General features: G+C 47.4%; 3 protein-coding genes across 4 annotated transcripts; all 3 read right to left on the bottom strand.

The window, feature by feature from the left end:
- Window positions 1-14,598: 14,598 nt before the first annotated feature.
- On the bottom strand, window positions 14,599-48,024 carry LOC144163350 (adenosine deaminase-like). The gene is made up of 9 exons (XM_077694300.1): window positions 47,640-48,024; window positions 44,048-44,226; window positions 39,506-39,567; window positions 37,862-37,984; window positions 32,640-32,905; window positions 25,387-25,553; window positions 19,882-20,126; window positions 17,588-17,714; window positions 14,599-15,370 (listed from the first exon to the last, which is right to left on the bottom strand). Exons 2-9 carry the CDS (start codon window positions 44,066-44,068, stop codon window positions 15,269-15,271), a joined length of 1,113 nt encoding a protein of 370 aa, XP_077550426.1. The 5' UTR covers window positions 44,069-44,226; window positions 47,640-48,024; the 3' UTR covers window positions 14,599-15,268.
- Window positions 48,025-54,191: 6,167 nt separating this feature from the next.
- Window positions 54,192-73,302, bottom strand: LOC144163349 (solute carrier family 35 member E1 homolog). The gene is made up of 6 exons (XM_077694299.1): window positions 72,656-73,302; window positions 72,143-72,213; window positions 69,996-70,133; window positions 65,550-65,675; window positions 61,125-61,370; window positions 54,192-55,571 (listed from the first exon to the last, which is right to left on the bottom strand). The coding sequence occupies exons 1-6, from the start codon at window positions 72,978-72,980 to the stop codon at window positions 55,401-55,403; spliced, it is 1,077 nt and encodes a 358-aa protein (XP_077550425.1). The 5' UTR covers window positions 72,981-73,302; the 3' UTR covers window positions 54,192-55,400.
- A 5,827-nt stretch (window positions 73,303-79,129) lies between these two features.
- Window positions 79,130-109,246, bottom strand: LOC144162138 (E3 SUMO-protein ligase PIAS4-like). Of its 2 annotated transcripts, none has more exons than XM_077692627.1 (2): window positions 108,979-109,246; window positions 79,130-79,782 (listed from the first exon to the last, which is right to left on the bottom strand). In XM_077692627.1, the coding sequence occupies exons 1-2, from the start codon at window positions 109,123-109,125 to the stop codon at window positions 79,426-79,428; spliced, it is 504 nt and encodes a 167-aa protein (XP_077548753.1). In that variant the 5' UTR covers window positions 109,126-109,246; the 3' UTR covers window positions 79,130-79,425. The 2 variants fall into 2 exon arrangements, with proteins under 2 accessions (XP_077548753.1, XP_077548754.1); XM_077692628.1 differs by having other exon boundaries at window positions 109,033-109,246.
- Between the last annotated feature and the right edge of the window lie 3,332 nt (window positions 109,247-112,578).

Here is a 112,578-nt window from a genome sequence, read left to right as displayed (position 1 = left end):
TCGATCAAGGCATACTCGTATAGGTTGGGATTCACGAACAAATTTCTCGTTTCCACAAGGCCCTCGTTCTTCTCACAATGTGCTGCTTTAGACAAGTACGGCATCAAAAGAGTTAGTTCATTATCTGGACGACTGCGCCATAACTGAGTTGACGGTTTACTACAGCGATGGGTGGCGCAAGGGCACTCTACCACAAGAATGGAAGCACACGAATATCGTCCTGATACCCAAGCCGGGCATACCGCTTTCATTTATCAACCTCTGCCCCATCTCACTTACTTCGTGTCTGGGCAAGCTTCTGGAACATCTAATTCTTGCTAGGCTACAACTACATCTTGAAGCCACCCACTTTTTCCTTGAAACAATGATCGGTTTTCGTTTCCACCTGGCCACACAGGATGGGCTCCTCCAACTCAAGTACGACATCCTGGATAATCCCAACAGAGATCAAACAACCGCCGTCCTGTCACTCAACCTAAAAGGTGCGTTTGATAACGTCGTTCAGGACCTCATTCTTGACAATCTGCCATCGTAAAATTGTGGAGAACGCACATCCAATTACATCAGATCCTTTCTGGCTGATAGGACAGCTACCATAGGGTTAGGTGAGCCCCGCTCACCATTCTTTCAATTGACTGGAAGAGGAATGCCGCAGGGCTCAGTTCTATCCGCGATGCTCTTCAGTGTGGCCATGGCAAAGCTGCGTCCTCTACTCGCCGCAATTCCGGAGCTTTGCCCCGCGCTGTACGCGGACGATGTAACCATGCGGGTAACACGCGGATCAGACGGTCAAATACAGGACGCCCTGCAAGAGGCAGCCAAAATGTAGTTCTGAACAATGCCTTTCTGGGAGGCCTGTCTTGCGCAGAGAAGTCCGGGCTTCTTGGATTACCTCCCCGCATGCGACCAGTAACCAAGCCAGAAATCTTCGTTTACCTTGCCAGTAATTTGATTTCCTGCGTCACCGGAGACAGAGTGCTAGGCCTCCATCTAATGGCCGCGCTACGCCCACAGCTCAACTGAATGAATGAATGAATTTATTGTCAAGAAAAAGGAAAGGAAAGACCACCAGCAGGCGTAAATTGTCACACCAAGGGCTGGACACCGGAACGCCTGCTGGTGTGGGAGTTGGGGCAGAGGATGACAGATTCAGAGAGAGGAGAGACAGACGATAGAGGTGACATATTTACAGAACACAGGGGATAGAGGGGCATATTTACAAGTTAACACCCACTCACACACCCACACAAAGTCTGGTCCAGAAAAAAAAAAAAGAACACGGAAAAGTCCACACAGTCACTGGGCCAGGGAATCAAGTGCCAGGCGGAGCCCTGAGGCATCCAGGTAACCGCACAGCGCCTCGTGGACGCTGTCCCTCTCCCTGGTGTTGCCCGGCGGCCATAGTAGCCCGTCTAGCGGCCGAGCCATTCCCCCCAGGGCGGCCAGCAGTTCCGGCCTCCCTGCCGCATACTCGGGGCACTCAAAGAGCAGGTGCGGCAGGGACTGGACAGGTGCGCGGCAGTGCCGGCAGGCAGGGCTATCGACCAGCCCCAGGCGGTGCTTTCATTCCGCCATCCTCACAGCACCCACGCGGAGGCGCAGGATTGCCGAACGCTGCTGTCGGGGCAGCCGTGCGGCCCGCACAGGTGGTGGGGCCTCTCCAGCAGCCAGCCGTGGGTCCGGGTGCTGTGCCCGCACGTGCCGCTGTATAAGCAGGCGGGAGTCGTCCGCCGCTGCCTGGGCATCCGTGGCCGAGGGCGTCAGCTCGTGGGCCTCGGCGGCCAGCTCGTCCGCCCGCTCGTTGCCCTCGAGCCCGATGTGGCCGGGCACCCACTGCAGCCGCAGCCGGGCACCCCTGTCTGCCAGCCGCTCCGCCTTCTCGCGCACGCACCGAACCAGAGGGGAGTGCGGGTCGCCCTCCCGGATGCGCAGCAGAGCCACCCGGGAGTCGCACAGCAGGGCGCAGCGCTCGGGTGCGGGCTCCAGCTCCAGCAGCAGGTGCAGGCCCAGCTGGACCCCCACAAGCTCTGCCGTGGCCGAGGATGCGGCGTAGTGCAGCCGGGCCTGCCGGGTGACCTCCCCCAGCATGGCTGCCGCACAGAGCCATCCGAGTAGGCCAGGGTGTGGCCCTCCAGGTCTTTTCCAGACGACGGCCCGGGCCAGCTGCAGCAACCCGCAGTGGGGCGTTCGCCGCTTGCTGCGCAAGCCCGGAATCTCCAGGTGCAGCTCGGCCGCCAGGTCTGGAAGGCGGCTGGAGGGTCCCAAGTCTGTGGTGCCCACCACCTGCTCGTACCGGGCCAGCATGCGCCCCATGCGCGAGTGCCGGTGGGCGCGCAGCCGCTGCAGCAGGGGGCCGCCCCCCTCGGCTTGGCGCAGCCGGTCAATGTGGCCCAGGGCCCCCTGCTGGGCCGTCATCTCCAGCGTCCACACCCCTGCCTCAGCCAGCGTCCTGTCGCACTGCGAGTTTCGGGGCAGGCCCGGGCAGGCGCGGACGCCCTTTCGATGGTCGCCCTCCAGCAGCCGCCAGTTGGGTCTCCGCAGGGTGACCAGCGGCAGTACATCAGTAGCCCCATGCCTGAGGCGCTGTACAAGCGCAGGGCTGTCTACTGGGAGCAGCCTTTGTCTCGGGCGACCATCTTCTGCACAGCCGAGGTGGCCAGCTGTGCCCTGGCACGTAGCTCCTTGGCGGCCTGGCGGAAGTCCACCCTGTGGTCCAGGGTGAGCCCCAGGTAGCGCACCCTGGCCTTCCACTCGAGCTCCTCGCCGTCTATGTGGAGTTTCCTCGTCCGTCCGCGGGCGGCTGCGTTCGGGTGCACAAGCATGGCCTCTGTCTTTGCAGCCGACAGCTGCAGGCCGACACCTTCGAGCTTGTACCGCACCGCATCCATGGCTGCCTGCAGCTGCTGCACGACCGCCCTGCCGTCTCCTTTTGGTCCCAGCACCCACAGGGCAATGTCGTCGGCGTACACCTACATGTGTACCCTGTGCCCTGTGCCAGACACACACGCTCCCAAACTTACACCACAAACACCTCTTCTATCCCACCCAACACCCCAACTGCCACGCTTGCAACAGCCCCACTCTTACTCTCTACCGTTCTGTAAGGGAGTGTTCGCCTCCACCAGACGGGCTCACCCTATACGCATCCCCACCCTCTCTTGAGAGGCTGCTTTGTCCAGCACTGCCCCGCAATACCAGCCACGGCTGATCGAGCGGGCCCACCTGATAGCGTCTGCAATTGGAGTCCTGGACTGAGGACCCCACTCATCGAGGCTGCTCTTCGACCAACAAACTAGTTCAATAAATGTTCTCATCACCACCACAGTAGCCATCTTTCTCACATCCGGCAAAAAGCTCCCTTTCGTTGTTTTTTTATGTCTAGTCGGCGCACGCGCAGTCGGCCTCGTCTCCATTACTGAACGTAAGGCGAGTTTTTATCAACCCAGCGCCATCTTGCGACAGTGACACCGGATTTTCGGTGACAGGGGTTCCTTAAAGCTGCGCGTTAAATCGACCGCCCGAATCACCGTGGGAACAGTTCTGAGGGCTTCTCGTAGGAGGTACACTGCCGAGGAACTACTTAAGCGCTGGTAAATACGCACCCTAAAGCACAACTTTTCACAGCCATTGTAAACACAAATGAAATCATTGGAATATCGTGGAAATGTTGCAGTAATGTTGTAGAATGCTAAATAAACAGTCGCATAATCTGATCAGCTGACGCTGTCTCCAGCGTTATCGGTATATGCTCTCGTCTGCAATTTTTTTACCGTTTACACAAATACAACGCGCACATGCATGCATGACCACACTGACATATTTTATGTGCACGTTCTCCTTCGGACCCTCGACGGTATAAACCACGTTATTCACATTACAGCTCCGAAAAGACACGCTTCTCAAACAAGTGCTCGTGAAACCAGAACATTTTTTTTTAATTTTTTCCCTCCTAAAGCATTCTTGGCAAAATTACTTTTTGCCTAATAAAGTTGACAACAGGATGGGATGTCCGAAAAATCAAGTGGGAGCAAAATGAAAAAAAAAGCAAGGTAGCGCAGAAAGAAAACGCCCGAAAAAGGGTGAGGCATAACAGTAGACGAGCAGCGGGGATTTTACACGAGTAGGGAACGCAAAAGTCCTATGTGAGAACACAAGGAGCAGCACTGATCTGTTCACCATGGTCAGAACGCCGGTAGCGAGCGCGGTGGCGCAGATGAGACGAGAAGGCGGTCTAAAGAGTTGCTACCCAGACGCAGGCTGAGGTGTTGACATGAAATGCAACGATGAAGAGCAATTGGGATGTAGAAAGGCGTCGACAGCTCCTGACGGGCTTGGCTTATCTTGTGGTTCACGCCATCGATTACGGTTTTTATGGAGTACCCAGACCAACCAGACGACCGCAGAGCTTGGCGTTGGTGATCGCACCTACGAAAAAGATTTCGCGTATCTTGAAAAAAACTTCCCCCGTCAGCAAGCTGTCGCTTCCTGCCTGCTGTCGCCGCCCTATCTGTTCCAGCTTGTCAGCCAGTGCTTTGAGGCCTCCAGTGAGGCTCGTGCAAGTCTGCGCCAGGTACTTGACATCGTATAGACCACAGGGAAGTAGTCTCATGAACTCGGACATGTCTTGCGGCCCGTTCGTCAGCAGCATCAGTAGAGGCCACGACGTAGGCACCATGATAGCAGATCAGCTTCACCTCAGGCGAAAGGACCACACCGGACACCGTCAACAGCTCGGCAAACTCGTACGGGTCGATTCCCTGTCTTTCGTGCCTCTCGAAGTCGATGCCGGAGTTGACGAGCAGGCCGACTGAATCACCAGCGTACATGTCCTCCGTGAGGTCAAACTTGAATTTGAATTTCCAGGTCCAGTATTGTGGCGGCTCGTTGCCGGCCTCGTCCATGAAGGTGAAGCCTATCTGCATGAACTTCATCATGTTCACACTGGAGCAGAGGCTTTGGTAGTCATTCTGCTCGGCTAGGGCTGTCGGTTAAGCCGTCGAACGTCACACCGGGAAACTCCGTGTCCATTGCGACATATTTGTACCGCTTGACGATACGGCCAATGTTCTCGAGTTCGTCGTCAAGGTTAAAGGCCCAGACATTGCGTATACTGGGCATCTCATTTGGAGCTTTGAGGACACTGGTGCCCCCATCGATGGAGCTAGCAGCGTTCGTGCCTTAGCCATTCGAACTAGCCATGAGTCAGAGTCCCGACTTGGCAGTCTATCGCGCAACAAGAACCGTAGAAAGCGGCCCACAAGTCACCTGAACTTCTCCAAGTGAGTCCAAACCTTGCGGCTTTGTGGGTTCGTGATCGGACCTGACTCTTCGAAGTTGAATTCCCTAGGAGAACTCTAGGGACTTTTGCTTGAACAAAAATGCGGTGTTGCGAGCCGCCGAATGTTGCTGGCTGTGCGATTCCTTGGAGGCACAGCATCCAAACTTGTACTCATCATGTAAATACTTGTATGACGTTTTACTTCTTCATCAGCACCCTTTGTTCTCCTGATCAACGACTCCGGACACCAGCCACGCTACCAAGCTGGATACCCGAACCCGGATGCCACAACAGTACCTAACTGGCTGCAGTGTTCCATATGTTGATCCGCGTTGAACATTGTCGTTTCGTTTTCCATGGCGTGGAGTCACTGCCCGGTGATGGGGGGAGTAATGCCGCATCTGCAGCGAGTGAGGGAAGACGACGCCGGAGAAAGCGTCACTGACTCTGGGCTGCAGCTTGGAGTTTAGAGCGATTAAACCTTCTTGATTTACTTCATCGTTCGAAGTGTCATTCATGACAATATTAGCCTCCTTGAATCCCTAGGTTCTAGACGTAAAACAGAGAAAGTAAACTATCCGCGGCAGTATAATGGCGACTAAATGAAGACGGGAATACTTGGGGAAGAAAAGCATCCCTATATACCCTTGGACCACCTGTTAAGGCACAAATTTAATTTTATTATTCCGCTAATTGCGGCGCTAGAACTAGAAATGGGATGCCGTAACGATAATTGAAGGCTGCGCCTATTTCGCCGGCAGATTAGCCCGGGGGAAAATTCGCCGGCAGTTTCTTCCTATATCAGGCGACTGCAGCCAGCCAGCCAATGGAACTGCCGGCAACTTTTCCCCCGGGCTTATCTGCGGGCTGCTAGTGACCGGCAAAGTGAGCTCCGCGAAATGTTGCCGGCGCTGCGCCACCATTAGTCGGTCGCGACCATGTGACCATCCTGGCGGCACTTTTTTCCCGGTAGTCGGTATTTTACTATCTCGCGCGCAGCTGAATATACTTTATTCGTATGTATTTTAAGCCAGCATGTAATCTAATCTAACCTACACTAACCCAACCCTTAAAGGCAGGTCTCGAAACCAAAAAAAAAATTTATGCCGTGAGAAAACCAAGCGGATCTGTATTACCCAGTGTCGAGGTTCTGAATAAACAAATACCATGAATAAGGCGACGAAAATCGCAAAGAACAAAGCTCACAAAAATCAGAAAAATTAGGGTTGCAGCAGATGGGATTGAACAAGGGACTTCGCTATCAGGAATCAGAGGCGCAAGCGCTCCGCCACGCTAGCCATGGCAGACAGTGCTACGTGCACAGGTGGACATGCCATTCGCAATGAAGTAAGCCTGAACAACCAATCAGAAGAGAGTGCCGGCAAACATGATGATGATTGATGATTGCTATTGGTTTCCCTTTGTAGCGGGGTGATAACATGTCATCTTACCAAAAAGGACTAATATACCTAGGTATTATACTCTTTGTTTAATACTAGCGCTGCTTTGGGCAGGCACAAAAAGCTTATTAGGCACAAAATACTTTTTTTTTTCCCTGTTACAGGTGGTAACTGTCCTAGGCAATATTCCCCTCTCTGCTTTTCGTCCACCAGGATTCTAATCTCCTTTTCGTCGCCTCGACAGCCTTGAAGTTAACTTTCTCTGTGCTACCCTTAAATCCTAAGGCTTCTGGAAGCCGAATATCTCCCTCATGTAGATTTGGATGGACATCCTCGCATTTAACACTATGTGCCGCATAGTTTCTGTTTCTTATCCACAGACCACGCATACCCCATCATTTTGTGAATACTTCCCCACAAAGCTCTTAGTTCGCAAGCAAACTGCTCTAACCTCAAAAGCAAGGCACTGCCCTGGGAATTATTGTAGAATTTTTCCTTTCTGATGTTCAATTTCTCGGCCCTGTACATCTCTAACGACGTTTTGGCTTCCATTTTTTCTCTCCATTTAGTCGTTTCAATCTGCCTTGCCTCTTTTTTGGTTACCTTGGCTGTTTTGGATTCTCCACTGTTCTTTCCGTATTTCATCGTTAGCCTTCTAGTCTTCCTTAACCACTGCGTGTCCACGCTTTTCAAGTATACAGTAAAGCCCGCTTATATCGAACACGGATACATCGAATTATTGCTTATGTCGAATCCCTGTGAAATTCCGATAAAAATTGCATGCATTTTAAACTTTTCTTACCGAACGTGATTTTGCTCACAATGGATATATCGAACTCTCCCGCGCCGGATTTTTCGTTTTCCTTAGGCATGAGGCAGGCTTTACCGCAATACATCGGCGCGCAGCGGTTGCGCGGGTGTCGCTTGCGACTCCCGCGCGAGCTCGGGCGCGTCCAAACCAGCCGTAGAAGAGTGGACCAGCTTATAGTCGGTAAAATAGGAGGCTATGACCAGCTCCACGCATGCATGCCGTTGGCGCCGAAAGCGCCACATTGGGCGCTGCGGACTGAGGTGTCACCAATCTTCAAGTCCGCAACTCGCTGCCCGCACTTGCTCGGTTCGCCGGGTTCGCCGTTATTCGCTTGTATCCATGCTTGTCTCTGCTCTGTCGAAGACGCCGAGGACTCCTTACCGCTTCCGAGCACGAGCGAAGCCGTCGCTGCCGTTGACCTGCTACGGCGATACTGCAGTGCCATTGAGGGTAGCGGTCTTGTGCTTGGCGACTGTTTAGATACCGTGGAGCAACCAGCCACCAGAAACACGTTGCGCTCCAAGAAGCAGGCTTCACTCACGCATTTCTTCCGCCCCAATAAATGATTGTTTTTTTTTTTTTCGTGCCGTATCAATAGTGAACTGCAGGCTTGTAAGAACTGGTAAGGGGGGGGGGGGGGGGGGGTATCCGATGGGTGTTGACCTGTTGGCCGCATTCCTGTCCTTCCCATGTAAGGTGCACTCTATTGTATTTATAGATTGCTATAAGGAACTGTATTAACTCGTCATCTAATCCCTGGAGTTTCAGCATTCTCCACAGCAGTTCTCTGTTTACGTTGTGATATGCCCTTTTAATATCCAAGCACGTAATCCATAATGGTCTATTCTCCGCTTTCGCAATTTCAATGCATTGCGTTATCACGAACAAATTGTCATCCAATCGCCTGGCTTGTCTAAATTCATTCTGCAGTTCGCCAAGTATTTCATTTCCTTCCATCCATGCTTGAATTTCTGATTTTATCGCCTGCATTACGAATCTATACACCATTGGTGTTACTGTGAGTTGTCCGTATGAATCAATACTGGCTTTGTTGCCTCTGCCTTTATATAATAAATTCATCCTACTTTCTAGCCTACTTTCTAACATTTCTGCCAGCTAAAGCGCCGTCTGCCGGCAATATATCCACTTCCATATTTCAACCACCGCCTGCAATGTAGAAGTAATGCAAAAAAATCATGCGCCAATCGAACACTAAGACGACTCTTTCATTAGGCAGAGTCTTATTTATGTGTAGCGATTAGTTGGCCGTGGAGTTGTAAATTGGGAATTCATGTCTTCTGTTAAAGCATAGGCTGCAAAGGAAATTTATGGCTACAAAAAAAACCGCTCTAACTCGTGTTTTATCTGAACTATCCCGAAACAAAGCCGACATTGCACTGCTCAAACGTCGACATGAGCTGGAAGAAGATTTTTCCCATCAGATATCATGAGAAACTACAAGTCACTGTTATAATACTAATAACGTAAGATCGGCGCTCCTACGCCATTCCAGCACCATCGAAAAACTAACGGACTGCCGCATGTTCGTCTGCTAAGATGCAACCGTAGTCCTTGCAAGTGTAATTGAGCTTATTTACTCAGAAGCACGCTAAAGCAAATTTCATATCATAATCGTAGGTTTATTACGCTTAAGAAGCGCGTCTCAGGTGCTCACAGTAATCTATTCTTGGTTGCACGGCCTCCCAGCCACTTTTCGCGCTCTCTTTGTTAATTTTTTCAGACGAAGAAGACCGCAAAAGAAAACAAGAATGCGAGACCCGTCTAGTCGCAGGGAGCTTTGGGCGACAGTGCCTAGTCAATCCCTTTATCTGACGTCACCTCCGGTTGCCGTTATGACCGCCTTTGCTTCAGTTGAGGCTTCGAAAAGAGCAAACTTCGATCCTGGTTTGCACTGCATTCACGCATATCTGCGCTTCCATAGTTTGCACTTACACTCATTTTAAAGTAACACTGCCAGTAAACAATATACAGCCTTCCAAATTTTTAATAATATCACGGGGGCGACGTCCGATCGGCATGATGGCGCCTTATCTTTGGGTCTGCCGGCGAAATAGGCGAGAGTACGCGCACGCGCAAAAGCCCCCTCTTTCGAGAGCGTCGTGTTCTACGCTGTTTTCTCGACAGCGATACACCCCTACCACTGCATTGGCATGACGTTCGTTGTTTACGAGAAATCGAAGTTATTCCAAGCACATGCGTATCTCCAATGCGCGTTCGATTTTTCTTTTGTCTCGCTTGCTCAGCACGTGCATCAGGAATGTTTACGCTACCTTGCTACCTTTGGCGGCTGGCGGAACGGCCCCCGCTCATAAGAACAACACGAGTGTGTTGCTCCATGAAGAACAGCGTAGCAGACGACGCTCCCAGAGCAGATAGTTTTATGCGCGTGCGCGTACTCTCGCCCACTGCACCGGTGGACACCGTGACAAGGCGCTGACATGCCGATCGGTCGTCTCTTCAACGATTCAATACAACTTTGGAAGGCTGTACATGAAGGTCCAAAAATTTTGTGGCCGTTTGCCTTTGCACAAAGAAAGCAGGAAGCCCTGACGAGAAAATTTGCTTGTTTTAGAAAGACACTCAACGCGCGGGCACATTCGTGCAAAGCATTCCGCGAGCGTCGGTCATGAATTCAACAGTGAAACTCTCCTCTCTTTCCGCACACGGCGAAAAACTAACTCGAGAGCGACACAGCTCCAGTTTGCCGTGAGCCCACTTCATCATTTTCGGGCATAATACACGCAAGGCAAACACGCACTCTTACCGAGCAGCCAGCAGGTGCACGCTGCAATTCGCCGGGTGTGTCGGTCTCTTTGAAGACGAGTGCGGCGAAGTTGCCCGAGTCCCAGCACGGGCGAAAGCACGCGCCCACTCACTCTCCACAGTTCAGCACACACAGGCACGGCGTCGCGCACTTCCCAGTCTGGTAGGCGCTGAGTCTGACGTCGTCCGGGTTCTCGAGGTTGCGCGAGGTCAAAATGCAGGCGCCAGGAAAGTTTACGGAGCGCGCGACAGCGTGCCATTCCTGCACAGTGAAGCGATGACTACTGGGGCGTAATTGGGGTCTGCGCATGCGCGCTTCTTCTCTCTCGCCTGCAAGTTACTCCGGCCGCTGTCTTATCGCCAGCTGGTTTTCGAAGTGCCTAGTCGACATCGCCTCCTGTATTGCCTCGACCAATAAACCGAATGCGCCTTTCAGACGAGAAAACTGTAGCAGCAGGTCAACAGTTTCGCTGCCCTGTGATGCGAACACAGCAAAAATTAACAGAAGTGTATCTCCGCATCCAGCCGCACGCATTGCATGTCGATTCATGCATAGCTAAGTAATACGTGTTGTTGGGCGAGTTGGTTCATATTACAGAAATAAGATTTAGCGCAGCGAAAGACACGGACGGTGAAAAGACGGGACGGACGGCAGTTCTGTCTTTTCAACGTCCGTGTCTTTCGCTGCGATAAATCTTATTTCTGTAACATGCATTGTTAAACCTGCTGCCCACAGAACGTTTGAGTTCACACGAAAGCTCCCCAGAAAAAACACCGTAGAAAGAAAATTGAATCAACAGGAATACCACCCTATTACGTGCAGCTCCCATTTCTCATGAAGAGTAGGAAGTACACCTGTATTTTAAACGTTTCCCAGTCAAATAATGGACATCTTGACAGAGCGAATTGGAGTCACAAAATCGAACAGCGGACTCGGTTTTTCTTTCTCGAGGTCTTCGTGCTGCCGCCTTACACTGCGTGGGACGAAAGGCCAGGTGTTCGTAAGCTGTGCATTTCCCGAATACAATGTGCACAAATATGCACTTTCTCTGCGTCATTTTTACCACTAGCTGGAGACATGGTTATTAGCGAGAAATTATCGCAGCGGTGTCCTTTAAGGGGGGTTGGCTACTTTCCGCAATGCCAAAGCTGTACAAAATATCCTTGCGCGAAACAAGAAGACTAACCCATGACTGGCTATGTAGATATCCCCTTACCCATAGCAGCCGGCGAAAATGGGAGCCAGCGTGCCGCAAAATTGCTGATTAGGGGCGGCACGCTCCACAAGGGGCTGCTAAATTTATTCCCCATCCTCGGCAGCTTGAATTCGTTTCCAGTGCGACCTACGACTGCTCACGTAAAATGCAGCGGTCGTACCAATTAGAGTACCGATCAATTCAATTTGAATTTTATTGGCGCAGCAGCCAAATTTGGCTATAATTCACCTGTACCGATCAATACGTGTACCAATCAGTACCAATGACTGTCGTGCTGTCCCACCACCATCCAGCACCTAGAATTTGAGGTTACATCTTGGGTGGATAGTCCACTGCGAAAAGCAATCATACAGTCTGGAAACATGTTGTTTTCCTCCAAGTAGGCTTCAAGGGCACTTGGAGGAAAACATTTTTTCAGACTGTATGATTGGTTTTCGCAGTGGACTATCCACCCAAGATGCCTTTCTGCAGCTGAGACAGGACATCCTCAATCACAATAACGACTAGAATGAAATCGTATTAGCCATTTAAAACACCAGAACTAACCTAAGGCATAAAAATTACACTTCAATTGAAAAATTAAAAAAAAAAACAAAGAAAAACAAGTAAGAACCGGTCGCGAACCACCGTCTTTGAGAACAAGAACCTAAGGCGGATCCTCTACACTATAACGACAGACGCTTTGGACCGGTGCTAGCCAAGTCTTAAATATTCGAATATCGTCGGACGGCACTCTAGCCATGCCTGCAGCGGCCAGCTAGAGTGCCGTTGGACGGCACTCTAGACACTGCGATCTAAAAAGGGCATTTGACTACGTATCGCTTGAGGCAATATTGGAAGCAGCTGAAAAGGCAGGCTGCTGCAAGAAAGTTTATAATTACATCAGAAACTTCCGGTCAAATAGAACAGCCACGACTGGCATTGGCAACATTAGATCCGAACCTTTTTAAATGCCCAATAGGGGAACTCCACAAGGGGCAATCATCTCCCCATTGCTGTTCAACCAACCTGACAATGATTGAAATAGCCAAGAAATTGGAAGAGAAAGAACACATCGGCTAATCAATCTATGCAGATGATATCACCATCAGGACGAAAAGTGGAACCCTCTCTGAAAAACTTCTGATCATTCAAGAAGCAATCAACGAGCTACAAGAGCCGATACGAAGAAATGGCCCAAATGTGCCCCGGGAAAAACGGAACTCATTAGAATAAGGACCTCCACAGAAGAAATTCTTCCTGGAAGCATAGTAACTGACAACCAAAACATTCTTTATAAAGCCCACAATAAGAATATTAGGCAAGCACATGCATAATGACAAGGCCACCACCACCTTGGACAAGCTAAAGAAAACAACACAGCAATTGGCTAGAGTCATCCGAAGAACCACAAGAACAAGAAAGTGGACGACCGAAGAAGACACTCTCAAGCTGGTACAAGCATTAATCAGGAGTAGAATTACCTACAGCTTACCGTACCACGACCTCGATGCAAATCTACATGAAAGAGTCGACGTACTTATCAGAACTGCCTACAAGACAGCCCTCGGCGTTCCCATCTACATTTCCAATGAAACATTCTACAAGTTAGAAGTGTGCAACACCTTTTGGGAAATCATAGAGACCCTCCTGGAAGCCCAGAAAGAACGGCTACTGAAAACCAAGACTGGAAGAGAAATGCTGAAAAAAGCCCGGTTACTCAGTCCACTCACAGTACACACAAAGGATGATAGAACCTTATCCTCAACAAAGAGCGAGCCTCAAAATTCCGCCTATTCCCCAAAAAATTAATCCTGAAATACAAAAAAGGAAGAAGACTAGGAAGAACGAGATACATTGGGAAGACCTACGGCGAAGACCCGGACGGAGTCTACACCGACGCGGCAGCTAACAGCCGTGGCAACGCCTCAGCGGTGTTAGTCAAGTGCGACAGGAAAACCCTAGACTTCCTCATGAGCAACAAACAGAACAACACGAATACAAAATCGCGAGAACGGACCAACTATACGCTTTGTAACTGCGGAAGGAATACATAATTAACAAGCTTAAGGCACTTAATCGCTATAATGGTGTAAATGACAGCGCGGGCGAAAAGAAACAAAAGATAACTTTAAAACAAAGCAATAACCAAACGTATTTGGCTATACTGATAGCCAAATCTAGCTGCAAAGAGCCCACAATATAGACAAGCAGCGGAAAAATGTTACGCCTTAGTGGATAATTCACTGAATGGCTGCAGATTTTACGAGAGATGTTGGAAGTATCGCGTTTATACTTTCATATAACACCACCTGTAGTGCCACTAAACAGACGTCTTCCCAGAAATGTAGTTGTGCGTAGCAAAGCAGAGGCCTTTACCCTGCAGTGGACATAGATAGGCTGATGATGGTGACTTGTTTGTTTGTTTTTCTCATTATTATTCGTTCTCCCTGACTTTTACATGGCCCGCTAGCCTGTGATGCCCATGGGATGAATTTGATGAGCACGTAGAGAGAAAACATGCTTAGAATTTCGAGTCACTTTGATCATTGAAGTACCTTCTACAGCCACGTGCTGCTTCCGTAGTTGATTGATTTGATTGTGGGGTTTTAACGCGCCGACGCAACGCAGGCGATGAGGCGCGCCGCAGTGGAGGGCTCCGGATTAATTTTGACCACCTGGGGATATTTTACGTGCGCCGAAATCTCGTACACACGGGCGTTTTTGCTTTTCGCCTCCATCAGAAAAGCGGCCGCCGCAGCCGGGAATCGAACCCGCGACCTCGTGCTCAGCAGCGTAACGCCTTAGCCACTGAGCCACCACGGTGGGTTGCTTCCGTAGTGCCGACTTTGTGCACGTGCGTTTGCCTTTCTTGAAGTTCGAGTGCAGCGTTCGCTCTATTTCGCGCACCCTATGTATGTTTCCGCTGGCTCATCATTTTTAGCCGTCTTTTTGTGTGCGTGTTGGTGCTTGAGAAACTAATTACCGTAAGAGTATGGGTGAGTTGGTACTCCATTGAATTAACGATTACAGCGCGAACAATTGGACGAAGGTCGAAAAAGAGTGGCGACACGGACAGGCGCTGAATTTTAACTGATGATTTATTTCGGAAAACACAGATATATAAATATTCACTCATTATCCGGTTTGCGCGAGATAAATGGGAACTAGACGGGCACTGCCCATAACACACCGTATCTATACAGAACTTGCAAACAAACAGGCGCGATTTAGCGCGTGGGGAGCACCGCCGTGCAGAACAGATAACCCAGTTCTTTCTCTGAAGGACTGAGGGACGGCATACTGACGCATGCGTCGCCAAGACGTGCCGTTTCGGTGGCGTCTACTATCTCTCTTGTTAATGGATTGTTGCTCCTAAAAATGAGCCGACACTCATAGTACAGACGGGCACAGTCCTTACGAAGGCCGCAATCCTTGCAATGGGCGCTCAGGTGTCCGGTGTGCGCACTCTGAACACTCCTAAGGTGTTCACGAAGGCGGACGTTAAAGTACGTCGTCCAGACCTCAAGGTGCCTTAACGTCCGCGTTAACGTGAACGGATAACGGCGGTACAGCCCATTATGGCGAATCACTGCTCTGCACTTCCGACAGCTTTCACATTGAGTGGAACGGCTTTAATTTCTTTGGACTGTTGGATCGCCAGACAATAATTATATATTACTGCTACGCCACTTTGAAGCGCTTTTTAGTTGAAAACAGATTTCGGTATATTTAGTTACACAATGTCGTTTTTATTAGCAGTCAAGGAAGGAAAACGCCTTTTTATTTTGCTTTTTTTTTAAGTAGAGGTTGTCTCGGCGCTGATAAGTCGGTCGAACTTCTGCTGAAGTTCCCATTTCTCGTCGTCCGGGAGAAAGCACGCAGAAATTGCCGACCGGTTCTGTGCGGAGGACGAAAAATAATAAGACTTCAGCGCCACAGATCAAGGACAGCTGCAGAGGATGAAATCTGTGGATTACAAATGTATGAAAATTAATGCGTACACACAAGGAGTAATTGTTTTTACGTGAGCAGATCCAAAATTACGCCACAAAAAGGCCGAGATTTATAGGGCTGGACCGGCGACAGTGGTATCGAGCGGCGAATAGCATCAAATGAGTCGGCCATTCAGCAACGCTAATTCAGCAAAGCAACCACCGGACGTCCGTCGGTTGTCCACCGTACGTCCATTCCGGCTCTAGCGGACGTCCGTAGCACGTCCGTTTCGAGACCAATGGACAGACCATGTTTGTCCGTAGGACGTCCAGATTTAACACTTCCGTACGTCCAGTCGGACGTCCGAAATTGGATTTATTTTGGATTTTCAGTAAAAATTTTCAGAATAACATAACAAGCTTATGTTCCTACAATGAATACTACACCACACAAGACCAACGCACTACAGGGTAGGGGGGGGGGGGGATTATAAAGAGAAATATAATCTACATATCAGGGCTCAGCGAATAGTGGGTAGACAGGCATACATGAACGTAGTGAACTTCACATATTTCGTTACACCAATTCTTATATATCCTTCCACAAAGTGACCATCGTTGGAGTTTGTGAGATGCTTCAAAAAAGTAAAAAAATTAGGCTTAATTTGAGAAATATGCAGATGAAACTTTCAATATACAAGTCAGGCTGTTGACGTACGACATCGTTTTAATTGAAAACAAAGTAGCGTTTTTCGATTTTGCTTTTTATTCAATTTAAGCCATTATTTGATGCTTTCTAGTAACTTTGCACGTCCACTGGCTTGGACTTGTACATCCGTTTCTGGATGTCCACTGTACGTCCAAAAATGTACATCCATACATGGGAGTACATTGGACGTACAGTGGCCGTCCAAACTGGGCATTGGATGTTCGGCTGTATTTAGGACGTCCCAAGGACATCCGTGGTTGCTTGGGAAGGGCAGGACCGGCGACAGTGGTATCGAGTGGCGAATAGTATCAATTGAGCCGGCCATCCAGCAAAGCTAATACTTATTTTTGCGTTCGCGTTAATGATGCGCCCGTGCGGCTTAGCTAGTTGGGTATTTGCTGCCGGTGGAGACTCAGTGCGTAAGCGCTTAACGAACGGTCGACTAGCGTAAATTTTCCGCTAGTCGCAAAACTGCACTGGAAAGTTCAATTTTATGTTTTTCGTTCGTGCGTTATTCCCCGTGACGGCCCGACATGTTCTCAGGGGCGATTTCAAAACAGAGCAATCAGACCAGTCTGCTTTCTGTCCTTCAATAATAACTTTTTTGAGCCAAGAGGAGGCAATGGGGTCTGCTTTTCAAAAAACAGAGATAGGAGAAGCTCATGAAAGCGTTTACGTGACCCATTTTAAAGCGAAGCTTTAGAGATCTCACTGATGGCGTATATGTAGCGCGAAAACGCCGAAGTGAAGGGGTAAAATGCGTCCCGTGGGCGAAATCGCACCTGGGCCCCTCGCGTTATGAAGCTTAGACGACAACCAAAGAATCTGTCACGAGGAATGCTCGCGTTCAAGCATCGCCGTCGTTTAATAGCGGGGTGCACGATTTCTTTAAGTACTCCTTATCTAGAGGAACTGTTCTCGATCGAGGCGTACTCCGGTATACTATATAGACATTAAGCGAGTCCCATCTATATCCAGGCAACCAGGTTAGCCTCCCGGGTAAAGTCCGGCAAAGAACGGAAGGCAGGGCCACGGAGCGACTGATGGTAATGCGTGTCTTGCCGCAAATTTAGGCCTGCTACCATCAGACATTTTCTTCGAATGTCGTAATTCCAGGGCATGTCCATATTAGGTGGCGAAGGTCTGCCGGAACCGTTTCACCAGAGCAAGTTGGACATTTTACGTGTCCTCGGTAGTCCCCTTTCCATTCCACTAGGGCGGGAAGGAGCCACCCCAGACGGACCCTTCGTAGTACCACCTCATTCGCAATTGTACCATTGAATTCGGGAGCGCGAAAAAGCAGTAAGACAAGTCTGACACGTAGAAAATTCTACTTCATTCATTAAAGCACACTCTTCATTTGCCTCGTTATTCCCCAACATTTTCTCCAGCGTGCAAAGGTTCCCGATTCATCCATTCTTGACAAAAACCTGCAGCAAGTCCAAGAAGCGAAAGCACGGAATTGCGCACTTACGCATTCAAGGATGTCGTCGTGCGTGAGGCCAAGCTTGAGCGCCAGGCGGTACTCGTCCTCCAGCGTCGTGTGCGTCACGGCGGGGTCGTCCGTGCTCAGCGAGAAGCTGGCCCCGGCGCGGCGCAACCTGAAAAGAGGTTCGAGAGCAGTGGGCGCCCATTACCACCGGATTTAATACATATGTTTAAGACGATGAAGCAGATTGATCGGGTGGTTCGAAATTTCACCCAACTGTATGCGCCTCAATGGTGTACAGGGTACGGAAGCTCTAAGTTCAAGCTGAGGCGTATTTCACCGAAGCAACACCTCGGTTATGAGGCACGCCATAGTGGAGTGCCGGAGATAAAGAGAATGCCAAACGAAAAATTAGCAGTGGCTTAGCTCGGCTATGCCAGGCTATACGTAGCAGAGTTACTCAATATAGACAGTTGCGAAACTCTGCTTCAGAATCCGGGCGGCGCTAGCCCCCCCACTCCGTGGAAGCTGAGGGGCAAGTCGACGCGCGCGCCACCTAGGAGATGAAAACGGAACTTCGCTAAACTATTATTATTCAAAATTCTTCTGTAAAATAAAGATTGCTTTTTAAATTAAAACACAATAATTACGTAAAATTTACTTGTGTTTTTGCGGCTTTTCTTTTTATGACTTACGGCAGCAACCGCAAGCACTTGAGTACTGCTTCAACGTCCTGCCGACAGACGACAGGCTAGTCAACTTGCCCCGTGCTTGCCCCGGCGCAGGGGGGCAACCGAAGACCGGCTTTTGATACATGGGGCCTATGGGGAGTTCCGCAACTGTCTATATCCAGTAGCTCTGATACGTAGCGTGAGCTAAGGTTCATCTCGTTATTCTTTGCTTTCCTGGTTGTCTAGGGTTAGTCGATTATCATGCTTACGGCTGCTAAAACGATTTGCAATCAATCCAATCCAATCTAATCCAGTCCAGTCCAGTCCAGTCCAGTCACTGCTCCTCGCGCATGCACAGCACGGCCCTTCAAGGTCCACGCGAAACCACTCAACCTCGGCCAGTGTAGCTTACGCCACAAAACGCTGCCAGGGTAGTTAACGGCGTGAAAAATTTTCAGCCCAAGCGATGTTTACGCTTCTACTCGTTTATGAGGAAAAGCATAAAGGACTCTTGAGGGATTCGTATATCTGCAAGCGCTGCCTGTTCGTCCTCTTATTCGTGAGTTTTCCTTGTGTTTCGTCGTTACCACGCTGCTTATTTTTTTAAGATGTACCAACTCGCCGAATCTTCTGTTTTAGCTAATCATTTTATGCAGAACATCCTGAACGCTCCCTAAAACATTTGTTGTATGGTTGTGGAGTAAGTTTCACTTTATCGATCAAACTATTTTTCTACCTCTTCCGAATCCAATACATACCGGTTTGACCGCACAAGCGCTCGCGTAAAAACTGCAAAACCGTTGCCAAGAGGTCAGTAGTCTGTATGGCAGTGCACATTAAAAGTCTTGCAACATTTCAGAGGGCGGCAGAACACTTATTCCGAGCATAAGTGCTGCACTTTGCAAGCACCGCGTGCAAATGGCCGTAAATATGGTGGACTCCCTAACTGATCCGGGCCACCACCCGCTCCGAAAACTGCATTCTGCAAATAAAGTTTATTCGTCCTCCTACTCCATACCTGATGAAGGAATGAGATATGAGAATTCTGTGGCGAGGAGTGGATTCGGACAGCGCAGAATTATAGGAATTGGAAGTCCACGGGATTAATAAACGGATTCTAATGGTGGCGGTTGTGATGACGATGACAGCGCAGAATTACATACTAATATATATTGGAGCGAAATCTCTCGCTGCAATCACGTGCCGTCGTGGGCGTCGTCCTCTCCTCATACTTGGCTTGGCTTGCCACATGACTTCTTTTCGCGATTGAATCCAAACTCACAAAAAAGGTAAGGTTTTTTGCTTGTTCGTACTGCATGAAGCTTCGAAAAATTTCCTGACAAATAAATCTTTTTCAGCTCTACTATTCTATCGATAAAAAACTTCAATTGATATTTTATAAAAAAACATTTGTAAGTGTGTGTGCGTGTTTGTGCGCGTGCGCCTGTGCGTGTGTGTGTAGCCACGGGGAACGTTTCAGCCTGTTCATGAGCCAGGCGAAGGAAAAGTGGCGGCAAGCTCGCTGAAGCGCGGCTTGCCTAGACATTGGCACCAGATTTACCTCTACTATATGTCAGTATGAAACTCTACGGATGGGGGAGGTGGTTATGATTACGGAGGTGACGAAAAATGTGACGACGATGACGACAACGATGATTACACGATCACCTGAGAACGGGGTGTTCCTCGACGGTCGGCGAGACGGCTCCCGTGAGGAAGCTGCTGGTGGGGCAGCACTCGAAGTGGACGCCCGCGCACAGCGCCTGCTCGTAGGCGGCGCCGCCCTCGATCACGGCCCGGTATCCGTGTCCGATCCGCTCGGCCCGCAGGTCCCGCACAGCGCGCGCCACGGTAGACGGGGGGCCGGCCTCAGCCGCGTGGACCGTCCGGTGCACACCGCAGGACGCCGCACGCTGAGTCGGGAGAGACGGAAACTGAACGGCACGTCACTTCCTGCGTCTTGTCAACCCCCCTCCTTGCCTTCTGTGCGTGTGCGCCGACATTCATGCCCTGACTTGAGCCGCAAAAACAAATACATAAATAAATAAATAAATAAATAAATAAATAAATAAATAAATAAATAAATAAATAAATAAATAGCGTTGATTATAGACGCCACTGCTGTAATTGGGACAGTCGTCCGTGTGAGGACAATTCCCCTATTGGGGAATTGGGGCTACTCGGCATGTACACGCCCGACGACGACAAGAGAGAAGCAGCGCTTGGCGCGCGCGTCTATCGAGTGCTGCGCTTGTCGGAGCTTTCTTGGCGCGACGTACACCTCAGATTATTCGCAGCTCTAACTGTTCGCTAGCGGTCCAATGAGCCACTCTTCAAAATATATAACTAAAATAGTGGCATCTCATCGTACGTGTTAATAACTTCGTATCTTGTGTACGTCTCCACTTCCGAGAATGCAAAACGCGTGTACAAAAGCGTTAAAGAGGCCCTGACAGGCGTTTTGAGCACACTGTATCAACTAGCGCAATCGTTAGGTTGGGTGGTCAACGTCATCTGTGCCAAGTATAATTGTTTTACGGGCAGCGGAAAGCTCACAATTTCGGTGCAAAGTTCGTTGCCGCGTTCCCACCCTTTCCTGCGCGTTTTTGGGCTCCGCAATCTTCCCCCGTGTACGTCATCTATTCCCCCATGCACGTCACGCAGTAGAAATCTTGCAATGGACCTCTCCCGGGGTACGTCACAAGGCGGCTATGACGTCAAGGCCAGCGCACTTGCTCGGTGCGGCCGGCCGGGTTGTTCGCAAGAGATTCGGACAGGCGCGCGGTGCGCACGCGGTGAGGCCGTGAGGCTGCTTCGGACGCCCGCAACAGCAAGGCTGTCTATGGCTAGGATCCAGCAGATCACCTCCGGTAACAGAGCGATGTAGACAAGAATCGCTAGCGAGCGTAGCGCCCCGTTGCGGAGCCCACTCAAATTCCCGGGATCGTAAAACTGCGCGCCACATCACCGGCGCATGAGAAAAATCATAAAATTAAAAAATTTAATGCCCTTCCACTCTGTGAAGAAGGAGGACCAGCAAAGCTGCGGTGCCGAGCCTTAACGTGAGCTTTAACTGGGTTGTAGCCCAGAGGTGCATGAAGCAAAGCACGTTTCTTTTTTTTGTAAATTGCGATTTTCGTAATGGGGTTGTCCGTTTCCCTCCCGTAGAATCCCATACGTATTGACAGCGGACGAGAATTCCACAATATCTACAATTTCACTGTGAACCAGGTAATTTTGAAAACTATATAAAACCCGGCGTTGTGTTAGAGTCGTCTTAGCAGCTAATTGTCATGTAATTTGTTTCGGTATGGCTTCAATACAACAAGCGTTAGAGCCACTTTCTGTAATGGTATTCCCTCCGAAGATTGACGTGATTCACTGTGCAATACTCGATGTGGGAGGGCCATCTCCAAAGATCAAGCTTACAACGATCCCCTCAAAGTCTGCTTCACCTCCTAACACAAATGAACTGCTCGGAAGACATTTTGGGGCGCAGCCCTTTGGCACCCGTCTCTGGGCTCAGCCGCGTCTGCGTCGTCGCGACCGAGCGAACGATGGGAAGACCGACGAGTGAAAGAAAGCAAAGGAGGAGAATGTCGCGAAATTTGGAAGGGAGGGCGGTTCGCCGTGGCAGCGCGAGCCAGCGCTCTCCGAAAGTGTGGGGTTGGGGAAGGGAAGGGGCAGTATGCTGTGCCCGCACGAGGCGCTCGACGCTTGGAGAAAACGTGAAGGGGGCGTTCGCGTGACAATGATGTGCGTTCGCTTTATGCTGTGTTCAGACTACCGACGTAACAGCCGTATCGTGCGCTATGGACACAAAAAAACGGCGTTTCACGCAGTTCGGTTGGCTGAGACGTCAAATTAAGTCATTATTTACAGATATTACGACAGTTACGACAACACTCTGAACCCGGGCTAAGACGCAGTTCGCGGTCCCTTCCTGAGACGCACTCCGCGCCGCCGCCGGAGAGGCACACCGTCGAGAGAACCCACGAGTGAGTGCTGCCCCAGCGCACTGCAGCCACCAGGAGTGAGTGCTGAACTGCGAGTGACGCAAGCGGTCGTGCGCATCTGCAGCGGCTGTTGTGGAACACGCACATGCGCTCTCAGCCAGTTCTTACAGAGCAATGAGCGACGCAACTGGTGGAACTGCGTCGTCTGCCGCTGCTGCTAAGCGAGCTGTCCGAACAGCTGCGCCCAAATATAGCATTAGGGAGTATCGCAATCACCAGCAAAATTTTCAAAGGAAATACAAGCCGTCTTCTATTAAAATATGAAGGCCCTAGGACCTCTTTAATTTTAGATGATTTTTTCCATGCACCGGGTGTGTGGCGCGCAGTTTTACGAGCTCAGGGATTTGAGTGGGCTCCGCAACGTGGCGCTACGCTCTCTAGCGATTCTTGTCTACAGCGCTCTGTTACCGGAGACGATCTGCTGGATACTAGCCATAGACAGCTCTGCTGTAAAAGGTGGTCTGATTAATCCAGGTGGTCCCCTGGTGGTCGGATTAATCCAGAGCCCTCCACTACCGCCCGCCTTGTCACCTGTCATTCAATCAAACAGTACAAATCCAAGCAAAGATTTTCCGTGCACTAAGTAAGCGCATCTGATTGATTGATCGATTGTGTGGTTTAACGCGCCGACGCAACGCAGGCGATGAGGCGCGCCGTAGTGGAGGGCTCCGGATTAATTTTGGCCACCTGGGGATCAAGTAAGCGCATATACAAACGATCTAAATGTGTACCAATGAGTGCTTTATGCGATAACGGTATGCTATTGTACATCTTCTTATGGTCTTATTTAAAACCATTCATTTTTCGCTATTCTCAAGTAACCGTCTCGACACAACGGCAGCCAGGTTTCACGCACGCGTAACGTGCCCAGAGATCTTACCAGCGCTTTTTGGTCGACCAAACGGTCTATTGGGAAATGCATTAGTTTTTCGACTGGACGCCTTCGGTCCCACTACGAAAGTTTTCGCTTCAAAATTTTTCACCTCAATAATCAGTGAAGCTCCCCTGCCTCTTAGGGGACGCCGCATTCCCCTCCCACTTACCGGGCTAGCCTTTGACCTTCATTACCCCAAAAACTCGGGGACTTAAGTCTGCTTACGTGCCTTGAAAGCGAAAGGCTAGCGACTATCAAAGACTTCTTCACTGCCGCATCGCATTTGCGTCTCCTTCACTTTCGCTTCGTCCTCTTTTGACGCGAAGTACCGCGACATGGCGACGCTTCGCGCGGCAGCTTCAGCGCAGCTGTCTCCTCCACCTGTTCTACTCACGGGCCGTCACGTTCAGCAGTCACGTGGAACGCATCAGGATAGTTCTTGTTCCATGCAGGCAGGGTGCCAGGTTAGCGTTGTGCTTAGCGAACCTGCCTCCTGCTATTATGACCCTGGTTCAAATACCACACGAACACACACGTACGTGTTATTAAAGCGAAAGCTCTCTTAGTAAGACCCATGGCATTCTCTCAAATAGCTAATTCATTTCCCCATAGACCGGTTGGTCGACCGAAAAGCCCCGATACGATCTCTCGACAGACGGTGCGTGAGCGAAACCGGGCTGCCCATGTGTCAAAACGGTTACCTGAAAATCGCGAAAAAGGAGCGGTTCTAGGTAAGCCAATGAAGAAGGAGTTCAATAGTACGCCTTTACCTCATCAACCACGTGCCCGCATGCATTTAGATTGTTCGTAGATAAGTTTACTTAGTGCGCGAAAAATCGTCGCACGGGTTCGTTCTTCGTTCGCGGTTTGCGTCGTTGAAGGTTCGACGATTGATTGGACGCGCTTTCAGCGAAGGTTTTGACGCCATCCTGACACAGTTCTGGTGCGAGACAGCTTTCGCGCTTCTCTGAACATCCTTTTGGGGAGGGATGATAGATTATTTTCTCTTTGCAGGGCCAGCCATTTTGGTACCACTCATGTTGAAGAACGACGACGGCGGCGGCGACGACGACGACGACTATGGCGGCCACTTTTCACGGTGGCCACTTTTATTAAAGGGACCCTGCAACACTTTCTTTAACTTTTTTTTGAAACCTTAAATGCTTGCAGAACGTAGTCACCCAACACACCGAGTACTTTGATTAGGGGGCCGCAAAGTACCTCAGTCACAATTACTGCTCTATTCCCATCAAATAACTTAAAAACTCGCTCAGAAGATTTTTCTCTCTTTCCCTGCCTTGACGTTTTTAGATGGTTCGAATTACGTCACTAAGGCCATGTAGCGGCTGTTCGATGGTTTTCCTCCAGTTGCAGCGAGAGCGAGAGAGGGGGGGGGGGGATACTTTATTTAGTGGCCCGATAATTTCTCAGACGGTCGGAAGCCGAGTCCAGCTTGGACCCGACGGCGGTGTCTATGGCCGGGCCGTTCATGAATGAGGTGAATGCAGTGGCGTGCCTCGCCGAAGCCCCGGAGGACCCGCACGGGTCGCCAGAGCCACGAGAGCCGTCTGGATATCCTTGTTGGGGCTGAGCAGCGCGGCCTCCCAGCCTGATTCACCGCGAATAAAATTGTTGGCCTGCATGGTGGATTACTGCCATAGTATGTGTTGAATGTTGGCCCAGTATCCGCAGGAAGGACATAGCGGGCTGTATAAGGTAGGATATATTCTGCTGTACAGTGCGAGCGAAGGGAGGGTGTTCGTCAGTATTTGCCGCAATATGGTCGCTTGAGTGAGTGACGAGTACGGGTGCGCATAATGCGTCTAGCGTCCTTGTAGTGAGTCAGGATATCTTGAAAACTGAGAAGGGGTGGAGGAGTGGCAGGATGATCCGACTCCCGGCTGGTGAGCTCGCAGGTCAGCTCATGAGCCACCTCGTTCCCCTCCAGGCCCGAGTGGGCGGGGGTCCAAAGAAGACGTATGGGAGGTAAATGCGGAGTCTCGGGGATGGTGCCTAGAATGCGAGCAGCTTTGAACGCTTTTTGATAGCAACTTTTAAAAAAAGCCACAAAAACAAAGCCGAAATGGAAGGCCTATCTGGTGCGACGAGAAAATCACGCAGTGCCGCTCCGTACTGGCGATAATAGCTTTAGCAGTGGTTCCAGACAAGGAAAGAGTAAAAGCGCTTATCGAAAGTGTTGCAGGGTCCCTTTAAGGCTTTCGCATTACTAAAGGTGTTGCTGGTACTACCTCAGTATAAGCCTATCACATTAGGCTAACCTGCCTGGAATGTCTCGATGATGAGTGGGTCGGTGATCTCTTCGCCGTACTCGGCGCGCTGGGAAGCGGACGCTCCTCCTGCACCGGCTGGCACCACGCCGCACACGTCCATTCCCACCACACCACGGCCGCTGTATTCCCGACACAGCTCCAACACCTCCGGAGCCCATTCTGCGTCGCAAAGAAGACGCAAGTCCACACTTGGCAGAATTTATACGTGGGTTATTTCAGGACATATTGGCAAGCAATACGTTTCAAACCATTGACCATACAATAAGGCGGTCACTGACCAGGTAAAAAAAAATGTCGAAGACGTTTAATAACCCGTACGGGTTCCTTGATCGTGAACAAGGAACTCATGCAGGTTCCGCAACATCTCTTACCTTGTTTGGCTTGGTCAGTGACTACTACACTGTTTGTTCAAATAATGCCTGACCAGAGGAACTTTCGCCGAGCACTTGGTTACGTTTCAAATCATTTTCAACGTCCTTAACGTATCACTTGCCGCTTTTTTGCGAGCTGTGCCTAATGCGAGCTAATGTGAGCTGTGCTCGTGGTTTCCTCCCGTTTCTAACAGCCCACTTCGTGACACAACTCCAGTGAACTTGCCCCCTTTAAAACAGTGAAGCTGTTTATCAAATCGTAATTTTTCGTCTCCGCGGTTAAAAATTCCAAGAAATCGCCGAGCGCACGCACGTGAGCGCGGGCCTCGCGGCGACCGCCCAGCTTCTCCGGCACATGTTTGTCAAGCCAAGGGAGATTAGCACTTAGGAAGATTGGCCAAGATTGGCCCAAAAACAAAACTTGAGCGTTCTCCGTAATCGTGGCAACCCTTGCTCGGAACGAGAAAGACTTCAGAGTTCGCCGTAACCGTGGCAACGCATGCTCGGAACGAGAAAGACACGTCCTAGAGTACACCTTTTTTAAAGTGATGTCCGATGATTATCACTCCCAAAAAATGAAGGAAGTTGTACAACGATGATAGAGTAAAGGTCGTTTTGGCAGCGAAGATAGATATATTGTAGGGTTTAACGCGCCGACGCAACGCAGGCGATGAGGCGCGCCGTAGTGGAGGGCTCCAGAATAATCTTGACCACCTGGGGATCTTTATCCTGCGCCGAAATCTCGTGCACACGGACGTTTTTGCTTTTCGCCTCCATCAGAAAAGCGGCCGCCGCGGCCGGGAATCAAACCCGCGTCCTCGTGCGCAGCAGCACAACGTCTTAGCCACTGAGCCACCGCGGCGGGTTGGCAGCGAAGAAGCAAATGGGCTGCAATGGTGGACTTAAACCGTAGTGATGGTGGGGAAGGTTGCGTACAGCTTCGCTACCTTCAAGTCTTACGCGTTAGTCTGCGTTTCCTTTATTTTTTTTTTGTCCCGCCGTCACACCCCGGTTACCCCAACACGAAGCGACTGAATTCATCTTTCTATAAAGCATTGAGGGAGGCCAAAAAAAGGTTCGGCCTATACCCCGCCTGACCTAGGCTCGCCCTCCAACAGTTGCTTCACTGCAAGCTCGGTAGGAACGCAAAAAAGCCAACTTCACGAAGGACACGTAAGGCAGAATGGAAGTCATGGAAAATTAAAATATGTCAATTCCAAAGTCATGGAAAATTAAAATATGTCAATTCCACAGTGCAAATTTAAAGCGCAACAAATTTAGACGAAAGACGAATGACACAAGGACAAGCGCTATCCTTGCACTATGGAGTACCAACTAGCTCGAACCCTCAAGTTGTTAAGTTAATTCAATTCCACGTTGCATAATTGGTATACCTGTCATAGTGTGGTCCCTAGAACCGTAGGCTGCTTTCGCTTGACGACCGTGAACCCTAACGAGTCGTGAAATTCTTGCAGGTATAATCAAAACTGCACTTTTGACTGATAATATTTTACCAAGAAGCCCGAGAAACGCAGCAACAGGCGCGCATGCTTTAGACCTTGGAGGTCTATGCTTTCGGCAGTTTCGTTTCGTAATTTCGTTTCGCTTTGAACGCTGGCGCAACAGTGAGCCTGGCGTCTCTGTTTTAAAATGTAACACGGCGCTGTAACGATGTTTTGTAACCGTACGTGGACAAATCAAATGCGAACAGCGGAACGCACGGCCGAAGATATCGGTGCCGTCACGGCCGTGGAAAAGACACGGAGATGCGCAGTTGAGATGTCGGGAGCGAGGGTGCGTGTCCCACTGCGATATGTCTCCCTCAGTAGCTTCGTGAGCGATGTGTCGCCCTCAGTGGCTTTGTGAGCGTCAGATTTCTCCTCATATGAACTTCATCTGTGACCCGAGAACACCTATGGCAAGTTCACCAACCACTGCTTATTTTAGGGGCGAAGCCCCTTCGTGACTCGGGCTGTCGGCGTCTCCTGTCGTCGTTGTCGTCTCATGTAGTCACGGTACAGAAACACCGGGAAACTCGTTTTTTAACGCCTCGCGCTAGAACATAACGCCTACAAAAGAAAAGTGTACAATAAAAAAAACGGTTTCAAAATAAACGAACAATATTTTAAGATTTATGGAACGCTCCCTGTCCGCTTCAGTGATCGTCAAACACAAGAAGCAGCTATTTGCGCATGGGTTACAATTTCAGTTACAATCAAATACCCACCCAGCGGCGGATTATTCATGGTTCAAAAGGCTCAAATGAACCGAGCCCATGGGCTTAGCTTTGCCACCCCCCCCCCCCCCCTCTTTCCAAGGGCTGAAAAAAAATGGCAGACTTCGTGGTTCGAAAAAGTTTAAGCTTCTTGCTGATATCCCCTGATTAAAACAGAGATTATCTATTTCAATAACGAATGTTTCGAAACGACGTTGTTTGCATAATGTGCATAATCCTGAAGACCGGAGTTTTTCAGACTGAGGTAAAAGCGTTGCACTCGCCCAAAACCATGCATCGCGTAAGCGAAAGAGCTGATCCAGCTTATGGACACAGAGAGCAGCCGGACTAAGATTTTTTGAATGGTCAATGTTTAAGATCCCATTAACAAACTGTGCCAGCAAAAAGCAGGAAAACGCTAGTAGAAACGCACATACCTTTCTTTTCTTAAATGATGAATAAAAAGAGAAAATGTGGTGGTACTCATAGACGACTTATTTCAAAGTTGAATTACTGTGAAACGTATAACCCATTTTCTACACTGCATTAAAGTCGAAAATCTTTGTAAAAATGTAAATTCATTCTGAAATTTATTAGCAGAAAAGGCGTGTTCAATATAATTCTGTTTCCTGCCCTTATAAAAGTGGATATTGCCTGCAAAAATGTAAATGTATCACCTGTTCAAAAGGGAACGATCTGTGAATAAATGAAGAAGTATGTATGATAATTTATTCAGGGGTGTTATTAAAACATTTTTTTCGAATGTTTGGTATCGATCTCTTTTTCTAAAGGCGCCACCTTTTCTAAAAGATTAAAGCTCCCTGCATAATGAAAACATTTTAATATTAAACCATTGAATTATTAAAGTTAGAGCTCACATCAAAATTTCTGTTGATGATGAAATCACAAAATAGCCACACGACTGTTACCGTAATTACTGCAGGGATGTGTGAACAGTTTCTGGGAAAAATCCACCCGTCTACTTCGGCAGGGCTCACACGCAAGAGGTCGCCATTTTTCACAAATGCGCTTCCTGATTTTTGGGCGAGATGTTCTCTATTGAAACAAGGGTAAACTGCGCTAAAGGTTAAGACGAGTGGGAGAAACACATACGACACGACACACTGCACTTCTAGCTGTCGTATGTAACTCTTTCTTTGTCTTAACCTCTGGCGCAATTTACTCTTCTTTTGAAGTATGAACCAACTAGCCGGAGAAATCTTAATGCTGCTCCCTCTTCATCTCCTGGCATACTTCAATTCTGACGACAATCTCTCCACGTACTCTGCAGGAAAGTAGACGCCCAGGCGATGTTCATAAAGGCTCCGGATATTACTTGAGTGAATAAGGCATGTGTTCTTCGTAACGAATTCCAAATGACGAGAGGGTAAGGAGGGAGGAGGGGTGAGGGGCCGCCTTATTCTTTTTTTTAACCGGGCCCTCAGCACTGTTAATCCGGCCCTGTACCCACCGGCTCTCGACGTTAGGCCTGATCGGGTCGGGTGGTCGGTCGAAGACCTGGTTCCGGGACCTCGTGGCCTCGTTGATCACCGAGAAAGAGCCCCCAGGACGAAGCGCGAGCATTGCACTGCGCGCGCGTTGACCATTGCAACTACTGCGAACTGGGGCAGACGTAGCATGCAAATTGCTTAAATCCGGTTCAACGCAAGAGAGGGCGCCACCGCCTCAGCAAGCGCACGATTGCTCTTCCCACCGGCGCTTCCCCGGCGCCCAATCAGCGCGCGCCGTGTGGCAAGAGAGACTTACGATCTTTGAATACACTTATACACTACATCAAGAAGTTTGCGGGGATAAATTGGCCACAGTTGGCACAGGACCGAGGTAATTGGAGAATAATGGGAGAGGCCTTTGCCCTGCAGTGGGCGTAGACAGGCTGGTGATGATGATGATGATGATGATACACTACATGCTTCGACCCTCCCCAGGTTGCACGCTAGTGGAGATGGCCCAGGATTTTTTCTTATTAACGAATATCCATTCCTTCATTCGTTCATTACGTTGGCTCTGCCCGATTGTAAATGTGAAAGCACAACATCCACTTGAACGCCGCAGGGCGTTCTGCGCCTGACTCGCAGGGGACTGCTGTGCCGCTGGGTTAGAGGAGCTGCAGTGGCAGAAGAGCGATGCTCAGAGCGAGGAGGGCGGCAGCGGAACGGCTGCCGATGCTGCCGCCGCCGCCGCACTCTCCGCTTCTGTACGACGTCCGTGCGTTAGTTAGCAGGGCGCGATGATTTCCTTTGTGTTTTAAATGCATAGCATTTTAGTAACTCACAATGTCACGCGGCGTTGGCGTGCGCTGTCGTAGTCCGCACGCGCCTTGTCGTAGTCCGCATGCGCGCCCTGTCGTAGTCCGCAGGCGCGCCTTGTCGTAGTCCGCAGCCAGGAAGAAATAACAGTTTCCGGCGCCCGGTTTCGAACCCATGACGCCGCGGGCGGAACGCAAGGTGCCCGGCGCACAACCGACCGAGCCACGAAACCGACACAGATTTCGTTGCACCGAACGCGCCTTATATCCTTCACTCATTTCTCGTTTGTTTCGAAAGCGCCACAAGTTGTCCCGCGCTTCCAAAAGATGGCGACACGGGTCCCGCGATCAAGAGATACGACTTGCCGGCGCACCCCCTCGGAAATGCTGTGCATTTGATCGTGCCCCTCGCGAGGGGGATGTCTTTTTTGTGATAGGTCCTTCTGGACGGAGTTATAAAGCGCGTTTCTCTTGGCGTAAATCGTTCGGTGATCATGTGTTTTCAGAGCTTCCGCCCACCTGACAGGGTAAGGTGTAATACATATAGCGCTACTTGGTATAACAGTTTTTTATTTTTAACGCACAGGCGTTGTAGGCAACGGAAATTCTTGTGCTGCGAATTTCCGCGCAGCGCTTCCCGGATGGGGAATTTTTCGCACAGTTAGCCCTGCTTGCGCATAAGACAACGCGCCTGCGTGACAAACACGACAAACGTCAAGTTATAGTGGGCAGATTCTGTAACTCGTTTTGGCAGAAGAGGAGGATTCAGAAGAGTATTCAGGGGAGACTTAGTGCGCTGAGTAATACCGCGCTCAATTTGACTCGCAACATGGGAGCGGATGTGGGAGCTCCTCCTCGGGCGGCCGTGGCCTCGCGCAGCGGGGCATTCAAGAACTGACGAGAGAAGGGGTTCAGCTCTTCTGATAATCATCAGAATCCCCCAAAGGTAAACACTGTCTTTGACCTGGCGAAGGCGGAACGCTTGGATGCGGCCGATGCAGTGCAGTTACGCCGCGCTTTGCGCAGCCGCTCAAGAAGTGTGACGCATGGCGATTTCGTTGCTATTATCATCGAAGAACTGCATCTTATACATTTTCATTGCTTAAAACTGCTTCTTGTGGCTGCTTGAAATTTTTTCGATGCTTCCAGCAGTCAAAGGCGTCATTTCGCGCTCTACCGCAGCACTGATGGCCCGCTGTTCCGTTTAGGTGGTTTAGGTTCGCTTCAAGTAATGAAAGCGCATGATAGCCGAGCTACAGCTCTTTATGCGATAATAGCACTGAAACCCCCATGCGTCACAACTTTTCAGCCACTGCCCAAAGCTCGGATGAACTACATCGGGCGCATTCACGCGTTGCGCATCCGCTAGGTGAAAGGCAGTAGTTACCCGCGGAGGGTGCTGATTATTATAAGAGCTGAACCCCCCTGTGTCGTTAGTGGTCGAGGCCTCGCTGCGCGGTGCCGCCGCTGTCAGAGGAGCAGCTCCTGCCTCCACTCGCGTGTTGCGAGTCAAATTGAGCGCGGTAGTACATCGTGAACGCATCCTTGGACTCTTATTACAGTGCTGGTTCCCTAGACAGAGGTAGTAAGGGTATGAATGAGGCGGTGAAATACGGTTGAACCTGCATATTTAGAACACGAACGCCATGATAAAATATTTCGCTATAGTTAATTATTCACTATAGACACGTTGCGCTGATGCTTGCCTCGCAAGCAGCAGCGCCGTTTTCTATATCCTGGTGGTTCGGGGGATCATTTCTTGTAGGAAAAATAAAATACCACGCATATCCCGGCCTCGGTTCGTAGCATACACATTACGTAAGTGTCGGCGCACTGTCCTAGACAGCAACAGCCGAGATTATCACGAGTCACGCACGGGCGCCCACACAAAGAAGGCATATAAGGTAACGCCATCATAACAAGGCCGAGAAGAACGAACAGTTTAGGTGCCGCAGACGAAAATACGTTTGTTGTTGATATTGTAGCGACCAGTCAGATTGCAGATAATACAAATGGCAGGAAGGAACCGACACATTGATCACGGCCGTCTTTACCGCGTTTCTCAGTGTCAACCCCGTAGACCGTTGGCACGGCATGCTGCAGGCAGGGGATGATAACTGCTAGAGCAATCGCCACTCCTTTACCGATGCCCTAGTGTGCGCTACACACAACTTTAGTAGGAAAGGTGCTGCGCTCACAGCCGCCTCTGTACGGTGCAACGTGCCTATACAAAATACACAGGATATGCAAACGATTTTCAAGGGAGATTTCGCGTTATTGGACATAGTTCGAAATATATGAATTTAAATTAAACAGGTTCGGTTGTGCATGGTACGAGTGTTGAGCTATGCCCGTTTAGTAAGTGGTCGAACAGCCAGCGGTCGTCGACTAACCCGGCATTCCTCGCAGGCACGTCAGGATGAGCCTTAGCTTGGCGCCGGTCTCGCGCTCGGCCCGGCGGAGTCCCTCCAGCGCCGCGTCCACCACGTCCCTGGCACGGGCCATTGTTCCGGGCGTCGTCTGCGAGGGCGGCAGCAGCACCGTGGTAGAGGCGGCCAGCAGCTGCGGTGGCAGCCGCATCTCGCTGTAGATAACGCCTTCGGACGCCTGGTCCACGCCCGCCTCGTAGGCCACGCGCTCCATGGCGGCCCGGTCACCGCTACGGACGCGCACAAAGAAACGACCGCACTGTCAGAGCATGTATGAGAAGAACAAGGTCCATGAAATATTTTGCGACACGTTCTTTAACATTAACAGAAATCTGGACTAACAAGCATCTTCTCTTTAAAGACGCGGTAGCCGCTGTCGGAAATCACACCCGCGATCTTGTGCTCAGTATAGGCCGACGCTTTAGCCACTGAGCCACCGCGGCTCTACATCACCATTAGCAATGAGTTGGAGGCTAAAAGAAAACACACTTTTCTTGGGTTATTTCGCAATGTATAATTGGGATATTTTCAGGCAAAAGACAGATCTGGCAGATGCATATGGTTTTTAGAGTGAGAAGGTCGAGATAAGCAGGAAGCTACTTTTGAGTACCCGCCGAATCGGCCCTGTTAACGCTTGGGGGCACTCACAGCAGTACGTCCATTTGATTTGGCTGCACTGGCTGCACTGGTGCAGCCACTAATCTCCTCGGTTTGCAACTACACGACTTTGTCTGGATTGCGCTCTTGGATTTACCGTTGGCGCAACCGAGCGCGGACAGAGTTCACGGCTTTTTCTGAGGCTCACAGGTGGAGACAGAATATGAATGCCTACAATATCCGGCGAGGCAACTTACGACTACATCGTCGACTTTTTATCTGGTCGCAAAGCCATAATCACATTCGGTGATGCTTACGCTGACCCTAGCGTACTAGAATATCGAGGTATTCCCCAAGACTCGGTCCTCTTACCCCTCCTGTTCAACATCTCGCTCCTGGGTCTCGAGAGACGGCTGAAGAGTGTATACTACATAAGTAATGCACTCTATGCAGGTAGGGTGACCTTCTGGGAGTCAACGCACTGTGTCCCGACCACTGGCTGCGGGTAAAGTTAATCAGTAAGCAAGGAGTGCGGGTTTCTTGTAGCTCAAAGAAGCCGCACCGACAATGAAGAAGACTATACAAGCCACCCTAGGAGAACCCATCAAACAATGTAAATTTCTACACATTTTGGGCCCCCTGGTCTATTAAGACCCCACAAATTACTAGATTATGCAGCACTGTACAAAGATATCAGACCTGATGGTAGATACGATTAGATACGGCATGATGGATAGCGACACTATCCACTTCGTTCAAGCATTTGTCCTCTCGAGGATGACGTATGCAGCTGCATACACTGTACTGAGCAAAAGAGATGCGGCCAAGCTAAAAGTATAAATTTCTAATGCCACGAATTAAGCCCTCAGCTTCCAGGTGAGCCCGTCTACGGACAGACTCCCCCGCATAGTGCTCCGTAATACGGTCGGCGAGCTTACAGTGGACCATCTGTCCAACCAGAAAGTACTCCTCACACAACCCTCAACAGGTCAAACAGACCTCAAATAAATCACGTGGAACTCTCTAGACGCTATCCTGTCCAAGGAAATGCCGCAATTTAGCGACGCCACATCACAATCCACCTTATTACCAGAAACATGCATGCCTTCCCACTATCATAAAGGGAGACGCGAGGTAAAAGCCACAGCCCCGAGCAAGAGGTGTGGATTCCTCCTCGTGATCGCCTACACAAACGTAGCCTCCTACCACTGAAGGCGAGCCATGGCTACGGTCCTTAGTAAAACGTTCCGTATATACGGAATTATGGGAATAAGGAATTAGTACGGCGTATTAAGCACCCCGGCGTAACCAGTGCAGAAAAGCTTTCCAAAACAAAAGGGTCGACTTATCTGTCAGAATAGAAACTTTTGACACAGTTTCCGTCTTTATTCCTTGGTGAAAGTACGAAATACAGCACCCTATGTTTTCCGTATGTTTTCTGTACACTCCGTATATACGTAATTCATACGGACCATGATTTAAGGCTTCTGGCGCTCCTAGCGAGATAAAACTGGTACAACCACGCACAACCACGCGCAATTGCACACAACCACGAACACTCGGACACATCGTCCTAGAGTGCGGGCAAAATCAAAACCTACCACTCCTAAACCTCGACCCCATACCGCCAGAGCAGTAGGAGACGCTGTTGCCCAGCTTCCGTCCCCACTACGAGCTGCTGCTGGTTGAGAGAGCGGTTGTAGCCAAGAAGCCGCGTGGATGCCCATGAGGAGGGCACCAGCATCGTTGTTCAAAGTGCGTTTTTAAAGACAAAACTGCGTCTCTTGGTCTACCTAAACGCGAAAACGTCCGGTTGTCCGTCCAACGGAGATGGACGAGACACGGGCCGACGTCTGAAATGCAGCCACCGCGAGCGGGATTGAACCCGCGTCCTCGAGTTCAGCGGCACAATGCCTTAGCCGCTGCGCCACCCCACAGGTTCTAGGCAAGACGTTTCCAAAAAAAAAAAAAAATCCCAGGCCATCTCCACTAACGTGAAACCTGGGGAGGGGCAGTGCATGTAGTGTGTAAGTGTATTCTTGGGGGCTTGGCCTTTTTGTCCATGGAGATTAAACTGTTGGGGGGGGGGAGGGGGGGGGGAGGTGAGGGGTAGAGGTATACAGCTCTGCTTCAACCACGAATTGTTCTAGCGCGAGGCGTTGGAAAACGAGTGTCCCGGCGTGTTCTTTTAGTACGCCTTACGTCCTAGCGCGAGGCGTCGGAAAACGAGTGTCGTGGTGTTTTAGTACCGTGACTACATGATACTACGACGACATGAGACGCCGACTGCCCCAGCCGCTAACAATTAAAGCTGCTGCCATGGCTCATACATGTCCCCATTATCAGCGCGAAGGAAACACCGGGAATAAAATGTAAGTGCATACCCGAGAGTACGCGTTCTTTTAACTAAGACTACAGGTTGGGTTTTAACGATAGCACACGCACAAAGAAACAAAAACAACGCGGCGTTAAAAACGGGGTCGTAGAGAGGCGAGATAGGTGAAAATGCTAAAACAAAATGTGTCACCTCGATATGTTCCAAGCATAACAAAAACAAAGAAGTCCAACGCATAGCGCAAGAGCAATGCGACCGTGGGAAAATCGAATTGAGCAAACTTCCAGTGCCCTAAACATGGCAGGAGGGATAGGGTATGGGGGGAGAGCAGACGTTGTTACGTGCCGGGGGCGGCAGAAAAATACAGTCTTTCGTCGACGTTTGCAGAGTCCAATTCGAATACGCGACCACCTTTTGCAGTGACGTTTGCACTCAGTGGGTTTCGCGGCTGCGTGCAATTTTCCCCGGTTGTAAAAAAATTTACCAAGACAATTTCAGCAATGCTTCCACCATGTCCTAGTCGTATTTTTAGATGCGACGCATCTCTTACTCGGGGGTATGTCCCTCCGGCGTCGGCGTCCGCATACCACCTGTTTTTTAATGGCGGGAAATAATGCAGAGCTCTTTAAACGAGTAATCTTATGAGCTGGCTGGTACGTCGTGTTTCCAGTTCCCCTCTGTCTTCCGCCCTACTGATTATTATTGCGTAGCATTGTTTTCAGATCAGAGTACCCGACCCCCCCCCCCCCCCCCGCACACACCATTCAGGACCGTGTAGCGGCCTCCATTTTGAAAATTGAAGGCAGAAACACTAAATGGTGGTAATTGGTCGAACAGAAGTTTCAAAAAACAAAAACTAAAAATAGAAAAAAAAATTACAAGAATGATCTTACGAGCTCAAAAATATACTACGCATGATACATCTCCAAAAACCAGACTTAACTTTAAAAAAGCGCCGAAAAGAACGTTAGAAATGCGAATTAAAAATAAATGAGCCAACCGTGCAACGCTTTGCACTGCATTTCCACAAACATGAGTAATTGGCGGGAGTAGCATATTTATTCGTTATAATAGCGTAGACAAAGTTGCTACAACACACTTTTGATAAATAAAAAATACAAAAAAACACACAAAAAATTAAATTTTTTCAAAATTTAACTGGCGAAGTGCAAAGTGTGCATCTTGTACATCTCCCCCCAAAACAAAGACAACTAAAAAAGCCCGGGAAAGAACCACAACAACACGAATACAAAATCGCGGCAACGGACCAACCCTGCACTACGCTTTGAATCTGCGGAAAGAATTCGTAATAAACGAACTAAAGGTACTTAATCGCTATATTGGTGCAAATGACAGCATGGGCTAAAAGAAACAAAAGAAAGCATAAGTACAATGCAATAACCGAACGTATTTGGCTACTGATAGCCAAATCTAGCTGCAAAGAGCACACAATGTAAACAAGCGGCGGAACAATGTTACGCATTAGTAGATAATTAGTTTAATGGCTGCAGATTTTCGAAATCTGTTGGAAGTAGCGTGTTTATAGTTTCATAGAATACCACCTATAGTGTCACTAGACAGACGCCCCCCGAGCAATGCAGTTGTGCAAAGTGGCGGAGCCGACTTTAAGAAACTCGGTCTACAGCTTTTTCTAGGGATACTAGAGGCCTTTGGAGATATTTGATATAAGGCGCTATAGCCTGCATACTTTGACATCAGACTGCTTATATTGTTCCTGGAAAAGTCTTCCAGCAATACAACGGTGTAATATACTGAAGCCTTTCTTAAAACGGCTCCGCGTGAAATCTTTCACAAGGATATTGCGGTTACATGGAGGTATACTTTTTAATGTCTTAGGGCCTTCATAATTTCACACAATACCTCTTACTGTGCCTCTAAAGAAGTCTTCCCAGCAAGTGTGTTGTGTATAGCAGTGGAGCCGGATTTAAAGGGGTTTGGTGCACAGCACGTTGTAGGGGTACGCCTCGTCTTTGGAGATATTTAATATAAGGTGCTAGAGCCTTCACATTTTGATGCCAGACGGCTTGAATCGCACTGTAAAATTTACTCCCAGCAATGCATTTGTGTATACTGGTGAAGCTGACTTTAAAGGAGACATGATGTATAGCGAAGCGGCTTACGAATTTATGCCGCAATCTGTGAGGTTTTGTTCGGGCAGCCGAAATTTCCAGAAATGTTGCTCCTACGTCCCGCACTCAGTCCTGCAAGCAGTAGACGCCGGTACAACACTCACACGATGGTCCTGAGGAAGATGAAGACTTCTTTAAGGTAGTTATCCAATGTGGTGCCCTCCTTGGGTTTCGTCTTCGCTTTAACGTCCTCCACACTCGAGTAGCCCAGGTCCAGTCCTTTTTGTCTGCGCGGAAAATTTCCATCAATGTCTGGTACAACAGGCTGACCTTCCTAAAGTGAGTGAACTTCAATTAATGGCTGCCTCCAAAGTGAGCTTGTGGATTACAGCGCACGATTTAAAAAAAAAACTAAACTGTTTCGATTGAGTTATTTGTTGTTTGCTTAGCGTATTGCGTACAATGTCCGCCTGGACGCACAGTTAATAGTTCTGCGCGTAAAAACAGCACCCATGTTGTTCCGACAATTTCGCTGAAGTCAGCCCGTATCAACTAATAAAAAAATGGACGCCATACCGGCCTGCCAAAGTGGATGTCCAGCGCAGCTGCTGTAAGCCACTACGCATGCTGATGGGGGAGGATACAAATGCTCATCGTTGTCTCGGCGGTCTTATCGCTTGCACTCGGTTTCTCTTAGGCCCGAACTGCTGCGTCCTGCCTAGTTTTAAGGCCCAACCACATGCAGCGTATTTTCGGCGTCGCGCGACCGTCAGCGTCGTTCGGCGTCAACGCGCGGGCCCGCAGGAGAGGGCGAGTAACCGCGTGGGACCGGCGAAATCACGCGCCGGCGTGCGCGCTCGACGCTTCTTTCGGCGTCCAGCACGAGATTGAACAGTCGCCGGTATTTTTCGCGCAGGGACTTCCATTTTTTCTACACGGTTTCTGCGGCACAAACACACGAAAACAATGACGACTTGTTACAATAACTATGCGCACAGGCTGCAGCGCAGGTGACAAGTGCCTTACCTCCGTCCGCAACGCCAGGCGCCACAGCTGCTGCCACTTCATCCCACAACGTCTGTTTGCGGGGTTTGTTCTTGTTATCTTTGTGTTTAGCCCGCCATAGAGCGGGGCGGGCTGCGACTGCAGTTATTAAGGCCCCAGCGTCGATGTTCGGCATGCCGGCCACCATTAAAACAGCGAGTCGGACTGGCACAACCGGAAAATGGCACCAGCGCCGCCGCTCGCGCCGATATCTGGCGAGCGTAGATATCCATAGAGTTTCATACCCGAGCGTCAGCCCGCGTCGCCATGCATTTTGGCGAGCGCGCTGACGTTCGTCGACGCCGAACAACGCTGACGCTCGCGCGACGCCGAAAATACGCTGCATGTGGTTGGGCCTTAAAACGCATGCGCTAGCCCTCGAATGACGTCAACCTCCCTCCTCTTTCGAGAGCAGCTGAAAACCTAATCTCTACCAGAACACATACGGGTCCCATTGTTCACCGGTGCCTTATCATTCATCATGCGGTTTCGATGCTTGTTTTGTGGTTTTTTTCTTTACCCGAATACTGAGCGCTGCGGTGCACCCCTGATAAGCCTGAAGCATGTGCTCGGCGTCTTGGGCGAGAACTCCTGGGTACTGCCTGGGTTTTTTGTTTACGACACGAAATTTTCCTACCAACGACAGGCTAACAGCTTCGCCGTAAAAAAGTGCCATTTTAACTTCAAGGGGACACTTGCACCATATACGACCCTTTAACTGGGATTTTGGACCCGCACCCGTCGTTGTTGGTTCCGAACTTAACTGTGCCAGATCCGCGATCGTTTCGTGACGCATGTGGGTGTCCAGATGGCTGTGGAGTTGGATCTGCAAGTGGAAACGAGCAAAAGTAGCAACTGTTACATCAAAAACGAGTCGCAGCCAGGGCAAGAATCGCATAAGGGTAGGTCACTTGAAAGTTGGTCACCGCTGTCCGCTCTCCGTACCGGCTGGGAGCCAGAGGTGTTACGTCACGTGGCCTTGAGTGCTCGCTGACCCAACCGACGCAGCGTGGTTATAAAAAAATGTGGGAACTCCAGAGTTGGAATTGTCAGATACTGCGAAAGCATTCTTTTTAGAGGTTCGTCGTTCGTCTCTGCGGATACACCTCTACGTATGTTGGCCGTACCCTAGGACGTGGGCCTTTCATTTCGGGACTTTTTAATTAAAAGGGTGTCCAGGACCTTTTATCAGAAGAACCCTCGCCCCCGTTCCCTTATGGTCCATGTGCATCTCTAGAATTCACTGTGTCCCCATTATGGACGTACGGGTGGATAGATTGCTGGAGGGAGTCTCCTAAGAGCCTAGAAATGTTTGCATTTGAAGCCAAAACAAAACAGCGCTAAGGACGGGACGAAGGCGCTTTGTGTATACGTTTCCTTTCTTTGTCCTGTCCTGAGCACCGTTTTTTTTTTTTGTAACATATATGTCTTTCATTGTATTCGAAGGACCGTGGGGTGGAATGTATTTAAGTGAAACGGGATGGCCTAAAAACATGGCTGAACTGCTTTGCCACGTATACCGTATCACGTATAGCAAGCAGCCGCTTTATCACGCATCGTCCAATTAGCACCACAGCTACGCTGTCATTTCTCATGACGTCGCTGGAAAGTCACGTAATTTTAGTTTTTTTTAACGCAAAGAATTTATACGACACCCGACCAATTTTGGCTATGTTTTTGTCTGAAGCCGATTCGACCTTTAAGCACTCATTTTCCGCCTGGCCCACAACATTGCAGCTGCTCTGGTGACATCGCAGGTGAAGAGAGGTGATAGAGGATGAGGAGGAGGGGGTAGCACATCGCTAACCTAAAGCAATGTTTAAATATTTGTCGTTAAGAATTTTAATTTTTCTAGCAATCCAAAAGAAAAATTTTAATGCGTAAGCATTCTTAGGTGACACCCCGGAAATCTGTTCGCCCGTCCGCCTGTTCTTAACGAGTGACACAACCCTCCCTGTAGGCGTGAATGGACCGTATGCGATATTGAATAAAAGGTCCTAAGCCGTATAATTAAAAATATCCCCGTATTTCATAAAAGCTCTTCAACAAAAGCTCCTAGGCCTTCAGGGCTAGGTTTTTAAAGCGAACATACAAACAGGTGTATTTTCGGACCCGAGCCCCAGGCACTGTTTTACCAATTCCACTCGGCAATTTACACATTTTTTTTAACTATAACGTTTGGTGCATGTCAAAAAAACCTCCGGAATCGACATTTGTAGAGGCAGCTATTATAATTTCTGCTTTTTTTAACTGGTACTTATTGGCGCTCTACAAATAGTGGCTCTCCTGGCACTGACCGGTGCAAAATGAACTGTTCTTCTTCGTAGCGATAAATTTCATAGAACGCTTCCATGAAAAGACCGGCGGAAACTTAATTGTTCACAACGCTGACTCGACCGCAGTTCAACGACCAGCTTCAAACGAATACCTTTTTTCCTCTATTGCACGCAGCATTTACACTGTTCCGGTCGCAATGCAGGTACAGCACAACGCCGTCATAAAAAAAAAAAAAAAACTGCAACATGCCGAACAGGGAACCGCGTAGCTGAGGCGTCTACATGAGAAACCAGGTGCAGCGATGTTGAAATTGACGGTGACACACGTTCTCTGTAGGCCTACTGGCTGGCTTCGGACACTCTTGTTTTGAAGCGTGAAAAATTGGACGAGCCTGTTTTCGCCGTAAAAATTTGGAGTCGTTCCACTCTAAAAAGGTGGATGACCAAGACGAGGCTGTACAAAATACACGTTACACACGGGTGGCTAGAGAATCTACACATGTTTATTTTTTTTTTCATCGCGTAGTAATGATAGAGACTATGGATTTGTGATTACTGAATAAAACTTGGGAGGACTAAAGTATTATCCTAGCGGACAAGTATATGCCCATCTGTTTACCTCCCGTACTTCACTTTGAACTTCACTGTGAGCAACCAAATCATGAAAGGTAAATGGAACTCAGAGCAATGGTAGAGTGGCCTTAACGACCAATTGTAATATATTGTTAACGTACTGTTATTAGACGAGTTACAGCCGTTTTCTGCTGAACATTCGCGATAAAGTTGGCTTTGCCAGAAGGCGTTTTTGCTCGCGGAGCAGAGAAATACACGCAGACCTAGCCATGAATATAAAGCTCCGTTGTAAAAAAAATATCTCTTTACAAAACACCAGCGACTCGTCTCTCGTGCCTATGAACACGGCGCTATGAGCGCTGCGTTTTAGTGCGAAAAAATTGAACGGCCCATTGAGCGAAAAAGACGGCGTTGTCAGGCATCTGCCGCGGGCTCATAAATTCCCATTGGTAGCGTCACGTTCCACAGCGTGTGCCTCAGACGTAAAACACAAAAAAAGGGTGCACTTCCCGTGCCTCACGGCGCCGCAGTCACCGGAAAGCCATGGCACTTTGTTTAGCGCAGAACGCTCTGCGGCGTTCCGATGGACATAAAAGCTTTCGCATTAACAGTTCGTGAGAATTGCCGAGGCGTCTTCGGAGTTTTTTTAATACAGAAGCCGTTCTTGGTCGAGGCTGTCATGGGACAAAATGTCGTAATGCGGTCGCAACGATGTGGAGAGGGCATAGCCCACGCAAGAGGAATGCAAGCGCCACGAACACATGCAGCAAGTTAAAAGAATGCTTGAACGGGACGCTTATATCTGGTCACATTATTATTCTGCAAAAGGTCAGATGCAATAAATGGGAATGCAAGGTGATTACGAAGCAATTTGTGAAATAAGGTGACGAGATTCAACTGGAACAAAACATTTACGGGCAGGATATTGTAAGAACGGAGTACCTATACGCGTTCGACTGCGAAGAACTAGAAGTGACAGTGCGTATTGACTTATTTTAATGTGCTTTATTGATAAGTGACAAGCATATGTATTGCCCCATGACACTATATCGTAAGTAATATGACTATGAATGAAAGCAAAAAGAAAGGGCGAGCTTTGACCAATGTCCGGATACCAAACGCAGTATTCTGCTTGAGATGGTTAAAGTGGCAGCGAAACGTACGTAAGGCTCGGGTCCAGATGTATGCCGAGAAAGACGACATCAGTACATGCAGAATTAGAATCAATTCCAAGTTGTATTACGGAAATACTAGATAATGACCTCTGAGCGCATTTAAAGACGATGAATGTAGTTTTTGTGGGATTAATAACTAAGTGATTACTGCAGCCTTAATATATGATGACACTTAAAGCCAGGTTAAACTTTGAGATAAGAGCACCAATGGTTTTATCAGATGAAGATATGGTTGTGTCATCCGAGTCTAAAACACAGTGACCTGACCACAGTTATAAGAGCCAAGAGCATCCGGAAGATCATTGATATATAAAATAGGACCTAAAACTGAGCCCTGCGGTACTCCCTGGTTAACATATTTTATTGCAGAGATGGTACTTTGCCGCTTGTACTGTGTATTGTCGGTCAAGTAGGTAATTTTTTAATGTCAGCGCAGGTCCAGTTATACAATAGGACTGAAGTTTATGAAACAAGACTTGGTGATTTACTTCGTCAAAGGCTTTAGTGAGATCTAAAAAAACAGATCCCAATAAATTTTCCGAATTGATACATTTTTGTAGTCAGAGACGGCACAGCTAGATCAGCAAAAAACCTGGGCGGAAACAAAATTCGCTTTTTTTAATCAACTTAAATTTGGATAAATAGCCGATGAGACGTTTAACAAACAATTTTTCGACTAGTTTGCTAAGGTACGAAAGAAGTGAAATTGGCCGGTAGTTGGTAACTGTTTGTTATGGCCTTTTTAAAAGAAAAACTGGAATTACTTTTGCTTTTTTTTAAGAATGAAGGAAATAAACCGTGTTTAAACATATGGTTGATAAAACAAAGTTGATAATATAACCTTGATAATGCACACTACTAGCAAGCTTCCCGTGGTCGTTCGATTGATCACCCACAGGACAAACAAGACCGGACAAGGGATCACCGGTAAAGCGAATAACTGCAACCACAAAAACAAAGCGAATTATATGGCGCAGTTGTGAGTGAAATACGGTAAACCACAGTTATAGCAAAAATCGCGCTTTATTCGAACTGGTTCATCGTCCCCACTAAACTACATAAAAAAACAATATTCTGCACTTTTAAAGAAATATCGCTTACAACGAAGCCAGTTTCCTGCCCTGATAACTTCGTTATAACGAAAGTTTACTGTACAGCTTTTTTTTTGCCCCGCCACTTAATGCGTACATTGCATGTATATAAATGGAAATAAAAATATTCATTCATTCATTCATTCATTCATTCATTCACATATCAGTACGTGGTCAGACAGAGTAAATACCTTGTACTTCGTAAGGGCCATGGTTTTGCAGCGAACGACTGTTTACGACCACTCAGAGCTCGTGAGCATGTGTGTGAGCTGCGCAGCAAATCCAGCGCCTCTTCTTCGCTCTTGTTTTAATTCTGCCGCCGATGGCAATACTCTCCAGGTGGTTTCACGTGCGGCTCGGTCATCAGCAGCTGTAAATTTGGGGTAAAAACGTCGGGGGGGGGGGGGGGGGGGAGTGTTCCGTTTGCTGTTCGGCCTGAACAGAGGCGAATTGACTACGATGGTGACCCTCTCGATGGCGACGCGCTGCTGCTGCCACCTATTCGCCGCGAGCTCGACATGTAGGTGGCGACAGCGTCGCGCTGCTAGTGTGGATGCTCCGCTGAGCGGCCCGTAAGAATGCCCACTGTGGGCGCGCTTCGTGCCTTTTTCCCGCCGTATGTGCGCACGAAAGGTGCAAACAAGAGTGGTATGCTGTAGTTCGGTTCCTCAACGTTGAATGGATAGCATGGAAGCGGCAGTCAGTTTTCATTACTACGCCAAAAAAAGCGACGACTCATCGGGAATCTCAGAATGGCCGTAATTGTGACAATGCACTTGTACGCTGTGGCTCGTAGCAAGCTCGATCTGTCCAGACTATGGCTTTGAGCCTTCAATAAAAGCATAAATAGAAACAAATCATAAAGCCTCGATCTCTGAAATTCAGTTTACAACGGCAATATCAATCGCTTTCACTGGTAGCATGACGCATTCTTGCATTTGTTGTATGCCCTGAAAAGGTAACACTACTCAACTGCCCCGAAATTCTTTCTAAGAGCTTACGATATTTTTTGTGTGTTCAAAAGGCAACATAAAATTACTGAATTTTGATCAGCGCAGAAATATAAATGTAACCGCTCTAACGGTTCTTTTAAATGATATTTTAACGACTCTGAAGGAAGGTTTGATGAATAACGGTTTCGGATCAATTATTTACGGCTTTCGTAGCAAGTGAACTTGCGAATTGAATTGTCAACGCACGCAGTACAATCAACATCTCATGTTTAGCTAGGTTTTCGCAAAGTGACAAGCAGGTTTACAGTGTGCAAACCAAGCTTCTGGGACCTCACAGTGAGCACAAAGTTTCTGTTACGGCGGCTCTGTTGACCATTTGCGTTCCTTTTAAAATCTAACAGGTGCCTGCAACAGCGAGATGTGTTTGCATTCTTGCGTATAAGGTCGCTTACGAACCCTAAAGATGGCAATAAATGAAGTTGTGCTGTTGCAGATGTAGTAAAACATTTCCTTTTTATTTCTCGTTGCGGATCAGCGCAACGGGTTCCCGGTAACTACTTTGTTTTGTAAACTGAATATCGCCTTTGTCTTGGCATTATAATTCTTGAGGATTGGTTAAAAAATGAAATTCTGTGCATTTAGTTTTTCTTCGGGAAGAGGGGGGGGGGGGGGGGTTCCTGCTAACGTTCCAAGAGCAGCGAGAAGAGAACGCATGTAACGCGAAAAGCCAAACTATGGTTATCAGTATTACTTACAATCGAAACTACACTGTCGTGTTCTGTAGCGGTGAAAAAGCAGTACGTATTTTTAAAACTGATTAACCCCCCTTTGGTCCGGCATTGTCCAAGAATTGTGGCTCGCCTTTTTCAAAATTGTATTGAAAGCAAGCATTGTGGGAAAAATTAAAATAAAAAAAACAGGGAGTCATGGCACACACCCCTCCCACATGTGGGCAACAACTGCAATATATTACGCATTTTCTCCTCTTTCTTTAAACTTAGGTCCACCTTAATGACCATATTAGGCATTTGGTTATGCTGAGTGAGACACGTGTTTGGAAAAGGTGATTCATGTCGGATTTGAAAATGATATCTGTGAACATGACACACGAAATGCCACATGACAGACGCGAACTCACAACTGCCTAATTTTACCGAAGAATCCCCCTAAATACTCTTGCGCATCGATAGAAACGTGTTTTAAATAATGCTTGAAATTAGCAACTCGATACAGTTGAATAAATGTTTGTTCCTCCTCCTCAGTATAAACAACGACTGTCCAAAAATGGTATTTATTTTAGAAAAGGTACGGGAAGGACACGATCACAGAGGCGCTTGTGGGTCTAAATTACGTGTCCGGTAATGTATGGCCGATAGCGCACGGGTCGTGTGCAGTGTAAATGTTTTGGTTTGTTTCTTCTTTCTATAAGGACACAGCGCAATTTTACAAGGGTGTGGAATTTGCACGCGTATGCACAGGACTTGTCGCTTCTTACCCGTTTCGCGTACTAAACTTTTATCCTTTAAATAATCTCCACGCCACCTTCAAAAAGCACCCTTCGACGTTCCCGAAACGGCAGACGACTGCACTCAACAATAAGAAAAGTGCAATGTGTGGAAGCAATGTTTATAACACGTTTCACACTCAAGCGGTGACCAGGGCGAAGATGTTTCGTGGAATTAAACCAGCGCATTAACCCGCAACGGCCGCTGATTATTGCGTTTCTAGAGGAAATGCGCAAGCAGAGGTAACTATGTCATTGCTTACTGCCAAACGAGCACACATATTGGTTGTTTTGTCGGGTGCAGCGCGCGTCTTGCGCCACACGCAACGTGAAAAAGCAGACGACGCGAGAGCGCCATCCACACTAGGAGCGGTTCGTCCCGCGGCCGCCAGGGGCCGACTGTGTTCGCGCTCGGGGCGAATAGCTGCCTGTCTAATTGTTGCTGTCGTACGCCACTGTCGTTGCGCCTCCACTTGGTGTATTTTATTCGAGCGCCGTTAATTCTTTCCCGTTCAACGAACCCTCGCAAAACTTCGACGTTCGATGCTCGACAACACTGCGACTGAGAATGTTTGGTTAGATTATCGCACTAAAGAGTTACTTGATATGGTTTAGTAATAGTGTAAAATAAAATTAAGGCAATGGGCACGTGTGTGAATGATTGCGAATTATTTTATTTGCTAAAAATTCAATCTTTGTAATTGTTACTTTGTAATTGCTACTGATGGTTAACAAGTAAATGGGCGCAATAAAAAGAACTACTTGAATTCGACGTTTCGGACGGGGACCATCCTTCTTCAAGAATGAATAATATATTTTACAGTACAGCATGTTTATCATTCTGGGAGAAGGACGGTCCCCATCCTAAACGTCGAATTAAAGTTATGTTTTAGATTTAGAACATTTTAATTATATATATATATATATATATATATATATATATATATATATATATATATATATATATATATATATATATATATATATATATACACGCGAGCGTTCGCAGAGCATCCGCCCCCTTCCTCCTTCCCCAGCCATGCACAAAGCTGCAAAAGCCACGTGGATTACAGCTTCGCCATTACCCAATACCCGATTACCCGTTGTTGACTACTGTTGTGCAGTTCGTTCGTGCAAACACGTGTGCCCACGTCGAGAACTGATCACAAAGTAGAGCGCCCTTAAACGCAAGCTGCTGCACCGAGCATACACATGCTCGCAGTTCAACAAAGCGGGACAACCATGTCGCGACGTGCGACTCTCCGTACTTCCAGGCAGTCATCAAAAAGCGTCTAACGACCGAAAAACGCACATGCACGTACTCACTCGTATGCCGCAGAAGAAGCCGGGCGTTGACTTTAGCCAGCCAAGTGCCCAGTTTAGCCGCCGTGGCTTCGTCGGCCCCTTGGCGGCTCCGCGCTCGTCCGCGAATATAGCACCACTCCGGCAGTGAAACGGAACAAGGGAAGCGTCGCTGCTGTTCAGCACGAAAGCGCGGTGTTGTTTTTTCCTTGTTTCAAAGCGAAGCTTTATGTGGCTAGGCGGAAAGAAAACGCGGTGGTCCTGTGTACGCAGAAAAATCATCCCGCGGAACCCCATGCGCATGCGCGCGAAAAAAATCAGGTTGGAGAGAGAAAAAAATGAAGGAAGCTCACACTAACGCGTACAACTTGAAGGTAGCGAAGCTGGACGCAACGGTAGCGTGTTTTCTCTTTTTCGCCTCACAGCGTCGCCGCTGAACGAGCGACCACAGCTGGATATTCGTCCTACTACCACTACTACATCGCGCACGGCTCCACAGCTCTGCGCGCACGTTGCCTTTCTTCGTCGCGCGCACTTGTCGCTGCGGCGGCAGCGTCCTCCCCTTCCTCCGCCAGGTGGCGGCACGGGTGCCGCGCGCTTTTCCGTTCCCTTCACGCCTCGCGCTGCTCCAATCCGGGCGCTTGCGGATGGGTTTGTGGTTTGTCCTCTAGCTCTCAAGGTCAAAACTGGTCACCCCGCGAAGGCTGCCCGAGGTAGCGTACTGCAGCTTCCGCTACAATAAGAAGTTAGTGCACGCGCGGCGTGCCACTTTGTGAAGCAGAGACTTGGTGAACGGCGGGCAGGGGGTTGGGGTGCGGGCGGAGCAGCGTCAATGTAGCAGCGGCAAACACCGGCCGCACGTTACTTCGAAACGGGTAGGCCACGTGTCATACGTACTCCCGAGGAGCTGGTAGCTTACGAGTAGGAACGAGAACGAGATAATCTATGCCGTGCCGATGCTGCATCCCGGGCACAACAACAGGCCTTAAAGGAGAACTGACACGAAAATTTCATGTTCCACTTTTATTGCTTTTATCGATGCTTAATGGTCTGGCGAACCCGAAACAGCACTTTAAATACTTCAGCGCGCGATAATTAATTACATCGAACGGCCTGAAAATCGTTTGTTTCAAATTACCGCGTTTTCATCCCAAACGGTGCATATGACAGACTCCCTGCCTGACCTCACCGCTTTGTGCGGACGTCAAAACACTGGGGAGGCCTTTCGACCGCGCCGCCGCCGGAGCTGAACGGCTGAGCTGCCTGAAGGTGCTAGGCCACCATTGCAGCGGAAATTCGATGGCCACTTTCAATAAAAGTCCTGATGGCGACTTCTATTGCGATTCCGGGCTATATTATCGCTTCCTTTCCCGTGTGTGTAACTTCATTTTTGCCAACAGTGCCTTTCTGGGCAGCGGTTATGTCTCTAGCTCTGGCTACGTGCACCCGTTCGTGAATGCGCCGGCGCCCGCTCGTGGGGCCGCGAGCATGAAGTGACGTCACGAGTTTTTGACGAGCGCTGTCGCGTCACTTCTTTTGGCTTTCACGGGGTGATGTCACGCTGGTGTTCATTTGCTGAATGACGCTCCGCGCGCGTCTCCATCGGCGCGATAAATGAGATCCAATTAAAGTGTGTTCTTCGCGTCGCAGGCCGCTCACATTCCAGCCAGGGTATTCTGTTGAGTAAAGGAAGCGAACTGTGCAATAATATTAACGCCGAAAATTGGTGTCAGTGCTCCTTTAATGAACCATAAAGAGTAACACTCGGGTAAACACCGACCGAACGGTAGAGGTTGGCTTATTAAACACCTATCTGTGCGGACTGCCTGCACGAATTTCCGTGTTGTTTGCCCTTTTCCCACCGGCATGCGTTAAGATTACTTTGAACCTGCATGATTCGATAATTTTACAAACAGGAAAATCATCGCAAGGGCCTCTGGTGACGTGATAATTTTGCATTTTGCGGGTTGTTTGGACGGCTGACATGCAAATTAAAGCTATAATACAAGTTTTTCTGCTAAAAAATGGGTCGCGTAACTGATTGCTTCACTGCAAGTGTTGTAAGAAAACAATAAAGCCAACTTTCGCTTCTGCCACGTAGCACCCACTCCTCCATCACGCCCCTCCCATGACGATCACAATGCGAGTTTTCTCAATTTACACTGCTGGGACGCCGTGTGCTGGGACCTTTTGTGTCTGCTGGGCCTCCTGGAAATGCTCGACGACAACTTTTCTTTCTGAGTTTGTTCCTATCGCTTATTTCGTCGACATTTTTAACGTCCTGGTTGTTTATTGCTCGAAAACCAACCCAACGTGTACTCTCAATTACAGGTGTCTTCGGTTGCGCATTTGCCTCTTGCCTTATGCATGATTTAGGTTTCCTTTGGGCTGCATAATGTGCAGAAGTATGAGCCGCGGCGGCAGTTTTTAGTAGTTGGGAATAGTCTCGCGTACATGCACTTTGGGTTCAAGCATTATTTGATTTGCTAGTTATTTGTTTATTTATTATTGATCGTTTTATTAAAGACGCTACTTAAACGCACAAATTTCGGTGTGTGTGTAGGTTTGTGTGTCTGCCTGTCTGTGACTCGATTCAGCCACCCGGTCAAAGTGAAACAGAAGCTGCGCAACAGTCGTATATACCCACAGCGAAATCTAAATGCTTAAGTCCGGTGTCAATGTTCATACTTGTCAACATTGTTGAATAAGAACAAGACATTACGCAAATGTGAGGGGCAGAAAATTAGTGCAAAGTATGTGCAGTGTTCCTTTAAAACAAATTTATGTATGCTGATGCTTGATTACGCTTCATGCCGACAGTCCTGTGGGTGGCAAATTGCACAAGCTGATGGGTGGAGTAGGAAAAAAAAAGGCTGACTAGTAAACAGGAATAATGTAGATGTATACAATGCAGCTGACATGGCTTGGAAAGCTTTAAAAAAATTTGCTTCACAGGCAACTTTCGATGCATTTATCTCAGTTCCGCCTACACACGCACACGCATGACGAAGAGAAAATATAATAAATCAGCAGCAAACTCATATTGCTTTCCAGTTTACAAAAAAAAAAGCAACAACCAATTTGTTGCCAAGCAACAACCGATTGCCTCGCATAGCACCACCCTAGAAGCGCCGCGAAGCAGAATCGGAGAACGCCCGAGGAATGCGGCCGAGCAGCTTGGAGGCCATCGTGTTCAGTCATGCGTCATCATCTGAAGAATTCATGATGATGGGGCGCTGGCATTGATGACGATGATGCCGCTACAACGGTTTCCAGTCGTTCACCTGACGCATGATTCGGCCGAGCCGCCGCGACACAGAAGGATGAGGCGACTCTGGCGGTGCCTGTTTGAGCCTGTCGGCTGCGGGCAGTTTGGTCTGGTTTGGACGAGGCGTGAATCGGCCCCGCTGTCGGCGCGTCGCCCCGTGCAACGAATTTGGGCCGGGCGCTCTGGCACATCATTAGTGATGAACACAAAGACTTAGACCATTACATATGCAAATTTAAGCGATTTTCTGCATCCGAAATGTCCCTCATAGTGTACATTGTGGCACCAATGCTGATATTCCTGAAAAGCACAGTACTGGATAAGTGTCTGTAAATGCCTCTACAAAAGCATGCACATCATCACCATTAAATTATTCATTATTATTTTTTTAAGTATCTGACAGCAAGTCAGGTGTCTTTGCCAGGCGTCTTTGCAAGTTTAATTAAGGGCCATCCACCAACTTTCTCGTAATTTTTTGTTGCGTTACCCCACTTCATCATTGCTATCCTATGAGCTAATAGTGTAAATAGTGCGTGCTCTCAAAATATTGACACACAGGCGTTTTCCTGTTCAAAAATTGGGACAAAACTCTGTGACACGTTTAATCTCATCAAAAAATACCCTGTTGGGGTCTGCAAAATTTGTATAATTTATCAGGACTCACACTAGCTCTTTAGACGAAGCTTCTTTTTTTTATGAAATGCTCTTAAGCCACCGACCTGATCCTGCAGCCATATAATTCCTGTTTAACAAGATTCTACAGCATACATCTGTGTATCTCTGCATGTGTCTGTGTCTGCCCAACATTAGCGCTCGCACGGTGTTCTCACCACTTCTTTCAGAAAAAGGAAGGCACCAAGCAGTTCTACAATATGGCTTGCTTGAAACTCGATTACAAGTGGGACTGAGTACTAATTATAACAACCCTTAGAAGCCGGACAACAGAAAAACACATCCACGACCCCACTCCACTGCATACAGTCTGCATACAGAAGCTGTATTCAACGTGTGCACTTTGCACGGAATGCATCGTGACCTTTTGAATGGCTTGGGTGAGCATTGGTATGCTGCCCATGACTGGGTATTTCACGACCATACTCGACTGCACACAGTTTGCACTGTATTACAGAAGTTGCACTTAATCTGCGAACTTTCCCAAATGTGTCTTGAGGTTTTGAACAAGTGGACAAAAATTACCTCCAAATGAATACGCACTGACCGCACTTGGCTCATCAAACTGTTAAAGCTTTGAGTTTAACAGTCGAGGAAACTTATCGCACTCATTAGTGAATGGCCGTGGATTAACTGAGTGAGTTGTGATTCTTTAGAGTGCCCTGTAAGCCCTACACACAAAATGGCTTTGTATTTTATTACCAGCAAGATTTAATGCTGAGTGTGTGACATCAACTGGAGAAAAAACTTGCGTTGGCAATTTGTTCAGCCTGCTGAATTTATTTGACCAGCTTTCGAGATGCTCTCTTACATGTAACACGAGCAACTTCAGAAGCAAAAGCAACAGAAACTACCAGCTGGTAACAGCACAACTACCCATGCTGACAGCAGCGATCAAGACATTTAGTGCAACTTATTTTTACATGCCTTACCACCTGTCCTCTCCACAACTAAAACTACTACACGATTATTGTGCTCAATTCTATTCGGCCCGAACAGAACTTGGTTTTTTTACTCCATAGAGTGTGAGAAGGCATTGGGCCGTGAATTACACCAAAGTAACCTTCAAGAATAGGTTGATTCATCCAGATTTATTGGTCTATGAAGAACTCACGAAGGGGTGGTACCATACTGGCTACAGAAAGCCTTCATTTCATTTAGTAGCTGCTGGTTTCATCCCAGGAAGTTTGTGCGGACATAGCCATTTTGTCACAAGTTCAGAAGCATTAAATTTAAACTTGTAGTTGCAAGGTATGAAAAGTTATGTTCACAACATCTCACTTACACACACAGACAACATACAGGGCTCTTATCTTCCTCTGTCACACTTAATACTTGAACAGAAAGAGTACACACTAGATGCATCCTTGCAAACGCTTACATGCCATTACGGCCACTAAAAAACTCAATGATCATGACAATAGTCTTATGGCTTAAGAAAGCCCGATAAATGTCTTTCTAATTACTGTTTTTGGGGCACATGTTTGTATCAGGAAAGTGGCGCCAGCTAGTAAATAAACCTTCTTCACATTACAAAACCCTAAAATCTGTGAAGTGGCTTAGAGTCCAAGATCTACGTCCCCAAAATTGGCTTTAAATACATTGCCATTTTAGTTCACTTTTAGGACTAAATGCATAACATGATCTAGAATGCTACTGTACCTGCGGCCTCACTTAAGGAACGCATGACTCCGGCCCCAAATCTGGACCCAAAATCCAGATCCAGAATTTTCGGGAGGCAGGCTAACTTTACTTATTACCTGGCTCCACTTTTCTAAAATGGGCATGTGCCTTAAAACCTGTAAATAAGAAGTTCAGAAATTTTTGTTAACTAAAGACTAATCACTGAGTCATCTATAGGCTGCCAAGACACATAAGCACTCACAAAAAGTGTAATGTGTCGAGCTCTCCCCTTTCTTTTGCATGAACTTGGCGCAACTAAACAAAAACACCCTGCATATTCTTTTTATATCCGCATGGAATAAAAAAGCCACAAATAAATACAAAAGAGCTTGCACCTCCACAATTTCAGCCATCCCTACATGTGTCGGCATTGTCTACTGAGCGAGACACCTGGTCAAAAAATTAAACTCTACAAGTAAGATAGGAATGTGCAGTACTCATGAAGTGGCAAGACTTTCCGATTCAAGCAGCCAACTGTTTGCAGAATAAGGGTAGAAGATTGTGCAGTCCAATATATACGCTGCAGGCAGGAGAGCTAGAAGGAATGTTGTGCGTTGACAACAAATCGGCTAAGCGATGAAATGCAAGGTGTGATAAACTTTACCGCAGTGAAGCATAAATATTGCAGCTGCACAAATGTAAAAGTGGTAAAAAAGGGGAATACACACACAAAAACAACACCAGCGTATTTTGACACTATTCGCCAAAACAACGAGTTGCATTAGATTGAACAGATGACTAGCCGTGCTTTACGGATACGTTCCATCACATCCACTGTCACCGGTCATTTGCACACTGCATCAAGAAACCTAACGCAGACAACAGAAACAAACTCGAGGTTTTCAATTGCGGTGTTCATTAAACTGAGCATGCAGATGTGGTCATATATTAACCAGTGAAGCGCTAATAATTTATCATAATCGAAAGGTGTTATATTTAAAAGTCTTTTAGAGAGAACTTTTACTTCATTTGCACACTACATAGAATGTAGAGCTTTTTGCTTCATATAAGCACACTAGTCACTATACGTGTTCACAACCGCAGAAGGGTATCTGCCACACCTCAAACTAGAATGTCAAAGAAGCGCAAAAGCTTGGCAATCCATGTCAACTTCCTAGTTACTGCCAACTGGTGCAAGAATTAAGGCCGTGTAGAAAGTTAGCCATTATGTTATAATTTAATTGCAATAAATATGCATATCGCAACACCTTTACCAAGTGTTTCTGATTAACACTCAAGACAATCACTACAAGTCTGCAAGCACATCAACGATATCGCGTGTGCTGCATTTTGTGGTGCACGCATTACTTATAAATAATAATACGGAATTACAAAACAAACACTCGGCTACTTCAGAAAAAAAAAATTCATTCTCCGAAGACAATAACCATATAAATTCAGCTCCCTATACTGCCTGGGCTGACATTCTGCCTCGTTATGTTGAGAGACAACGTTGCTCAACAAAAAATAGTTTCGGTGCCGTTAGTGACAACAGGGTGTAACAAGTGCTGGAAAGATGGCGTAGATCTTAAATCGTGCCTTAAGTATCCCATACTAGTGCATTTGTGCAATACAAAAAGCGTAACGCTAACGAATAGAAGCAAGGGCCCCACAACCAGTTATGCAATGGCGGCAACAAGTGATAAATTCGCACATACTGAAAAACTAAAAAAAAAAGGCAACACCAGCCTTCTCTCACTGTCATTATACGAAATAAGAGATTTAACTAACAAGCATCTAGAGATTCATAAATGAAAGCCATCGTTCCTACCTATAATATACCGCTACAAATATGCACAATTAAAACAGCAATTGAAAAAAAAACCACATCCCATTAGCAGTTCTCGTCGGCGCACGATTTGAAGACAGCGGTGAAAAATTGAGTCTTGCAGAGAAGTGGGCTTGTAAACGTACCTAAAGGCCTCAACCCTCACTCCACAAAATGGCAGAGCAGTCAGCCCGATGCACACACGCAAGTACTTCTGTTGCTGTAGGCACCGCGGTCACGTTGACGTCACCGCAGTCGATTCCATCCGACACAATTGGGTAATGAAGTTCCTTCTTGTAAAACAAGTCCCATGGGAAACAAGTTTCACAGCAGTCACACCGGTAAGTATAACCTATTCCACGCACGGTTCACTGGCACTAGTGGCTTTCTCCTGTCAAAGTCCCATTAGCTTCTCGTTGTAGGGGCTGAGAAGGTGTAGGGTCCCATTGACACCGTTCGGGGCGCCGACCAGCTTGTGCTGATCGGCTGTCCTGATCAACGGATTGATGTCGTGAGACGACAGCGGCAGGGCTTTCCGGGCTGCCTTGTTGGCATCGTACTTCGCCTGTTGGTTGCAAGGAAGAACGTCAGCGTCGACATTTAGTACGAAATCGAAAACACTTTTCTGTTATCTGAGCCTCAACATAGAGTTTCATAGTAATATACACTAGAGGGAAATCTGGCGCCACTGTCTAGGGGAGCTGCGCTTCAGCGAGCGTTCCGTCATGTACCGGGCAGGTACGTTCCACTTGTCCTTGGCATGGCTCATGAAAAGGCTGAAAAGTTGGCTCTGGCTGCAAAAAAGCAACAATATCACTGTAGAAGGTTCATCAAATTTGTTTTGTTTTAATAAAATTGAACCTCCAAAAAGATTAATTTGTCAGTAAAGATTTAGAAGCTTCATGTACGATGAATAAGAAAAAAAATGTTACTCTCTTTTGTTGATTTTGGCTTCGAGACAAAAAAGAAGCCGTATGGCTAGCTAAGCCAAGTAGGCGAGGAACGTCGCTAGCGGCAATGGCGCCACCCACGCCGGCCCACGACTGCAGCGACAGATTTCCCTCTAGTATATATTAGTATGAAACTCTATGGCCTCAACGACACTTCTTCTCCCCTAGTTCTCCCCTTTTCCCCTAGCTATACGAGAATGGAATAGTTTAGACCCCTCCGTTGCTAACACAAATTTGCTAAAGGACTTTGCCTCAAAAATAGAAAATGCAACATCTGAGCCCACCGTGCCTTCATTGGTAGATGCATTACAGCCTCCAATTGAACTGTTTGAGTGGCCGAGGACTCTACATGTGTGCAATTATTTCTAGTGTTTTATCCCTTTTCATATAACATTCCTTTTCTGCTAGCGTTACTGAGGTTTGAAATGTGTTTTTATGTATTTCCCGCTACAAATGTGTGTTTTGAAATAATTTGTTTTTTTTGTGTTTATCGTTTGTTCTGTAAATATTTTTATGTATAACTGAAACATATTTCGTATTCTGCTGTGTATACTTTAACGACCATCCGCGTTTCAGATTGCAGTTCTTCTTTCTTTTTGTTACCGCATGTTTCTGCTGTTTGTGTAGACTACGTGTATGTAAAATCTGCAAGCCCAGCTGCTATGGTCTCGGGAAGAGACTGGCAGTATTGTAAATAAATAAATAAATAAATAAATAAATAAATAAATAAATAAATAAATAACACACTTTCCTGTCAAAAGTTTTCCATTTCAAGCTTAGTTTTCGCACAAATTGAGTATTAGCCTGAAATGATGCTACAATCTATTTAAGAGTTCAAATGCAATACAAAACCAATTGCGTTTTAGCCTGAAATGATGCTACGATTTCTTTATAAGTTACAGTGTGATAAAACAGGTCCTGTTTGTTCCCTTCTCATTACTCATCATTGGCAGGCCCGTGCAGTCTGGAATTTACCTAGTTTAGTCAAACCAACCTGACTGTTGTCTCTAGGGCTGCACCCTTTGCAGTCAGGACATTTTTCCCAGTTTCCGGCCAGTCTGGTCCGCAGCTATTTTGCCAGTTTCTGGCACCGCAAAGAAAACCCCGAACCATGCAAGAAAAACTCGGAGGATATTTATTTTTTCTTTCGCATCCTGCTTGCAACTCCTTTACCAATATTTTAACAGCGTGTGAAACCACTCGAAGCATTATCCTATGTGCATGTCATGGTTTTTACGACAGGTTTTGCCAAACTACATATTTTTCCTACTGCCCGCTTTTGTTTTTCTGTTGCTACAAACAGCACAGCCCTCGCTGCTTCGGCCTGACAGCTTGTAGATAAAATGGCTCGTCCCATCTAGCCTTTCTTTGCTCTCCATACGTGCAGACAGGACTCGACTTTTGGCTCGAGCCCTCAGATTGGATGAGGTTGCAGCGGTGCCGCCGATTTCCCTGCTCTTTTTAGCCATGATTCTGTAGCTGCGTGTGCCTCTAAATAAAACTACGGACACTGAAAACCTCTAGATGCCAGAAAAAAAAAAGCTTCCTTTCATTGCAGCAAGGCAGTGAATATAGGTGCATCTTGAACACTACTTCTTGCTTAGAAGTTTGCAAAAAGTTGGGAATGCATCTTACAGAACAGTGATTATAGATTGCAAAATATGGCACATTGGTTTGAAATTCGGTACCGTGAATGCTCTCTGATGAAAGGCAAAATAGAAAAGGAGAACGTAGTAAAGTGGATGAGATAGCGTTAACCGACCAGACAGCCAAGGAAGACCATACACCTGGCGAGGAGAGTGTTTCAACCTCAAGGCATCACCAAAGTATTGCAAGGAGTGCCATCCCACGAGAAGCAAGCGTGGCACGGAAAACAGCACATCGCCAGAAGTGCCCTTGTCTTCAGGGAGGCACTATACAGAGGAAGAGCAAAGCTGAGCCCCAAGAAAGGTCAACCGATGCCTCTACCCCAAGTACAGAATAAACAGCAGCAGAGCTTTTCGACCGCACAGACATTGCAACAAAAAGAGACGATGACCGGTGCCCCTGGGGACAGGGGGGTCCCAACATGACATTTTCTGGAGATGAGACCTGCATCTTCCAAGGGGGGAAGGTGCAGAACAAGAGGCAGAAGTAACAAAGAAAGAAGAAGTTGACGCCTTTCGAGACAATCGGCAGCCTCCCATCTCCCTCTCCTCCTTACCTGATCTTTCTACACCCAGCACACTAAGTGCTTTGATAAAAAGAGAAACTGTCTTTGCACCTAATGCACAAGAAAAGTTTGAAAAATGCCAAAAGTAAAATACTGGCACATCGTGGATTGAGCATATCGCACTTGGCAAAGCGCTCCTAGCAGACTGCACAAGCAAATCATCACAGCAGCAACTGTGGCACAAGACAGGTAGGTGCTTTACCAACTTGCCAAATGGCAAACAAGAACCCAAATTTCGTTTTTTTATTTGTATATGAAACACAAGAAAAGCCTGAACAAAAAAAGCGTACCTTAATTCCTTCAGACAACATTTTAAAGGGAGAGATGAGGCACAAGGCTCGAAATACAAAAATGACTGCCTACGTTTTTAGGCTCCTCTGGGCCACTATCCATAACAGTGCCATCACATTGGGGAAAATAGGAAGGGGGTGCATCGGTCATGTTCCTGGAGAGAAACAACGCTTCTGGTCCCAATTCATAGCCACCCGGTGAATATCTAAAATTTGACACCCCTCAAGAAGAGAATGCAAATGGTGCAGACACCACATCCATTCTTCCAGCTATGAAAATAACATGCACCCTAATCAGACTGGGCAAAAATACAGGGTGTTGCAATGTTAAAGACATTAAAAATATATATTTTTTAAGAACAGGCCGCTTCTGTGCACTTAAAATTTGACTGAATGTCTCACTTTATGGTATATTTCGTTTAGTATTTAACTTGTGACTGCACTAATCTGGCTATTTAGAAATCAAACACAATTTTCATCAGTGGGGTCCGTCTCTGCAGAGCTTTTTCATGCCATGAACAATGCCACCCATCCACACCAAAAGCGAACACTGGACCTTTTGCAAACAAGTTTCAAGCATTTCGTTTCGGTGCCAATGGATGCCACCACCATTCATAATGTGCAGAAAATAGTAACCATGGATATGAACCCTGTAGGCAGAAAGTGTGTACGTTAAACACAAGGAGTGTTTGTTTAGAAAGGGGTCTAGCCAAGGACTTTCAGCAGGCAAGACAAATGGTACGGACTAAAAACCTGACTAGGTGGCACCACTTGTTAGCCGACTCCCCAGGGAAATATATTGTGTAGGGAATTTGCATTTCGTCGGACAAAAAATCACGCACCCCTCCGTGTAACGATGACAATGGTTAAAAGCAAAGCTTTCTCCCGCTGGATTCCTTGGTTGGCCAATCCCAAACTGCGAGTATGCCCTACTCTGGAGGTATGAAGCCCTTTTCTGGAATACCCATAGCAACTCTCGGACGTGCACTCCGTGGGCCTAACGTTTTGGTTTAGGGTGTATGGTGTGAATCAGTACATGCCGCTTGGCGTTCGCTTTGACCACGTCGAAATGGAGCAATCAGATATACACCGACTTCATAACGCGAGGGACCGAGGGTCGATTCCGGCCGCGGGAACCAGTTGTTTGTTTTTTGTTTGTTTGTTTGTTTTTCACCACTTCACCCAGGATCATTCATCATCGTCGTCAGAGAAAGTTGGCTTTTCTGCTGGGAGTATTGGCGTACAACTGCATCAATGAGGGCACTAAAGCTTCGCTTTAATCATTTTAGTTATGACCGTGGGCAGTGTTAGCAAGCTATGTTAAGCATCCTGTCAACAGCCATTGATCAATTCGGTGGGGCCCTCTGCTGTTTCTTTCCCACTATGTCACCCACAATTTGGTGTGCTTTGTAAAACCTCTGCTGCAACAAAATGCAATGCCTTTGTGTTTTCACCGATAAATTACGGAGCAATCATAGCAACTTTTTTTTTTAAAATAAACTAGGTAGGTATGCAGTAGTAGTATGCGTGTTTTATGGATGCAAGAGCATCTAAGGCCAAAGAGTGCCAAGTCTATGCTGCATGGTCTTTCAATGTCAGTGTGCCTATAATAGTGATGTGATGAGTGAGGTACATTAAGAACAGCTAACAAATCTGCGTAAAGGGCCCCTAATTTAAACCTTGAAGACGCTCAGAACGAGAAGTGCAAATGACGATGTTTAAGGGCCCCAGGAGCCTCCGAGCAACGGCCTTGGTCCAGTAAGAGCAGTGAGAGTCCCCGCACATCCCACAAAACCCAAAATCACCCTCATGGTCATCCCTTCATGTTGAACAAAATATAGCCCAAAATCTGACCTTCCTGCGAAACTTGTACACAAATCAGCGAGCGATTTGCTGAAAAGAAACATTTTAAGGCGCCTACAATACGTTGTGGCAACAACCCGTACCGTATTTACTCGCATAATGATCGCACTCGCGTAGTGATTGCACCCCTGAAGTTCGTTGTCAAAATACGATTTTTTTAATTTCCCACACAATGATCACACCCCAAACTTGCTGCAGCCATATGCCGTATGTGTGCCAACTCCAGCTGACGGTGATCATGCTTAAATATGTTTTCTCCCCTTTCAAAGCGGACATGGCTGCGGACATTGCCGCAGACTTGCCGATATTAGCGATATCGGCAAGCATGAGTTCATTATTGGTGCGGAAGAAACTAAATGCACATAATGTACTCACAAGACAAAGAAAAAAACTCTCAGCTTGCTACGTCGGCAGCCGTGTCCCGCATTGGGACAGCAGCAGCCACTTATTGGTCGACATGTTCTCACCTCGCACCAAACTCATTCCAGCGTGTTCCGTAATTCATGAAAACACTACATTTTGAGTCACTTTGCAATGCGGCTGACGGTGGTCCGTGGAGTTATTATGTTCATGAGACCTATCATCAAAATTCTGACCTCCAACTTGCTTGCGTTTTCTGCGCTGAAACTTTTTTTCGCGAAAAATTTACCTCGCGTAATGAACGCAGCCCTAAATTTGCACCATATTTTTGGAAAAACAAGTGTGGTCATTACGCGAGTAAGTACGGTACATGCCTGCCTCCTGCCTCAGCCCTCGAAACGAGCATGCCCCCTAGCCACGAATGCCTGCAGCAGCGTGCTCACCTTGTTGTAGCAGAGGACGCCCAGCACGGCGGTGAGCATGCCCAGGACGTTGAGTGGGGTCACGGGGTTGTGCAGGAGCAGGAGGGAGACGGTGATGACCGAGATGCGCTTGGTGGCGTTGCACACCGAGTAGGTCAGCGGCGACACCATGTTCAGCACCGTGAAGGCCACCAGGTTCTGGGCAAAGTTGAGCGCCCCGTCCACAAACAGCAGCAGCAGGATGGTGAACCCGTCCGACTGCTTGAACTGCGCCACCGGGAGGAAGGGGGGGGGGGGGGGGGGGGGGGGGGGGGAGAAGCGGCAACGGCTCAGGTTTCGCACTTTCAAAGCTACTTGTCACGAGAAAAAGCAAAGACTGCGCGCAGTGTTTCATAAAAGTTTGCCTTTGCTTCAGACATCGCAGCCTGTTGTCTAGCTACCAAATCTTTGTGCGTAAAACCTGCCCCTGCATATAATCCGCACCCCCACTTTCACCCCACAGGAAAAGAAAAAAAGAAATCCTCGCGTATTGCCCGCACATTTCATACAGGAAAGGCTGCACCAAAGCTACTGCTCAAGCAACACATCACATACTATGTAGACAGAAAAAACGTATACTTAGCAAGTAGAATACACTGACTGCCAGGCGAAAGTCACAATTCCCTGATAAAATTCAGTTGTTAGAGTGCGCTCGTCCTTGTTTTTTCTTCCTTGTCCTTGTATGTTTTGTACAATCGCTGCCATGGAAGGCTTAGTCAGTGTTAATGCATATGGCAGAACACGCATTGCAGTGAAGCTGTACTAAAGGAAAAAACCCGCGTATTATCCACAGCCCTACTTTGCTGCCGAAAGTTTCGCATTTTTTGGTGCGGGTTATACGCATGAAAATACGTTATATCTACTGGACAATTGGATTCATCCTCTCGCTTGCACTGAAGGGCCCACACAGAGACCTCAGCCTATGCGTGGTCGATGGCGAGACTGAAGAACCAAGCACTGCAAACTTTCGTGCGGGTGGATCATGCGTTTCTCTACTCCTTTCTCCTGTAGGGTCAGTCAGCACAATGCTTGCACAATCAACGCCTAGTCACGTGGTTCACTTGCGCTGAAAGACGGCCAGGCCGTTGCTGAGCGATCAATCGGAGGCAAAGCAGCTGTTTCGCCCTGGCATTGTCACATGGTACAACAGTGCAGCCTGCATGCTGCAGCTTGCATGATGGTGGCTGAAGGTCATTGCCGCCTGATGAATGACCTTGAAAGATGTAGCGTAGTAGAGCTTCCGCTCTAACACAATGGCAATCAATTTTTCATCTGAGAAAGTTGTCAAGTGCCCGAAATGTGGAAGCAAACTTTCTTTCTGAGAAAACCAGTAAGCAAGATAGCGAACTAGCAAGCCAGCAAGTCTGCATCCCTAGCCTTGCAGAAACAGCTTTAAAATTTATTCTCATCACATTCCTTGCATTGGAATCAGGGGAGCCAAGGTTTGGTCCGGAGTACTGATGTTGCGCTTTATTCATTCTTACGTGTTGGAGGTCATGACGCTTACTCTTTCTAAAACCTCTGCAGGAAAAGTGTACTTCCCAGTCTTGTGTGGAATGTACACGGCTGTTTGTCGTCAGCTACAATCGGGAACCAGTTATGCCTCCAAACAGCTCTTGTATCTATGTAGCCGTACTCAAGACACACGTTTCTATATTTTTCCTACAAAGTCCTCTGGGGAAGACTTTAAGGTCCCAGACTGCTTTTAACGCAGAGCGCACTGCTACCCAGTTGTCTTGACAGAGCATGTTACACAGAAGTAAGGAATGGCCTCACTATTGGTTTTTCCATTCAGTGCGAACGCTCCAAAACTGAATTCTGTTTCCTGCACCTGTTGTGTAAGCAGAACTTTGCGTAAGCAGCAGGCATTACGGAAAGCGCTTTTTCTATGAAACAGAAACTATACCCGTTATCCTGAAGCCCCGTACGACGGTCCAATGCAACAATGGGCCACAATGCCACTGAGGGCTCTGAACACGACATACAGTGGAATTCGCAGAAACACTTAGTTTTTCAGCCACCGATTCGCTTTACACTGGTGGATCCTTTTCTACACTGGTTCCCACTGCCTTCCTGGCTGAACATATCTTCTGGATATGCTGAGTGCTTCATCAGTAGTGCTGCCTTTCAAAATTAAAGCGAAGCCAACCACCTGAAGTAGTGAACTAATTAACGAGAGAGTTTGGGCGAGTTAGCACTCCATTGAATTAATGCTTACAGTGCAAACAATTAGACAAAGGACGAAATAGTGGTTACACGGACAAGCGCTTGTCCGTGTAACCGCTCTTGTCCGTGTAACCACTCTCTTTCATCCTTCATCTAATTGTTCATGCTGTAAGTGTTAATTCAATGGAGTAGTGAAGTGGCCCATTTTACGTTTTACCAGCCAAGGTCTGTTCCTTTTTAAAAGCAAGTGCCAAGAAGAAGTTCACAAATACATTTATTTGATGCGTAGGTGCCCCCCCTACTTTGCTTTACTTTTTTTATCAAGAACACACTTACCGCTCACAACTGACGACATCACAAATAGTCGTGCAGAAAAGCAAATGAGCCCGCAACATCTGTTTCTGACTATTTTACTTTTCTTTTCTTCATTAATACGCAACCACTGCTGCGAGCGGTACATTTGCATTTTCACAAGTGCAAGCTACTGGTATATGCAACTTGCTTTACAGTTTCGTGCCTCTTTAACATATGCGACGAGATAGACATCCTCTCAGTACTTGCAGGTGTCCGCAACAACAAGACCTGGAGCCACAGGACACTGTAACAGTTTGCAGCTGCTTAGCAATTTTCATTTTTTCTGGTCAGAGGTGGATTACACCTACCCAAGGCAAAGGTATCATAAAGGTAGCATTCAGAACAGTCACAACTGCCCTGTTGCAGTTAACAAAAACGCTGATGGAAATGGCATTACTTTTGACAGCGAAAGTGAGATGTGAAGTGAGCATAATGACCTGCAAGTTACACTGCTCAAATGAACCTCAGTACAACAGTCAAAATTCTGAGCAATGAATGTTCTATTGAGTGTTGCTTAAAGGGGCCATGCCGACAAAAAAAGTTTGATTCCTTTGATAGATTGCCTCGTTAGAATCGTACTGACACCACTTTTAACGCACACTTCGCTCAAATAAGCTACATAATTAGGAAAAAAGAAAATGACCATGTGACCCACTAGCTCATTTCCCGCAACAGAACCTATGATGTCATATGCCCCGCTGTGCAATTTGCTGATGCCGACAAAAGCAAACGTAAATTAGGCAGGGCTTACAAGCTTGCCGAATGAGCTATTGGTACTGGGTACTTGCGCACTGCTGTTGGTACTGGGTGCACTATGCTTGTTTTAGCTGCACAGTAATTCACCGCTTTGGAGTTGTCTCACACGACACCGGCCAATTGGCGTAAGTGACGTTCTTACCCGATTCTGTTTGTCGAGCACACCCCATGTTTGACGAAACGATTACTTTCTACCGTAACAAAAACAAGCCAGGACAAAATACGGTCAGAGACAAAGCAACAGTGGCCAACGGTCTGCGGCTGACTATGGTAGCGCCATCTGGGGGGACTGACGGTAAGCAAGGCTGCAGAGCCTAATAACACACTGAAAGTTCGTTTGTATACCCGCCCTCATGACTTCATGGCAGGCGTCACAAAAACACACAATTTCATGGGAGAATGAAAATTTTAACCTAAATTGATTAATTTCTCAGTGAATACGACATCGTTTGCTCCCGGACAAGCGCTGGGGACACTATAAAACACGAAATCTTTCGACTACAACGAACTTGTATTTGGTCTGCATGGCCCCTTTAAGTTGTGATGCGTCACACACCCTGTAGGCACTTGAAAGTGTCTTGCATGGGGACAGCCCTCCTGGGGTTCTCGTTAAGCATTCGCCTGCACGTACAGAATGTGTGGGCATTGCCATTTCTGAAAAGCGGCAACACATACTTTTGCCCATGCAAGAAAAACGACGTACGGAAACAGAATAGAGAACGCAGCGCAGTCGCCGAACACTGTGAAGTGGTCGACCACAAAATTGACTTCTCCGGAACGGCCATCCTCGAAAGGGAAACGAACTGGAGGAAGTGGCTTTTCTATGAGTCGTGGCATATGCAGCAAACCCCTGGGAACCTTAATCGCTCGCTTGGTACTCTCCCTTCGGTGTACACACACGGATTACGTGCCGCAGCGACGGGCTTTGCGCGAGGGCAGCAACAGTGAAAGACTATAAGACACAGCTGCAGTGTGGCCCCAGTCACCCCTGAAGAAGAAGCCGAGCTGGCTTTGAAACGTCGGGTTTTGTCTATGCATTGGTTGGAGTATAATTAGATTTCAGTTTAGTAACTTCCCAACCAGACAGAAGTCTGTCAAAATGTTCACCTTCAAGAATCCGGCAGCGCTTACCAAAGAAGTGTCCTTGCTGAAACGGCGTGCGTCAACCAACAACCACACCGGGATGAAGAAAATGAGCGCCAGCCTCGCAAAGGTGTGCAGCAGCCGAAGGTAGTGAAGGTTGGTGTCACGAATCACCTGCACAAAACGTCAGCCCATGTCAATCAAGCCATGAACAAACAACCAAAGCAATAAAGATTTGTATCACTCAAAGGGGACATGAAGACAGAATGCAAGTTCGGTCCATTCAAAAGATTATCTCGTTAGAACAACACTGACGCCACTTTTAACGCAAACTTCACTAAAATAATCTGTATAATGAGGAAAATAGGGAATAGGGTCGTGAAAGCCTAGCTGCTTTTCCGCAATGAACTCATGTCGTATTACGGGCAGCTTGTTGCAATTGGCTGGGGCCAGCAAAATCGGACACAAATTAAACAGGGATTATAAGCTTGCAGAATGAGCTATTTGCGCTTAAATTTAGTGCACATTCCTTTTATAGCAGTAAGAATGGTGCGGTAAACAATGGAAGTTACGAACGCACACGTAATCATAAAAGCACCAGTGTCTCTTGCGCGCACTATGCTGGTTATAGCTGCACAGCCGTCGCAGGAATTCTTTGACCTGACACTGGCCAACTGGCATAAGCAACACTGCCACTTACGTGGCCCTTCCTGTCGAGTCATACAGAATATTTTACGACATGATTACTATCAGCCATAACAGTAAAACAGGTACAAATCCGGTCAGAAAAACTGTGTGTGGACAGTGGTTCTTCAGCGTATTGTTGCGCCATCTGTGAAGGCACACGTTAACCTGGCTGACAAAAAATGTTCCACTTACTAAAACTTGCTAACCTATGTTTTATAACCTGCCCTGGATATGTCATTGTCAACATCACGAAACTTTACACGATACAGCGGGAGAATAAAAATTTTGGCTCACATTGTTCAATTTCTCAGTGACATAGCGTTTTCTGCCAGACAAGTGCTGGGAGCACTATAAAGCACCAAACCCTTTGAATAAAACAAACCTGTACATTTTTCAATCATTACAAACAATGGCACATAAGAATCCAACCAATTTTAACCTAAACGACGAATTCAGCTACATAATAACGAAATGATGAAAGAGCAGAAGCTCCGAAGCAACTTTTTCAAACTCCTACGACATCACGGGAGCTAGGTTGTGTAACTGGTGGTCACTGACAAAAGCTACCGCCAATGAACAACACACTGTGATTGTAGTCTTGCCTTTGGTTCCGCTTGAATGTTATCATGGAGTTAACGTGGCAATCACTGTGTTTTTGGTAGCTCCCAAGCGACATCACAGCTGACATTTGACAGCGGTAAATTTGAAAGTTCACAGTTTTGAGTAATCCTTTTTGCAGTGATAACATTATTTGACATCAAAATTGAGTTGAGCGAGTTATCAAAGGCTACTTTGTTCAAATGAAACGAGAATTTTTGTAATCATTATGGTCCCTGTAACGATGGCAGCGCCGATGGACCTCCTTCCCTTCTCGTAGTTATGTGCGGTCCCCCTCCGTTGGCGGGAGTGATCAGTGGCTGGCACCAGCGAGTCACAACCGTTCGTAATGGCCTTGCAGCGGCTTCTTGCGCGGCGTCGGGGAAGGCTTTCCTTTCCTCGTGGCCTTCGGGGACGGACAGCGGGAGCGGAGGCCAAAGCTTCGAATTTGTATGTGCACTGCTGTGGGGAGGCGGCTTCACTTGCAACTGCGCGCATCCTTCAATGAGTTTGAGTTTGTACGGAGTTGTGACCAAGAGCGGTCGCACCTGTGGCGGTTTCTGGGCGCCAGAGCCCCATACATTTCTCGCCAACTGCGCGGCGGTTTGGCACTTTTTTGGCCTCCGGGCCACTACCAGGGATCGTGCAGAGATACCCTCTTCGTGCGAGCGGTGCATTTTAATTTCCAACTCAGTTTTTGTTTTGCCTTGTGTTTGCGCTTCATTGTCTGCTGTAAATACTAGTGTATACGTGTAAATATGTAAATAGATGTTTCTCATCCTCTACCTCCTGCGTCATCGTCATCGGCTACTTTACTACCCCCACACGATGACACACCCAACATCACCAATAAACCTAACTTTACTGTCACTTTAAGTTAAGTAAAACAGTGACCCAGGCAATCCACGCTTTTCGGCAAGCTTAACCCTTTTTGGTTCGCACCTTTTACGCACTTTTGGCCTGTCCAGAAAGTGGGTAAAGGTCGCGAATAGAATGGCCAGACCTTTTACTCACTTGTGAGAAAAAAGTGAAAGAAACTGCGAAATTTAACCTTGAACACCCAAGTTGCGCGTACCCCAACAGCGAACCGCTACAGCCATGTTGGGCCGTGTCGGGCAAGGCCTGACAACAGACCACAAAGGGTTAACTTGGGGATCCAATAAGTACAGATTATTGACAAATCACTGGCACACCAGAGGCTAACTAGAGGGTAACCAAAAAAAAATTGACAAGGAGCGCCTCGACAAGACTAAACTTGAGAAAAATGGTCCCCAACTTCAAACAAACTGTGAACTACGTAATTATGGACAGTAGATGAAGCTCACTGTAATGATAGAGTCAACGGCTGTGCTGTCTCCATCACCATCGTGGACTTCTGTAGAATCACTTCTGTAGAATCACTGCCATCACTAACTGAGGGAGACACGCAGTTCTCTTCCTCACTTAAGTCACCATCCCTTGCGCTAAGTGCACCCCCATACAGAGCATGCAACAAGGAAACGACCATGCTTGCCAGTGAAAAGCGCGCACGTGAAAACGTTCTGGCATCCAAAAAGGCCAAGTTTAACATTGTGCTGCACCCTAGTGCAAAAAGGAGAAAACTTTAACAAAGTTCACTTATCTCTCAAGAGATGGCACATCATGTGCACAAAGTATGCGGGCGCATTGCAGTGAGAAAAACCGCAAAAGTTAGCCTTGAACACCCCCCGACAACGAACCGCTACAACAATTTTGCGCCATTGGGCATAACCCGACAAAGGACCACAAAGGGTTAATCATTACAATACAGTAAATGTAGATTATTCAGCAGAGGAAACAAAAAGAATATTAAACAATACATGAACTAACAAAATAAAAAATAATACCTTAGTCACTGCCCACACTTGATTAAGACAAAAATAAATAAAAAAAAAACAGTACTCAAACCACACACCATTTCGCTCCAAAACAGTACACTCACAATTACAAAGCCACCATATGCTCCGACACGCTATTGATGAACAATTACTAATCCTGACATTGACGTCATCAGATCACTGCTTGGAGAGAAGCCTGAGCACCTATTCATTACATTTCTATGGAAATACTCCATGTATAATTTACCCATTGGCGACATTCCAGCTGTGTTTTTGGAACTTTCGGGGCACCAACAAACACAACAGTACACAGAGTTACTTTTTAAAGGGGCCATGCAGACAAAACACAAGTTTGGTTCATTCGAAGTATTGCCTCGTTAAAATCATACTGACACCACTTTTAATGTACATAAGCTATATAATTAGGGAAAACAGGTATGGCCATGTGACCCACTAGCTCATTTCCCGCAACAGAACCTACGATGTCATATGTGCCCACCTGTGTGATTGGCTGAGGCTGGCAAAAGCAAACGCAAATTAGGCAGGGCTTATAAGCTTGCAGAACGAGCTATATGTACTTAAATGTAATGCATATTCATTTTGCAGAAGCAAGAATGGTGCCGTAAACAATTAAAGTTTTGAAAATGCACATAAGCATACAAGTACCGATGCGCACTGCTGTTGGTACTGGGTGCACTCCGCTTGTTTTAGCTGCACAGCACTCCACCGCTTTGGAATTGTCTTACACGACACTGGCCAACTGGTGTAAGCGACATTGTCTTACATGATCGTGTTTGTCAAACAGACCTGAAGTTTAACAAAACGATTACTTTCTACAGTAGCAAAAACAAGCCGGGAGCAAATACGATCAAAAACAAAGCAACGGCGGACAACGGTCTGTCGATAAGTATAGTAGCACCATCTAGGAAGACTGATGGCAAGCAAGGCTGCAGAGCCGAACGGCGCACTAGAAGTTCGTTTGAATACGCGCCCTTATGACTTCATTGCTGACGTCCCTAAAACGCACAATTTGGCGGGAGAATCAAAATTTTAACCTGAATTGATTAATTTCTAAGTGAATATGGCTTCACTGCCAGACAATAAAACAGAAAATCTTTCGAATAAAACAAACTTGCACTTCGTCTGCATGGCCCCTTTAATGTCCGCACAGGCGTCATTCTGCGACACTTTGACCTCTGGCGGTGGCTGACCTGGCTTGACTGTATGGCTCAAGTAGTAGTGTGCTAGCCCTAGACCCTATTAAAGTGTGCAGGCATTAAAGTGCAGATTATTTTACCCCCTCCAGTGTCTTTGCATTGAAGGTACATGCGACCGTGTAGACGGCTTTAAGCACCTTTTTCGTGTAGATGTTTTGCAGGGAGAAGCCGATGGTCGACACCAAGGCACTGATCAGACCGGTCATGTCAAAGGAGATCTCGGTCATCGTTGCTACCATGACTCCGACGATTATGGGCAGCAGAGACATGTACACCTGCAACAAGCGACACAGGGGGAGCAAATTTAACAGCCGAAACAGCGGACAGCCCCAAAATGCACGTCAGTGCGAAGTCATCTCCGAGTGCGGAAAACCACAGCTGTCATAAACAAGAAACGGTCTTGCATGTTCTTGATAAAGACAATTTATTCACAAAGCTTTTGCACTGCAATGTATATCACTTACTGCGTTTGAGACCGGTTTGGACTTTAAGGGGGCACATGGGTCTTTGATCAAAAACTTTATTTTTACAGTTATTATGATAAAAATCGGTGGGCACATGTAGTTTCTCATTCTTATTGTAGATATAAAATTTGTTTTTGAGTAAAATGACTATATTCAAATTTATTTGGTTTTTTATATTCAATTTTTTGACAGCCTTTGCAAAAAAACTACTGGAGGCATGCAGCTGAACAGGGAACCCGTGAACTGTGCACAAATCAAAGAGTGCAATAAGACTAACTTTATCGTTCTATCTGGTCTGTAGCAGAAGTTACGACCATTTGAAGTTTGGGCCTGGAAGGCAAAACCGGTTTTTCTGGTTGCCGCCTTCAAAAATGCGGGCAAGATTTCCCCACGATTGTTGTTTCCATTCTCAACAAAAGGCTTTCCAAAAGAAACTGTGATAGGCAGGCACTTATCAACCCTGAACCATAGCTGGCATTGTGAACATAAATGAGAAACAATCTTGCAGCAATACTGGGCCCCGTTTTTACTTAACATGCCGCCACTAATGGCAGACAACACTCGACCTGGGGGAGGTCTGGAATTTGTCAACTCAGCACGCATGCAGTTCAGTGGAATTGCGGTTTTATATGAGAAAGCACATAAATGGAGGGCTACGAATAAATTATAGCACGAACACCGATTTCAATTCGTCAAGGTGATGAAATGCATAGGGATGTTCGCCCTTACAAATACAAAGCATTGCTGTATTGCACATAACAGCACGTAACAGGTGTCAAAAACCGCGCCGAGCTTTACACTGACAGCATTGACAGATGCATGTGCAGTCAGTCTACAATCTTCCAATCTACCAAAGTTCCACTCAACCCAGCATGCTAGTTACTGCAAGATGTGGTTCTAGTTTCCGTCAGTGCAGCACAACCGACTATGGCCAGAGTGCGGATTATTTTGCTGCCATTACCATTGTTGCATCTGGACTTAGTGACCCCGTATGCAACACATAACATCCTAAGCTAACCCTTCTGTATATGTACAGCAATAAATTAGAGCACCCAGTAGGTCAGCGCTCGACAAATCGTTTTTACACTAAACAAACTGCAGAACGGGACACACTGCGCTGCAGTGTGTCAGCTGTGTTTATAATAAATAGCCACCATATGACGCCGTTTTGCGCTGCAACGCAAAAGATCTGTGACTCACCAGAGCGCACCATCCATGCTCTTTTTATATTCACATGTTACTGCGCACGCCTAAGCGTGTTATTTTTCAAAAAAAGTTATAGCAGCTTGACAGCTGCACATTGTCTCTTTTGGCTTGACGCAAAGGTGCCACAATTTGTTCTCCTTGGATTGTGGCACCGGGAACTTTACGAAGACAAGAAACAATGGAATGATCCATCGTTCCCTACTAGCAATATAAAAAAACTAGCTTCATGCACATGATCACGCAACAGGTCGCTCGGTAGCAGCATTACATTGCATCTGGTTAGATTACGTGAACTCGAGTATCTTCAATATTTAGCCCCATTTCAAGTTGTGGCTATGCCGCGCTGGCAGACATGGCCTTGTCCCCAAAGCTGTTTTCTTACCGATTACGCCTAATCTTAGCTCATGATTTTAAGTAATGCCACATGACAGGCATGACAGTGTGTAACCTGACACACCATTCCTTCTGGATTAAACAGGAAAATGAAGTTATGGGTTGAAGAAAGGAAATGTTACCACATTTAAGAAACGTAATTCTTCACCAAGGCGTTGGCACATCGTCAGTTCAAGGCATACCCGTAAAACACAACAGCGAGCAAATGCAGTGGAACTCACCATGCATGTCTGTTTTTCCTTGAGAATGATCCTAGACAATACAACGGTAAATAGAGGCATCGTAGCTTTCACTGAAAAGGGAACAAAAAAAACAGTTGAAGCAAATTATTAAAGATCACTGTGATCAAGTTTAAGCAATTTTTTCGCGGGGTTCTTGCTTAGTTGGGGTATATGCGAACGCAGCAGGGGGTTTGCTTACAAGAGCGGTGGAATAAGATTAACTAAACTTAAATATGTACCGAAAGCGAGTTCAACGTGGAACGAACACAACCTTCTGTTTCAGGGAGAAAATACTGAAATATAGGCCAATCATCGGCTCCCACACAGCAAGAACTCGTCAGGCAGTTACTTGACAGTTTCGTTTTCCATTCATCAGCTTGGTCTGACAGAAATAAAGTTAGCCTCCGTGTAGAGTTATCGATAATGAAAGCAGGAAACGGTACAAACATCATACACAGCGGTTACGGAAAGCAGCCGCTGATTAATGATCGAATGAATGAGTGAACCAATCACCTGTGTGCGCGTACGAGACGGGCACTTTCCAGAGGCTGACGTGAGACGTGAGCGAGCTGACAAACTTGCCGCACGCCAGGGGCACAATGCAGCGCATGTAGGCGCCCCACTCGAGGTCCAGATAGGGCCGAATGCCCCACAGCGCGAACACGGGTCCCGAGTAGACGGTGATGGAGAACAGCTGGACCATGGTGACGGTTAGCGGGTAGGGAAAACTGTTGAGCACAACTTTGCCCACCACGTTGTTGCCCGAGCTGATGCCGTACCAGACCACGCACAGCATCACCACCTTGACGATCTCGGCGGTGTGGGCCGCGTCACCCATCTCGATCGGCGCGAGTTGAGAGCCAAGTGGAGTGGCCTCGTTGCGTGTCCCACGCGCTACCGCCGGGTCCTTCCACTGACGTGCCCGCCGCCGTCAGCGATGCTAGCAGCTGCCGCTCTACACATGGCGATGCACAGCTCCGTACGCCGGGGACTCGCGAAACAGGTGTTGAGAAGTGCTCCAAAAGTCCGGAAGCGGCGCAAGACACGGACTGATGATGGACAGCGGCCAGGCGACGACATGGGCCACGTCGGCCGTGTCAGCAGACCGCTGCCCGCAAATACCAGCGAGCGAGCCGCCACAGCTGGACGCGGGAAACGTCTGCCTGCGTCGACTTCCGGTTCCATTTAACGGCATCCGGTTGGGCGCAACCGGCGCGCGGGAATTTCAAAGTTTATCCAAGTTCGTTCTCGCGTTTCAGATCGCCCTTGTCAATTGCTGGACGAAAACTAGTCTCGACGGGTAAATTCGTAGTAAAGAGACAAACAAGGGGGTTAACCGAAAGATTATTTGTGGTTAAAGAAGTATTCGTCCCTGCAATGCACACTCAATGCACCGCGACAACTAAAAGCTTTCGTCTTTTGTTGGCCTAAACTTCCGCCTCATGAACTTTGGGGTCCGCTCGCCGTTCACGAGCACGCCCACGATTACGCTCACGAGTAGATGCCTGCGTAACTGCCTTCTCTTCAGCCGAACGGATCACCCGTGGCCTGTCCATGACCTGCCAACGTGAATTCAGGTCATCGGAGCTCCTTAAGGTGGGCTTTGCTGTATGGCGTTTGGCACAAGCATCGCAAATTCAAGTCAATTACTTCAATTACATCAAACACATCAATCACAACATCTTTCTTGTCTTCAAAACAATAAAGATGTTTGGGCTTCCATGCGAAAGCCTCGTTCACACGTGCGGAAGTCAATATAGCGCAGCAGTTCGTTACATAGTAGCAGAATTCGTGATGTAATAGTAGTAAGCAACGTGACCTCAAATTTATTTCATTTGTGCCCCTAATTCATATATTTAATAAAACCAGCAAAGAACAGCTTCCGCATTTGCTACTTACAGCGACTCAACGCACTTTGCCTTCCAGTCACTTTTTTACGAGCAATTGCCCAAAACAGCGTCACCCAAAACGGCGGCTTGACGCTCTCCGATGCCGTTTCTATTTCAAAAGCGTGCGCACCTTTATGCAAGGCGTGAAAGAAACGAGTCGGGCTTTCTTTTCCGAGGGGTCCGTAGGCATTGTAACGAAACATTACAATTATGTTCCTCGCTGGTCATTTGCAAGCAGAGCATGACCAAGCATTTCGTAAATTTGAAAAATGCTCAAAAATGGCGTATCGCTGCGTATTTTTGTTGTGCTAGCACGTGCCAATTCCAATTCTGATGCTTCCGCGCTTCTGAACAATATACGGGTTCATTGGGACGACGCGCAATGTCGTTGGTTGAAACTCGGCGGCTAGTACCTAGAGACTGTGTACAATTGAATTTGCTTCAAGAACTAACCTTTCCCTTCCCTACGTCACAAAACAGTCACACTTTCGAACATCAACTATTTTAGGGACATACGCGAAAAATAATAGGTTCAGCAATGCAGCGGCTTTTTGTCATTTAATTCTCGTTTACTGGCTCTGACAAGGGCACTGAAACACTGCCTATTGAGAAAGTAATTGTGCATTCTTTAGTTACCTCCCAGGGCCTTACGGCCTTTCGTACTAATAAAACGTTTCACTCTCTCATCACTTGACCCTTGTCGCTCTTATCCCATTTGTCTGCGATCAATAGCTCTCGACCTCCAAATATTTTTTGTGCTATCCTCCAGCATCTATCAGCTGCTGCATCAGCGCATTTCAGCCCAAAGTCCAGTGCCTTTCACAAGGCGAGACGGAGCGACTCTGGCGTCATCGCTTGCCAAGAGTTCTCAGCGATTGCTGTGGACCGACCCAAATACCTACGATCTGTTGCACACAATAGACCCAGAGTGTCGATTTCGGATGCCAAGCGGTCTGTGCAAGCGAGATGAAGCTGTCCTGCATCGAATACGCCTGAATGTGGCTTACACTAAGCATTTCCTTTTTAAACTACGTCGAGTTTCCTCACCTCTGTGCCCTACCTGTACAGTTCGCGAGGACCTGAAACACGTTCTTTGCGCATGTCATCGCTACGAACTTGAGCGTACCACGGCAAAGCTTTCTCTGGGCCTGCCCGCGTCCGCCAAGATCTCTTCGAGTCACCTCCTTGGGCCCTGGCTTTCAACCGGCATGGCAAGTCGCGCAACAAAAGTGCTCCTAACGTTCCTCCGGAGCACTGGACTTGTCAGTGAGCTATGAACTCTCAGACAAATGACTATATCGCCTGATTGTGTGTGTGCTTTTTGTGTGCGTCTTAGAGTTTGAGCATTCATGTGTAAGTGAGAGTTTTCATTAATTTTCATCACACCTTCACCCCCATTTGGTGTAGCAAGTCGGGCGCCCCGCCTGGCTGACCTCCCTTGCCCATTAAAGATGTTTCTCTCTCTCTGATCGTGAAATCACCATACGGGTTTACAGTAACGAGGCTTACCGTGGAAAACCGGCGTCCTGTCTTGACGCATGCCGCACCTCCAGGCGCCCTCCCGTTCCGGCTCTCCTCTCCAAGCCGGCGGCCTCGGACTTAATCTCACCGATTTCACAAATGGGGCATTTACGCTTGTGCGTAGAAGCGATCCATTCATTGCGTTCACCTGGAAAACCAGGGCTCGGACATTACTCGGGGACTCACGGCTGACGCGTTGTGCTTCTGAGCCTAAGGACGCGAGTTCGATTCCGGCGACCGCGGCCGCTGTCTTGGTGAAGGCGAAAACGCAAAAACATTCATATGCCGAGATGTCGCCGCTTGTTGAAGATCCTCAAGTTACTGTTAATGTCATTCCGGGAAATATTGGAGCAATTTGCACGTAAGGGAGACTAACCTGTAGCGTTATTGAAAAAAAAAATATATCAGCATCAGACGCGAAAAGAACGGATCGAACCGATAACGTTAGATAAAGTAATGCATGTTGAGCCTTATTTTGCAGAATTTTCTTTATTATCAATCAAAGCACCGCCTACTGGAAGGTGGTAGTCATACCGACCGAGATGTTTCCCGCAAACCACTTATAAGTGGTGTCGGAATTTTTTTTTTCTTGGGGGGCGAAAAATATGCTACCGTCTGCTTCAATTAAAATATAGTTATAGAGATTGTTTAAATATAATTCATTTTTGTTTGAGTACTTCTTCAGGGTCTGTATTGTGGCGCTACAATGACTTGTATGCACAAATAATCCCAACTGACCCACGAACATAAATCCATATCAAACCCAATTCGCAGAGCATCGCAGATGCTGGAGAGCAGAGAAAATGTCAACTGTGCCCTCTACACGAATCAACGATAGGGCCCACAATTCTACATCTTTTTATTTATCAATGCACAAAAGAAGCGCACATCCAAACAAATGCAAAAATAAAAGATCAATTAACAAAGGCAATACATACTGCCAGCACATTTATACACCTGTCTCCTATCCGCGAACATACGAGATTTGCACATTCATTCTACCAAATGAAGGCTTGCACGGTGAATATTGACACAGCAAGAAAGTTAAATACACAGATCTTTTGTAAAAGGAAATTATGCTATGCGTTAAAATGTATACAAGTAGATCGAACCATGTGTGGTATTTTGTTATATTGTTAGAGTATACGTGTATGCACAACGAATCAATTTAATTTAATTTTATTCCGAATATTTCCGACAGCCTGGTGTGCCTTTAAAATAGGAAAATTGCAGTGGTATGATAAGGATGCATTCATTTTTCGTAATATATGGCCACACTGCTGATATCTTTTCTGACAATTTAGAGCGTGAGTAATTAGGCGATTGGTGCAAGCCGCTGAGGGAACCACGGTTTCCTCGGAAATCAGAGCTCGTTAGGGCAAAAATATGCTGGTCATACTGTCCAGTGTAGCTGGTTAGTATGATAGTATGAGATGGATACAAAGGGAAAAGCCAATATGCCATCCATTCTTTAATTGATACCGCAGGCACCGAATATTTGAGACCGGAGATTAGCTTGTAAAATGCGTCATACCAAGGTTTTTGAACTAAATATCTGCTGAAAACTGGTAACGGCGAATCCCTATTTTTCAGTATTGGGGGGCATTCATGACGCTAAAAATTATCGTCCAATTAGTGACCAGTGACACCTAGATTCCGATTAAATATAGTCTGATCCTTAAACATTTCGTCGCACGTTAAAGATCCCCAGGTGGTCAAAATTAATCCGTAGCCCTCCACTACGGCGTGCCTCGTCGTCTGCGTTGCGTCGGCGCGTTAAACCCTACAATAATAAAGAAATTAAGCATTTCGCCTTCTGCGAATGAGCTAATTTTTCCGTAGCCGACTGGGGCTAAGCCGAAGTCTTCAGGTGCCCTTTGACTGGCGGAGCCGTGTTACCCCATCTGCAGTAAGGGAGGGAGTCATCACTTCCCCCGCACCCCCCGTTACGGAAACGGAAAAAATGGTCCCGGAAAAAATGGTCTCGGAGAAAATGGTCCCGGAAAAAATGGTCCCGGAAAAAATGGTCCCAGTGACCATCTAGGAAAAAATGGTCCCATGGCCCAGTCAACGTGTTTCTCTTCAAGGTAGTCGGATGTGAACCTTTTTGCGATTTTACTTTGTCCCTTTGCGCTTTAGCTAAAGGGTTGAGAAAAAGATGGAATGCCTTAATATTCCTACAAGGGGCCGAAATTAACGTCTTTGTTTGCTAAAATCTAACAGAAAATTGGGTAGACAGACAGACGGACGGATGGATGTTTTGATGGACGGATGGATGGATGGATGAATGGTAGGGCTGAGCATGGATTAAAAATTTTAATGCAAGTAGTTGGATTAAAACCGCACAAACAACTGCGAGGCCTGGAACCGTCCATAGACGCTTTAGCAAGATTAAAGAGAGATAAAAGCTGCAGCTGTCTTCAAAAAGGCCCATTCTTCCTTCACGACGATATTCTAGACTCAGCAAGAAAAAGCTGCTGACAGCAGTATTTGCAAGTTTATTTTAGCGTCACAGCCCTGCCAGCATGAAACACTTCATATTTTCTGCATTTTGGGAGCAACAGAATGTTTGTAAAGGTACTGTCTTGTGATAGTGGGACTGTTCCCTTTATTTAGAGAAAATTACTTGCAAAATACACCGTAAACATAGGCTGATTTCCTTAGCTGATGTGCATGCGGCAAAAAAGAGCGAATCTACATTATAAAGTGCTGTAGTGAATAAAAAGGTCTGCGAAAGGATTTAATTAGTTGGCTCCGTAATAAATGTTTCCTGAACAGGGTATAAACAGAAATATTGAAATGCTCAATTTATTCAAATAACTGGCGCCAATAAAAATGGCATCAATGAATATGTGCAAGCACTGCAGTAGATTATTGGGCTCCATAAGCCAAGTTACGCGGAAATATAGAATGCTGTTTAAAACAAGCACCAGGTAATTCGTTTCCCGGAAAGCTTGCGCACGGAAACGTGCATGCGCCCAAATGTCCGTGCACCGAAATGTCCTAGACCCGAACGGAGAGGGAAGGGGGGGGGGGGGGGGATAGCGTCGTTTACCGCCATCGTACTTTGAACCCTCATCTAAATTATCGCAGCTAAGGGAAGAAGGAATAACGCCGCAGTGCTACTTCAAGAAAGCGGCAGGCCCAATCTTCTTCTTGAGAAGATCGTCCAACCTTACGTTACTCTAATTAAAAAAAATTACAGTCACTGAAAAGAAAATGACGCGTCATAATATCGCCCCGGAGAATGGTTCGGGAAAACTGGTATCGGGGCAAATGGCACGCGGGGATACTGCACGCGGTGCAATGATGAGACACGGGGCTAACGTCGCGGGGTTTTCGCGACGGGGATTCTGCGCTCGGGGCAATCATGATACACCCGCTAAGAACATCCTGCTCATTAGTACAATAAATGTTTGTCTCTCTCTCTCTCTTCCAACCTTGGCTTTGGGACCATTTTTTCCGGGACCATTTTTTCCTACCTTGGCATGGGGACCATTTCTTCCGGGACCAATTTTTCCGGGACCAATTTTTGCGGGACCATTTTTTCCGGGACCATTTTTTCCTACACCCCCCCGTTACGACGCACCTGACACTTATAGCACAATCTGAAGTTCCGCATCTGTGAAGCCCTTCGTGACCCGTTGCCTGCTACACGCGGGTACTGGTGAGAACGCATACTACAAAGATAACATACAAACACATCTATGTAGCCCATGGCCTGCTACATGTTATCAGGAACTTCAATAAAGCGGCGAAATTTTAAATTTATTCAGCAATCGCGATGCGCCGCGCCATGCAGGCGGCCAATCTCGAAGGGTCGTCATTGTTAAAATATTCTAAAAAGAATACTCTAATTGTGCGAGTTCGGTGTCACAGGGGTGTCTTCACAGGGCTGTCCTCGATGACGGTGATGCTGTCCTCGATGAGGATGATGCTGTCCTGGTCATCCTTGCCCGCCGCCACGTTCTCCCAATGGCCGTCGGCGAAGAGTGTGACGTCATCGCAGTGTTCTTCAGCTTTGTCGAGAAAGTCCAGCGTGAACAGGTCGACGCGCATGTCTTCGACCGGCAGCTCGAGTTCGCACACGGGGCAGAACCAGCACCGCTTGAGCGTGTTCTTGTTGCAGGTGAGGTACGTGTACGCGTCGAAGCACTGCACGTGGCGGCAGTGCACTCCCCGGCAGGGTACCTTCATCCGCCTACGCGACAGCGGGCACACAAGCGACACCTGCAAGCACGGCTCGAATCAGTTGAGCGATAATGCAACAGGAATCACGAACGTATATAACGGGACATACACGCACAGTGTTCCTCAGTTAAACCCTCTCCCCTTCGTAGCACCTCTGTTATCCATCTGGATGACGTACGGTATGGGTACCTAAAAGTTGCAAAAAGATCAGATCCCTTCTACTAAGAGGCAAGACCAGCGGTTAACTATATATTGAGTCATGATGTACAGCGGATTACCAGTTCAGTAAAACGTCCCGCTGGACTATAGGGACCGGGCAGCTGGACGGGTGGCGCCACCACTCGGCGCTCCCCTCGTCAGTGGAATGAGCCGGTGCATTGGACTACACAGCCTCCCGTTGTTTTTGTCGTGTTTGCTTCGGTGCTTTGAATGTTTTGGTGGTGTTGTGAGTGTATATGTGCGGTAAAACAAAGTCTAGACAGATGTGTTGGGTTCTTAGATGCAGTAATGACTACGTAAACTTGTCGGACGCTTCTAAAGTTGGGTATCGGCTGCAATGGCATGAGCGCTTTTTGCAGCGATCTGCGCTTGACTACACCCGTTCTGAGTACGAATAAAACTACTATTAGTAGTAGTATTTTCTTCTCAAATGCTCTAACGGCTACGCAAACTTATTGGATGCTTGTAAGGTTGGGAATGGGCTACATTGACACGAGCCCTTTTTGCAGCACTCTGCGCCTGAGTAGGAATAAATCTATTAGCAATATTATTATGCATTTCTACCACTTTAAATTATCTTCACTGGTTTCAATGACTGCGGTTTCCCCGCCAGCCTTAGCGCTGGGATACCTCGATACGCGTGCTTTAAATAGAAAGGCACCTGCATACGAGATGGATTACAGTGTGGCCGTAGAAATGTTGCGGTAGTTTACACTTTCTGTAACCGTGAGCTTTGTGCCTTCGGTTTTGGTGAGCGACACTGTGACAGCATGGGAGCCTGAAAGCCAAAGTGGAAATCCCACATTTGTGGTGGTCATTTTATCAAGAGCCAAAGTTATTCACCAACTCAACAGCCCAAGCTACAAACCATCCACCATCCCTCCTCCTCTTCCCGTTTTACCACCTGCGTAGAATAAAGGCTGGCACCGATAGTTAAAAAATGTGGCAGCGTAACGTCAGCCGGTGTTTTTTAATGCTTAAGTATTATTTACAGAGTACCTAAAAATCGTGTAATGCCTGGTGAAGACACCAAAAACGCGCGATTAGTTGCCTCAAATATGGGTGCATCAGCCCGAGTCCTCCAGCACAGACACATTTCCGACACGCTGGACAAGGTTTAGATTTGAAGAGGGGGCATGGAAGTTCAAAATTAAACAGCACAGTCATCTAGCCCTCCGTCTATGATTATGATGGTTGAACGCAAAGCTTTCTTCCTGCGAAATCGAATGGGAAATGGTCAAAGTCAAAGACGCTGCGATCAAAAGACCAAACTGCATGCTGGTCAAATTCGACGCTCAACTAGTCAAAGTTTAAATCCAGAAGGCAACCAAGGAAACCCATTCGATAGAGCTTTGCGATAAACCCTTATCGTCGTTAGACGAAGGTTTGCATGATTTTTCAAGCATAGGTGGCAGCTTGTAAACCGACCGCAGCATTCAGTTGTGAAGCTGAGTACAGGTTTCGGGCACCCTCCCATCTTGCGTCCTTCAGCCACGCAGGAATTGGTTTTTGAAAAACCATTTACCAACTAGCCAGCAACCATTGCAATTCTTGTAAAGCAATGCTTCTCCGCGACAAGCAATAACGTTCTACTATCATGCGGTATTTATTCTATCAACGATTCCCGATGACTGTAGTAAGAGCATTTCTGTGAAATTAAACACGTTTCAGCCGTAGGTAACTTAGTTACGGAAGCGTCGCCCATCACAATTTCTGTTTTGAGGTAAATCTTAGAAGACACCCCCAACTTTGTCTTTCGCTTGTGCACGACGTCGACGCCGTTTCGTCATCAACTGCCTAAGGCCAGCGCCGCAGCATTCCTAGATCGGTGGCACACACCGGCTTTGTGGGAGCATTTAGCTGCAGTATACTCCTTGCTACGCGAAACTGCATGCAGGCATCAAAAAATTGCATGAAGCAACGAACTTTCACTTCCAGCTTGACTTCCAGCTTGGCGCATTGAGCGTCGTCTGCTATTTGTAAATACCGAGTATTGGCGTAAATCACACACATGGCATGCCTCGTAAACGTCACATCCACGCTCAAGATTTACCGATCTGAAAAATGCACGTGGGCTTACGTACGCTTTGCAAGCCGCACCGCAGAAAAACGACAGAAAGCCATGCACAGTTACGCTGCGCTGACCGCCACCGGCATTCCACTGACGAGCGGTTCGCCACGGGCGGCGCTGTTCGCTGAAGCGACGGTGGTGCCATACAACGGCCGCCCGGTCCCTATAGCGACTATAGTTGGTGAGTGGTTCAAGTGGTTGGAAGACAAATGAGAGTGATGGAAGGGCGCGCGTTTCCAAACGCTTCGCTGCACAGGGCGACCACGTGACATGTGTGATGTCACTGCGCGCGCCATTCTTTTGAGCGCCTGCAGGTCTATGTCTTGGTTTTCTTTTTATTGCTTACCTGTTTTCTCTCATTTTTTTTTTAAACACAAATCTACGTGTTGTTTTTGTTGACAGACAGGGGGGCTAGGTTTACTAAACCACGTTGCCGAGATAATTTTAGCGCGGTTTTGATACAGTAGGGAGTTTTAGCTGACCGTCTTTAACGGTCCGCTCCGCTCCGATAGCAAGCGGAAGCGCCATTGCGCATGCGTGGCGCGCTTGGCCGCGAACGGCATTGGCTCCGGTTGCGCTGAGCGGGCCGCCGATACCGGAACGGAGCGTCGAAAACGGTCAGCTAAAACTCTCTAATGACTTGTGGCGGCGGCGAGCGAGTGACCCAAAATGGTGGCGCCAGCGCATACGTGTCTCCACCATGTACGGCGGACGCTTGAATACCCTATTTCCAGGCCCAGATAAGCGCTCGTAGCGGCGAATACGAAAATCACCGTTGTGGCTCTTTCAGCGATGGTGGCCGGTGACGCTGTTGTCCAATATTGCTTATCACGGCGCACTCCCATAATGATAGCTAAGAGGCTTGCCTTGCACACACACCGCGCTACGCTTTGTTAACTTCATGCGCAGAGGCCGCCCTTTGAGGGCTCTGTTGACGAAGTTTTGAAAAGTGTCCCTTTTGTCAAGCCCTGATTGGCTAGAAGCAAACAACCGGAAGTGATGTAACGCAAGCGCAACAAACCTACTGCCAACGCCCACTGCTTAAACGAAAGTACGTCACGATGAAAGGGACTCAAAAGGGACAGTTACGAGAATACCGCCCCAGGTTTTCTTATGTCGGTGAAAAACCGTCCGATGACTCGGCGCTTCTTCAGCGATCCCCGAACGCCAACCAGTATCAAGTTGGAATTCGGCCCGGCGTATCTATATACCAACGTTTATAAACGTTGGTCCCTACGGCATCCGTCAGAAGCGGTATCTATACGATAAGCGCGAGCCACCAAAAGTAATGGCGGCGCCTGCAAGCGCATGCTTTCATGTAGCCGCACGGGCGCCAAGTTCGGAGCCGCGGAGAGCGGGTGTTGTGCCCGTCCTTTTGTGTGTCAAAGGACGGGGGCGATTAGCCTGAGTACCTCTGTCGCGTCGAAGGTGGCAGGGTCATTCGGCATGGCAAGCTGACGGGAACCTGAATGATGGTGCGTATCGTAGTGTCGAACGGGCGCGCGGTGTAAGTTTTTGAGAATCTGCGAAGCCGGCGCCGGGAGCGCTCCGTTGACGGGTCGTTCGCCTTGAAGACGATCGCTTGGGCCTGAAGCGCCTCTTCCCGGGGGAAGAGGCGCTTGGCATCGACGAGATGTGGCATCGACGAGATGTCCGCGATCCTTGTGAAGGCGCTGGCCAGGCGGTACGGGCGGGGCATTCTCTTGCCAGACCGAGCTGCACCTGGTGCCGTACACCTTCTCCCGCTGTGGAGCCAAGGGCCACGAGAGGAACGACTGCCTGCAGTACTGCTCGCCGTCCTGAGGTGCAACGAGGCACCACTGAAGACCATCGGCTTGCTAAAACGGCCCTTTTCAGGGCCACATATTTGCCTGCCATGCGGGATTCGCTGCAGCCAACCCTTGTCACCCCGTAACCTGCTCTCTCTAGTGGTATGGTCAGCATAAAACCCTACTTGGTGAATAGGTGGTGGAGAAAACTACTTGCACATTCATTGCAGTACAGGCAGCCATGATTTGTGCTCGCCCTTGGCCGAGAGTCGCACTTTCTTTTTATATGCTCTTAATTTCGAAATTCTCGACTTGCATGTACACCTTCTCCCAAACACGAATCAGAAATGGTTTGTTCCACCCAGTTGATGAAGCCTCAGTGCCACCCGCCGCGGTTACTCAGTGGCTAAGGCGTTGCGCTGCTGAGCACAAGGTCGCGGGTTCGATTCCCGGCCGCGGCGGCCACTTTTCTGATGGAGGCGAAAAGCAAGAACGCCCGTGTGTGCAAGATTTTGGCGCACGATAAAGATCCCCAGGTGGTCAAAATTAATACGGAGCCCTCCACTACGGCGCGCCTCATTAGAGAGTTTTAGCATGGCGTGCTCCGTCCGCTAACGCTACGGCGCCGGGTAGCGGGGCGCGACTGGGGAGAGCAAATTCGTCACGGTGGGGTGGATTAGTTCCGCGCGGCCTGCCTTCGCCATGCCCGGTCTTTCCCTCCGCTGAGGGGGCAACCTCCTCGCACTCCCCGCGCGCGCATGCGCAGTCCGGTCCCGCTACCCGCTAACCTTAGCGTAGCGTACGGGAGCCGCTATGCTAAAACTCTCTATTGCCTGCGTTGTGTCGGAGCGTTAAACCCTACAATCAATCAAGCCTCAGCGTGTCCTCTGCCCTAGGGAAATTTGCTGCTAATAGCCATGCCACATTGTTTCTTTCGGCAACCACTGATTTGCACAGATGCCACACTTGCTTCCATTTACTCAATGCTGCATGGATGTGTCTGCTTAACGCATCATTTCTGCTTGCATGCTATATTTCTGTTATATATACTGTTAAGCATCAGCTAACCTGAACCAAAGTAATTATGGCTAGCAATTTTGCAAGGAGTCCTCTAAAATCAGGATTCAAGAATAGCAGTGCAGATGTTTCTACGAGACATGCACACTTCATTGCACGACCTCCTCATTATTAGCTTTAAAATAGCTCTCAACTTGCTGCTGTTCTGCATCAGAGCTTTAGGGCAGTTTGTAAGCTTTACGGTGCATCTCGGAAAGCTCACGCATTCTGCAATTAAAGGGACCCACAAAAGCCTTCTCTAAAAGTTACAAAAGGCCTGTATTGTTGCGTAGCACCAATATAGCGATGCAATGCCATTGGAATTATTGATCTACATTCAGTATTAGCTGCGCCAGAAGCAATTAAATGCACCTCCCCACTTGCCGATCGACTCCTCCTCCTTACCCGCCTCGGTGACTCAGTGGCTAAGGCGTTGCGCTGCTGAGCACGAGGTCGCGGGTTCGATTCCCGGCCGCGGCGGCCGCTTTTCTGATGGAGGCGAAAAGCAAAAATGCCCTTGTGTACGAGATTTCGGCGCACGTTAAAGATCCCCAGGTGGTCAAAATTAATCCGGAGCCCTCCACTACGGTGCGCCTCATCGCCTGCGTTGCGTCGGCACGTTAAACCGTATACAATCAATCAATCGACTCCTCCTCCCTCTCTGCTTCCTTCAAAGCAGCTGGGAATAGCCATGTGACATCTCGACGCTCGACTTCCGTTCTGCGCTAGCTACATTCCTGCGCCTAGGCACGCGTCAATCGCTGCGGACCCGCATTTGCCTCGGGATAACAGATAACAGCCAATAACAGTGATGCCGCCGGCGGCCGACCTCGCCGGCGATTGGGCGAATCAGGGGGCGCCTTCGCCGTTGCGTCAGCCGCGGTCGGCTCGCTGCGGCGTCGCGCTCATCGGCTGAAAAAGGAGATCTTCAAAAATTGTTTACAAATTATCCGTACAACGTATGAGGCTCACACTTGGCTCTAAAATCCCCCGTTATGTGTTCTACCACCTGAATGCATTTGATTGCCACCTTCACAAAGCTTTTCGGGGTCCCTTTAAATGTAGTTGCTGCGGTGTTTTTGACCCCCGTCACAATTCTAGGCTTTGCTGCTGCTTTGGCACAAATACTTCGTTGGCCAATTTTACTTGTGTGTGCTTGCTGCATGAATATTGTCTGTACTGTACTCTTGCCACTGCAGAGAAAGGAATGGATTCAGATGACAGAGCATGCTTTTGAAGTCTGTGGGAGGGGCCTTTGTGGTGCAGTGGACAGTAGGAGGCTGATTATGCACAAATATTCCTCATCGTGACTCAAAATGGCCATGGCAGCTAACCTGCACCAAGCCATTTTGCTAAGAAACATTATTCTGTTGCCTGTTCATGTGCGCTGCATTCTACCATTTAGGATACCGCAAAGTTAGGGGGCTACTATGTAAGCTCCTTTTGCTTGAAAGCAAGCGCCTTGATCTCTGATGTCTTGAGGTTTGTTGCCTTTTACTGGGTTTCATGATGGTTCTCTAAACACTTGCAAACCACTGCCTTGCACACACCCTTGATAAGCGTCAAAGTTTCTGAATAAATAAAATTAACCATAAGGCTACCACGTTAGGACGACCCGATTGTTTGGTTGATCATTAGCGAATAAAAAAATTTTGTAACACACAAAGTGCTTATCTATCAACACACCATTAGGAACAATTGCTGAGCCATTGCTTTGACAAGTGGAGTTATCTGAAGGGGATTCCTCTTGTTGAAATGTTGGCTCTATCAAGGTTCCCATTGTGGTGCTCAAAAATTGACACAGCTGTGAAAGACCTTGAAAACCCTCGCATTTCCATCATGAATGCCATTTTTCTTGGAATGCTGCAGGGGCACAACGAACCACCATGTGGAAAGTTAAGTTGCAGAAGTTCATAATCAAGTGGTACTGTTGCTAGTCTTTCAAATGAGGTGTGCTCGTGGCAGCCTCCACCATGCACTCAATAGTTCCCATTTCCCACCCTGGCCTATATTGCTGTCTGTAGCAAAGAGATGTCTCTGAAGCAAACTTTCCAGGTAAATCATGTTTATTTGGATTAGTATGAATACAGTGTAGGCCCCATTGCCAAGGTAGTGTGGCAACACTCCTATTAGAGCACATCTCAAGCAATAAGGGAAACACCAACTGCAGCCCAGGCGACGCATTTCTCAACATGCCTTCAGCTCCCTCAGTGTTGCATTCACAGCTCAAAATGAAAGTTCTTGGAGCACCAGTGACTTGTCCAGTAACAGGTGCAGCAGGCAATGGGGATGGAGCATCTTCATGACAACAGGAACTTGCTGAATACAGAAAAACGAAACACATACAGCATGAGTGACCATACTCTGCAGGACTGCATTTTAGGTAGTTGAACTGACAGGTAATAAATGAGTTTGTTCTCAGCTCACAAAAAAAGCTTAGCACATGTTTGGGGAGGGGGCGGGGGTATAGTGCACATCCAACTGCAGGCAAAAGTGGCGACATTCCAAGGCACTGAAATTTTTGTAGTGCCTGTGAATGTGGTCTCCTAGCAAGCGAAAGAAAATGTACAGAGGCTGTAAGTGAGCCTTCACATCCGTCAACGGTAGCGAAACCCAAATGTCAGTCTGAGCAAGCCAAGAGTTCTTTTGTAGCATGCTTTGGCAGCATGACAAGCTAAGGAGGGTTGCAGCATGCAGTAACTGAGGACAGCCAGGCTGTAATTGCAGGGAATGAATAGGCAAAATACGATGGTGCCGTTGTGTCAAGATTACGGTGCACATTAAATAGCACCAGGTTGTCTAAATTAGTCCGTAGCCCTCCACTATGCTGTGCTTCATGGCCCAGGTGTTGCTTTTTTTTTTTAAAGATTAAACAGTGTAAGCAAAAGCAGGCATTTTCTGTTGTACAGGAGTATCTGTCCCCACAGTTGGCCTCTTCTAGCACTGCTAGTTTTGCCGTGGTCAATTGTAGCACCACCTAATCCCCCCCCCCCCCTCCTTCCCCGGCTATCCAAAATGAACCCATGGCAGCATGCTACCGAAGCGTGAGTGGACGGGGCTGCAGCACCGGGTGGGCCATTGTGGGCCGTGGCCCAGGGTGGAAGTCCTCTGGAGCTTAACGGGCTCAGGCAGGGTTGGGTATGCACCATCCCGGGGAAACGGGCACTGGATGAGGGGTGCAAGAAAACATACAGGCAGTCCGGAGCAACATTTTCAGCTCCGAAACTGGCTAAGTTGACGGCATGCGCACACATAAGCATGATATAAAACACCGATTTATGTGGCAGAACACAGGGCACTAGCTTTCATTGTCGCGTCACCTGTTGGTACGCGGGTGCAAGCACCACTCCTATCAAGCAGAGGCATGGGCTTGAGTTGCAACATGCTTGGGCCAACCTAGATGAACCATCCAGTCCAGTTTTCAGTCCAAAGATTACCAGCGCGGGATGACATGCAATTTGAATGCAACTGTAGTGCATACCATAATCACAACCACACATTTATTCTTAATGATACTGCCATCTTTTACAAAAGCTGTAATTGTTTTGAAAATACTGTTGTTATCACCTGTACAGGTTTACAAAGAAAATGTGTTGGTGACGCCATCTACTGAGTAAAGTTAGAATCAAGGTAAAATAGAATTTGCCCCAGCGCTAAATATTTAGGCAAGAAATGGGTAAAATATGTAGTAATTACTCAATAACCTAACTACCTTGCCCAGTACAATTTTGGAGGCCTAACAGCACTTTGCGAGCTCAGAAACTTATCGGAACTGTTTGAGGCGAGCAAGGCTTAGCACGAGTATGGATAGTCATTTTGCTCGCTCATCTGAGAAAAATGGTCGTTTGTCGCTCTCCTGAGCATTATTTAAGAAGAAACACGTAATAAACAGAATCAAGTAAGATTACTTTCACAGGCTGTACGAAGCATAAAGCGCCGAGCGCACGGCATTTGCTGTATTCAATACGCGACGGTACACTTTTCGCGACGGTATACACTATTCAATACGCGACGGCTCGCTGGCGACGGTAAAGCCTGTGCCGGTAAGTTACCGTTCACGTTAACTTTCGCGTGTGCGCAGTCGACTCCCGCAAACACGGTAAACGGTAACGTAAACCCGGTTACGTCGCGTTGCCTTGATTCCAAGATTTTTTTTTTAGCGCCGCCAGGACAGGGGACCGAAACACAAAGACAATTGTGCGCTGTGAGTCTTCCTTCTGTTTCGGTCCGCCGTCTTTGCGGCGCTTTTAAACTCTGGCAGTGATGTACCAACTCGCCAGAACCACGACTCCGCGTCGTAATATTGTTGTAATATGGGGAATGCGCGCAACTGCCACTTGCGAACGTCACCTTGCTAATACGTTAGGCCTAGAAATTTGGGACGGTCACAACATGAAACAAGCGGAGGTTGATTTTACACAGTGACGAACATACGTCAGCTCACATTTACATTCCATTTGATTCAGTTTAGCGAACAGCAGGAAAGATACCCTGCATTAATTGCAACGTCGCTGAGCGTGGACTTGACACTTGATTGGCCTACGTTGAGGCCTAACCAAAATTTGTAACACAGTCGCAAACAAAACAATGAAGTCATCGTTTCTATCTAACACTAATGTCCATTCAATGAAATATGAATATCCCTTCGCTCATATTTACATTTTCTTACTTCTAAACGCTGCTCACAGCTATTCAAGGTCACGTACGATAAAAGTCCTTAAATCACTGAGCACAATACTAGATGAAGCGGATTAACGTAGGCGAAATAAAAGCAAACTATTCCAAGTTTTCTTACCTTCAGCGCTGCCGAAAACCAGTTGCACAATCTCAGCGTCGAAACCGTGCATCGCTCTGTGGTGAAGGGGCGGAGGTTGTCAAAAGTTGTAACGCTGTGACCGCATTTGTCACACTTCATGTGGCTTTTTGAGCTTGTCCCCTCTTTGTGGTGCACGTTTCTCTCGTGTTTAAGCATGACTTTTCGTTGCGAAAACACCTTGTCGCAGTCAGAGCAGCGCCGACGATCCTCATCGGTGGGAGCAGCATTCGACGAGCCCGCCATGCCGCAGAAAAGTAAATGCGCCGCAAACGTCGGAGGTCAGAGCAGGGCACCTTCAAGGCAGCACGTGTTTCTCCCATAAAAAAAAAGCCATCCTTAAAAATGACGTCACATCCGCTTGTAAACCAACCAATCAGCGTGCTTAGAATTGACCAATCAGGGTGCGGTGCCTGCTGGCCCGATATGCTTGTGATCGGCGGACCGGTCGCTCCGGCGGAGGCGGCCGGCGGCATACGTGCGGGCTCGCAGAAGCGACAGGAAAATTGTAATTGCATATATAGTACTCGACAATGCCGTATAAATAATCGGAAAATATAGACTGAACGAGCGTTAATATTCTGTGAACTTTCTTAAAGCTATATAAGCTGCATGTAAACGAAAGAGTTTTGGGACTCATCGGTGTCTGCTGCGGAGAAAAATGAAAGTCCTTCGGACCCACGCGTGCGTACGTGGGGCCTTAATTATTCTTTAGGGAATTACGGCTGCCACATTTAATGGTTATTTGCGGTGAGGACGCTGATTTGGTAGGCTTTTTGTATAACCTTGTGATCGTCTTTTTCTGGTACTATTTACATTCACTGCCGCATAATATGTCAACCGATCTTCGCTTATCTGTTGGTAAATTGGCTCAATTCCACTGCTTCCAAACATATAAGCAGCAGAGGCTGTCCAATCCGCTTGCTTTTATTTCAATGAAGAAACAACGTAAAACTTTTTGCATGCCAAGGCGAGAAGCAAATGTGGGGATGTGTTTAATGATTAATCATTGAATATCGAAATAAGTGTGTCTAAGCGAGATGTTTTAGAAATGACAATACTGTAACTGAGTCCGGTAGTTCAAATGCGAGCTCTTAAATGCATTTGGTAGCCCCCGTTTTCGTTTTGGTAATAAGGATCGACGCACTTAAAAATCTTACCGGCAGTCAAATCAACAGAACGTAATTTCAGCCGTAAATTAGTTTTTAACGTAAATTATTTATCCCAAACTGCTAAGACTTTAGGAGTTGTTTTTCATGAATATATGCTATGGGACTCTCAAACCGAAGCTGTGTGCTGCAAATTAAATAAGTCTCTGGGTATGCTCAGAAGATGCCAGTCGCTTCTACCAACTCCCCTGAAACTTCTCCTTTTAAGTGCGAATGCACTTTATAAGCGACCCCAAACCTTCCACCGCCGGCGGCGCCGTCCGTCCGCAGTCCTCCTCTCCCTAGCAACGGCGCGGAGCGGAGGGAAAGCGTCCGTAGCAACGGCGCGGTGACGTCACTTCACCACGTGACCACGCTCGCTCCGCCTCCTCGCCGTGGCTGCGCGCCGCTCCCCGCACCGCTCCTCGCGCCGTGACGTCATGGTATGACGTCACAGCGCGCCTCCTCTCCCCAGCAGCTGCCGCGCGCCTCTCTCTCCACCGTGACGTCACATTCTCTCCTCTCCCCCTCGCTCGGCTGCAGCTGCCGTGCGCCGCTGTCCCTCTCCCCTTGCGCTCGCCTCCTCTCTCAGCCACCTGGCTCGGCGCGGCGTACCCCCCTATATATGCAGCGATAAACTGCCAGACCTCCGTGGGTCGGCTCGCGCGCGCTCACGGGCGAATGCCAACGGATTTTAACTTTACTCCCCCTCATAGCATCACCCCGTGCATTCGCACTTAACCATGTTCACCCTCGGGGAAATGCTTGGGAGTTTTTTCATACACTTTTCGCTTCACATTTACATTATTGCCAATTGATATGGGCATCCGGAACTGAGGCCTCCAAAAACAAGATATACACACTCTAAAAAAATGCTATGCGTGCTATTGGGAATCTCTGTTACAATGCCCATACATCTCATTTATTCGCTAAATTTAATGTCCTAAGGTTTAACTCGGTTTATAAATATATGCTTTTAATGTCTTTAAAATCCGAAATTCGCACAAATAGTACTACTCTGAAAAGCCTAGCTCACCTGCAGGTAAACGTTTCAGCTCGCTGTAATCGTCACAGCGAAGTCTGGCACATCCCTACACCGAGAACAAATTACAGCTTTCAAATGCTAAAATTTGCCATTCCGCATGTGCTGAATAAATATAGGCTTACTCTGGAACAATTGCACTCACTTTCTGCAAGCGCTGTCTTTACTCAGTTGTGGGCAGCAACCTATTCCTCCATCAGTCGTAGTCGTACTATAGTGCCTGGAATATACTCTAGGCACTGTAGTCGTACACAACCACGGACCACAGGAGCCCTGTGTCTGTCACACACATATAATTTTATCATTTTGTCTGTCTGACATTTGTTTTTGTAAAATAAGTGTATTACGTTAGAAAAATTGTTCTACAAATTTAGTCTGCGGTCATAAGAAAGTAGTGCTTTGAATGTGCTGTTATATGCAAAAGCATATGCATTTGATCCAAATCGCGGAAGCCTTATTTGCTAAGAAATTATTGCATAGTTTGCCTGCTGTCTTCCTTCTTGTTTTCTTTTCGTTTTTTTTTTGCTTTTTGTTGTTGTTGTTGTTGTTTTTTCTGGAAGGTGGGGCTTTGTCAAGCAGCATGTGCGCAGCTTTCTCCTCATTTTCCACACCACATTGCGTTGTTGACATTTCTGTTTGTAATTTCCTTTGTATGAGCACGCGCTGCTTTGTGGCCAAATAAAGAAACTACACAAGCCAGAAGCACACCTGTAAAGTACTGCCTGTAGTTTAACAGTGTACGCTTCAATATCACATGCCAGTGTATGCTACATGCACGCGTAAATACGTGGGCTTACAATATTTTTTTTTTTCATATAATGCTAACACGTTCGTTTGTGTACCACTTGATACGACGTAATGGGAGCCTCTTTTTTGCCGTTTGACTACACATTGTCGTAACTAGGTTTTACTACACCCAAACAAAACACCGCAATACGCACATATCGGCCGCGCATGGTGCGCACGGGCTTCTGCTTATAGTGTGTACGCACGGAAACAAACACGCCTAAAGTAAAACGTACACTGATTGGCGTACGCTGCAATAATGTCCCAAAACTTAGCGTTGCACATTCTGTAGCAGGTTGTTTGCCCAATAAGGCGGGGTTGTTCTCAAACCACTTCCTTGCGGCCTGAGCCATGCAAAGCGGATTGCCTCGCACACAGCGCTTTTTACACCGCAGCAGACACCCTGAAACGAATCGAATGTTGTCTCGCGATCAGCAACGTATGCATGCCTTTATTTTTCAAGAAAGTAGTTTTTTCAAGCGGAGTAATGGGCTTTCAGGCCGATACTAATGCTGGCACGCATGTTGCTACGGGGGCCCGATCACCGTCTCGTCCGCTATTGCCGTTTTCCGCAGCGCCACCTGTAGGGGCTGGAAAGAGCGGCTGCCAGGTGACGGAACCGGCATCTTCGGCGGTGCGTTCCCCGGTTCGTATTTGATTTGCCCACGTACGGGTACAAAACATCGTTACAGCGCCGTGTTACATTTTAAAACAGACTGCAGGCTAGCCGCGAGAGCGACGTGATGCCGTTGTGCGCAAGCCGTAATTAACGTATTCAATTGCTCAATTAATTTGTGACAGTTACGCGAGTCCAACTTTCGGGGACATCCCGAAAGCTTCGAAAATCTGACACCAAGGTGGAGACTTTTTCTTTTTCTTTTTTTTTTCCTTCCTTCTCCCCTACGCGGGAGGCCCGAAGCCGCTCTTACAAACGCGCCCCAAGGGTCCCCTTCTTTCCGGTGAAGCATGCTGAATTATTAAAAGAAGCAAATAGGAGGGTCGGGACGTGCACAAAAGGCCGTGCTCTTTTGTGCTCTTCGGGTCTCCACCATTCCTAAACATACAAGAAAACACGGATGGGCGCTCGCGGGCCGCGCACGAGTGGGTGTCTTCGGTCCCGTGAATGCGACTTCTTACCTCTAGAGATGTAGCCGTTTTATGCTCCTTGCGCTGTAAAATATTTCAGCAGTGTGCGTGCGAGGGGCTGCAGCTGTACATATGTGTTGGAAGCAAGCGCTAACAGCAATTAACTGCACTTCTCCATGCGTTTTAACGTAGTAAATATTCAGGGAGTGGTCTACAGTAAAATTATTATTCAAAGGCTTGTGTTTAGAACTGTGTTTAGACATCGCTACTGAACATTTTAGATGAGGCGTTGCTGACGGTTTTTTACTTCGCGGGCAACTTTAGCTGCCGAAAAGGTGCGATGTTTATAGCGTATATTATCTCGGGAAAAATTATGGTGTGACCTGACAGATCTTTCATCACGGCGATTTCATTTACTTGTCGTAATTAGGTGGGCCACAGTGAAATAGTAAACGTTGAGAAATTGTTGTAAACATATGAACGTCTACGGGATGAGAATGGTTACAGAAAATGGCTGTAACTCTTGTTTTGCTGAAGAGACCTCGAAGCATATTAATGAAGTCTGGCTGCTCAGGAGGCTACATGTTCGTGTATAGTTTTATCTTAGGCGATATCACGCGCGGGTAATTACGTGTCACAGTTTTAACACAAAGAACATGAAGCCGCTGCCCCTAAGACATTCCATTAGCGTGTCGAAAACACCGTAAAACAGACAGCCTAATGTTTGTATGCTACAATAAAACTGCAGGCTTTTCAAATTTGATTACTATATTGAACTGAAGAATAGCTTTAAACCGCAAACAACAATCGTGTCGTGTTCCTTGTGCTCGTTCGGACTACGTCCGGTCAATACGTTCGCAAACAAGATACAATCGACTCCCGACAATTAAAACTCGCTTAGTTAGAATTTTCGGTTAACTTGAAGTGATGTTCTGGTTCCGGAAATTTTACGTGCAATTCGTTTAAAAAATTGCCTGATAATTCGAAGCAAAGACCAATTTTGTTGGTTAATTGGGAGGTATTTTGAATAAAAACATAAAGGTAGCAGTCATTTCTCAAGGAAATTCAAAATTTTCGGCGTCAAAACAACACCGTGCATGTGTTATGTCGGCGCCCTCGCAACGAGGCCGCGCGCTGCAGTTCACTTGAAACTCGCGACAGCGTACGCATGTCTACGTTCTTTGTAGTTTCCTGGCTGCACACAACTCCGTGTAAGCATTTGGGTGGTAAAGGCTTCAGGCTTCAACGTTAGCGATAAGTCTTCACACACAGGACAAACCATGTCGTGCGCTTGTATTGGCAAGGAAAGTCGAAGTTGTGACGAAAATCAAGAAGGAAGACGTGTAGCGTAGTTATGGCATTGCTCTCATTGTGCTTTCTGTTTCATTGATTGATTGATTATGAGGTTAACGCTCCGACGCTACACAGCCTATGAGGCGTGTTGCAGTGGAGGATTAATTTATACAATATATACAGACTTTGGCTTCTAAGACACCGACTTCAGCACTGTACAAGCAGAACGAAGACCGTTGCGTATACTACGCTGGTCCGCCCCTTGCTCGAATATGCAGACGTTGTTTGGGACCCACACACAAAGACTGATTCAGAGATGCCCGAACGGGTACAGAAGAAAGCGTTGCGATTTATTCACAACGCATACAGCAGGCGAGTATCCGTGACAGAACTGCGCAGGCGTTTTGACCTACCAACACTGTCCCGCCGCAAATTACATCGACTTAAATTATTACACAGCATAGTCAATGGTTATTCAAAGCTTGACTTCAATACCTACCTGAAATTCAAGATTGACACGCCCCACCCGGAACAAGCACAACAAAACAATCCTAATGCCTTTCACGAGAACAAACGCTCACCATCTATCCTTTTTCCCGAGAACGATAGCAGAATGAAACACTTTGCCACGCGACGTTACTAACTTAACTAATCAAAACGTTTTTTCAACGGCTGTCCAAAATTGTGTATGATTGAAGTGCTAGTCTTGTTCCCCTTCTGTTCTGTTGAACTAATGTATTACACGTGTTAGCTTGCAACCATGCCACTAACGCACACTGCTCGTTTTTTTTTTTTTTTTTTGCGCAGTGTTTTCTTATCTTTACAAGGCAACGTCAGATTTTTTTTTTTCGCACTTCCTGGGTAATGCGCGTAGAGTACTTTGTTGTGTTTTGCATTAGACTAGCACTGCCGGTTTTATTGTATACTCATGTAGGCATTTCATTTGTAACGAGAATTACTGCTGCTTTGCGAATCGTGGGCCGTGTACTGATTGCGTGCGCTTGTGTGTCGTAACACTGTAAGCTTACTGCATTATTGCTTGCCTGTGAACCGCGGGCCGTGTTACTGGTCGCGTGTAAACTCTGTGTTCGTACTCTGCACTGTACCACTCCTGCTCTGGCTGCCAAAGGGCGGCTGGCAGTATTGAATAAATAAATAAAATAAATAAAATAAAACCTGGAAATCTTTAACGTGTGCCGAAATCGCGAATACATGGGCGTTTTCACTTTTCGCTTCCATCGGAAAAGCGGCCGCCGCCGCTGGTAATCGACCCCGCTTCTCTGGGCTCAGTAGCACAACGCCATAGCCACGGCGGGATTCTGTTTGTTTGAGAGTTGTGTTAGTTCGAAGCTTTTTGTACGGTCCACATGGAGTTCATATTAGTAGGAGTCAACTGTATTGCGAAATTGCAATTCGAAGCGCTTTTGTAACTCATTTCGTAACATCATTTTCATTAATATCTAACAGCTTAGCTGTCTGATCAGCTGAGCAGGAGTAATGGTCAGTTTTTATACGAAGATTCCGTATTTTTGTGCCAACCGTGCGCATCGCTGTCGAAGTTGTTCATTTTGGCTTTCTACGTTTTCAAAGCGAAGCTTCAGAAAGGTTCAAATATTCCAGCAAATATTCAACAAATAAACACGTTTTTGGCAATGCCGCACAACCAACCCCTGGCCTAACCTAACGCAGGATTCCGAACAAGAACATCTGTAATAGGTTCGTATAGGCCTCCTGCGCTGGAGTTTTGGCGACATGCAGCGCCCCTAGCGGCCGACGCCTCTGGGTAGTACAAAAGCAGACGACCCTCGCCGTCCTCCATGTGTTTTCAATTACAAGCCAGAGTGAAAGTTGGTTGTGGCGCTTTATGGCATGTTTAAATGACTGCATATTGTATGAAATAGCCCTTAAAGTAGTTGCAGAGGCTAAAAAAAATAATATCCGCTAAAAGAAGCCGATTTGTCGGCTTTCTTTTGAGTGAGCTGTCGCGATGGTCGCGGCGTGGGACAGTATCGCCAGGTCGGGTGGTTTAACTGTTTGGCGACAGTTAGTTTTTTCGTCTTGCGTGCGGTCGACAAAGGAAAGTTCACGAGTAGCATAAACACGGAACGCTGCTCATCCTATATATATCCTGAGGTAACTGCAAACGGTTGCTTCAGCGGGAGCATGAAAGCGAACGCAAGAATTGCGCAGCCGACTCAGGTGATACTGCTGGCCTGGCACCGCCTTTGAAACGAGTGGAAATTTTGTTTCGTATTTTCGCAAACTAAATGATTCTTGCGTAACGTTTTACGCCACACGATTTACGAACGGCAGGGTACATGTATACTAGCGAGTAAGTGGGGCAATAGCCCAATTAATTAAACAAATTAAGCGCTATTAAAGGACGCAAAACGCGCACCAAATCACACGCCCAGCATAACATAACACAGCCGCATACACGGCGCGGGGCTTACATACGATCATCACTGACTGTGTTGGTTTTCCATTGCAAGGGTCGTCGAATCTGAACGCCGACACCACAGTTTTGACTTCAAATGGAGTTATACAGCGAGACAAGAACAGAGAATTGGTGTTCTCCAGTTGAATTGCCCCCCCCCCCCTCCCCCCCATGTTCACACTTCGCCAGAATATTGTCATATATTATTAGACATTCGCTGAATTTTTTCTCTTCGCAATCAAAGCCCCTCCTCCTCCTCCTCCCCCCCCCCCCCCCCCCTTCCGATTTGCCGTCCAGCCCTCCGCCGTGTCGGCTGCATGGAACTCGGCCGTTGCTGACCCTCATTCTAGGCTATTAAGTGCGAACTGGGAATGTATGCTGCAAGAGCATAATTAAGTAAAGTGAGAGCAAACAAGGAAAGCGAGCAGCCTCTTAGTTCGCCCGACCACTTTGTTTTACGGCCACTAATTTCGGAATCGCAAAACAGATTTCACGCTTCTGACGGTCGCGGCATTTTGTCACTTAGACACGCAACAAAACGGCAAGCTAACGCTGCACCATGTATTCGTGACGGCGACGCAAACGAGCACTGTTTAATGAAAGTGCACGCATAGTGTGCAGGTACCCTAATTTGAGCGGCGCACCGCAGCAGGCGAGCCTGCGGTCCGCCGGACTCGCTGGCTTTTTAAAGCGCGATCATCGCCGATTGCGTCACTCCTATTTTTTGATCGGCTGTTTTTGAGAAGTCTTTGTCACCTAGACTATTAGTTTAAACTAGAAATTTTACTTAAAATTTCACTTCGTACGACCATCGATCGGTGAACCTGCGAGTAGCAGACGCCGTCACGATCCCGGCGCTTTTGTCGGCGCTGTAAACGTGTTTAGCGCTGCAAAGCTTTTTCCCCTAACGCCAAGTTGATCGCTGAAATCGATCGGACGCGTCGGGGATGAGCTGGTGACCACGTCGCAAAATAATCGGGAGCGTCGAGCTCATTTTGCCTCTGTCAACACGGGATCCTATGGGACCCACGCATCTTTGTACTACCCGGAAGTACTGCCCGGAAGCCGCTTGCGCAGCGCCCCCTGGGCAGCGCAGGAGGCCTATACTAAGTCCGAATCAAAAGGTCCGCGGGCCGCGTCTTTGAGACCCCTGCCTCAGAGGAATAGATCAGGAGAAAGGCGGGCCGGGAACGGCTAGCGGGGCTCCGGCCGTGGTTAGGGTCAGGATGACGACATAGGCCACGTCTGAAGCAGTATTGTACGGAACGGCGTTCCTTGGAAGGCCGAACGTCTGTGCACCGAAATGTCCGCACCGAAACGTCCTGCACCGCAATGTCCTATACACCGAAATGTCCGGATCCCCGGCGGAGCTTACGCGGCGTTCGATGGAGGAATAGCGCAGCCGCGAGAATGCTTTTCACCTTTCATCGTTTCTCTGGAATGGCCAGGATGCGCGTCTGGCCGATAGAATTGTTCCCTGCCGGGGAAAGGCTGTTGGAAGAAACTGCCTGGCGTGGTGTGCCGACGGGGGAGTTGCGCTCGCTGTGAGGTAATTCGAAGTGCCGATTGATTGATTGTAGGGTTTAACGCGCCGGCGCAACGCAGGCGATGAGGCGCGCCGTAGTGGAGGACTCCGGTATAATTTTGACCGCCTGGGGATCTTTAACGTGCGCCGAAATCTCGTACGCACGGGCATTTTTGCTTTTCGCCTCCATAAGAAAAGCAGCCGCCACGGCCGGTGATCGAACCCGCGAAGTCGTGCTCAGCAGCGCAACTTCTTAGCCACTGAGCCACCGCGGCGGGTTCATCCGAAGTGTCACCGGCTATGAATAGGGCTGGGCGCGCCGCAGTGTCTCGGTATGCTGTACTGCTCGAAGTTAGACTACGCATGCAGTTCGTCACGGCGCGGTCTGGGGGTCGACGGGAATGGGTCGAAGGGAGTACCAGGACCTTTTGTATTGCATGCGTCGTGTTGACAAAGGACAGGAATTTCGTCATTCTTGGGCATACTTTGGTCGCATGCGGTATGGACAATACCTGAGAGAGGCCGCCGGAACGTGGACGGCCAGCGTTCAGAGTTACTTTCGTCGGTCAGTTCCAACCTGTGCTTTGATTTTTTATAGTGTAAATGTTTTTTACGCACGTGATTAGGCCCCGCGTTATTTCTTGTGCTTTTCCCTTATGCGTATTTCTAACCACAGCAACCGATTTGTGCGTCGAGTCAACATATTTGGCTATTTGTGGTTGTTTACTTTACTACTACCCTGATTGTGTTCGGTATACTTTGTAATTCTTGCGCGTAGATTTCATGCGTGACTACACGGCTGACATTTTTTTTTATTTTTCTTGACTTAAACTTGTATTGTGAACCTCGCAGCCATTACTTGTTCTGTTTTGTCTTGTTTCTCGCAAATTTCTGCTGTATGATCTGCAAAGCTTACTCAATTACTCTTACAAAGCTTACTCAAAGCTTAACCCCTTACTCAATTCCCTGCGCAGGGCCTGTAAGGTATTTTAGATAACCTGCACTATTGTAATAACCATTCATTAAACGCCTATATATTTTACTTTCGACACAGTTCTTTATGCAAGCATTTTAATTATGTGCCTGCATGTAACTTTCTATTTGCATATCTCAAGCGCAGTAACCTTACTGCGCATTCGTAAGACCGAAGTTGAAAGTGCCATATGTGTTGCATCCATAATAGACGAGCACCAAAATCCCAGTTAGACATGTCTAGAGTTTGTCCCGTTCTCCCCGAAAAAATTTGTCTAGGGGCGTTTCTGTGGATCCTTTTAAGATAATCTGCTGCCGGCGGGATTCCTATTCGTATAATATACGTAGTTCGGTGTGAGTTTTAAACTTCACACTTTATTTCGCCTCGGAATAATCCGACACCACACTTAAATTTAAATAATGAAATGTAACGTTAATGTAACGACACGTTTCAATGTTCGAAGTGGAGCTGGAACGCGTGTCTTTCGCAATAAAGGAACTTGTAACGGTAACTCGTTTCAAAACTAGGAAGGAACGAGGAACGAGCTTTCGTTCCTGTTTTGGAGTAACGTGCACAAGACTGGTGTCTGAAGTATGCTTGCAGACTTTACTGCATGATCATTAAATATTTTTTCCAGTCAAAATGGAAAAAATCATACAATGAATACAACATGATCGAAGGAACGATTCTCAATAAAGAATGACAGGAGAAATCGTTTCAAGGAAGTCGAGTGCATTTATATTAGGCGGTGTTTATATGCCGTCCGACAGTATTGTAAGCCCTCAACTGAAGAGCGCCCACCGGTGTTCTTTCGATGAAAAATGCCCCGTCTGGCTGTAGGGCCTAGAATGTACTAGGCACTGTAGTCTGGCACTGCTTCGCCTTCCATTAACGCACCTAAGGTAAACGAATCTAACACAACCCACAAACTAACCTGAGCTGCGAAAATTACAATTAAATCTGAAGATGTAAAAAACAATAAGCAGAGAACCGACAAATACTCCTGGGTTATAAGGTTAAATGGATCTTTTTCTAGTACCGGTCCTCCAAGCGGCCGCCACGGCGAACTGAAATCAGTCGTAAGACACTTCCCCCCAAAGTCGGGCTTTCGCAGAACCTGTGCACGAGATATCTTCGTCCTGCACTGCCTCCCGCACCCACGCGTCACCTGCGCTATTCACGTGAATTTAGCAGGCTCACGCTCGCGTGACCAATCTGCAGTGGCCGGAGCGCCCCTTTTAGGGGCGAAGCTCCTTAAGTCATGGGTCTGTCCATCCCTTGTGCCTCGTGGTACGTGACCACCGCACGCTTTCGGAGATGTCGCAAAGTGGGCCGCGTTGCACGCGCAAGAACCGGCTGCAACCGGCAGCCCAAACTCGGCACCGGGAGCGCGAGCTTGTCTGTGTTCGCCAACGGAGGCGCGAGCGCACGTGCACTGCGAGGGGGAGATCACGCAAGAGATCACGCCACGAACGCAGGCCGTCGTTCTCGGAGATCGAACGAGACGCAAGGACCTTTGCTCGTTTCCTCTCGTCTTGTTCGGGCACAAGTTCGCCCTAAATAAAAGTTCTTTCTTTACCGTTATGTCCCATCCTACGTGACAAATTGTGGTGAAGGGTGCGGGGTAGTCCTCGATGGCGCGGGGTCTTTCACCAGGTCTGGGCCTGGGAGCATTGACTCCGAAAATAAAAGTTGATTTGTACAATGTAAGCACACAGTCTTACGTCTTTCTTAATGATGTAATGGGCGAACTTTCACGGGAGAGTTACGGTTACCGATGATCTCCCCCTCTCGAGCTTCGCCCCACTTATCATCATTCATTCCGTGAATATGGCGTGATTTTTTTTTCTTCCATTTTTTTTTTTTTCATTTTCGTTGCTCCCTCTCTGGTAACCAAGTGATCGCAGGGTGGTCAGCCTCAAACATTTTGGCCCCTTTCTTTTGAACGCCTTTTTTGTGTGCACGTACGGATCCGCTGGGAACTGTCCGAAAAGAGGAAATAAAAACGTGTAGCCCTAGGAAGCACAACCGCTCCATAAGCAGCAAGCTGAGGGGCGCCCTTTTGTTTATTTCACCTGAGGCTACTGCAAAGAATGGCGTATCGGCAGTCCGCGCATGCGCAGATCGCTATTGGTAAAAGGTCCATTAGCCAGTGTTTAAGGTGTGGTAAGGTATTTTTATGTAGTTTTCTCTAAATGATTTTCACAAACATTCGGTTGCCTGAAAAAATGCAGAAAATCTTACGAAAATATTTATGTAGGCTGGACTGTCACGCTAAAATGAATTTGCAAACACTGTTGTCGCTCGCTGTTTCACAGACAAGCCTATAGGATATTGTCGTGGAGGAAAAACGGCTCTTTTTGGAAATAGTTGTTAAAGCTCGTACGGGTTGTGCTCACAAATACCACTCATTCCCGTATTAGGGCTTTCTGTTTGCACGCGTATTTCCATCTCATTTTAATTCTTCGCCCAAGCCTTCACCCATTCCCTCCCCACCCTCGTCTTTAGGTTTCAATGTCCCCAGGATTCCTTTTCCACTCATATTATTTTCGGTTTTCCTTGAAAACCTTTCAGGCCTCTGAAGCCTCACTGCATTGATGCAAGAAAAAGCTATACGTTCACCATGAGCTCACACAACCTCAATTACGCAACAAAAAGCCACCCGAACTTGAAGCCGCTGAGGACACAATGTCCAGATATCGTTGGCGCCTGTCCCCCCCATCGAGGAACAAGCTTGCTGGCGACACCTTTCCGCGCGTGGGGTCCTGCCGAATGCGCCTCCCCTCCAGGAATCGCTCTTTCTTCGCCTTCTGTCGCCCCACCGGAAATTACCTCTTCAAGTCGTGCATAGCAGAGACACCCCAGACAAACATCGCTTTCTTCCATTATAAAAAGGGAAAAAAATGAATAGGCTGGTTTGGCGAGAGCTGAGACAGTCGTCTTCATGACAAAAGCAAGTGACACACCCCTCTCTTTGGGTGTAGGAAAAAATGGTCCCGGAAAAAATGGTCCCGGAAGAAATGGTCCCGGAAGAAATGGTCCCGGAAAAATGGGTCCCGGAAAAAATGGTCCCAAAGCCACGGTAGGAAAAAATGGTCCCGGAAAAAATGGTCCGCGAAAAATTGGCCTGGGAAAAATTGGTCCGGGAAAAATGGTCCCAAAGCCAACGTAGGAAGAGAGAGAGAGAGAGAGAGAGAAACATTTATTGTACTAATGAGCAGGATGTTCTTATGGGGTGTATCACGATTGCCCCACGCGCAGAATCCCCGCCGCGAAAACCCCGCGACGTTAGCCCCGTGTCTCATTTGCCCCGCGTGCAGTATCCTCGCGTGCCATTTGCCCTGATGCCAGTTTCCCGATCCATTCTCCCGGGGCGATATTATGGCGCGTCATTTTCTTTTCAGTGACTGTAATTTTTTTTAATTAGAGTAAAGTAAAGTTGGACGATCTTTTCAAGAAGAAGATTGGGTATGCCGCTTTCGCGAAGCAGCACTAGGGCTTTGTTCCTTTTTCGCTTAGCTGCGATAATTTGGATGAGGGTTCAAAATACGATGGCGGTAAACGCTATTCCCGCCCCCCCCCCCCCCCTTCCCTCTCCGCTCGGGTCAAGGACATTTCGGTGCACGGACATTTGGGCGCATGCACGTTTCGGTGCTAAAGCTTTCCGGGAAACGACTGTCCGGTGCTTACTTGTTTTAAACAGTCATTCTATATTTCCGCGTAACTTGGGTTATGGAGCCGAATAATCTACTGCAGTGCTTTCACATTTACATTGATGCCATTTTTATTGCGCCAGTTATTTGAAAAATTGAGCATTTCAATATTTCTGTTTATACCTTGTTCTGGAAACATTTATTACGCAGCCAACTAATTAAATTCTTTCGCAGACCCTTTTATTTACTTCAGCACTTTATAATGTATATCCGCTCTTTTTTGCCGTATGCACATCAGCTAAGGAAATCAGCCGATGTTTACGATGTACTTTGCAAGTAATTTTCTTTAAATAAAAGGCACACTCCCACTATCGCAAGGCAGCACCTTTACAAACATTCTGTTGCTCCCAAAATGCAAAAAATTTGACGTGTTTCACGCCGGCAGCGCTGTGACGCTAAAATAAACTTGAAAATATTGTTGTAGCTGTTTCTTAATGAGTTTGGAATATCGTCGTGAAGGAAGAATGGACCTTTTTGAAGATAGATGCAGCTTCTATCTTTCTTAAATCTTGCTAAAGCGTGTATGGACGGTTCCAGGCCTGGTAGTTGTTTGTGCGGTTTTAATCCAATTACTTGCATTAAAATTTTTAATCCATGCTCAGCTCTACCATCCATCTATCCATCCATCAAACCATCCGTCCGTCCGTCTGTCTGTCTACCCGATTTTCTTTGTTAGATTTTAGCCTCCAAAGGCGTTAATTTCGGCCCCTTATAGGAATATTAAAGCATTCCATCTCTTTCTCAACCCTTTAGCTAAAACGCAAAGGGACAAAATACAACCGCGAAAAAGTTCACATCCGACTAACTTGAAGAGGAACACATTGACTTGGCCATGGGACCATTTTTTCCTAGTTGGTCAGTGGGACCATTTTTTCCGGGACCATTTTTTCCGTTTCCGCTCTCTTTACCAAGGGGGCTGGTAGATGAATAGGAGAAAGCCTGGAAATTACCAATAAATATAGCATTATGAAATGAACTAGGAATTTGCTGGGAATTGCGATTTCATAATACCTTCTTATTGAATGTATTGACTGGGCTCACTCTAAGCGTGTGTGTAAGGAGTAGAACAACCTTTACCACTGTGATGCTAATGAATTGTTTCAGGAGGAGCGGCTTTGTGTTCCTTGTATAAAACTGCGACTGGCAATTACTCATAATATCGATTGGGATAAAACTGCCTGCCGCTTGATCCGTCAAGCGTCATTCATTCGTTTCAAGGTAATTACGATAAGTAAAGAAACTGGGCGGGGCGTAGTGACATAGCAATCCTGTCGCACCGTGATTTTTTCTCGGAGAGATTTCGTAGGAGACTTCGTAGGAATGTTGGCTTCGTCGCAAAGCATATTCTGCTGAACGATCGCGCTTACGGGCCGCGACAAGGGGAAATGAAGTCGGGTGAGCCATATACAGCTTCCGGCAAAATAAAGATCACTGCCACCTAATTCTCACATAACACATAATAATTGCCATCGTTGATCAACTCATCAATCAATCAATAATTTAATTTATTTGACTAATTAAATTGCTTGCTTGATTGATTAATCAAAACACTGTTATTCGGATATGGGGAAAATTCCCCTTGATTAATAAAATGCCGTCGGGGTCGAAGCCCCTTAGGGGGTCGGGCTGTCAGCGTCCCGTGTCATCGTTGTCGTCGTAACTTGTACTAAAAAACACACCGTGACACTCGCTTTCCAACGCCTCGCGCTAGGACGCTTTGTGCTTCAAAGACACGAGACTTACAGCAAAGCTTTATATCCTACTCCCAATGGTTTCATATCCGTGGGCAAAACCGCCAAGCCGCCCAGAATACACATAGAGTCGTACACCCTTCACCCCTCCGCAGGTTTCACGTTAGTGAAGATGTCCCGGGATTAGTTTGCTAATCATGCGTAGGTCCAACATTCGACTCCGAGTCCTTTAAATGTACGTGTGCAGAATATAACTTGCAGAAACGGCCTGTACAGAAGGTATTGTACCGAAAAGACTTCGTCCAAACGTTTAAATGTTCGATGAAACGGCCGCCGGGAGTTCGATGAAATGGCGTTGGATAAATTGCCGGGAACAATTTCGAAATCCACCCACCTGCTCTCTCCCTTTTTTATTTGTCAGGGTTATTTTTCCCGTGAGTGCGCGTTGAGTGGTTTAAAATATTTCCCGAGGTAATTTGAAAAATCTCTATTTGCAGCCCCAGTATCGCGACACAAGGAAGAAATCGAGAAGCTCACTCTGGAAATTCGAAAACTTTAGGGGGGCTAGGAATCAACAATTTATGCTCTGCAGGGCTGAAATTTTACCTGTGAGTGCGCTTTAAGTAGTTTTAGGTATTTCGCGAAGGCCTTTTTAAAAATCTTTCTGTGCAGCACTAGTATAACCGCTAGTATTGCGAAACAAATCAGAAATCAAGGGCCTCGGTTGGAAAACTTTAGGTGCCTGAGGAACCGGTAATTAATGCTTTACACTGCTCTAATTTTCACCGCGAGTGCGCTTTAAGTAATTTTAGGTATTTCAACAAGGCCTTTTGAAAAACCTGCTTCCGTTTTTTTTTTTTTTGCTCCCTCCCATTCAGTTACGCTCGCCGTCAACGGCTGCCGCAGAGGAGGGTGCTAGGCGTCTTCGGAGGCGCGTGTCCCCGAAAGTTGGGGATGGGTAGTGGTCCTCCAACCCTTTCAAGAGGGTTCTGAACTAGCACTAAGCCAAACGCGCCCCTATCGACTCGACAGACAACAATTCCCTCAACCTCACTCCAAGCTGTCCGAAGCAGAAGAAACGACTCTTCGTCGCATCCAAACGAATACCTCCGTTCATACAATTCGCTTACACCACATGTTTCCCGCTCAATTTCTCCTCCAATGCTATTTTTGCTCTAAGCCTGGCACACTAGCCCACATTTTGGGTCTATTCGATTCAGCCTGCACCTCTTGAACCAGTTCACAGCGGTGCAAAGCGGGTTCCGCCATCGGCGGAACCAGACCTGCACATTTTATTTTATTTTTATTTACACATTACCCTGCAGCGCCGAGGCATTACAGCAGGGGAGTGGGTCCCATAGTACAAATGGCAATAAAGTCACTAGCACAGTCACTGTTTGTCAATATATAATAACTAAAAGGGAGCACACAATAAAATAACATTTACACAACGACAGCATCGCACTTCGCTAAGCACGCGAGTAAACAGTGTAATACCTAAAAGAGAGCACACAACAGCATAATATTTATACAACTGAAGAATCACAATTCACTAAGCACGCGAGTGAACGTCTCAACACTATTCAAAACGATGTCGGCTGCCAATTCATTCCACTGAGATATAGTGAAAGGGAAAAAAGAAAACTTTTTATAATTGGTCCTGCATTTTATCTCTCGTATTTTGTTAATGTGGTCCCGTCTTTGGGATACATAGTGGGGGGTTTGCAAATATTTCTCCTTCATTATTCCTGTTAAATTGTTTATATACAATAGAGGAGTTTTAATCTATGCTTTCTACGTCGCTCCCTGAGAGGTTCTAGGCCTATTGATGATTTCATTTCTGTGACGCTTACCCCCGAAGTGTAATTACTGAGAATAAACCTGGCTCCGCGATTCTGTATTGCTTCAAGTTTTTGTATTAAATACTCTTGGTGAGGGTCCCACTCGCATATTCTAGGATGGGTCTGACCAGCGAAAAATAAGCGGCTTTTTTCACAGATGGAGGAGCATTGCGAAGGTTCCGATGGAGCAAGTTTAGTACACTAACTGCTTTCTTTACGGTGTTATCAATGTGATGATTGAAAGTCAGATCCGCACTGAGTGTGACGCCAAGATATTTAACTTCAGATACTTTTTTTAGAGTTTCGGTACCAATATGGTAGGAAGAATCGACAATTTTTTTTAATTTTACTGAAAGAAACATAGTAACACTTAGCTGTGTTTAGCCCCAATTCCCACGTGTGACACCACGAGTTAATGTTGTTCAAATCCTTTTGCAGGGTTGACACATCATTGAAGTCACTCACTGTGCGGTAGATGACGCAATCATCTGCGAACAGCCTGATGCAAGATGAAGTCGTAGTTACGATGTCATTAATATAGACCAAAAATAATAGTGGCCCCAGAACCGATCCCTGAGGTACGCCGGACGTCACGGTTTCAGTTCCCGATTTTTCGCCCCCTACAACAACACATTGTTTTCTATCGGAAAGGTACTCCTCAATCCAAATTAAAACGTTATTATCAATTCTTAAGGCTCTCAATTTGTGCATCAGAAGGCTGTGTGAAACGCGGTCGAATGCCTTACGGAAATCAATGAAGATAGCGTCCGTCTGGAGCCTATCCTCAGCAGAAGTAACAAGGTCATGTAATAGTTCAATTAGTTGGGTTCCACAAGAGAGCCCCTGGCGAAATCCATGTTGATTAGGATAAAAAAAAACTATTTTTTTCAAGGTGCTTTGTGATGTTGCTATAAAGAATATGTTCAAATATCTTGCAACAGATACAGCAAAGGGAAATCGGCCTGTAATTCTCAACATTTGATTTTGGTCCATTTTTATGAATTGGCACAACATATGTCATTTTCCAGTCCTGCGGTAGCCGTCCGGATTCAAGAGACTTGCGGAATATGACATAAAGATATTGTGATACGATGGAGGAACAGGCTTTTAACACTTTCGGGGATATTTCATCTGGACCAGTAGCCTTCGATTCATTTAGAGAGTCTAAGCTTTTTCTTATTCCTTCTAGGGATATTGTAATAGGCGGCATTGCACTTTCTATGTCAACCAGGTATGTCAACCAGGTAGAAGCAGACATTTTTCGTCTGCTTCTGCACCTCCTCGGCAGGGAGTGCAGGCAAAGCCATGAACCCGTCCTGCACTCGTCGGCACCACCGGTGAATCGAACGGCGCGGTTCAGGTGCAGCGATGCACCGCTGAAACGAATGGCGAAGTGCGGCACCGCCTGAACTGGTTCACGCGGTGCAGGTGAAACGAATAGACCCTTTATAGAGCATGCGCATAACCCCGCCCTCGCACCCCTTCCTTCCTCCTCCCCCTCCAAGAGCTATGGGAGAACCTGATTACCAGCGACCACCTGGACGTCCAGCAACTTCTGGCGTCGAGGGCATCGGTCGCCCGGTCATCACTTGGATTCAGGGAACCACTTCTACTTTATGGAAAGTTTCGTGCTGCTACTACTTCCCCACTGCCCATGCCACAACAAATGCCGCCCCCTCACGCTCCTTCCAAGGGTCCCTGAACTGACTCATCTACGAGACCAGCAGCATGCCGAAACTCGAGCAAAAAAGCAAGAAACCGCAAAACTTTACCTGCAAAGCTTCTACCACGGCATCTCCACCTGACCCGACGAAGTGGCTTCTGACCAGATGCCTCGTGTCGGCCCGTTTGTGAACGTAAGGAACATCGTCGCCGTCGTAGAGGGAGCGAAGCAGTTCTTCCTCGGGGACCTTTTCCATCCGTTCGATGGACACTGCAGCGAACTGCCGAGGTTTTTTGTAGCAGATGACCGCTGTCGCACGAAATTAACGGCACGCACGGTCTTGAGACCTGCGAAGACGCGCACTGCAGGAGCTAAAACAGCCCAGGGTTGCCACTAGACCTGTGGGCCGCCTGTTTTGGTCGCGCCGTCTGCGAAAAGCCTTAACATCTACGAAAGCCAAACACCAAGGAAAATTCAAACGAACACCTTCATACACAAGTCTAGACTTGCTCTAGCTAATGTTCCCGAACACCACAAACGAACACTGCAAAAAATGTGGAGAGGTGGCAAATCTCTTCCACGCATCCTGGGGATGCCCCGTTATATGGCCCCCGGAGAACGCCCACGAACCCAGCACACTAGAGACATGGGAGGCAGCCCTGGCCAACTCCGCCCTCGGGACTCAGCGAGAGCTGATCCGGAGAGCGAAAATCGGGGCAGCTAAAAACTGGGGCCCTGGAAAGAGGGCTCCACTCACTTCTCTAGCCCCACTTCCCCTTCCCTTATCCCCTTGCCCATCAATAAAGTTTACTGACTGACTGACTGCGCCGCCGCCAAAGACGCCGCCGCCGCCGCCGCCGGGCAAAATTTTCGGCGCGCCGCGGGCCCCGCGCCCCGCCTATTATTCTTTTCTTTGAGGGGAGCTGCTGAAGGGCGCCTCTTCTCAGAAGAACGAAGGAGTATGAAAGGAAAATACGTCGCTTCGCTGGAAGTTGTCGTTTCTCCCTCTGCAAGAAATGTCTCTCGCAGCGGCTGTTCGTCGGGAAATAATCGCGATCCACCATGCATCAACGGATTATTTGTAGTTTCTGCCTGCATCAGTCATTCTGCTGCTTGTGTGGGAGAGACTTCTAGTTCTCCCCTTCCTTCTCCTCCTTCTCCGAATACCTTTTCTTCCCGGCCTGTCCCATACCAATCCTCTTACATTGCAAGCGTACCGCGACCTTGTTAACAAAGGATAAATGCGTGATTGCCTACCGTCTCGACGCGCTTGACTCGGAATCCTCTTGAAGCATCCCAGCTTCTCTCGCTGCCACACAAGCGCGACATCTTTCTTGTTTATCCGCTTTCTCAGAAACTCTAAAATGACCAGGCACCCATCCTCCCACCACTCGTCGATTCTCTCAAGGGGACAAGCCGCTAACATCGAAGAATGAAACCCCATAATCAGCAGGGGAACAGTGCACAAGAAACCGCCGCAGTAGCGCGCAAGCTTGAATGGTCAGCGTCATTACGGGAAGAGCGCACGGGAAGCGGGTCATAAATGCACTGTCCTGGTACGCAGGAAGAGTCAATGAAAGCGCAGCTATTCGCCGCGAGCTCGACATGTAGGTGGCGACACCGTCGCGCTGCTAGTGTGGATGCTCCGCAGAGCGGCCCGTAGGAATGCACACTGTGGGCGCGCTTCGTGTGCTTTTTTCTCGCAGTATGAGCGCACGAAAGGTGCAAAGAAGAGTGGTATGCTGTAGTTCGGTTCCTCAACGTTCAATGTATAGCATGGAAGCGGCAGTCAGTTTTTATTACTACGCCAAAAAAAGCGACGGCTCATCGGGAATCTCAGAATGGCCGTAATTGTGACAATGAACTTGTACGCTGTGGCTCGTAGCAAGCTCGATCTTTCCCGACTATGGCTTTGAGCCTTCAATAACAGCATAAATAGAAACAAATCAGGAAGCCTCGATCTTTGAAATTCAGTTTACAACGGCAATCTCAATCGCTTTCACTGGTAGCATGACGCATTCTTGCATTTGTGGGATGCTCTGAAATGGTAACACTACTTAACTGCCCCGAAATTCTTTCAAGAGCTTACGATATTTTTTGTGTGTTCAAAAGGCAACATAAAATTACTGAATTTTGATCAGCGCAGAGATATAAATGTAACCGCTCTAACGGGTCTTTTAAATGAAATTTTAGCGACTCTGAAGGAAGGTTTGATGAATAACGGTTTCGGATCACTTATTTACGGCTTTCGTCGCAAGTGAACTTGCGAATTGAATTGTCAACGCACGCAGTACAATCAACATCTCATGTTTAGCTAGGTTTTTGCAAAGTGACAAGCAGGTTTACAGTGTGCAAACCAAGCTTCTGGGACCTCACAGTGAGCACAAATTTTCTGTTACGGCTGCTCTGTTGACTAATTGCGTTCCTTTTAAAATCTAACAGGTGCCTGCAACACTGTGATGTGTTTGCATTCTTGCGTATAAGGTCACTTACGAACCCTAAAGATGGCAATAAATGAAGTTGCGCTGTTGCAGATGTAGTAAAACATTTCCTTTTTATTTCTCGTTGCGAATCAGCGCAACGGGATCCCGGTAACTACTTTGTTTTGTAAACTGAATATCGCCTTTGTCTTTTATTTCTTGAGGATTGGTTTGGTTAAAAAATGAAATTCTGTGCATTTCCTTTTTTTTTTTTTTCGTGAAGAGGGGGGAGGTCCTGCCAACGGTGCAAGAGCAGAGAGAACAGAACGCACGTAACGCGAAAAGTCAAACTATGGTTATCAGTATTACTTACAATCAAAACTACACTAGGCGTTGTGTTCTGTAGCGGTGAAAAAGCAGTACTTTAACACGTATTTTCAAAATTAATTAACCCCCCTTTGATCCGAGATTGTCCAGGAATTGTGGCTCGCCTTTTTCAAAAATGTATTGAAAGCAAGCATTGTGGGAAAAAAATTAAAAAAAAATCAGCGAGTGAAGGCACACATGCCCCTCACACATGTGGGCAACAACGTGCATTATATTACGCGTTTTCTCCTCTTTCTTTAAACTTAGGTCCACCTTAAGAGGTTAAGACGTGACCATATTAGGCATTTGGTTATGCTGAGTGAGACACGTTTCTGGACAAGGTGATTCATGTCGGATTTGAAATATATGAAAATGACACACGAAATGCCACATGACAGACGCAAACTCACAACTGCTTAATTTTACCGAAAAATCCCCCCTAATACTCTTGCGCATCCATAGAAACGTATTTTAAATAATACGTAAAATTAGCAACTCAACACAGCTGAATAAATGTTTATTCCTCCTCCTGAGTATAAACAACGACTGTCCAAAAATGGTATTTATTTTAGAAATATACGGGAAGGACACGATCACACAGGCGCTTGCTGGTGTAAAATACGTGTCCGGTAATGTATGGGCGATAGCTCAGGGGTCGTGTGCAGTGTAAATGCAGTGTAAATGTTTTTGTTTGTTTCTTCTTTCTATAAGGCTTTCTATAAGGACACAGCGCAGTTTTACAAGGGTGTGGAATTTGCACGCGTACGCAAGTCTTGTCGCTTCTTACCCGTTTCGCGTACTAAACTTTTATGCTTTAAATAATAACCACGCCACCTTCAAAAACCACCCTTCGACATTCCCGAAACGGCAGACGACTGCACTCAACAATAGGAAAAGTGCAATGTGTGGAAGCAATGTTCACA

Source organism: Haemaphysalis longicornis, unplaced genomic scaffold, assembly GCF_048455015.1.
Source record: "Haemaphysalis longicornis isolate Haplotype H1 unplaced genomic scaffold, Haemaphysalis longicornis Haplotype H1 scaffold_12, whole genome shotgun sequence".
NCBI lineage: Eukaryota > Metazoa > Arthropoda > Arachnida > Ixodida > Ixodidae > Haemaphysalis > Haemaphysalis longicornis.
This window is presented reverse-complemented; position numbering and strand designations above follow the sequence as displayed.

What these genes read in the sequence shown, in the direction of transcription:
- LOC144163349 (XM_077694299.1), bottom strand. Translation starts at nt 72,980, where the DNA reads ATGGGTGACGCGGCCCACACCGCCGAGATCGTCAAGGTGGTGATGCTG. An exon ending in CGTCTCGTACGCGCACACAG is followed by an intron (nt 72,214 to 72,655) that starts GTGATTGGTTCA and finishes TTCCCTTTTCAG; the next exon opens with TGAAAGCTACGATGCCTCTA. An exon ending in GCGTCCTCTGCTACAACAAG is followed by an intron (nt 55,572 to 61,124) that starts GTGAGCACGCTG and finishes TGCAACCAACAG; the next exon opens with GCGAAGTACGATGCCAACAA.
- LOC144162138 (XM_077692627.1), bottom strand. Translation starts at nt 109,125, where the DNA reads ATGGAAAAGGTCCCCGAGGAAGAACTGCTTCGCTCCCTCTACGACGGC. An exon ending in CCGTGGTAGAAGCTTTGCAG is followed by an intron (nt 79,783 to 108,978) that starts GTAAAGTTTTGC and finishes CCGTGCTTGCAG; the next exon opens with GTGTCGCTTGTGTGCCCGCT.
- LOC144163350 (XM_077694300.1), bottom strand. Translation starts at nt 44,068, where the DNA reads ATGGCCCTTACGAAGTACAAG. An exon ending in ACGATCGCGGATCTGGCACA is followed by an intron (nt 37,985 to 39,505) that starts GTTAAGTTCGGA and finishes TTTTCCGCGCAG; the next exon opens with ACAAAAAGGACTGGACCTGG. An exon ending in GAGGAACACCCCGTTCTCAG is followed by an intron (nt 17,715 to 19,881) that starts GTGATCGTGTAA and finishes ACCTCTTTTCAG; the next exon opens with GTTGCGCCGCGCCGGGGCCA.